The 144,179-nt window shown below is 33.0% G+C and overlaps 1 protein-coding gene and 1 non-coding gene across 2 annotated transcripts; both read left to right on the top strand.

The window, feature by feature from the left end:
- The first annotated feature begins 10,042 nt into the window (after nucleotides 1–10,042).
- On the top strand, nucleotides 10,043–10,115 carry Trnar-ucu. Its single transcript has one exon. It is a non-coding gene; the product is annotated as a tRNA-Arg (tRNA).
- Nucleotides 10,116–29,127: 19,012 nt separating this feature from the next.
- Nucleotides 29,128–143,620, top strand: LOC123707664. The gene is made up of 15 exons (XM_045657925.1): nucleotides 29,128–29,290; nucleotides 75,640–75,667; nucleotides 114,967–115,220; nucleotides 120,381–120,878; nucleotides 123,611–123,696; nucleotides 124,347–124,521; nucleotides 125,600–125,745; nucleotides 126,686–126,783; nucleotides 127,816–127,994; nucleotides 129,215–129,336; nucleotides 130,840–130,977; nucleotides 133,665–133,838; nucleotides 134,640–134,937; nucleotides 140,407–140,553; nucleotides 143,010–143,620. The coding sequence occupies exons 3-15, from the start codon at nucleotides 115,181–115,183 to the stop codon at nucleotides 143,096–143,098; spliced, it is 2,190 nt and encodes a 729-aa protein (XP_045513881.1). The 5' UTR covers nucleotides 29,128–29,290; nucleotides 75,640–75,667; nucleotides 114,967–115,180; the 3' UTR covers nucleotides 143,099–143,620.
- Nucleotides 143,621–144,179: the final 559 nt, after the last annotated feature.

The following is a 144,179-nucleotide window of genomic DNA, read 5'->3' as shown; positions in this document are numbered from 1 at the left end:
AACTTGCCTCGTAACTATACCTCCATCATATAGACATTATGTTCTATAGATAACGATCAAGGGACGAAATATGATGAAAATACTTTCCTAACATACATGATATCATTATTTGTTACATCGTAAATATAATCCGGGTATAACATTGTAATAAGTAGAGCATTTGTCACGGCTGGTTGTGATAAACATAGGGGAGAGGATTACAAAAATAAGTGTGCACGAAAATATTTGCCATTTTCTTTTGCATGTTTTATTATAGCAAAATAGGTTTGATGTATCTTAACTTCTCTGTTAATCTATGGTAACCATCAGGGTCAAAGGTATGATAGTCTTCTGAAATAAAAGGAGGAAACAAAACTTAAAGGCAGTTTTCTCTAGTCAAAATAAGAACCGGTTCTTACGTCTTAAAAGCATAAGCCAAACCCTACAATATATCACCGGTAAATGGTCCTCATATATTTGAGTATAATATATATCACATGAAAAAAGATATAGCAGTCAACAAGGTGAGCAATGAGGCAATAAAACAAACAAAAAATATAAGCAGTCTATTTAAGTGAGGGATTGTTCGCAAGGGCTTAAGGATGCGTTGTCATGGAACATAGAAATTTAGATATGACTTTTCTTAGCCATTTTACCTTAATTTTACAGATACCTGTTATTTGAATAGTGGCACAATGTATATATATATATACATTGTGCCACTATTCTATATATATATATATATATATATATATATTTATAAATGAATCCCTATTTCCCTTTTCCCCTATTATGTGAGCGACTAGACCGATTTCGCTAATAATTTTTTGTTGTGTTTGTTATGGTCAGGAGAAGGTTCTTAAGAAAATAGTGCGGAAAATTTGAAAAATTAAGAACTTTACCACCATATTAAGTAATCATGACTTTTGTTACGATAGCGATTTCTTTTTCAGAGCATAGATAGCGCTTTTACAATTCAAAGTTTTTTCATGTAACCTTATGGCGTTTGACATAACATTGACAGAATGCGTGCTGCAAATATCGTCAAAGAGGATTTAAGGAAAATGAATGTCGTTTAAAACAAATGCTTCGATCGGAGTTATTATATTAGTGAAATACATATAAATTATTTAGTTTGTTTTATATTTATGTTAGCTAATTGTTATTGGCATTAATCTTGAAAATCCATATTTTTTACATGGTCAGTTATATATCGCCTGTTCCCATGTCGGAATACCAACAAAACTATTTATATACGCGCATTTTTAGTTAATTATACCAATTCGAAATCAATATTCATAGTTAAGACAGGACAACGTCTGTCAGGTCCGCTAGTGTATTCTAAAAATCCATGAATAGATTTCTATTTACGAAGTAAATTGCCAAGATGACATATGACGGATCATGTGACAGAAATATTTATTAGAGTAGGGAAGCTTTACTACCTGACCTGTTCTGTTACTAGTTTCTTATTAGTACTGTTACTGAAGAAAAGTGTACCCATTAAAAACATAAATGTGAAGTAACAGTTGAAAAACGAATAATGCGTTGTTGTTGTCTTTGCCGACAAAAGATTTGAGATTTATTTGATGCCAAGTTCTATGTTCACTCGGGATAAAGTAAGTCAACTTTAGTTATTTTGAAGCATACGCTATATTATATTTGCAAGTATACTAGTATTTCCAGTTTGTACTAGACTGACTGGTTCATACGTATGTAATACGTGAGTATACGTAACAAAAAAAAACCATATTAGTTAATTCTAATGATGCGAGACGATAGTACCTATGTTCTATAAATTTAATATAGTTTATGAATATTGTTTGCAGTGGCTTATAGATTAGATAAATAAAAATGGAAGAGAATTGTAGATGCTTGCAATCTTTATGGCTTATAGATTTTGCACACATATTTATTCGTATTAAAACGCTGGATTAAGTTAAAAAGACGAGTAAAGTCTCTTCCATGCCATTTACTATCTTCTAGATTCTGTTACATTAACTTTTCTATAATTTTTGGTTTTCGTACAATTTATTTTATTTTTAAACATATTTTTGTTAATATTTTGTAGCTTTCATTTTCATATGAACTTTATTACATTTACTTTTTTGTTACAAAGATTTTTTTTTATATTTTTGTTGTTTGTAGCCTTAACTGACTAAATAAATAATTTCAGTAACGTATTTACGGATCTTAAATCTTCTTAACTGAATGTGAGGTGATCTGCAAGTTGACTGATGGCTAGCATTCAGCGGTGAACCAAACGATACCTCGTTTGTTAGTGACACCGAATCTGCCACGAACCGCTCTAATGACGGTTATATACAACTTTTACCTGTGGTTTTGCTTGATTGGCTTATAATAGAGGGAGATTGGAACTTGGCTTATTGGCTAGGTACAATTGTAATTACATTATTGTTTTTATTTATTTTATAATTTTTTTAATAACGACGAATTTGTTCGAATCCGAATTTCTTCTTGGTTCCTTTGTGATTTTTTTTCAGTTTGTTTGAAATAAGTTCTTAGTTTTTACCCATTGTTAGAGAGATATGAAAAAGGATTAAAGTTGCTTTTGGTTTTCAAGGTATTTTAGAGGGCAATAATAAAAAATACTTGAAATAATATAGGTTTTCGTCATTTTTAGATTTGGACTGATAATTGTTGCTTCAATATTGAGCAATGAGCATTGCTTAATCGTTTTTATAAATCAGTAGAAAAAAATGATACTTTTTAAAAATAAATTTGTATGTCGCATTGTTTCTTATTTTGATAAAAAGCTAAAAATCATAGTAATTAAAAAAAGGTTCACTTTTGCATACTGCATATGGGGATCTATATGTCGAATTACAAATATATAATTTATATTTTATATAAATTATATATTCGAAATATTATATATAGAAACAAATAGTGTTTCTTGTTTGGTAACCCACTTTCATGCGACATGCCAGGGATGCAATTGAAATCACTCATTCAAGGGAGTCAGGATTGTGAAAGTAATATAAATTATAAACAATGCAAAAAATCCCTTGTAAACATTGTTACCATTTTTTACATATAAACATTTACGTTATTGATTAACGAGAACATTTACGGGAGCGAAATTAATTTAGCAAATCGCAAATCTTTTATTACTAACTGTGTGCCTAATTGATTCAAGCCTACTCCACAGATTAATGTAAATAGTTGGTATTTTATAAATAATATAAGTATGACAGACTGACGAAACTTCGTAAAACAATATTTATTTTAAAATAGATTCTTGGTTGGCGAATATTAACCACAATTTTAAAATACCGTTTTTGCAACAACAACAAATTTGTATGTTATAGATCTGTTATAAAATAAACAAATCATGTATAATAAAGTTCATTTTCTGTTTAAAGCACCAAACCATTATTTTTCTGTCAACACAATTTGCGCGGGCTGTATTCTCTACCATGATGCGAAGTTTAACCAAATTTTGATTTTACTTTTCTAAATAGTCTATGGCTAAGATAAATTACAGAATCTAGTCAGACAAGCGCAAAACGTAATTAAGTCTGTGCCATTTATCTCAGTTTTTGTGATATCTTCATTTCGTTAAACCTTTAGTCCTGCGATTACTTCACAATTTGTAGCAAAGAACTGGCGATTTATGCTATTAAAAATAAAACAAAAGAGGTAAAACTACTGTTACAGATTACTAAAAAACATTTGACAGCCGCCGACGTTATTATTAATTATTAACCTACAAATGCAAATTGTTGCGATAACGGATACAGACGATAAAACTTTGAAATTCATTGTCATTTTGAATAAAGGAATTCTCGTATATTAAATACCATTGAATGATCACATTTTATTTGAACTAGTGAATTAGTGTTAGTGTACTTTAATATTAAGTGCTAAACAGTGAATGAAAAAATGAAAATACAAGAACAGAGTGTCTTCCCTTTAATAGAGACTATAAGTAGCGTTATTGGACACTTATGATAACAATCCTTTTTAGTAAATTAGGTTAGACTTAAATTACTTATTAGTCTTAAATTAGGCTAGATCGTAATGTTTCATGATGTCGTAGCAAAGACACATGTATATAAAAAAAAAGAAAAAAAGAATGATCACATGCTACAAAGTTCATATCTTAAACAAATTAATGTACTTACATTCATGTTCATGCCGTATTTTAAGTTATTAAAGAAATAGATAGACCAAGAATAGGACGTATCGTGTTAGAGAATAAAAAAAATCGTCTTAAATTTGTTCATCTTAATAAACAAGACATGAAGAAACGTTCAAAAGCAGTTAGTTTCAATAAGAAAGTAAATATATAGCAATATAAAAAGTCGTCAAAACTACTTCAGATATGAATGCTATTATTATGCATGTTTAAGTCGTTGTGATGACAAGGATATTGTGAAATCTATAGCTTTGTTATTATTAGAATTCGCCGGTACTTTTGTGAAAGTTGTTTTAACAGAAGCACTTTAATTTTGTTTACTACACGATAAATGTGAATTAAACTAAAGCTTATGGATACGGCTTTTGTTTATGTGATAATATACAAGTATTAAACTCGTGCCCGAGGTACTACAAAAAACGCAAAACAGGAACAATTTAGAAGCTGGATAGACCAGATTAATGCAGTTAATAATAAGTGTTAAGAAAAACACTTTTTGAACGGATTAAAGCTATGTATTATTTTTAAAACTTATAGTTATTTACATAATTCTAAATTTTAATTTTTTTTCCGACGTTTTGCGTACTTTTCAGTGTCCGTGGTCACGGTGACTGAAGACGAAAGGTGTTAAATGTCAAAAGTATCACAGCTGCAGAGAAAGTTGTTTTATCTGTATTTATTGCCCCGAAGTTGTCTCTCATCTAGTGTGTGTCTGTGAACACACACTCAATTCATTACATACAAAAAAATTTAAAATTTAGAATTATGTAAATAACTATAAGTTTTAAAAATAATACATAGCTTTAATCCGTTCAAAAAGTGTTTTTCTTATTGTGTAAAAGCTATTTTAACAAAAGACAATACTATAGGAATAAGTGTACAAAGTATCTGTAGTATAATTCTATAGTTTTACGTATTCTTCGCGGTATATAGAACTTACGTTATACTGAATGCTTTCAACGGACGCAATAAATAATGATAAACAGATCCTAATGTCTGGTATACATCACTTAGTCAACCAAGACAGTATTTGATCGCCACTACCAGAGGTACTAAATCTATGCTTCCCGATTATAACACACGTTGTTATATTTAAGTAAATTAATAAAATAAATATTAATTTCATCCGCATCACCTTGATGGTGCAGGTCTTCCACGACTGTGGAATAGACAACCGGTGGGGATCTTCCCTGGAAGATAGGACCTCTAATTGTTAAAAAATAGTAGCTATATTCCTCCCTCAAATGCCGGTTACGCACCTGAAACGGGAGTACATGCGTTGTGATGGCAGGCCTTTTAGGGTGTCCCGTTCCCTTTTCAGTCCCGGGATAGTTTGCCCCCCTATTCTATACAAAAAAGTCAAAAAGATCTTTCGTTCAAGCTCTTAGTTGAACAAAACTGTCTTTTAAAATGTCTTAAAACTACTCCACTACATTAAAGTTTCCCGTGCCTTTAAAAGACCGACACTCTTTTAAACTAGAGATTTCTATTTTATTTTAACGGTTTTATTATAGACACAGGAAAAATCTAAAGAAACCGAAAAATGTGCGTGTAACATTTAACCTATTTATTTACATTGGATAAAACTAGCGAGAAAAAAGTTAACAAATGTGATTACAGCATTAATAAATTAGCATCTCGTGTAATACTGGCCACGGTCCAAATAACATAGAAGTATTTTGGTGCCTCAGTAAACATTGGGGCCCTAACGCGATATCAAAAACTTAAACAAACATATTGTAAATGTAGTGCCGGTTATCTAAATATATAATTATAAAGAATTTAAAAAACCAGTGGCGCTACAATCATAGTTCTGGCCTCAGATGTCTATAACTGTTTCATTATCATTTGTCAATCTAGTAGGCACGTAGGTTCTGTTAGCCTTCTGTGCACCCGCCGTCATCTTTTTGTGTCTATGTCATGCGGGTTTCCTTCCCCGTTCGAGCGAATGTTAAATGCGCACATAGACAGAAAGTCCATTAATGTACAGCCGGGGATCGAACCTACGTCTTAAGGAATGAGAGTCACTCGCTGAAGCCACTAGGCCATCACTGCTGACTGATGCTGCCTCTACTCTATAAAAAATGTATCGGAAAGGGAATGTATGGTAACCATTATAATTAAACAGTTAATTACTCTTCTATCGACCTAAAGGAATCCTCTAATCACTGACTGGCCCGAAGGACCAAGAAGTTGTATATCTTTTGCGGTGTTTCAAGGAATTATGTCATCACTACACATTACTATGTTTAGTTATTAAGCACAAATTTATTTTTGTGGGGGATTGTGACGTTCGATGGTGCGTGGCGGCGGGAGTGACGTGTCGATCGCATGATTGGATCAGTTGACGTTTGTGTCCCGCGCTGTGTACGATGCGCAAACTTTCCCCCACTCCCTTGTTTAATGCACAAGAAGTTTGCCGGTATCTGTTTCATGGCCTTCATGGCATTCAGGGCCCCAATTGTCCTCACTGAATACGACTACGTCCCTGCGTACACCAAGTATCTTAGCTGCTTTAATTAAAGTGCACGGAACGTGGGATTGTAATGTACGACTTTAGATTTAATTATTTGCATTTCAAATTGGCCCATTCCTAAATATTGTGATAATTGCATGCCGGGAGTTATGTTAGGACATATTATATTATAAACACTGTTAATTTGGTAATACGTAGAATAAATCATTCATATAAGCCCGGAACTAGAGACTGCCTTTCCGCTATAACAAGATGGCGTGGCTCGTCTAACATGATCGACATGTGACAAATAAGGTTGTAATTATTAATATATTAAAGTTCTCCACTAGCACGTACTGTTACAAGTTATCTTTTCTAAAATATATAACAATTATGATAGACATATCCTCGACGTCCGTCGTTCTACAACTGAGCGTTTTCTAAGGCAGTTTTTACCGCGCACCACCTCTATGTAGAACTAGCTGCCCATTAAAGTATTTCCGAAGCAACATGACTTAAGGTCCTTCAAGACAAGAGCGTACCAATTTTCGAAAGGCTGGCAACGCAATTGCGAGCCTTGTGGCATTGTGAGTGTCGATGGTATCACTTAACATCAGGTGAGCCTCCTGCCCGTTTGTCTCATATTACATTAAAAAAAAACATGTAACATAAAATTATAGTCTCACTTTTAGATTTTTAAAACAGCGGCTTAGGTAGATAGGTTTGCTATTGCTTGGTTTAAAAGTGACTTGGTTTTAACCTTGGGTTCATTCCTAAGATACGATGTTGATGCTTTGTAAGAGGTAACTGGTCTGTATTTGACCATTTAACAATTAGTATAAGATCTGGAGTGTGCTCTCGTGAGTGCTCATGAAAAAAATCCATAATCCCAAATCCCGAGGTTGTCTATGTAATATAAGATTGATATTTAGGGTAAGATTCCGAAATGGTTTCGCTAAGTCTGTCTCCCTTGGCTTGGCATCTTGGCTTTTGACAAACGGGAGTTTTTGTTGGCTTCGGAATTTTACAAGTGGGATAAAAGTGATATTTCAAATTAATTTCTAAACAACGTCGTGGTCAAATGATTGATGATATTTAAAGGCATGAATATCCAGTTTGTTGATAATTTGTAATAAAAACCCCAAAGTTCCTCACTGAAGTGTCGTTAAACGGTAAACTTTCTTTTTGTTGAGTTTAACGAAGTCGAAAGTTTTCAAGGAATGCTAAATTGGGGCGTAGCTCTAGTTAAAATAATACAGAATGTTTAAATCGATAATTACGAGTGTTATTTACAAAGGAGGCGATATTCTCAAATATATTTTTTTATTCTATAACTGAATCAGAGTAAATCGGCTTGTATAAAAATGGTTTCAAATAGCTCTCTTAAGTGGCTTCCTTCACAAAATTAAGATTCACATACACTTACAAGAGTGGGTTTCCACACCCACAGTGTTAATTTTAGTAAAAGGTTAATGTCTAACCACTGATTGGCCGGCCCGATGGCCGCATGGGCTAACGTCGAGAAGTTGTATATAGGCATACTCAGTTTTTTTTTGCTTAGGGCGATATCGCCCTGTAGTCTAACTTTGTGCGTCTATACAAACACCATTCATGTTTCAGGAGGCTCATAAACGGTATTTTACTCTTAAGTATCTATTTTTGTGTAGTTGTAGCGTTTAAACCCGTAAAAGATTATATTATAATATTTAAAACAAAACAATCAAAATGCGTGTTTTTTGCATGTCCCACCCCTACACCTTCTAGTTCGCAGCTAAAATTAAGATCAATGCTTTTTTGTACGGTTACTTGAAAAATTGTCAGTGTCATTCAAATGACTTTATACTTTTATTGAAAACCTTATTAACCCTTGATTAAACCTTATTATTACCTTAACCGGTATAAAATTGATTAGGGTTGTCTTGTATATATTTTTCACCAAAGAATGGTTATCATACACTTAAAAGAGTGGGTTTCTACCACTAAAAGTCTAACCACTGATTGGCCAGCTGATGGCCGTCAAGAAGATGTAGACATCCTTAGCGGCTGGAATAAATTTATTAGCACGTTTCAGGTTAGGTAGGTGCCGCTACAACATGAGCCGCATCATTGTCATCCTTCGTTTTCCTTACTTTTTTTAACTGCTTTTTTTGGTTAATTTGTATTTCAAGAAGTGTGTATGTATGTACCGTAATTATGTCTTAATTCACATCTGGCTACTTTGGTAATTGGCGGTTGTCCGGGTTACTCCTTAATAGATAGCTTGTTGGCCGCGATTCAAACGGCACCCTTTGTCATCCGGATTGCGAATTCATAACACCCTATGTGTCGTGGTTACTAAATAGTGCCGTCCGTTGGTGGTATTTATCTTTGTAACGAGAATCGATCTTAATTACGTGTCTATGACATTTCAGCTCTCAATAAAAACGTCTTTTGCTCTGGGCTCGTGCATATCTCATCATTTCTATGACTTCGATAGAACCCTGGGTTCCCCTGAAAATCGTTTATTGTTACGTACCTTTAAATAATGACTCCCTGCCAAACTTTTTAGCTTTTTTCAAAAGTATTTTTTTGTTTAAGTCTCGACTCTTATCCTGACAGACGCCGCACACATTCTTGCATTGATATATCAATATGAGTACAGCCGTGAAGTTGAAAAAAGAAACAAATTTGATATAGCCATTATATAAGCAATAATCTGAGCTATTTATTTATTATTAAGGTTCCTGGCACAGATTTTTTAAAACAGTTGCAACAATTTAATTAATAATGTCTAATTATCTTTTATCTGCCAGAATGTATATGCTCTTGCAGTTTAATAAGTTTTATATTCGTCTAATAACTGCGTTGATTAAAGTAAAGATGGCAAAAGTGCATAAATAGCAATAATTTGATTAATTAAATATATTTGAAAACTACTTTTTGTTCCTCCCATACATAACGCCAATTTCATATTATAAGGACCTAATATATTTATCTGTACTAATATTATATCATTATGATGTATTTATAGTTATGTAATTCACAAGTAGGTATGTCTGGACATAGTAAAGTATCTGGATACCTTTAAGTTATTTTGGGAGCTTTACTGCTTATACTGTCTCGAAGGCGTAGCCAGAGGCGCGGAACAAAGTTATGGACAATGGACATCCTTTTTTTATCATAGTACTTGTGCTATGATATTTTAGTCCCTTTAAAAAATATATTTTGGAAAAAAATCAAAGCATAAAATGATAAAGATTTTCGTATAGAATGTTGAGGATTTTTATTTAATCTTTAAAATAAATTTTTGATGTTATTTTATCACGGTTTACCATAACTATTAAATACAGTAGATACAAAAGATAAGTCAATTAGTAATTTTATAAATCATTATGTCATTTAAATAAATATTATTTTTATACGCGTTTATATAGATAATGATGAGTAATTTCAGTTTGTTCTAACACGTCCCTGTGGCGCAGAGGATAGCGCGTTGGACTTCTAATCCAAAGGTCGTGGGTTCGATCCCCACCAGGGATGCAACTTCCTTTTTTATTTTTATTCTTATTTAAAATGTACCTAGGTCCGTGCACATTTATGTATTTCTTAGATATTTTAAAAAGCAACTTTATCCGTCTTTAATGTTTTCTATCATGTTGTGGTTGTCAGAAATTCAGAGTTGTATGTTAACTTCACATGTCTCCTCCGGAAAAACATTCTAATATACAACAACAGTAGTTTTACCTTTTTTCTTAGGCAAAAGGTAAAAAATGTAGTTACCTTTGACAAATGTCACGTACAATTTTGCTTTTGAATAAAACTCTATGGAGTTTGGCTTTCAAATAGACACACGGTTGGAGGTACAATTTGTTTTTTTGTTATCGCCCTCGTTTTAAAGGTTATTTAATTTTAAAATGTTCGTCAAATAATTGAGTTTATATATGCTATGTCTATATTTTTATTAATTAAATTTAATTATTTTATACCCCGAAGCGACTTCCAAAACATACTAAAGTGGTTTGCATTGAAATTATATGGGAATAGCTCGTACAAAGGCCGTATTGAAGCTTATTAAATCTGTGCACAAGAGAACAACCAAAACAACAAAAAATATTGTAAGCCGTGAAGGATACGGTATTGCCATTTACCTTGAATGCATAGCTATGTCGAGGATTTTTAAATAATATGACAATTTATTATATTTTATAACGCCTGATGGAATATTCCAGTCAATTATACGTGTAATGTAAACCACAATTTTCCTCTTTTTTGTTTTATTATGAAATATAAAATATCTAAGTTGTTTATTATATAAACCTAAGAAATCCGATAGATATTGTCCTATACACACATTTTAAGTTAAAAAAACATAAAATTGTAAATCCTAACCACTCTCGAATCTACTGCACTGCAAACAAAAAATGTCTGATTTTGACATGGAGAGAGGATTTTATATATCAATAGCTGCCGCCGTGAACTTCGTTTCTCCTTAATATGATTGAGATAATTCTCTATATATAAACCTCAGAGTATTGTATGTAAATCTAAATAAATGTTTTAGGGTGGACACCCCTTATCGCTTAGGAGCTTTAAAGATAGATTCTCAGACTTAATGAATATGTATAAAAATTTTCAGAAGAATCAGTTGAGCCGAGAGGAGTATGGGAACGAAAATTGTGACACAAAAAAATTAAATATTAGATATATCGCCGTTAAGTCAGACACGTCTTACTTATTATGTATTAAACGTGCGTACTTTTTTCATGAAATATTAAGGCTAAAATATTCAGAAATCTGAAGTAGGACGCTGTATAACCATTCAAGTAGTACATCGTAGAAAAGCTCAGCATTCGTTTGCACACCGTTGTCAGTTGTACTGCATCCGTTATTTCCCCTAGGAGTTGGCTCCTCTGAATGGTTTTCCATTCTACGCTTTATTAGCTTGCAGTTGGCAAGCTGTAAAGTGAAAAAAGTGTTACCGATACATAACACCTCTATAAACGAAGTGACTCGGCAAACCGGTAATTTTTATATGATTTTTCAAAATTTATACGTTTATATCTTTAAACTAAATATAAAATTTATAAAAAATGTTTATCGTTATATTATTTTTGGTAAGTAAAAAATGTGATTTATTGTGCCAAGTATTACAATAGAAATTACGTACGTCGAATTGATTGCTTAATTTTTTTTGTAGGCGGTTAAAAATAGAGTTAAAGCTCTAGGAGTCTAGGGTTCTCATGTCTGGCTTTGTGCATATGTTGTTAGTATGGTGAAAGTAAACATGGTAAACAATGTATTTGACTTACAAATCTACGACGTGTGCTAGGTACAAACGGCGAATCACTCGGCTATATAATGAAAAAATATAAATGAGACACGTACTGAGGCCAGTTCTTGGGCTTAGTCAATTTCAATTATTTATGTATTTCTTCATTAATCACAGATATTTTGTTAAAGAATATTAAAGTGTTCTTTAGTCTATAATTGTGCCGTTTGTTAGATATAAACGGCTTCACTTGGCAGTACACGAAAATATAAATGAGACAAGTAGTCAGTCCTTAGACAATTTTATTTATTTAAGTATTTCTTCATTAATCATAGATAAATAATGTAAGAATAGCAAAGTATTCTTTAATTAATCACTGTGTCGAATCTCTCTAATTCTTAATTAAATGTAATTTTGTCAATCTAAACTGGTACTAGTCCGGTAAAATATTATTTGTAAAATAAAACGATTCATTTCAGACAATAAACTCAATACCGAATTGGCAATAACAATATCTAGACATGTTCGACACGCGTTGCTTGGAACATAACGAAATTTTCAGCTTTTGTTAAGTCGCAGTTTATCGTAGCTGCCAAGCTTGCTGACCGCATATTTTTATGATTACGGTAAATGGAGTGAAAAACGCAATTTCCAAATTTCAAAATTATTCGAATAGACGAGTGGATATTTCAAAGGGGGATGACAAAAGTACCACAGTATCTTGGATGTACTTTAAAATATACACACAAAGACATTGTTACTATAATGCGTATACCAATACAAATGTGTATTAGTAGTAGTACCGCGCGTAACATACAGGATATAAAGGGTATATAAATTAAACAATTTATTTCTAAATACATATTAATTGTAACAACTATATGATTAGATTATAAATTTTATTTTATTAGATTAAACGTTTTATCCAGTAAAATATTTTTTTAACGTAACAATGCACTATGCAATGCAAATGTGATGATTACATTGATATGACTTTTTTAGGTTATTTTGCGCAAATAAAGTAGAATTTCGAGGGAATGTCTATCTTTTACTCTTTGACGCATTCTTTAAAACCATAATAAAGAAAAATGTTTTCTAGTTAAAATGAATAAATATATTACAAGTGAGTTTTTATTGCTTTCCCTTTTGAAATGTTATTTAATGTTATGACGCGTCAAGAGCAGCCTTATCGCATTTTTTATTTAAATCGTCATAGGGTTGTCGGATTTTATTAACATTCATTGCTTTAGGGTAAAATTCGATAAGTGGAAGGAAACGGTTAACAGTAAGGACCGAAAGTGAGATATTTTGACATACATGTTAAGCGCTTAGAGTTAACTCTGAATTTTATTTTTAATTTAATAATTATGATTATAGTATTTTTTTTTAATAAATCAGTGGCGCTACAACCTTTATAGGTCTGACACTCAGATTTCTGTATCAACTACATGAATACTTAAATGATCCTAATCCTTGAGATTGATTTGCTCCAGTTCAAACAATTTGTATGTCTCAAAACTTAGCGATTAAAACGAGTGGCGGAAAGTTTCTTGCCTGTTTTTTTTGCCCGCTCCACGCCCTTGACTTGCGAACTGGTAGTAAATGTAAATTTACAATTAATTTAACTTCTTTTCTGACGTTCATAAGTGTACGTATCTATATGAGTAAAGTTATTTTGAGTTTGATAATTTTCCAATCGAATAGGCAAGTAGGTGATCAGCCTCCTGTGCCTGACACACACCGTCGACTTTTTGGGTCTAAGACGAGCCGGTTTCCTCACGATGTTTTCCTTCACTACTAGAGCGAAAGTAGCCGGGATCGAACCTACGACCTCTGGGATGAGAGTCACATGCTGAAGCCACTAGGCCAACACTTTCAACTTAAATGCACATTACGTTTATCAAGATTTTATTTTCTAAGTTCACTTCAGATAACAACGCATCGAGCAATTATCACAAATCGAGTGAAAATATCTTAGAAATACAAAGTTCGTCTAAATATTTATGTTTGTGTTAAATCTTGAATAATGTCATCGCCTATCTATACGTACGTAGATATGTATAAAATTATACAAGTCATTTGTCAATTGTATCTAACCAATAAAACGAACAAGACGAAAATGAAGATAATTTTAATTAAATCTTTAAATGTATTATAGATTGATGTAATTTTTATAATTGTACATATTTTATATAAGATTTACTGAAACATGGCCGGAAGAATTTGTCAACAACAACACTACTTCTGGTTCATAATTTTACCATATTGGCAGTTCTAGTTGAGTATAACTGACTGACAATTCTTTTATATATTAGGAACTTAAATTGCAATGTAAAACTAGCTGGTAGTGTAAATTGACACCCTTAAATATTTTCACACAATTCAATTGATACAATACTGTGTACGTACCGTAAAGTAACAGTGTTTTTTAATGTAACAGGGAGCAAGTTATAAAAAGAAGTTTCCTATAAAATAATCATTCGATAAATCAACTGACTTTCGTATCGTAGACAGTACGAAATTAATTTTTTTCAAGATAAGCTATGCTAAGTGCAAATGTCGCATCATTTAAAAGTTTTGACCGATTCAATTTGATAATTTCCACCCGATCGGTTTATACTAGCTGGTTTAGGAGTATCTAATTAAATAAAATGTAATTTAAAAAAATTATATAGTAACAATTATTTATTACTATATGTTGTCCTGTCTTAACTGTGCATATTAGTTTCGAATTTGTATAATAACTAAGAAATATTTCAGAAACGAAGTGTTTATTATTCTAATGCTTTATGATAAGCAACATCTTTTGTTTGTTTTTCTGGCGCGTATATAAATAGTTTTGTTGGTATTCTGACACGGGAACAGGCGACATACAACTAGGCCATGTGACAAACATATATTTTCAAGATTAATTCCACAAACAATTAGCCACTGTAATTATTTTATGTATTTTATCAATATAATAACTCCGATCGAAGCATTTATTTTAAACGATAATCAATTTTCTTACGAAGATATTTGCAGCACGCATTCTGTCAATTAAATATCAAACGCCATTAGGTTATTTGAAAAAAGTTTGAATTTTAACGCTATGCACTGAAAACAAAAATTGCTATCGTAACAAAAGTATTCTTAAGTTTTCTATTTTTTCCGCGCAATTTTCTTATTTTTTTCTTTCATAGGAACTTTCTCCTGACAATGACAAACACAACAAAAAATAATTCGCGAAATCGGTCCAGCCGTTCACGCGTGATGCCGTCACCAATAGATAGATATTCGCATATTTAATAGGTGGAGTATTGTCAAACGTACGTAATGAAAAGAAACGTACCTACGTATGTACACAAATCCCAGTGCAATGAATCAAAGCGGTCTGCAACGATGCATCAATTTCAAAGACTCGCTACAAATACAGTCCTTATATCCTGACAATAAGGGCGATACCGTCGAGCTATTTCCACCATTGAATTGTAATGATACACTGCAGTCTTTTCAGTCAGTTCATAAATATTAATTATCTCATATTGTATACATCACGACTTTGTAATACGATTTATTTTACATAGTTTTCCCAATATTTTAGAGCGTACCAATTTCAAAAAGGCCGGAATCGCGAGGCCTCTGGCATTGAGAGTGCACATGTATCACTTAACATCTGATTAGCATCTTGCCCGTTTGCCGTTGATCTATATAAATAAAAGATTACTATATTAAAAACCAACGGAATTGAGAGATAAAGTGTCCCATTTCAGAAATTCGAAAGTGGTTAATTAAATATCTATTATATATCTTTATTCCAAAGATTTTTATCATTTCTTTTGTATTATTTTATATAATTCTATAAACAATACGGTACAATGAGTTGAGTTAGCAAAAAAAACTTTGATTTGGTCATGGCGTAAATTTCAAGACACTTGGGCAAAATATACACATTTCAGTTTTGTTATTCAACAGTACGTAAGAAGTTCTGCGTCTAGATGTTTTTAAATGGCTTTTATTCTCAAGCGTGATTGTCTTTATCATAATGCCACGTCTTTCTAGTTTTGTTTACCGAAGGGAGCCGTACCGTTTATTGTCATGAGTTCTGCTTTTATACAATGAATTTATATATTATTATTTCGTTAGGTAAATCGTAATAGGTGAATATCAATGAGGAAACAACTGTACGCGACAACGCGTTGACACTAAGTTTGGCTGGTATTGGCACTGTCATATGCATATACACAGTCAGTCATAGATAAGGTTAAAACCTATGCCCGAGTTCCTTGGGTAGAATGCCTGGCGAACTCCGAGGGCCCATCTTAAGGGCGTGTTGAGCTGAAGTGTTTTAGTGGGTGGGGTCTCGCTACCCCTTTGAATAGCAGAGGGATTTGAGTGTAGACCCATCCCCATAGTCCCCGCGTCAAGCTCGATATCATTGGCGCGGGCCTGAGTAAGCGCATTTTCACCTCATTTAAAAAAAAAAGGTTATAGCCTATAATGTATAATAAACCATAACTAAATAATAATAAAATTGCTATATAAATAGAGGCAAACGGGTAGGATCTCATGTTAAGTGATACTTCCGCCCATGGGCACTCACATTGTCAGAAGGCTCGCAACGTCATTACAATATTACGTACACCAACAACTTTAAAAGGCATTTGCATTACTTCGGTCAATGAAAGTATTTATGGGCTATGATATCACTTATTCTTATTCTACAAAATACTTTCAAGATTATTTTCTCCACCTGACCTTTTTAAAAGGGTTTTCTGTTTCTGCATACAAAACCAGTTTCTGCATACCAATATTTATTTCAAAAATATATATTATATTGGTAGTATATTTTTATATTTAATAAGAATCTTAACTACTAAGTATATAAACACTTTTCTTTATAAATAATTGAATAAAGGAAAATATTAACTGTATTAATATCTAGAATCTTATAGAACCCATGAATGATGACCCCAGAAGTCAAATTGGTGCGAAAATTCTTCAATTGCGTTTTAAACAGTCACGCAATGACAAAAGATGGTGAATGAAGCCATTAATAAAAGTCCAGTTTACCTAATACTGCGATGTGCTTCGGAGCAATATATGCTAGAAACTAAAAACTAGAATCCACAAAATAACAACTATCTTATTAAGTAATAAGTACTGGTGCCTGCCTACACTCTATAACAAAATCACTAATACAAATGTAAGAAAAGATTTGTAACATTCGGCGTATATAGTCCGCTCTCTGCATAAACGAGAGCATTGACTCTCAAAATGTCCTCAAGAAAACTGAACAAGCACAGGAATTAAATGCAAACTTTATATTGCATCTGTTTCACTGTTTGTGTCGGGAAATAATAGAAATGTATGTTTAAACTTTCATTTAGCTACGAATAATTTTATTCGATAAACGTTATTGTAAAGCGTTTCAAACGTGACAATTGTTTTTTTAAATTATTTATATAGGAGTGTACAAAATATATTTTGACTGAAATTAGAATAATATTTTTTTTATAGAACAGATAATATTTTATTAAGAGACATTTAAACTGACTATAGAATTAATAATTGGCGGCAAACGAGCCGGAGGTTCATCTGATGTTAAGTGATAAACACTCACACATGCCAGGATGCGTTGCCGGCCTTTTAATTGGAACTCTCATTTTATAAAGGAGCCTAAGTCAAATTGGTTAGGCAATAATTCAGTTGGCAACTGTTTCCACATAGTGTAGGGTCGCGGCAAAAACTACCTTACATAACGTTCAGTTGGGGCACTATGGACGTGGAGGTAATATTTGTATTAGGTCCCGTAAACAGCCAAATACATTTACAGTTTTATAAATTTTCTTAATTAATAAACAGGTGGTCCGTTCGCAATCTACCAAATATCGCAACCTTTGTTGTATTTTGGGTTGTAATGATTATATTTAAAATCTAGTAAAATCGGGGACCTTCTTAATGAGAGATCTGGTTGTTAACTGTGCTGATCTAAGTCTTCAAACGAGACTTCGGGACGCCCAAGAGGGGCTGTCAGCGCAGCTCATAGTCATGGGTGTGATGTGGCATTCAGTATCCTCTTTTTTAACAATTGGAGATCGTATCCCCCAGGCAACGAGCCTGGTAGTCTAGTCGTTAGCGCTATGAGTCGAATATTATATAGCGCATTTCGGGACCCATCTTTTCATTGACTTATACAGTTAAACTATTAAATAAAACACAAGTACGGGGTGAGTAAAATAAAGCGTGTTAAAATATTATGTCAACACAAGGTGTAGAGCAATTAGAGCGTCTAGAGCTCTCGCGTCACTCGTCTTGACACTAATTAGAGGTAGGAATTATTCTCTGTATTCTTTAGGTTTTGCTAGATAGGATTTCTCAGGAGGAGAAAGAACATCTTTCGAATTTGTATTTCGAAATAAATTAAAATTAGAATTCTACGTCATGTTCGTTTTGAAATCATTTCTATTCGTGATTTATCAATACTAATTGTATATATTTTTCAATTTAATTAGTTTCAGTCACTACGAGGTATACTGATGTACATTATGATATTGTTTATGTTTATGAATATTGGGGTGTTTTTATGTAATTAATAATTATATTGCAATCTAGAAAAATCAGTATATTCGAAGTAAAATAAAAAATGTTCAACCCACACAAGAGGATATAAGATTTATATGTAAGTGCTGATTCAGCACTTTACGGGCCAAAGGGACAGTGTAATGGGCTGGAAATGACACCGGTTACAAATACCGGCATTTGGAATATTAAGAAAAAACTTGAAGGGTATGAAGATGATATTAATAAAATCCTTCTTACTAATACTACAAATAGTATTTTTTTACAATTTTAAATACCAATAAAAGGAAAACTGTGTGACTGAAAAGATACCTATATCTTGAAAATGAGTGAACGGGGTTTGGGAATAAAATGAGCTCACACTTGTCACGTGACCATGGAAAAGTAATTTTTTCTCAAGCCCCAGATTTAGATAAAATTTAGACTGATAGTCTTAGCCAGCTTATAGGATATTAGATAAGAAACAGTTCAGTTACTATTTATGAATGATAATTAATTGTGTTTTAATTATTAATTCAAAGTAATTAGTCATTATTAGAGTAAATAGATCATTATCAAATATTTATTACCAATTCTTAAAAGGTCAGCAACGCACGCATTTAGCGGCGGTATCGCTTAAGTGTCCTGTTAAATAAATAGTGTACACACGTAGTGAAACTTCTTTATGTACTTATTTTTAGAAAAATGATGTACTATATGCAACTTTATTTTGTAAAGTTAATTGGTTACATAAAAATAAATTAGATAAAGTTTAACAAAAGGCTTTTATTATCATTGACATGAATACAAATAATACAATTATTTCATTTTACCTTACTACTACTAAGATTATTACAGAATTTTATTAATTGTAATAGAATTATTACTATCATTGTTATCGTTATTATATATTTTTGTTATTAATGGCTTCGAATCTTCGAATCAACCATAGTAGGGACAAGAAAAAGGTGGCCCGTAACCGAAAAGTGTGACGCGTAACTGAAAAATGTGACGGTATTTTTTTTTCTAACGCCGATAAAGAAGTGTCACCTCAAAAAATTAAACCAATTGAATTAAGAAACATTATTTGTTATTCTTAAGGCTCAGCTAGATAAGATAATTAAATTTTTATGTTAAATAGAAAAAAAACGTGGAAAATACGTTATAACATGCCAAGAAAACGGACCCATTCCTCGGCTAAATGAGTAAGGGTGTTTATCATAATTAATTATTATAAATACCCACCTTAAAGCCAGTAGCTACAAAGGCCGGAATAAATTGCGTAAACCAATTAAAACAAAGGCTCGCATTTTTAACCCGACCAAATTGGTTGAAATTTTCATCGCAGTTTCCCTTGTTGTTTATTATTTATGGCATTTGTCGTTACGGGTTTTAATTTTTGCGTTGTGTGTAAATAATAAGAATAACAAAAAAAGTGCACTTTTTTTGTACAAATGTACTACATCATGGCTATTCATTAAGGAAGCTAAATATCTTATCTATAGTACAGGCAACTTATACAGTACAGTGAGGAAATGTTGCCACTATTAGAAGTAAACTGCCACATGGAATTTTTAAAGTTATTTATAATTATTATTAAGAATATATACTGTATATTTATCTAATGGAAATAAATACTTAAAGTTTTAATATCTTAACAATCTAGTTTGTATTTTTTTATATACAAAGAAAGTAGACATATCAACGACTCGAAACAGTGACTTCAAATATTCGATATAAGTAATTAATAACAAAGAAATAACGTATAGCGAGAAGAAATCTATTTTTAAACTTAATAAATCCTAAGGTGGTTATGAATTCAATTTGTTTTGAACTAATGCCTGCGTATTGCGTTTTTCTAGCATTTATGCTACAATAATTTACAAATTTAATAAACTCGAGACCAGCTACACTTCTTACTAATATAACAAGAAACAATATTAAATTTAAATAAAAAAAAATACTACATAAGTCAAACAATTATAAATTATGCATAACATAAATTATGCCATATACGTCATTAAAATATATATATATATATATATATATATATTCGAATATAGGAACTCATTCACACATTCACATACAGGATGTGAATGAGAATTCTCGACAAGAACAGGTTTCTTGCATCGGCTATCTATGGCGCATCAGCGTTTAGATTTGTATATCACGTTTTACGTGCAATTTTAAATCGTTTGAATGGTTTGTTTGTTATAAATTTACAGTTTATATGTCACTGGCCTTAGTATATATATATATGTGTGTTAATGATTTAATTAATGTTCGACGTCCTGGTGGATAGAAAAACTGTGCACAGTTTGTGTTTCCACCACATCAAATTCCTTTATATTAAGAACACTTATACAATAAATAAATAAAATAAAAAATAAATAAATAAAAAATAAAAAAGTAACTAATATTTAGCACAAAAGCACATTTTATATAGACCATAAGAAGCTTAGCTCTTAGCGCAAACTGAGTCGTGTGATATCAATTCTATTTTGGAATTACATTACAATACAAGTCACCAAGTTTCGACTATGAATCATACAAGTAGTTCAGTGGTATTAAGAATCAAGCACTTCCTAGAGGCTATCGCCATTTCTGTTTATTGCTTTTAATCTCAAATGCCAGTTTTAATTATTGCCAACGTAACGGACATGTCCAATATCTAGGCGGACAATTAAGCCGTTAACCGACATACTGGCGTAATTAAACGTTTGTCAGAATTGCCAATAAACAGGGTCGTTCAGTGATCATTGATAAGGGCAAGGGATAAATGTGTACTTTTAACACTGTAAGGGTTATAATACAAATTATATTTTTGTGTATGAAAAGGACTAGAGCTGTGTAAACCGAGTGACTGACAGTTTGTCGTTTCCGACTAGCGTAGCAGACGCTTTTATGGCATGGCTTAAGAAAAAATTTACCTTGTAAATTTTAACTATTTTTCCATTATTTTTTAGTCCGTAGGGGTCTATTGCACGTATCGGACCGACCCCTACGCTCCCAGCGTCACAATAACAACTTGCTCGGCTTCCCTAAAAGGGCGGCTAGGAGGAGGATTCCTAGCTGGAAAGTCATTGATTCTATATATCACAGCGATATCAACATGCTGATATTTTTATTATTAAACATTTGGATGTTGCCGAGCACTATGTGCGAGAGTTGTACATATATGCTCAGTAGGAAGAGCCCAAATATATCCTCTGCGTATTTATTGACTCTTGGTAATTTAACTATAATTCTTTTACATGTTTATTTAACAATTATAAAAAATGTATATAGATACAAAAGTATGCCTTAAACCTAAATAATACTTTTTAGTAAAATAGACAACATGGAATAAACAATATAAGTGAAAGTTTTTTTTATCAATGAAGTGCATTTCGAACTGGCCGAAAAGTATTCTCTTTGTAGAGGAAATAATAAGATTAAAAACTCGTAGAGTAAGTTTTTAAAAGTTTATTGGTTCCAATCAGACGCCCCCGAGCGCACTTACAGCCACTCAAAAAGTAGTTTTACGTGGATAGGCTTATGTAGAAGTATTATATAATTGCTTTAAGATAAATAACGAACTTAAAGATGCCATTGATTGGGATCAAAGATTTTGCATAAACTGTGTTTAAGGCACGCACTTCATATCCAGAATTAAAAACTTTTTAAAAACAATCATTATATGACATTTGTTTGTATATTTGACAAAGTAAATAGTATGAATGTGATTAGTGTTGGCCTAGTGGCTCTGCGGCTCTCAACCCTGAGGTCGTGGGTTCGATCCCCGGCTGTGCACCAATGGCTTTCTTTCTATGTGCGCATTTAACATTCGCTCGAACGGCGAAGGAAAACATCGTGATGAAACCGGCTTGCCTTAGACTCAAAAAGTCGACGGCGTGCGTCAGGCATGGAAGGCTGATCACCTACTTGCCTTTTCGATTAGCAAATGATCATGAAATATTTGAAGATTTTTTTTTAATATTATACATTATGCATGTTATATAGGGGGGTCCAAAAGAATTTCATCTGGCTTATATATTATATGCATGAAGCTATAGCGACACTCTCAACACACATGTCGTTTGATAATATCCTATTGCATAACCCGCTCCCCGCACGAAACTCTTCAACTTAATCCATTGTTTTGTTTGCATACTCTATATAACTCGAGGAAATTAATTTTCAGCTATAAGTTAAGCCGTTTGATTTCAATATCAGTCTGCGATATTTACCTTTACAAAGAAAACAGTGGAGCTACAACATTTTAGATGCAGATACAAGATTTTGTCTTTTTCTAATAAGCAAGCAGCTTTCTGTACTACATACCGTCGACTTTTTCGGTATTAGGTTAAGGTTGGTGGACTCAGTTTCCGCACTTAGCCTCATAATTGGTCCTGGCCAAGTCCTGGCTAATTTAGCCAGCTTAGCTCCTTCCAGAAGCACAGAAGTCTCCTGGGCACTTCACAGGCTTCACTCACTACTCTGAGGATTCCTGCACGTTGTTCAGCCACAGCCTCGCATTCTAAAACTACATTCTTCTGCGCTGAAACACTGTGTGTCTCTGCTGTGTGTCGCACCTATGAGACAATGGCCCGTAATTGTTCCTATCATTGTTTTAAGATGAGTTCTATTAAAGCTTAAAAGTCGCTTTGTTAACAGATTCACTGCTGGCAGTCGGTCTAAGGTTTTCTCACATTATTGTATTTCGCTCATATAGACAGAAGGTTCATTGGTGGCCAGCTGGATTGAAGCTACGACTTCAAGAATGAGGCCCACACCGCCACACAGACGCAATCAAGAAATCTTGATTTGATCTTTCTATAGGAAACGAAGTTTAGTAGTAAAAGTGTGAACGAAGGATACCAACTATCCTATCCTCGAGCAAGGTTAGGATAATAGTCTAAATAGATGTTAAGTGTAGCAGTTATTAGGAAAGTATTTTAGCATATATGTAAAGTCAATTCTTTGCTCTCGTACTTAGCGCGACTTCTAAGTGTTTTCATTTCATCTATATACGATAAAAGCTTTTAATAAATAATTAATTAGAGAAGGTGAAATGACTTTACCTTAAGTTTATTATAAACATTCGTATATTAATTAATATATTTTATGAAATTTAATAATTGAGTGAACCATTTTCACAGTTAATTAACGGGATTTAGGCGACGCAATTGGTTTCGCTGTTATTTTGACGATACTCGCCAATATTTTGTAGACACACGTACGTAAATGTGCTACAAGTTAATTAGTCAAGTGGTGAACCAGCTTTACATGGGTTTAATAATAACACATATTGTTTAAACTACCCGTAAATAAACGTTACAAACAACCAAGACTATCGTCTTACATTTTCGGTTATCTATAGTGTGTTAATAGAATATTCATAGAAAGTGTAATACAAACTAAAAAATTAACAATAATTTTAATTTTTGAAAACCTGACGTCCTGGAATGAACTAAGCACAGATTCGTGATTACCACACCCCATTTACTATAGGGTACTCTTAAATTTGAAACACTTTTACATGAATATAAAATCTCCCTTCAGTCTGTAGTTCATTTCTGAGGGTCATCGTGGTCAGCAAAGAAACTTCTGAAGCGGACTATCTGATTCCATCGGTTTTAGCCCAGCCCTTCCAGCCCAGTTTTGAGGACGATGAGTCTTTCACTTACTTGGTCCATCTGGGCGGTGAACGGCTTCGCTGCTTCTGCCTTCTGTGCTACTAACCACGATCAGTTTCTCCAAGAACGTGGATCCTCTACCAGGCCCATGCTCCTATTGGTCATCTGAAGATATTTCGTATACACAGCTTTCGAAATAACTGCATTAACTTAGAAAAATATACATACAACCCGTGGAGGCGTACGCATGCTCCAAGTGGCTGATTGTGGTATAGGTCACGTTCTCTTGCTTTGGAGTCCACATTGGGTCGTTTCGCCGACGGAGTAAGTATTTTTGTTTATTTATTTATTAACACTTCGTTGCAGAAATATAATACAATTGAGAAAATACTTTTTAAACGGATTGAAGCTTTGTATTATTATAACTTATTTACATAATTTTAAATTTTCCGACGTTTCGCGTGCTTTACAGCGTGCGTAGTCACGGTGACTTAAGACAAAAGGTGTTGAATGTCAAAAGTATCACAGCTGTAGAGAAAGTTGTGTTATCTGTATTTATTTCCCCGGAGTTGATATCGACTAAAAGATAACGGGTTTTTGCAGAAATGACTCACGGTGTCCTCTATTTTTGCAGATTGTTTGTTTTGGTGTTTAACATGGAACTCGGCGTTCTTTATAGTTTTCGAGCGATCTCTTCCAGGCAACCACTCATTAAGTAAGTAATACATTATTATCGCCATGTACTTATGTCACGTTAATTAAATTTTTTGATCAATTTTACTTTTTTGAATAAAGAACGCTCAGATTACGTAGCCATTTGAAACTCCGTATCTTTTCAAGTCTATACAACAAATTAGCGGCGAGATTATTCAGTTCGCCGATTGGCAGCTGATTGTTAAATCAGTCCAGTGTGTTAGCTACGAATTACATTAAAGTTCAAATTTATTACACGCACCTTATAGATAAACGATTTGTTTTTGATGACAAACGAATTGTTTTTAAGTAGATCAGATCTTGTGCCTTATTCTGTGCATTTATACAATGTATTCCAGGGTGTATGTATTGGGATTGAAGCATTTTGATTCCGTGTGTTTTAGTACTTAACGAGTTTTTGATACAAGATTTAGCGCTTGAGATTCCTATACGTAAATTTTTTTTTAGATAATTATATATGTCAGTTATAGTCATTAATTGAATTGCACCTTAAACATACATATCAAAAACAGGTTACATAAGTTATTGTTATTACTTATTACAACTGGCAACCTCTCGCTAAAAAGCGATTTCTTTCAGGCAAACGTAGAATGGAAAAATACCAGCTGAGTAAAGTACAAGAAGTGAGTAAATCATCACTTAACATCGAACACTTGCCCGTTTGTAACCTGTTCTATAAAAAGAAAACCTCTACGTCATAATGATATGTATTAGGGTTGTTATATTGGGTTTTATTAAGATCACCACCTTTTTTGTGAAGAGACAGTCAGCCACGGTAGAGACAGTAAGCTATTGAAGATCTATTTAAATTATTATTATTTCATTTTGTTTAATTTATAAAAAAAAACTATTAGCAATCTTGTATGTCATATACCGAAATTCTTGTGATAATTACGTATATTGTGATTTAGAACATCTATTTCTAAATACACTGAATTGCATGTAACGTCTCTAAAACGCCATAAATTGCATTGTCCCTTCGGTGTCGTTATATAGAGTTTAAACTGTAAATAAAATTATTATTATTTTTTATTTATTTATTAAGAAGATTAACACAGCACAATACAGAAATAGATGTATATGTATATAACACTGTGGTCCAATTAAAAATCTCCTCATATAGGTTTTTTTTAAATAAGAAGGCAAATTTGCCAATTATATAAGTTGTAGAACAAAAAAGAAAAAAGAAAATTTAATAAGTTGACAATGAATCATTCATCATGATCGAAATAATGTAATGTATATAAACCGTATAAAAAATCATCCGTAACAAATAACAATAATAAATATTGAAAATATCTAAGCGTCAAACATTACCTTATTAAATGTTAGTTTCGTCTGACAACATTCATCTTGCCAAATGTGCCCTAAGGGAATCGATTCCGCTTAGATCCTGCATATTCAGCAATCTCGGTACACTGGCTACGTAGACTTTTATGAGACATTCTCCTGACTTCTGAGGTATACTGATATTATATGTATACCTATTATACGAATTGTAACATTCATATTTATTTCCAACATACATATATATGTATTAACAACAGTAATTAAAATTAAAAATTGATAATTTGACAACTAAGAATTTAAAAAGTTCCCTGTGGCAGTGTACCTTGGATGGCAGCATTTCCTCGCTCTATTGGGATGTATCAAGAAAAGAAAGTACCAGTTCTGGTCACAGGAACTATCTACTAGGCGCCCCCCCACGGCCCAAGTGTCATTGCGAAGGGAACAAAATCAAGATTGAAATAATAATAACGGTTTTGGCTAGCGGGAAGTGAAATAGGATAGGGAGCGGTACCGGCAGCGGAAGTTTCTCAGCGGATTCAGTAAGCGTTTTGGATGTAAGCATCTAACTAAAAATAATTTTGATTATATCAAATATATCTAAATAAGTCCGCCTTAAGGGATCAGATCTTACAGGTTTGCAATTTTAGGTCTAAATTTCAGTTTAAGAAAACACTTTGTAAACGGATTGAAGCTATGTATAATTATTATAAACTTATAATTATTAACATAATTTAAAATTTAGATTTTTTTCCGACGTTTCGCGTGCTTTATAGCGTGCGTGGTCACGGTGACCAATACATAGCATCAATCCGTTTAAAAAAGTGTTTTCTTAATGTGTAAAAGCTATGTTAACAAAAGACAAATGTCAGTTTTCTTTCTGTGTAATCTAACACCGTATGAGCAAGGATTCATAGCGGACATAAAAAGCTAATTAATCTGTGGTAGGAAAAGACATCTGTTAGAAATAATACCACACCTAGTTAAGGTACTTCGACCGACTCGAGGTTGACAGTTGACTTTAGCTGAGAGTGGAATGCCTAAATCGCTAGGCCGACACGCCGCTTCCAATGTATATTTATGAAATGAACTCTAAACACCCACATGAAGATTGGTTTAAAAGTATTTCTTGAAAATTTGACAATGAGAGCCATTAAGAGTACAAAAGTGATTAATGGCAAAATTAAAAGAAATCCATTTAGACCACGCAATCAGTATTCTTATGGTATTCGTGTAGTGAAAATAGTTGTTACACATTTCTATATTTTTATATTGCGTAGTAAAAAATTCTAATTCCTATTATACCATAGTATACCGTCTACAGAAAGATTTAGTTTTTTGGACTTATCATAACTAATAATTTTTGTGTAAATGTATTACAAACATCTTGGTAAGGTTTTTCAAAATTTTTCTATATACCAATACAATTAATACATGCTGATTCAGAATCGCTATCTTATACAATCAAAGACGAACGTTAGGCAGATGAATGAAATGAATACAGCAATCTGTAACTTACACCTAGCGCCAGCATTCTTTAATTTCTGAAATCTGTGTAAAAAATCTTATTTTATTTTAGTATAAACATATTCTTTAAAAGAATTTTGGTACTTTTACGGACCCTTTTAGGTAACCACAAAAAGATGACGCCAATTGAACTTCGTTTTGTGGTTTGGCAAACCGCCAACAATCCAGGTCGGAAATGCCACGTAATGCCTGACTTAAAAATAATAGATTTTTGCATAGTTACCCTTTATATTTATTATTTAGTCCATTTTTATTCTAAGGATTTTTTTCTTAACACAAATGCATTAATTTTTTTTAATCACTAGCCAGTACCACTGTGCTCTGTGTTAGTTTGAGAAAAAATACATTGGTCTTAAAATATAAAAGTTAAAAATTATTTTTCATTAAATAAATTTTGACTATAAAACGAAAATAGGTTTCATAGGATGGCTTTTTCGTAAACCCATAAGCCTCAAATTAAATGTTATAGTTACTAAAGTAATACATTGGTAATACGATTAACATGACAAATTTTTTTAACTAAATCCTTTAATTTTTATATAAGACTCAATAATTTATATTTGTTAAATTAAATCTATTCGAATTGTCACTTAGCCATAATAATTACAAAATGGTTTTCATGCAATGATGCTACCCAACATCGTCTTCTTTTACATACACATTTTTGATATTCGAACTTATAAACTTTTGCCATATACTTCCGGTATTTGAACCGATTGCATTTTCCAGCAATGCAGCCGAAAGCACGCGCGAGAGAAAATTCTAGAATTTTCAGAAATTAATGCGTGAGGTGGACCGGTGAATTTTCACGAAACGGAAACACAATTTTCTCACAATTCATAACCGTACACCATTTCCCTTCACATATAATAATAATAAAAGCCTTTATTGCTGAAAATACTTAAATTAGTACATAAAAATGTGAAGTACTAAAAAATTAACAAGAAATATAAATACTAATAACTAATCGGCAAGCCGGTTGATTTTTTTATACAGCTTGTCCTTGAACATAGGCCTTCTCTAACGGCTTCCACTCTTCTCTGTTTCTAGCTTTACGCATCCACTACTCTTCGCACCTTTACATAGTATAACATAATTTATCACACATTTATATTAGAATGTGTACTAGAGAAATTTAAATTGAAGACAAACATTGTTTTTATAGTACATTTGTTAATGGCATATATTACAGCTTCACTATTAGCCATTACTAAAGAAATAATAAAGGAATCGAAATAAATCTGTATCAAGATGAAGGGTGTCAACAGCAATATTTTATTCAGGCCATTGTGAAAGGAAAAAGCTGTATTACTAGGGTACTTTAGCATTAATATTATACTAGCTGGTTTATATATGAAGAGATTGAAAACAATAATGGATATTAATAACACATTCCGCAATCTCGCAAGACATTTTCACCAACAGTCTTTTCATATTGTCTATAAATATTTTGAACGGCACTGCGCTAAGAAAAAACTGAAACTCATGAACAATCTGAAACCACTGCATTCAGCGATGAAAGAGAGATAAAACATGTTTCCCTTTCAGCTTTGTGTATTTTCAGATTTGAGAGCTCAGTTGATGCCAAGTCGCCGAACGGGTGGGATGTGTCGTATTGTGTTGAATATACACGTTCGTGAAACTTTTAGTGCTATAAAAGTGTAAAATTAGTTAACATAAAGTGTAAACGTTGCGTGCCAACGATGAGACTAACTTTGGTTTATTTTTGTCATGGACATCGCTAGCCATTGCGTCTGATCGTAAGTTTTAGTTCATGTAGAGTTTATGGAGTAGTAGTTGGACGTTTGACTTCTAGACAAAAAAGTTGTATATATTATAAAAGTAAAAATGTGTTTTGTAATGTATTTTTTGGATGAATAGTTCTGAATGAATCCAACAAATCAATGGAAAACATTATATATAGTGGATCTATACGAAAAGTAATGCCTGAAAAACCAGACCGCTTTTTAATTTTGAACTATATTATGACTGAATAAATAATTATTATTATAACCTAAATTCTTTATATGTAATGTATTGTGTTTGGTCTTAAATTTAAAAATGCCTTTTCTCTGCTATCTCTGATTTTGATGAATAGGCTATTTGTAGCGATAAAAAGGCTTTTACATTTATGTACCTACGCCTTTTATGTATAGGGTTACCTCGTCCGAAATAAAGAATATTTTTAGTTTAAAAACATGTTGTTTCTTAGGATATTTACAATTGTTGAAATAGGGATTTGAATGTAACATATCAGTCGTAACGTTTTCTTATGTGTGCAGGATAAATTTTCGGTCTTGTAACTCTGTTGATGTATGGTGGAAATACACTTAATGAACATTATTGTTTCGCCGATTATCGACCCCAGAACCTCCAGAGTACGCGTCATATGCGTTAACCACTAAGATGAGCCTTGGGAAAAGTGCCTCTGTTACTGTTATCTTTAACAATCTTAAGAAATACAAAGAAGTGAATTTTAAAAAGCTCGAAATAGCTTTCATCCTTAACGAAAAATGTATGTGATCATTGTCTCATGGTCACTAAGGCTCATATATATGATATATATTGTTTTAGGAAATTTCATCCCAGCTTTCTTTGCTTTTGGTAGTACGTCGATTGCCTGGGAGGATCCATGGGGATTACACTCCAGCTTGCTTGGCCATTTGACAAATCTTCAGTTATCATTATATAATAATATAGCGGGACGCTGACCACGACTGCTGAATAAAAAGTGGTGTTTATATTAAATACATTTTATTTGAACGTAAAACACCAAAGACATTATTGTTCTATTAAAACATAAACAAAAATTTGAGTTAGATTTTCTTAACATATCTACAATAGAGAATCATTCCTACACAGCCCTAGCTTATAAAATAATCCCTCTTAAAGACTGTTTATATTTTTAAGAAGTTTCACGTTTGACTAAAAATCCTCAGAAAAAGCTAAATCCTTAAAATGGATATTCTGATTAAATCATAGAAATTTAACAATTTATAATAAAAAGTTACTTTATTAAAAATTCTTCTTTTATTCCATAAGAAAAGCCATGTTATCTTTTTGGAGGAGATAAGCATATCGAATGGATTTTTAAGATCACATTAAAACATACTCACACACACACATTCACCACCACATCACCAATAAATTACAAGTGAATTGTCTTGGTACATAATGTTCTTCGTATATGTGGTGTAATTCGTGTTGGCTATATTTTTAAAATTTTAACTTATATCTTTAAAAAGGTGTTGATTTTAATAAACTGTTTTTTTTTGGGTTTCTGCATAAAATATATAATTGACAAAAAGAGTTCTGACTATTGTGGGGGATTCTTTTGTCATAACTTTAATAAATTTAGCCTTTTAGAATGTCCATGAATCTATTAAACGGTTAAATATTTTCCTGTGTTCACTCAAACACGGGCATACATACCCACGCATATACTCACAAAATTGTCAAAATTTTTCATCCAATACTCAAAGTAAAGATAAATTAAATTAAATAGAAATAATGTTTGTCCTTTTTATTCTTGTTTCTCGGTAGAGTCTGGTCACCCCTAACACAATAATGGCTAAGTCTGGGAACCAGCATTTTTAAAGGTTAAGCATGGTTCCTATATATAAATAATAATATTTTATATTAAACGGTCAATAATTTAAATTTATATCGATTATAAGAATATAACAAAAATGTCAGGTTGCAAACGATATCACAGGGGTAGAAATACTAGTTCACTGCTTTTCGAAGCAATAACATTTCCACAAGATAATTTAAAGACATAAAATGGGAAGCTGGTTGGCTCCTAAAATCAGGCGTAGTAAGCGAATATTTTAGAAATATTCTTAAGAATATTACAAATTAATTTGACTAATGGCTTAAGGCTGTATCGTATATCGTTTAAGTAACTTTTTCGTTTTTTAATTTAATACAAACCAGCGTGGTCAAAGTCACACACATTTAAGAAATTGTTTATTATAACATTTGCACAGACAATACAAAGCGTGTATGTATTATGACAGGAGGGATAACTACCAATTTACTTGAGCCTTTAAGAGCTGGATTAACGGTGAAAGGCTCTCCGGGGATATAAAAGGTCACATAAAAATTAAATCCTGTCATGAGGCAAGGGGAAATCGAAACCTTTTTTCATAAAGGTGTATTTTCTATGATATTATTAAAATTGATTTATCTGGTTAAGTAAAATATAATAAAAAATAAAATATGTTTATTATGGAACATAAGATACAAGTATCACTTTTTTCACGTCATTTAATTTGAATAGGTAGACATCCCTACTCATCGGCAAAGAAGACAGAGGATGTAGGCCGAGAGAAAAAGCCGGCGTAAAAAACTCTCGGTACTCTTTTAATAATTTTAACATGAAATTATGGTTTCAACCTGGGATTTCTGGTAACCTCATGTCTTTGTCTAAGCTATGGGAATGGATTGCTTTTACAAATTTAACTTTTTAGCTACTTATACTGTATATTTGCCGCCCAGAAGAGATAATATTTATCAAACAGTTTTTAATTGTCAGTACTTACTTTTACTTTAAACTCGAAAGTTATTCTGTTCCCGAGTGGTTCCCGCGCCTCTTGACTTGCACATAACTTGGCGCTAACATGTGGCTCTGTTTTCGTACTTGTCTCCTGCTTCATTTAAGAATAAATTAAAACAATTCTTATACTTTTGGACCATCGTTATTTATTTTCATACTGATTAGTATTTATATTTATGTCGTCTTCTTAGGTGTTGTCTTCCTAATATTGTATTATCTACTTGTCTTCCGTTCTGTCATGTTTTTAGACAATTATAATTGATCTTTGAATCTGTTGAACATAACTTTAAATTTATATTGTATTTCTCCTTATAATAAATAAACAAATACCAGTGCTGATCATTTGTATAGAGGGTTCAAAGTTATATTTACACATTGTAGACGATTAATATATTAAGCAGACCCTTACTAGAATTCATTTAGATCTTTCGAAAACTTGCTAAATTAATTCTTCAAGAAAAGAACTAAATTTATGAAAACTAATGAAGGTGTTTGTAGACGTACTACAATTCAGATATCAAAACCACATTAAAGCTATATTTGTAACGGATATAATTTCAGCTGTCTTTAACTGTTTTGTCGTAATTGTTGTAACTAGATGATGATGATACGTATTTTTTAAGTTAAAAAATGTTGAGCTGAACCTCAGTAGTCTTAGTTAAATGGTTACTCACGCTGATTATACATAAAAAGTAAGTCGCATTAAAATTTCCACTCAGGAATTTCGTGATATGATTATTTTGTTACGGAAAAAGGTTTGGAGCGAATATTTTAATTAAGCTAAAACCGGGTTTTATGCGGTATTTTGTTAAACAATGTATTTGAGCGATCTAATTCCAAATTTTGATACAATGGATTGACATAAACTTAAGGTCCTAAGATCGAATGAAGTAGAACTACTCGTCCTGGAAAAGAGAATTAAATTATGCAGATACGTGTCTGCCCCAGTCCAGTAACTATTTAATTCATTTTACTAAGCCCTTAACCACCAATCCACATGGAATTGTGCATATAGAAAGAAAAAATCTATTGGAGCATTGTTGCAGTTTGACCACAGAAAAACAGCTGTTTTAACGTTTTTGTTATGTTTGTTAATTTAATTAAAATTAATATTCAGGGCACTTGAAATACGAGATGTAAGGAACGTTTTACAAAATATAAAACACACTCTAAGAGACCATAGTTCTGTGTAAATTGAATATTTTTTTATTAAATTACGAAAATTCCTAAGTACTTGTAAGTTTGGCTTTCGAGTAACGAGTGCGGGTTTAAACAAATTACCAGCAAAAGGGTTCTTCAATAACTCGGTGGTCTGCCGAAATTAATTTAGATTTCGCGACACTGTATGCATTCATTTAACTCGTTTTTATTATTGTTAACTGCTTCATGATTTAAAACCTCAACATGAACCTACCAGGTTATATCTAACCTACATATATCATGTTACATTTTCCATTCCTATTACCCGTTGTCTGTTCCATAACGAAGCGTTACGGCACGTATGGCACCACTGTGTGGAACCAGCTGTCCGTCACGTATTTCCGAACCAATTTGGCTCAGGGTCCTTCAAAAAAAAGCGTACCAATTATTAAAAGGTCGGTAAGGCATTCGCGAGCCTTCTGGCATTGTTAATGTCATGCGAATGTCACTTTATATTGGGTGAGCCAGGCCAGAAATACATATTTATTCATTTATAAGTTCTAAAACAACATGCATGCATTTTTATGCATATATATATTTTATGTATAATTTTTTATACAAGAAAATATGATATCACAAATTTTACATACGCATCTGTTATGTTATATTTGTTTGATAAATGTCATTTCGATTTCAGATTCGATGTAATTAATTCATATTATTCGCGCTTTCATGAACAACATAACTTTGCTATTATTTCATTTTAGGTTCGCAATTTATTAATTAGTTCAACACTGTTAAGTTATGCAACGAATATTTATTTCAGAAAGTTAAGAAAGCGACGGTCTCCTCCCTATGAAGTGTGCGGTCATGTAATCGATGGTATTTTTGATCATTTATCTTTATACGCACATCGCTAATCAGGCTTTTGAGACACGTCATCGATACCTTTAAATAATTTTACTGACGACAACGAACCTAAAATATCCCATACAAAATATAATTAGCTAGATGTTAACGCTTTTCATAATCCAAGCTGTTTAGTCTACGCTGGCGAAATAAATAAACATTGAGACACTCAACTGTGAGATTTAAATGCCTATTGAAGTAGGTCTTTGATGTTTTCTCTTTATTAAAATCGTTTTATCAAGAAATCATTTGAATTAAATATGATACTTTATTTTAGACGTCGTTTAAAGAGGGCTGTTGTTTGTTTGGAGCTTTTCGAATTAATTTTGTATATAATAGTGTCTACATTGAGGTAATATATGTTTAAATTTGCTTGATATGTCCTTCCCACATTATTAATCGCCGCAGATTGAACGGCTGATCGCGCTGGTGATTGCTGGTGGTGGGGTTTTAGTGCTGTCCTCGATCACAAATTTAGTAGAGGTCTTGAGATTGAAGAAGCCGGGCTGTGGTGTCAGTCTTAATTATACGCCCATCACCTTAATATTTAACATAAATATAGTAATTCTCTAACCAAATATTCTTTAAAGTAAGTAGCTGACTGGTTTAGTTCAATAAAAATAAGTATCTACTATAATAAAAAAATAGGGTTGATCGTAGAGGGGTGACAATTGCATGTATTTTTGTATGTTATATCATAAAAAACTAAAAACAAAAAAAATGTCAATAAAAAAATTTTTTGGGTGCACACCCCTTATCACTTGGGGGTATAATATAGATAGTAGCCGACTTACTGAATATTCATATAAAAATAATATATAACGTGAAAGAACGAATTATGTGGTGAAATAAAACATAAGGCTAGATTCGCAATGTAATGCCGTTACAATTCGATCTTGATCTTGTAAGTGTCCACACGTTCACACGATACGTTTTCTACACTCGATTCTTGGGGATAGATTGTGATTGGAATGGATTCAACTAAATTTTGACTGTTACTGATACTAGTACTACATAGTTTCTCATTTGAATGAATGAATTTCACCAGAGTTTGAAACAACGAACAGTGATTGGAATTATAGGTAACCCACACACATTTAATGATAACTTTTACAATATTGTAGACGCGTTCACAAAGACAACATACTTCACACATAATTATGTATCTCGCTTAGACACTTGAGTCACTACTAGAAATCGTCAATACCAGCGGAATATAGAAAACTACAACCTCGCGGCAATAGATGGCGTTACATTACCTAATTATAATATTTTAGTACAGATATGTAATTAGTTTTACTAACACGTACACTAAATGATCTTAATTTATGTTCTCTCAAGTCAAATTTGTACTCTATTATTCGGACTAGAAGACTTGTATCCATAGTAATAAACTTGTTAAAAAAAGAATTTAATTACTATATCGAATTGTCAACTGTTAATGTGACAGTTGACAATTCGATAGCTGCTCCACATCCACTTGAAGCGTCGATTCATATAAACTGCGTTATATTTTTTTCAAACCGCGTCTATATCGAACGACTTTTATTAAAAAGGGGTTATAAGACCCACAGGAAGCTCTAGTACGAAACAAAATCTTTAACCAATCTCGACGCAATATCATCGATAGATATGATATTGAAAGGATTTGAAAGCTTGAATCGCATTTTCAAATACGCGACGAAAATTCTTATTTTATCAAAGAATATATTTGATACATATTTTTGATCTAGAGACTAGAAAACATTGAAAATATGATACGGAATATTTGTATTCGTGGTTATCTAGACAATATTAAATGTCTGTAAATAATTGTGTTCCTCTATTTTATCCAGCCCATGACTAACATAAAGAAAAATATTTAAGGACCTTATGATTTAATTAAAGTAAAATCCCACACGATAAGTAATATAAGTAACTTTTAACTTTCGAACGTTTGTTTATGGCAGCTGATTCCAGAAAGTGTTTGTTAATTAACTGAAGTAATACTTGAAGTAATAAGTTTTACATGTTAAATTTGTGTTTATATAAAAAATATTAATGTCTATCTTGACGATGGTACCTAGGAGGTGACGCAGATGTTGCACTTTCAGATCTATCTAAGATTATATCAGATTTTAGTTCAACAGGTCTAACTGTAAATTTTCATAAATATAAGATATCTCCATGGTGAGAATTTGTACACCTTAACCCCAAATATAAAAATAATAAATAAAAATCGCTGTACCTTTTAGGGGCACCGATTTTCAAAGAAGCTTCTGAAGAATTCATTAACTTGACAATATCAAAGTTTAAAGATCTTTTTCACTGTCAATTGGATAATATAGCACACTCAGCACTGTTAATTTAAAAACTCTGTCTTTTTATTCCCAACTTAACTTATGTACTTCCCTGTAGCCCTCTATGGAATCAGTTCTATTACGTGATTTGAATTTAAAAACTTCTTTGGAATTTACTTTAAATATACGTTTTGAAACACCATCTTGGAATCAAGCATCGCTCCCTATTCACTTTGGCGGATTAGGAGTACGTAAGATAACAACTGTAGCTCTTCTAGCGTTTCTGTCATCTGCTGACAAATCTAGTTTGCCTTCTAGCGTCAACTTACAAAGGAGCTGGGATGATCCTCTTAAAACTTATTAAGTTACACTTCAATAACAGACCGGGCAAGGATGGTGGCTGTGGGGTCTAGGAAAGCCGGTCATTGGCTTAATGCTTATCCTACGCCAAACAGTGGCACCATTTTGGACTCTGAATCACTTCGCATAGCCATCAGCCTTAGGAGTGCCCATATGTACTCCCAATACGTATCACTGTAGCTTTGAAGTAAGTAGACTTGGACACCACCTCCATTGTCAAAACAGTGCAAGCCGTTTTTCACTCCACACCGCGCTAAGACATTATACGCCGCTCTCTTGCCTCCATCAATGTTCCTGCCATTTTGGAGCCAACAGGTATCGCAAGAGACGTTGGCAAGCGGCATTGAAAATTTTGAAGTAGGGACTGGGCTGTGAGGTTCAAGTGCACAGGCGCAAATTAAAGATTTGAGTTGGCGCCTAGTACAAAGTACCGGGGCCTCAGAGCTGGTGCTTTTCGCGCTCAACGAATAAGTATCGGAGTATCGAAGAAATACGGCTGCAAGCCTTAAAAGTCACACTGCCACAGGGGCCAAATGTGTTTTAATTTTATTTTTATAAATTTTATTATTACTATGTAGGTTAAGAAAATTGTAAATTTGATTTGATTTTTATGCGTAATATTTAATTGCGTCAAGTGTTCAAAATAAATCATTCACTGCTCTGTATTTTTACCACCGAACTACGGTCGCCAATAACACAGGATGTCTCTAGTGTCGGGACTAGCATATGTATGATTAGCTACCGCTATAAAAAATATATATATTCCTAAATTACTGTCCCTTTTTAGAAAACACGTCAATCCTTTACTCCATACGCTTCTTCAATGAAAGGTATTTGGTTGTCCTCCCACCTACAGTTTTTATAGATGACAAGCAACATATAACCGGAAATGCAATGTTATCTCATCTCGTGCCGATTTAATATGCTCTGCAGTCTAAAAAATTGCGACAAATGAGAGAATCTTTCCGGAAATTCTAGTGATGCTTCTGAAAAAATACTATATAGTGTTTCGTGTTTGCAATTTGAATTATTCAACCTCATTTCAGAACTCAAATCAAGAGTTGTAGAACTAGGTCACTGCAGATCCTTGTTTACCTTTACAACCTATTCAATAAATGTATTTACCCCGATGGAATTGATTAGGGATTTTTAATTGCGCATATTTCTTTGATTTATTTATGCGTTCATTAATAATTCATATTTTACTCAATTTTTGGACTAAACCAATTTTGGTGCTTTTTCTATGGATTGTATAGATATAGATAGCACCTCAAAGCTTAGCTAATGAAAAGATATCCTTCGGGTAAAGTATCCGTAAGGTCAATAAGTTATTAAATATATGATCTTTTAAAAATACCTGTCGATATTAGTTACCTATAATATGCCTTCAGAGTAAATGAATTGGAGTCATTTTGTTGTTAGAGTTCCTGGATTTGGATATGCTTGATGAACCATAAAATCATCTCCATTTGAATATCACAACAGGTCAAACTAATGACGTCCTATACTGACGTTGGTAAAAATATTTTTTAATTATATGCAATTAATGACAAACAGTTTTTCTCACATATTCTCAGCGCAATATGAGTTCCGAGACGAGTATTTTGGCTGGCGTTAATATAAACTTAGCGTGACTTTATTGAAGTTTTAAATATACCGTCAACTGTATGAGCTTAAAGCTCTTGCTTAATGAATATGTCTTTTAGTTTACTTTAAAGCTTTTAAGAGATATTGAGTTTCAATTTTGTTTTTAAAATTGTCTATAAATTTTAATAATGTTGTCGTTATAGCAATTATAAGACGTTAAAAAGTAACATGCCGTAAAATATTAAAGAAAAAATACTCAAACTAAAAATATGGCTCCAACATTAACCCCGGCTAAGTTCATGCAAATTATTTACTAATTAAATTGTTAAATAATAATTGTATATAAATCGTAGGCCGCGCTCTTGACGTCTTTAACAATGGGTTGGTTATGAGTTTTTAATAAACGCATTTATTTTTCATTGTATGATTACCTCAGTTAGAAGGTTGGCAGTCAGTATGACTACCATGAGTTATAATTTCATGCTGAAAAATAATTTTGTGCCGTTGCAGTTGCTGAAGATTCCTAAACCTGTAACGTCTGTACGTCGGGTATTTCTGCGGCCAGGTCCAGGTATCAAGGCTGACCATATATAGCCTCAGTTTACATGGTTACTGGTATATACAAAATTGGGAATCTTTATTGTTACTATTTGTACAATATAATAAATATAGCTGTATTTGTACAATATAAATAATAACTAAAATAATAAATATAGTGACGATCAGTTGGGTACTCAGCGTTTTTTAAGGCAGTTTTTGCCGAGCACCGCCACTATGTGGAACCAGCTGCTCACTGAAGGGTCCTTCAAGAAAAGAGCGTACCAATTTTTAAAAGGCCGGCAACGCACTCGCGAGCCCTCTGACATTGAATTTGTCAGTGGGCGCTGGCCTCTCAGGTGAGGGGCAAACCCCCTTGAACTTTAAAAAAAATAATCCTTTCGTAGTGGTATAAAAATCCTGTTACGATGGGTAGGCTTGTAACGACAACGAAACACTAAAAATATTATTTCAACAATACAAAATAATATCAAAATAAATAAGAAGTACAAACAACAGGTAACTAGAGTAAGTCCTTTGTCTCAGTGTAGTCTAAGATCAATAAAAAATAATTGCGTGGCTGTGTATGAACGGTCACCTTCTTTAAATATGGTATACTTATCATTGACTTATCGTCTCTGAGCAATACGTATAAACATTTCACTGCATTGGTCCACGTTGGGAAAGCCAGAGTTTTGGAGAAATGGTCAGTACTAAAAGTTGTTCTAAACTAAGTCGATTTCAGCCTCTCATATTTCAAAGCTGGCCTAAACTGTATTAAAAGTAAACAGCTTGTTATATTTCCTGGCTTACTTCATAAATTGTAAGCGTACTTGTGAAACACCCACGAGAATATAAAAGATGAATCTTGGGTATAGTTAAGTTAAGTAGCTATTTTTATGAAAGAGATTATCTTGACGACTTTATTATATTCAAATGTACATAATAAATAATTATTAAGTTATTTACGCGTTTCGAAAATATACTTGGAGTTTTTCTATATTAATGTTGTTTTTTAATTCTTCAATAAAGTACACAAAAGAGTGCGACTTGAATGAATTATGTACAATCTAGCCTATACAAATTATGGTTATATAATTATTAATATTATGTTGACTTAATTTAAGCTTAAACTAAGGTAATGTTCATTAACAGTTTTAGTGTTCTATAATGTTTTGACACTATGTTCGTGTGTCGGATATACCGCACTTGCACTTATATTCACTACACTAGGTTTATTAGCTCAAAAGGTTTAAGTCTCTTTAGACGTCTTATTCCTGTTGTGTCCAGTAGTTGGATTGCCTCAGCATTCACATGGCTCTGTAGCCTGTTAAGTGAGCTAAGGCAAACCGTTTCGCCGCATCTAGGACTGTATCCACGTTAAGATCCTTGTGGATACTTTAATTTTTAATATACCATGGTGCATTGCCAAATTGACAAACCGTTGTATTCTTTTTAAATTTCTCTTTGCTGTACAGCCCCAAAGTTGAATGCCATATGTCCAGGCTTTATCAATTGTTTATTAAGAAGCAATTTGTTATGTATTGACAGGGTGATAACCTATTAGTATTCTATAAGTCAGTAAATTTGTTTCTAAGATACAAACATATCTATTTCAGCTCTTTTCTTTTTACGTTTTCTTTCCGTCAAAATTTAGCATCAATCTCAAGTATTTAGCGCTATTAGCATATGGAACTAATGAATGTGACAATATAATAATATATTTATTTATTTCATTATATATAAATTACAAAGACCAAAACACAATTAAACTAAACATGGCCAAAGAAGGAGTACATAGTATATACAAAAAACTTTACGAACGGAAAAAAATTACAACAAATATTATAATACCTAATTTGGCTAGCTCGCTGATGTTGTGAACATTTTCATATAATAATTATATAAAAACTACTTAAATTAAGTAAAACTGCTTTGTAACACAACCAGAAGTCACGCGTGGGTCATGTAAAGGACTCAATGACTGACTTTGTCCCTGTCCTTGATCCCCACAGTGATACAGTGATATCCTAAAAGTAGTTAAATAGTTAGTTGAGTATTAAAATAATAAAATGGTTAGTTAACAGTAATGTTATATAAACCCTACAGCAATTCCAAAACAAAAATCAATGAAATATGAAAAGAACTTGTTAAAAAGTAAAAAAGAAAAAATCTGAAGAAATTAAAGTTAACGCTAACTACGCTTCACCTCTGAACAGCTAGTTTATACCTTTAAATGAGAAATGTTAGAACTTCTAGACTTCTTTGATGAACTGTTCTTGATTAACTTTGCTGGAATAACGATTCTTAAGACAATACTTTGTATCATCTGTGGATAAACTTTAATTATGCTTTGGAGAAACTCCGATCTTCTCTAAACTTTTATATAATATGTATGTACCCTACATATATGGTACATTTAACATTCGCTCGAACGGTGAAGGAAAACATCGTGAAGAAACCGGCTTGCTTTAGACCCAAAAAATCGATCACCTACTTTCCTACTAGATTATCAAATGATCATGAAACAGATACAGAAATCTCAGGCCCAGACCTAAAAAGGTTGTAGTACCATTGATTTATTATTTATTATTCGTATTTTCACATGCTCGCATAACGTTACTAATTTTTTATATATAAAAATTACTCCAACAACAAGTTAGCTAAAAGTATGCGTGTATCTTAATAATTGTACACAATTGTAAACCATCTAGAGCAGTGTTTCTCAAACATTTTGTGCCAAGCCCCACCTTAGTCAACCTAAAAGTCCTATGCCCTATGTAACATAATTTATATTTAATAAAATTTAGTTGTTCACTTAAGAAATTTAAATATATACATGTACTAAGAAATCACTAGGAAATATTACAAAACTTAATGAAAAGCTGGAATTCAAATTCCAAATAGTTTTAACAAAGATTTTTCTATATTAATTTAGTCAGATCCTTGCAATTATATTGCACAGGGCATTATATTGCCTACCTCAACAGTCAAATTGCACCCCCCCCCCGGGGCGTGCACTGATCCAGAGTAAAAATTAAAAAAAAAATGAGTACTTAATTTATCCAAATATGATTTAACAGCTTATGCCAACAGTCTATCAAAAGCAAATGACTGTTTTCAAATTTGATAGGGATTTTTCTAGAAACAATTGTTCTCCGGTATCGCTGCAGATCCATAGATTATGAACTGTGACATTTGCATGATAAATCAATGTCGGATGCAGATTTCATCGCCAAATTTCACAGAGATTCTTATCTGTATAATTGTAGCATATTTTTACTATGAAATGTCAAAGTGCTGTAAAAAATTGATTCCAGCTAGTTTCATATGTTTTCACTGTAATGTTTATATATTAATAATTTCTCTTAATAATAAAGTCTCTTATCCCTAGGCTTTTAAAGATTCTTTATGATAAATGCTAATACTAGAAAATATGTATTATCTTTATTTTAATTATTACAATATTGAAACGTCAAAGACACAGATTAAAAATGGCGTATCTGGTACCTCAGGGAAATTTCAGAAATAAATAGTTACATTTTACAATATTATGCTTTAGTGTTATTAATATTGTTAAAGTCGGGACTGTGTAAATGCTATTTATTATAGCATAGTTTATATACTTGAATATCAATGAACATTTTGTGTAGCCAAAGGCAAAATACAAAATACCATCCGTATCACCTCGACGTCCGTCGTTCCACAACTGAGCGTTTTCTAAGGCAGTTTTTGCTGCGCACCACCTGTATGTGGAACCAGCTGCCCACTGAAGTATTTCCGAACCATTTCGACTTAGGGTCCTTCAAGAAGAGAGCGTTCCAATTTCTGAAAGGCCGGCAACGCACTTGCGGGCCTTCTGGCGATGTGAGTGTCCATGGGCGGCGGTATCGCTTCACATCAGGTGAGTCTCTTGCCCGTTTGCCTGCTATTACATAAAAAAGGTAAAATGCATCGTACAATTTAACACTATGTAATATGTATCCTAACTTCGGGATTCCTTAACTTCAACAAGGTTGCGACATTAGCATTACTGATTGGTGAACTACACCACCAAAACTGTCACAAAACATCAGGATTAGTAACCCAATTGGTACGACGCAGATGGATACATTTGCACCATTTATCAAATATGTTTTAATTATTAAATTCAAGGACTACAGAAGCCGCGCATATGTGTAATTTGTGGGAAGTGCATTGCAATAGTATTTTGTTTATATTTATCCACAAGATTCTGGATATTATAAAACAATAATTCGTAAATCAATTAGCTAAAGTTCATTTATACTCTAATAATTCCATAAATTAATGTAATTTCAATAGATATCCCGAAAGTTATAACATTATTTACGAAGTTTCCTATCACTTCACTCACAGACACTTACACAATTAAGGCCTTAATTCACTAAATCAACTTGTCAGGAAACCGCAATTGACAGGGGATTCAACAAGGATTCAAGTTAGGTCTGGCTTTCCAACTATAAGGATCTTAATACCGAAAATACGTTATAGTAAATTTATAACGCCAAAAATCAATTACAAGTCCAAGGTTTTCTGTCTAGTCTCTAGAATTTGTGTTTATTATTCTCAATGAGGTTAATACGAATGAGGTCGCTCAAATAGGACATAGGGTGGACGTTACTCCGTCCATGTTACGTAATGTAAGCAAGCAAGTCCTCGGCTGGAATCGTCAAGTCAAAGAAAACGTGGCGGCCCACAACACACCTGGCAACGTAGCTGGAATGACGAGGAGTGATATTAATTTACTTATTTTTTAATCTTACACTAACTTAATAATACAATCGTAAACTTATTAATATAAAAATTAAACTAAATGTTTTAACATAATATTAAAAAAAAAAACAAGAAAACATGAAATGTTAACTAATGCAATTTTCGTGAATTCAGCCAGTGTACAACTGAATATACCCGTCTCACATGCAATAATAATCAGGGATCGCAAGGTGTTTAACTGAGTAAATTTGTATGCGTTCGTGTAATGTAACTAGTTTTCAAAGCGTATAGTAACTGTAATGAGTGTACAGATCAATAGATTGATCAAATTCTTTCTAAACTGAATCGATTAAAAACACAATTAATTCTAGGTTGTCGATTATAAATTCCTTTATTTCCAAACTATGCACAAGCAATTGGCAAGGCATTACACCTATAGATTATAGATCACTATATCTGACGTTCGACTAAGTTTAAAGAGACCCATTATCTAGTGCTTTATTGCCGCACTGCTCATTCTAAATGGACTAAAACTGCCAATATAATCGCTAATAGCCCAGATAATACAAGGATATAAAATATTAGATAGATTCTCGATTTTTGATTTCTTTATATTCAAGTACGCTTTTACTTTAGTAATTGGACCCTGTGTTCGCCTAGTGGCTTCAGTGTGTCACTCTCTTTCCTGAGGTCGTCGGTTTGATCACTTGCCGTTGCCGAATGGAGTTACTTTCTATGTGCGCATTTAACATACGCTCGAACGGTGAAAGAAAACATCGTAAGAATACCGGCTTGCGTAAGACCCAAAAAGTCGATGGCGTGCGCCAGGCACAGAAGGCTGATCACCTATTTGCCTATTAGATTAACAAATGATCATGAAACAGACTCCGAAATCCAAGGCCCTGATCTAATTAGAGTTGTAGCGCCTAATTAATTAATGCACTTAATTGGAGCCTTAAATATTTGAAGACCGTTTGAAGTTATTACGGTCACTCTTTTGACTCCCAGCTGTGCACCAATGGACTTTCTATGTTTGCATTTAACAGTCGCCCGTATGGTGTAGGTTCACACAAATCACAAGGTTGTAGTTCCATTATATTTTATAACTCGATCCTCCTTTTAAAACTAAATCCGGCCAAAAATTTAAACTGTAATAGGATTATAACTTTTTGTTAGTCTATGGAATCGTCGAATCGTCCTGAGATTTGTTATAGTCGCTTATTAAAATGAATGTATAACAGCGTTCTATTGTTTATGGAGGTGTAGAATCGTATAGTTAAGTACGTTAGAAATCCATTAAGCATAGCTCCATAGAAGCAAACGGAATAGCAATTTAGTTTGTCTATTGAATTATTGTGCGCTCGCTCGCTAGTTGCTACATAAATTCCAATTCAAATACTCGATACTATTAATGTTGAATTTGGAATATTTTATATCTATACGTATAGGAGCAGATATCATTCGAGAAATATAACAATTATTCGAATAAGGTTAACAATATTAAAAATGCACGCATTTAATTATCGGAAATACATTTTGCAGTAAATTTCAACCTCTAATAACAGATTTTATAAACATATAACAAACGCATGCAATTTTATTGTGGTAAAAATAAAAACATCTTTTTTACTATATACTTTTAAATGTAATTGAATGCGCTAATAGCAGCAGGTGTTTTAATAGTTTTTAACTTTAATTCTATTTATATAAGTGCAAGACAGCGAAAATCTATGAATCTTTTAATATCTTCCAGCGATTTTATACAGACTTGCTGTTATAAGCGTTCGTATTCTCATTCAGATCTCGCGTCACAATCTTCAAACACTGGAACGGTTTGACAGCTCCTGAAACTAGATTTAAGTTTGTCGTTCATGAATGCGGTATTGGATACTAGATAATCTAGTCTAGTAATTACTTATAAAAAATCTTTTCTAAAAACTGTACGACAAAAATAAACAAAAGTATATAGAACCAGAGGTCATTCACCTTTCTAAGCTGGTCAATCGCGGTATATTTTACATTTTAAACTTCTTTAACGAGACTTACCGCCCTCATACGTGCCATATTGTGGCTTCAGGCTACTTCTGCTGCTAATGGATGGTCCTCTTGGGTATAAATTTGGCATTAAACATTTCTCATTTACCGTGAAGCAGTAATTAGCCAAAAGCTCTTCAATTACATTAGAGCAGAGTATAAACTTGCTAATAAACTTCTTTGTTAGAACTCAGTATAAACAACCCTAGTTCCTGGTAGAAAACTGGTAGCTTCCCAGAAATATTTTTGATGTCTAGTTTACTATTATGATATGAAATTAGCCACCAATTAATAAATATCGTAGCACCGGAATTGAATCTAAAATATTTTTTTGGTTTCAGCTTTGAAGAAATATGTGTTTTTGGTACATCGTTGAGTTCCACCTCATTATTAGTGTTATACCTTGCATTGCTGGTTCAATATTAAAAACACACCTTTTACAGATTTAACATCACCAAATTGAATAAATTTGGCATACTTAATACAATAAATAGCTTTTTTTAAATGAGATGAAAATGCGCTTATTCAGGCCCGCATCATGGATGCCGAACCTGACACGGGGTCTGTGGGGCTGGGTCTAGTCCAAAGCCTTTTGCTATTCATAGGGAAGGCGAGACCCTACCCACTAAACACACCTCAGTCTTTCATACGCCCTTGTGATGAGTCCTCAGCGTTCGCCAAGACATTAAACCCAAATGACTTTAAATAGCAGAATCAAGTCTTTATAACCTTTATATCATTGGTTAACTTGGTGGAGATGGAACATTTCAGCATCATTAGTCACTCCTTGCAAAATCATTTATATCTCAGACAGCATCGGTTAAGTTACTCGCTTTATTTTTATTTCGTTTTACGAGTGATTAAGCTTTACATTAACTTCTACGTCAGGCATTCTATACTTGTTTAGAACAGCATCTTTCTATGTTTTATAAATGTTATTGTAACAGTCGCGTAACTATGCAATATATTTTATTATAGTAATAATTAGAAAATTAAAACAAATTTCAAAAGTTTGATTCCTCTGTACCTTGCCGGCAGCATTTCCTCGCTGCATTGCTTATTGCTATACGTTTTCGGTGAGCGAGGCAAGCACCAGCTCTGGGGTCCGGTATTTTATACCAGGCGCCAACTTAAATCTTTAATGTTTATCGCTATGAAAATAGGTTTCCTGTTTTCACACGTTATTGATGATAATTATTACAACGCAATACAATTTACATTACATCTAATGAGTTCGGATTAATACTAGATATAGTTGTTAGGGCAGTAAAGATATATATCTTTTCGTAATACGTCGCTAATCGTCTTGTTTGTTAACTATTATCCAGCTTTCCGCGGACAATAGCTAGATGGTGGTATAAATTAATTAATCAAGCAAAGTAGTGAATAAAATGTCATATTATGGGTATGAATCGAATGTAAAAGGTATCAAACTATTGCTGTTATGATGTTTAACATTAAGACGTTTTCGAATTAGAGTTTATCTATATTTGTCAACTGACTTTTTTAAAAACAGGTCTCCAACCTAAAAGATAACAGCTAATTTTAAGTGGCACTATCACGTACACGAATTTGTACTAAGATTACTAAGAGTGTTTATAACCAATTTCAACAGTTAATACTTAATCTAATCTAATATTTGAATGGCAGTTGTAAAGATATTTTACAAATAAGTTATAATTAACTACATATTTTGGCGGATGAGTTAAACAAATAACCAATAAACGTGAACTAGATTGTATTTCGAATTAATTATTTGGGAAGCGACCCGTTTTTATGAATTTTGCCGACGTTGCTCGAATGACAGGTGGATTTTCTTTTTATGTGCACAATTAAGTTCGTACGGTCGAGTAACATCGTGAGGAAACCGGAAACTTAAATCTCGACGGCGTATGTCGAGCACAGAGGAGATCACCTGCTCGCCTATTTAAGATTTTTTTTACGAAACCTATATGCCATAAATTGCGCCCCTAATATGAGGTTGCGTCACAGTATTTTTGAAGTGAAACTTCTTTATCTGCGTTGTAAAAAAAATGACCGTCACATTTTTCGGTTACGCGTCACATATTTCCGTCACGCGCCATCTTTTTCTTGCCCCTACCACGGTTGATGCGAAGAGATTGATGGCCATTAATAACAAAAATATATAATAACGATAACAATGATATTTATAATTCTATTACAATTAACGAAATTCTGTAATAATCTTATTAGTAATCAGGTAAAATTAAATTATTGTATTATTTGTATTCATGTCTATCATAATAAAAGCCTTATGTTAAACTTTATTTAACCAATTTCTGTAAAGTTACATATAGTTGATCATTTTTCGAAAAATAAGGTCATAAAGAAGTTTCACTTACGTGTGTAACACTAAGTGTACGCACACATTTTTATAATAAAGCTAGTCGTCTTGCTACAAAATATGTAATTCATTATTAAAAGTTGTATTATTGGTCTATTAGAAGCATTGAGCTTGTCTACTAGCCGGAAAACCAATTCACTGAATTTACTGCATTATCCTCGGTTAGTTAACTGTAAATTTCTTTTAGCCTTTTGCTATACCAAATTAAAACACGGTGAGAATATTTTCTTAGTGAATATTATTTTCCTGAAAGCCTCTGCATGTATTGATTAGTTTTTAATATATTATATGTTTAGCAGTCATATAACCGGAAATTATGTTTTATTAGAGAAGTAATAATAATTAATACGTCATTAATTTATATGAATAGCAAATTTCTATTACTGGCTGATATACAATTCTTATCCAAGGTTCGGAACACGGCTGTGAACCAAACGACTTTTCCATGTGAGCATTTTGCTCGTACGATTAACAAATACATCATTAGGAAACCATCATGCCTTAGACGCAAAAAGTGACGATGTTAGGTGTAGAAAGCTAATCTATTTACCAATGATCCTAAAAGGGTTGTAGCGCCGCTGTTTTTTTGTAATATGTTTTTTAAAGCCAGATTTTGAACTTTACTTGTATGTTTAAGAGCAGTGTTGGCTCATCCCTGAGGTCGTAAGTTCGATCCGCGGCTGTGCACCAATGAACTTTCTATGTCGCATATGAAATTCGGTGAAGGAATATCGTCAGAATACCGGCTTGCGTAAGACCCAAAAAGTCGATGGCGTGCGCCAGGCACAGAAGGCTGATCACCTATTTACCTATTAGATTAACATATGATCATGAAACAGATACATAAATCTGAGGCCCAGACCTAAACAGGCAGTCGCGCCATTGATTTATTTATTTATATATTTAAGTTACAAAGGCTGTATAAACATCAAAACATCTAAAAATAAACGTCCAGCAATACGAAGCCGACGTAATACTCTACATAACAAATAACGTTAGTTAATAATAGATACATTCAGACACACTTTTATCACAGACCTTACTAAAATGTCAGTTTCATTTAATCCTTGTTGAAACCAGCTCCTTAATTCTGCATTAGCCTATTCAGACGACATCAGGGTAAATGGGGAATAGATCCGCTTTTCCAATATATTAAGTTCCAAGTAATTGAAGTCTTGAATATCTAGGACGCGTTTTATATTAACCTTGTTAATGGCAAGGCGGTGGGATTATTGGTTTGTCTTTTATTTTGCAATTTCCTTTGTATACAGTAGTACATTTCTTTGCTGTTCATAGCCCTTTCTCAGTATTTATTTTCGATCTTACAAAATTGGTAAATTACAACAATGATTCAGGGGTTAGCTTTGAAGGCAATGCACTTGTGAGCCTTCTGTCAGTGCGAGTGTGGTTGGGCGGCTGTCACTTAACTAACTTCTGCCCTCAAGCATTTCTTATGGCATATGGTTTCAAAAAAAAAGCGCGTAGGACAATAAGAAATAAAAATTTGTTTACCAAACAAAATAAATAGAAATTATGTCATATAATACTGCCTTCATCACTAGGAGTTTTTCTCCGTGTAATATTGTTGTCCCATCTCTACAACAGTAACGCACAATTTAATATTAGTTTAGTATAAGACTATCGTGTTTCCTATTTCTTAAAGGCAAACGTGTAGCTAGGGTTAGACTTTAACAACGCAAAAAATAGTTTTCTTTTTTATTAACAGTATTTTGCATTACATCCAAATAAAATAATTACAGGAGGCAGTGAGCGGCCTTATCTTTTACAGGCGATCTCTTTCAGCAACCCTAGAAAGAAAAAGAAAAACTAAAATTAAGGGTAAAGTATATAACTAAATAAGAAAAAAATACTAATAAGATTGTAGAATAACTAAAAATAAAATATAAATGTGTTTATTATGGAATATAAGATCCAAGTATCCCTTACTCCAAGTCATTAAATACTAAACAATAAAAGACTCAAACAATAGAAACCCAATATGAAATATATATATATATAACAGTAAACTATTCTTTGTTGAATAAACACGTTTCGAGCTATAAAGGTAAAAATCATTCTCAGAAAATGTTAACTATTAAGCCTCAACTACATTTTGTATTTAGATTCACAAAATTGTCCATGAAGAGCAGGACTTTCTGGATTTCTAGACTAGTGTCTTCACAGTGTGACTATCATGCTTGAGGTCGTAGGTGCGAATCTAACATTCTCTTGAACGGTGAAGGAAATCATTGTTACGAAACCAGTTGGCCTAAGACCCAAAAAGTCGAAGGTTTGTCAGGCACAGAAGGTTGGTTATTAGAAATGATCATCGAACATATACAGAAATCTGAGTCCCGGACTCAAAGAGGTTGTAGCGCCACTGTTTTTTATGAACTTCATTTATTGATATAATAAAAGCTGTTATGCTCTTTAGGCAAATCGTTTTGCCGTTGCTTTTTATTCACAGAACCTACAAAATTATTAATACTTGATGGAGGAAGCCTGGAGATGGTTTTCAGGTGCCCAGGCGTCATAGGGTGACACATTTCACAGTAACTTTAAATAAAAAAGTAAACGTGATGATTTTTGATACTACATAAAAATCTAGTTCAATATCAATAATAAGAATGGTCAAAATTAATAGTGAATGTTGCTTAAATGTGAAAAAAAGTTGGAAGATAAATAAGATTTTTATTATTTTCCTTACTACATTTTCCACCTACCATCGAGGGCTGGGAATTGCTATAAATAATGATTGGGTCCTCCCCCTGTTAGTAATGACTATATTCGATGTCTTTTTGAATGATAAAGAAATTTGTGCCAGAATTATTGTTTTGCCGCATTCAACGCTCATAATGTATCGTTTACCTTCATATTATAATGTGACTAAATAATGCTTAAAAAATATTTAAAACCTCTGGTATCTTTTATTAACAATGAGTTTGTTATTCTTCCTTTATATTAAATATTTATTATAATGATCAATGAATCTTAGAACTTATAATCTAGAATTTAGTATGAATTTGTACTTTGTTAAATTTTTTGTATAAATAGGTAAAACTGTGCTTTATGTTTATGTTTGAATGTGTATTCCGTTTTTGGCTTTTGTGTATAATGAAATTGTTTGAATATTGTTTAATGAGTAGCTGTAGGAATACTTTAATAAAAAAATGAATTAAGTTAATATGTTTTTTGTTTATCAACAATTTAAAATATATGCAAACAAAAGAGGCATCTTAAAAGAATGGTTCCTTAAAAATAAAAAAATATATCAACGAATGAAAAACCTTAAAGGTGAAAATCATTTACATTATAACTTATAAAGTTATTTTGAAAAAGATTTATCGTAAAAGGAATTGCATATCACGTTCATATTATCATAATATTCAAAATAAGCATCGCTGAAACTGTCGCATAATGTTTTGCATAAAACTGCCAGATGACATCCATTTATATGATCTTTTCTAACTGACAGCAAGTTTTCCGCGTTGGAAAAATATTTAACAAATATAATATTATATTTGAAAATAGAATGCGGCACGTGGCCAACTTCGGCGTAAACGTCGTTACAATTTTAGCTAACTTCAGGTGCCTAATATTTCCTGAAGGGCACAGATATAAAATATTCTTTATCTCGACAAAGGGCCTTAAACGAATCACCGCTCAAATCAATTTACTCGCCTTTTATCTTCAACAAACTAGGCTTGAGATGATGTTATGTCTTTGGGTTCATTATTATTATATATGTTTTCGTACATAAAGACATTTTTGGAAATCCTTAACAATTCATTGCATAGATACCAGCTGTACGCTACAGTTACCAGCTTGTATGTAGTCGTAAGATTTATTAGTTAATATGCAACACAAAAAATATTTTTTAATCAAACAAACCAATTTTTCAGAATTTTAATATTGATTAAGATACCAAAAGTAAAATACATTAATCTAAGATTCTAAAAGATACAGATGTATATATTTTTTACATTCTTCTATGTAACACATCATGGGACAAATCTTTATTTTTTAAATTTATATTATTATTATTAAATACATTTTCCACATCTTAAGTATGTTTAATAAGTTTAATGATTGCAGCTCCTTAAACGTTGTGTAAAACAAAAAGCTTGGTGATTAAAAAGAGTGGCGGAGAGTTTATAGCCAGTTCTTCTTTTCCGTTCTACGTCCTTGATTTGAGCCTGGCAGTATATGTAAAATTAGGAGCATTTCATATATATTTCGTTTTTTGACGTTCATAAGCGTAAATTGTGTTACCTATATGATTCAAAACATTTTTTAAACAAACAAATTTTTTTTCTGGATTGTAATAATAATTAAAATAACGTATATTTTTTTCTTAAAACCTTCACACTCTTCGGCGATGTCACGGATTCAGCTAAAGCGGAGTAAAATAGCCGTTCGTCGTTTATTTGAACGAAACATGGGCCGGCAATGCATTCACAAACCTCTGGTGTTGCATGTGTGTTAAGTGAACTGCCTCGTTTCCCTCCTGTCCCATTAAATCTTATGTTGTAATTTCTTGCACATTCTTACTAGCAGTAATAATAATAATAAAAATAATTTCTCTATTTCTCCCATATAACATTTACAACAGACAATAAGATTACAGTCATAATTTAAGGTACAAATACCAGTTTATCTTTCAACACCATTACGCTATATTTTTTACACCATAAATCTATCTGAATGCGTTCAACATCCTGCTTCGTACGATAGGAATACAATATTGATTCGATTCTCATTCACTTTTGTGGCGAAGTTGTTCACAGCCTACGGGGTTTTTTTAATCTTGTAATACAAAGTACCCGAAGGGATTGGAACTCAATAGGAGGAGGCCGCATTGAGACAAGACATGAGACATAAATATTTTTTTTATATTTTGTGGGTAAGATAGAGTAACAGTAAATAAAACAAAGAAACACTAATATTATCGCGTAAGCCAAAATAAAAATGCGATGGGCTATAAACTTTTTCGTATGTTATTAATATATGTTTTAAAAATAAAGTTTATTTTCGGCCTACGCCGCAATATAGCCACGTGCATAGGCCACCCATTGTGCCTCTGTACAGCCATTGTGTAATGTTTAGAAACATTCTATTATGTTCTATCTTAAGAGGTTTCTTTGTTGGGAGACAATAGGTCTAGGGGTAAATTAATTAGTTTTCACGTGATTTCATCTCTTTGAGACAAAACATCACTATCTTTGTCGTGTATGGTCTAAGATTGAGAAATACAAAGGTTTTCAATTTCAATATTTTTAGATCAAATTTTTGCTTGACCAACTAGATGACCCAGCGAACTTCATACCGCCTCAGGCAATTTAGGTTACAATAAATGCAAAATACACATTAAGTTATCTACAATCACTGAATTTTCATACTCGACGTAACAATGCGCTTTGATTTGTTGTATATTTAAGTAGCTTGTTTTATTATACTAAGTACATTACTGAACGCACGTATAAATATTTGATAACAAATATGTGAATCCGTTTTCACTTTTGACATTATTCGACATTTTTACGCGATTATCAGAATATTGTAGACATGTCTTGTCGATTCTAACCCTATTTTTAATACGTTCTTTTATGGGTAGAGTTTACCGTTGACGGAATGAACCTTAAATATTTGAAAGGTAAATTGAATAGTTTGTGCTGAATTAAAAAAAAAAATCAATGTTTATAGTTATCCAGTTGGGGATGGAGGATACACCAAACCTAACACCAACCGTTTCAGCCGTTCTGATATATATTAAGATGTAATATAATAAATCAAAATCTAGAAATATCTGTCCTATTTATAGCTTACCGTCCTATACTATACAGAAAGACATAACATTTGTCACTAACGATACACACACAGAAACACACAAAATAATAATCAAAAAATAAAAATTACAAAAAATTACAAACGTATCTGTATTTCTTTCTTACATCTTTTACTAATGTTTATTTCCTAATATTTGGATTCACTATTATGTCCGCAAATTCCGTTTTTCTTCAGACTTATAAAATGTGTTGTATGGGATAAGTAAACAAAATGCAATAAATAAAACGATCTTTTAATCTTTTTGTAAAACATATTTAGTTTAGTTCCGCAACGGTTTTAAAGACAATAAATAGTCAACTAACCACTGAGTCAAAAGGTATTTCATTCTCGAATATAGCACTTAAAGTTAACATCCATGTAGCTATAAAGATGAGGCGGGCAGCGGAATTTCATTTAGAAGTAACGCACAGCGCAGACAAGTTACTATTACCACTAAGCACGAAATTGCAATAGTTAATTTGTGTATAATAGTCAAAACGCTGCACTTATATTAAAATAGTTTGTACATAATTTGATGAAACAATTCCAGATTAAACTATAAATAGGGATTTATTTTTTGTTTCTCAAGTTATTTTAACTTTATTAGTATAATTAGCGAAAGAAAAGACGTTTTAAGCTTTGAAATGGCCGAATGTGAATTCCACCCGTTTTACCTAGACTTATGGCGTACCATGGTTCAGACACTTCATGCCACGTTACCACTGCTTTCCAACTAGTAGCCATGCTAGATATTTCACCAAAAATGACATTATTAAGCTAGATATGATGTAACAATAACACTTATCATACTACAATAATGGAGACATTAGTATCGAACTAAAAATATAAATTTCTTTACTCTTACAAAGTGTAGAAGATATTGTAAATGTATTAAAGTTAAAGAATACACTCCATGTACCATAGATTATCTCTTTTGAGGGGAAAATTTGTTTTCCCTATTCCCTATCTACTAAATGACTCTGTGCCTGACTAACAATTTTACAATATATACACCTAAAATATCGTTTCTGCGATGTACTGTATTTATAAATGAAAGCCTCGACCGGCGACGTCTTCTACTCTTCAATTAGCCTGGTTCAATTAGATCCGGTTACTCCGGTGAATGGGTTAAATGATAAGACATACAGGTACCTCACAAGTCAGTCTTATGAAAAGTAAACTGAATACGGAAGCATGACTCAACGTGCCACCTATTTTCTCATTTCGGTCAAATTATCTTGCAGCAAGGAGCATGTGAAATGTTGAGATAGTAAAGCTTTGAGTTAGGTAAAGTTATTAAAGTAGAAAAGCTTTTTCACTACCCTATGTAAGCTTTATAATTTAGTTATTTGTTTAGAGGTACTATATGTTGACTGACAGAAGAGCCATCGCTTGTCTGATAGTCCGACGACACGGTGGGGAGGCCTTATTGACTAATAATACAGCGGAAGACCGCCGAAAGAAGGGCGGATGAACATTAAAACGGCTGGCTCCAGCTGGATGCGGGTTGTCCATGACAGAGCTACTTAGAGTTATTGCAAACGATTAGAAAATAGTCATTATTGAGGAGGTGAAAAATTCTAAAAAATATATAGTTCATTTGTTTTCTTCATATTCATAGGATTACGTTTACTTTGATTTTAAAGAAATAAAAGCCTTTTTATTTTACTATTATTATTATTTTGTTATATGTAAGCAATATAGAACTCTCTCGAAAAGATAATTTAACTTGTGGCGTCATGTTTCGAAACCATTGTTGTGAAGTTCTTTGGTTGCTTGCGTTTCATTTACGTTTAATTCACCGATTTAGTGTAAAACGTAACATTTCTGAAACAGTTGCATGATGTTAAAACAATAACTTAATTGGATTTTATAATTGTAAAATTGTTCCAACGTTTTAACCATATGAACATGCACGTATCGGATTAAAAGTAATTTAAATCTACGTTTATAAAGTTTATGGTCCAGCAAACGTGCTTTTTCATGCAGCATCGGGTGGCATTCCGCAATTTATGTTACTAAACAAACTTGGCTATAAACACCAGTATCGTACATAATTGAATAGTTTTAATTGTGACTTTATAGACAGTTAGAATAAAATTATAATAACCTGGGCACACTGCCTCTTAGTGTACCCAGCAATCGATCTTTGAGTTTCGGGAATACTTATAAAAATGTCAAGTTGGTCATTTTGGGTGTTCTTTTATCAGACCAGTTGAGTTTGTAGCACAACTTTTTATTGAATTACCATTACATCAATTTACTTTCTATTATATATTATATTTTGCACAGTGAATTCACGATAGCGATATTGTTTATTTTATGTATTTAATATAAGATTGAATTTTTTGTTCGACATTACAGTATTGGTGGAAGGATTGTTTTTGTATTTTTATGAGGAAATAAATAAATGGCAGCGCAGTTTAAATTAGATAAATTTTAACTAAAGGTTTTTATTATCATACACATGAATACAAATAATACAATTGTTTCATTTTACCTTATTACTACTATTATTATAGAATTTCATTAATTGTAAAAGATTTATTACTATCATTGTTATCGTTATTATATATTTTTGTTATTAATGGCTTCGAATCTCTTCAAATCAACCGTGGTAGATACAAGAGTAGAGGTACAAGAGGGTAGAGACGAGAAAAAGATGGCACGTAACGGAAAAATGTGACGCATAATTCAAAAAATGTGACGGTATTTTTTTTCCAACGCCGATAAAGAAGTTTCACTTCAAATAAAAGAAAAATTGATAATTAATTATTTGATACCTACCACAAATTGTTTTAAATTAAATAATTTAATGTCGAAGCAAAGTTGTAAACGTTTATTTCACAAGCCTCAAGCCCATTTTGAAGTTTGACTTCTTTATTAAGTCTGACATATCCATGACTGACGTATTATTAACTGAGAATGTCTTGAGGGAAATTAAATTAAAAAACAATAATAACATTCCAAGTATATATACGTAAATATTCTTTGTTCAATCTTACGGAAAATTTCATTTTTCAACCTCGCTGATATAGGCTTTATTTATGAGAAAACGGGTAGGGTATGTAATAACCAATGTCATTTGCAAATCGTAATAAAATTACATAAAATGTCATGCAATTTTTTAAACTGTTCTATCAATATAATATAGTATTAGTATATTATATAAGTATCTTAATCTTACACAACCACACATGTGCACATTCTTATAACTCGTACCCCAATAGCTGCAACTGCAACGCCTTAGAATTAGTTCATAACCATAAGTACCTGGGGCTTACAATAGATGACCGAATGTCCTGGAAAATGCACATTAATTCTGTCTGTGATAGGCTAAGAGCGATACTTGCCAAATTCACTTTAATAAAAAATAAAATACCACTTAAAACTCTGCTACTATTATACAAAGCACTAGCCGAATCCATTATAACATATGGACTTACAAGCTATGGGAGAACATGCAAAACTTATCTAAATCAAATATTTGCAATACAAATACGTATTTTAAAAACAATTGCTCCCTTAAAATTAAAATCACAATATAAAGCGGACTACAGAAAGCTATTTGCATTTTTCAAAATTATACCTATACACGAGAAAGTACAACTAGGATTATTAAATGAAAACTACTTTACAGAAAATTACCTCAAAACAATTAAAACTCACTATCACTACTCAACACGTAGAAAATTAAAAAACGAATTTCTATTACCCAAATACAATAATTTATATGGGAAAAAAACATTAGATTACATTATTCCAAATTTAATAAACTCGATACCAGCTACACTTCTTACGAATATAACAAGAAACAATATTAAATTTAAATTAAAAAAATACTACATAAGTCAAACAATTATAAATTATGCATAACATAAATTATGCCATATACGTCATTAAAATATATATATATATATTCGAATATAGGAACTAATTCTGTATGTGAATGAGAATTCTCGACAAGAACAGGTTTCTAGCATCGGCTATCTATGGCGCGTCAGTGTTTAGATTTGTTTATGACGTTTTACGTGCAATTTTAAATCGTTTGAATGGTTTGATTGTTATAAATTTACAGTTTATATGTCACTGGCCTTAGTATATATATATATGTGTTAATGATTTAATTATGTTCGACGTCCTGGTGGATAGAAAAACTGTGCACAGTTTGTGTTTCCACCACATCAACTTCCTCTATATTAAGAACACTTATACAACAATAAATAAATAAAAAAAAAAATTCAATATATATTTAATAAGAAAATGGATTAGGTAATGTGTGATACTCAAATATTCCACTTTCTAAATCACAACACGAATGCCATAATACCTAAAAATATAGAAATGTGTCTCATTTTTGTGGACTGGTGTATCACTATGGTTCAATATAATGTCAGTTGTCAATAAAAAATATCGCTTACTCCTCACTTCACTGGCTCTGTTAAAAGTATCTTGGCCTTTTAGGGTAGAGCCTCCCTTAACAAGAAACATCTAGCGCAACATCCCGCAAATTGCTGGCTTAATAAACATTAATATATTATTAAAAAAGAATCAAAAAGCTATCATCGATATAAATTTACATATCAAACTAAAATGATAAATGACTGAACCGAAGTATGAACAGTTCCGATAACGACATGTAACGTCTTTTTATTTTTTGGAGGCACTACAGATAAATAAAATCCATTTATTACTCAAATTATTTACCAAATTGTTGTGGGACTGATCTTAAATTATCGTCATGAATGTGTGAATTTTTTATGTATCCTTTTTTTAGTTTCGTTTGTTTTTTGTTCCTCTTTAGTTTTGTCTTTATGTCTGTGTAATATGTATGTATTTTTGCACTTGTTGCCTACGTTATCTAATTGAATACACTTCTCATAGTGGTTGCATGGAAGAGATCGCTCGAAAGCGATAAGTCCGCCAGTTGCCCTCCTTTTAATTTAATTATGTTCAATTTGTATATTATAATACAACGAAGTATTTATAAATAAATATTTTGATGCAAGAGGAATCCATTTATGACACGGAGAGGTTAAAACCCTACCAGCATTGATAAACTAGGCTTAACGAGAAACAATTAAATATTAATTTCGTAATCGTATATCAATTCGACAACGCGTGATATTTTATTACAGGAAGTTTAAAATAAACAATTTATTGTGGAAATCCTTAATTACTCTTGGTACATTCAGGCTTAAAAGTTAATTATTCGTAGGCTTCGCTGTTTTGTGATTAATTTTTGTATCTCAAATTAAATGGATTAAGGGTTTTAGTGGTATCAAGTAGGTAACATTTGACCTAAAAACAGTGTTACGAAATTCATTCAATACTTTTAATAATTGGTACACTCTTTTCTTCAAAGATTCTAACGCTGTCCACAGACGGACCTGCTGTAGAGCGGTTAAGTTAAGGTCGTACACGACTGCTTGCAGCAGTTGTGTTCAACCGTAAAATAATACTGATGCTTCATTTACAAGATGGATTTCGATGAAGAAATACTGCTTCTTGTACTACTATTACGCAAACGTACGCGTAGAAGACACCTCATACTGAGGGTGCGTCCAATACTACAATCAAGGGAACAGCAGGGAATATTTCATACTTTGTATCCCAAACTGAGGGAAGACACTAAAGAGTTTTTCAACTACTTTAGAATGTCTGTGGTTTCATTTGATGAATTAGTTAGTATTTTATGCCGAGAGGAACGCGTTGGTACTGGTCAAATTGGGTCTGAAATACTTCAATAGCAGGTAATTTCATATAGCAGAAGCTGTATTAAAAAAGGCTCAGTTGTGGAACGACGGACGTCGCGGTGGTAAGGATGATATTTCGTATCCTGTCTTCACTATTGATCATGACATGATGAAACTCAGTTGTAGGTCCAAACGACTCCTCTCACCACTCTCTATGATAAATGCGGTAGAAGATGGAGGGAGACCTCACATCTCTACGCAACACCAACGGATTAAGTGATTGGTTGTCAAAGATTCGAATCGCTATCGAAGTGATAGGAGCTGGTACTGGGGAGCTTCCACCCAGAGGTAACAACAATACTTCTACTGTGGGGCCAAATTCGCGCTTTATAGAGTTGCCAGCGGTGGCCCGGAGGTATGTACCGTCCCGCCTCCCAGAGCGCAGCTACTTAGAGGCTAATTTAGCCTTCCCTTCCATGACCGCGAAACTGAACGTCATTCGATCGATGCTGAGGCTCTGAGGAGAGTTGTGAGTATTTCATATTATATTCATAGGCAAATCCTGATCTTATTACATAGTAACCAAAATAGCTTTTTTGGGTACTATGTAATAAACCAGCCGTAATATTACGGACGATTTGTACATCTGGAACGACAAAAGAAATTATATTGGAGCCGTCATTCCCTTTCATCACATCACTTTCTATTTTTATGTAGGGTTTTTATGAATATATTCCTAATTCATACAAACGTATATACGAAATACCGTGGAAATGTTTTGTCGTCACCACAAACCAAGTAAAAGAAAAGGTTTGACATTTAAAGTTCCATTGAAATTGCTTCTTGCTTTGGAGACATTTTATAGGCGTGCCAGGGGAAAATCCTCTTCACTTTTTATTGTCACGGGTACACAAATATTTAAGAAAGTTAAAAAAAGCTATTTTTAAATGTATTTTAAGCTATAGCTAGCTACGGCGAGAGATTCATGAAAAAGATTATAGAATGATCCATATTAATGCCATCTATTGAAAGCATTCCCATTTATATAAGGGATGTAATTGGAAGGCAAAGTCAAAAATAATTTATTCATATAGGTAACACAATGTACACTTATGAACGTCAATAAAAAGGAAATATAAATATAAATGCTTCTAATTTTACATTTGCTGCCAGTTCTCAAATCAAGTGCGTAGAACGGAAGAGAAGAACTTAATAATACAATATAATAAACACTTCGCCACTCTTTTTAATCACCATTTTTTTTGCATTACAATATTGTAAGGAGCTGCAACCATCACACCATGTTCCACATCAGCAGGAGGCATGGTGAAATAGGAGCACGCACTTACATTCTCGTGGGAACAACACGCAGTTGCGAGCCCTCTAAAAATGTGACTGTCTATGGACGGCGCCATGATTTAACATCAACCTCCTCCTCGTTTCTCTCCTGTTAAATAAAAAAATAAAGAAGTTTTATTTTAATGTTCTTCTCGCGAAAACTTATAATTTTAGTTACAGTAGATACTGACGTCTAAACTTCTTCACATAAAAGTTTACTCGCATTAAAAATGAATACAGTTCACGTTTCTGTTTTAAAAATGAAACACTATTAACTATAAAAATACACGTTATTTTAAAGGAATATTTTTCTATGGTTTTATTGCGAGTAAGGTAATGCCTGCAAAAACTAGAGAGCTTTTGAAATAAAAGCTTGGTGACTTAGGGTTGTTTTATATCGAGTTAAATTGTCTTCTAAAGCCTGGTGTTAAAGCGTTTAATAGCTTTAGTTTTTGTAAGTTAAATTTAAGGAGATTCAAAGTTATTTATTAACTAGACCATTATACAACCTGGGTCTTAACTATGTAACTCGTTTTGGACATACGGGTGTCATCTCTGAATCGAACATGCTGGTTCCAAGATGTTTCTATCATCATACGAGCTTTTTATTGCTGTTAAAAACCTTATTTTAAAGTATTGAATATGAAAACTATAGTAATTTTTTAAATTGATATGTTAAATATAAATTAACTTATTGTAAGTCAAAACTAGCCTGGATTGAAGAAAATCTTTTGAAATCTTGATCACGGGAGCTCAAAGCATACAAAAAAGCCTGAGATCGGTAATATCCGGTACCGGATATCCGTCTAACAAGCCGGCTAATGGAGGAATGTTCATTACCCGTATAAGATCATACGTTTACAGTGTACTGTTAAGCATGATAACTTTGCTTGCTTTAGTGTGGTCGGAAGTACAAAAACTCTTGATTTTCTTTCAAAACTTTCATGATAATCTTTTTGTACAGTCCTGAAAAGCTGAACTTTATGGCGTAGGGTTAAAGAACCTAGAGAATCTTGGAGTATATTCGAAGCCTTATTTGCCCAATTATTCATAAGAAATATTGATAGAGAATTTAAGAAATATAGAACTAAAATGTCCATCACCCTCCGGGCGGTAGTTGTTTCAACTGTTGTTTTCATTCAATCACTAATAAATTGATTTTCTCAAAAATGTATTATAAAATAAAGCTGTGAAATTAAATAAACAATAAACAGACCCTAATAGTTTTAATAAAATGAATGCTTTGCGTAATAAACAGATTTGTAAGATACATGTTTTATCTTGTCTATTGGGTCATAGAAGCGGCCAACTCCAACTCGTATCGTAATCAACCGTTTTTTTTATTCCAAATTTAAAATCTATGGATATTTTTGGTGTGATAATTTTGCATCTGTGGGCAACAATATATATGTAGAAATTTAAACCATGATGTTAAAGCTCAACTAATAATTAATATTTTGATAGATTTTATCAGCATGCAAGAAATATATTGGATTTGTTATCTATGGTTCTCTTATGTCTTCAACTTATAATTTAGATAATAAAACTCATTTAGAAGCACGCTGGAGTTACACCCCTTGTTGTTGTTGAAATCCCCAGCTGCCGCTCTGTACGATTTGGATCGTGGTTTCTTCTAAAAACAGCAAAGGAGTGGAACTTCTTGCCCCCTTCCTTCCCTAGACAGTTTAATAAGGATTTATTTAAGCGGCGGTTTAAAAGGCAGCCCCTGGACCGGCGTGCCCTCCAATAGGCCGCATCTCATTTAACATAAGGTGGGATTGTGACCAAACGTCGTCCGTCGAGTTCTGTATAAAAATAATTATAATAAATCAAATCTTCAAGTGCATTAAAAGCGAATATCTAAAATAACTGGTTGAACGTCATTATTTTTAACAACATTCAGAATGCTGGAGGTTCTTAGACCTCATTAGAGTTGACTTTAAAAGTTAAACTAGGGCTGTCTACTTTTAAATAGTTTAGGGGAAGTTGGACAGTCCAAGTGATTTGTGAAATAAATGTAGGTTTCTACTTTGTTATATACACATAAAAACGTATCGTTCAAGATGTTGATGTTAACGTTTGTCAGTTCGCAGGTCTGGCGCAACACCGATCATAGATGAATTGAACCACTTACAGATTGACATTGTCACATTGTTTTTTACCTGTAAGATGTCTATGATATTGCGGTGTACCCTTATAATAAATAAATGCCATCGTATTCTAATTATATTTCATCCCATTTATTACTAACAGCCTGTCTCGGCTTCTCACGGCTGGACATAAAATAAAATTATTTGAAAATAAATACAGCCTATATAACTCGATAAGGAGTTTCGTCGTCTTTGATTTTATATTAAAAAAATACTCTTTATATGAGTACAGATAACATTATATTTTATAATTTTTATACTAATGCTTTAAACAAATGAATGACTGTATATTGAAATAGTATTTATATATGATGTAGTTAAGAGATATTACAAGTCAAATTAGGCACCTACTTAAAAACTTGTATTTCTCTATATATCATGCTAAATGCTAAAGCGGTCTGCATTAATTATTCAACTGTTTTTGAGTGGCTTTTAAATATTTGGAGACACACTAAAACCTTTAAATTTGTTTGAGTTGGCAACCCTAGTTTAGCCGCCTTCAGTGCGATTTGAAAAACAAAATGTGCAAAAGAAACATTTAACTTAATTCTGAATACATTGAAAGCGATGTTAAAAGGCTTTCAAGGAGTTATACAGACGTTCAAAAAGGATGATATAAAATTATTCATAGTTAAATATTTTACATTATCTTTTAATAACACTTGAAATATAATAACTCTTTTATAGCAAAGAGAAAGCGTGGAGTTAGCAACACCTTTTTTTATATAAAGACTCTTTATTCTTCCTATACAAAGATTTCCGCCTCATTAGTTTAGTGGTGAACACAATCATGTGGTCCGATTTAAATGCCGCTTGAGCAATTCGCAGTGGACTAAATAACACATTGCGGTAGATTTTTACCAGTTTTATATGTATTACAATCTCTGAAATCACGGACCGACTTGACGTCAGGTCAGGATTATTAGCATGTCGGTCAACGCCTGGTTGGTGAAGTCAGCTACTGTCCCATCAGGCTAATAGAGTTATCGTATAAAGAGCGCATGTCTGAACTGTGCTGACAGTTGAGTTAATTTCGTGAATACGTATGTATTGTCATGGTCATGTTTCGCTATGTATTGCTCGGTTGACATTAGCTGATGTCAACCGAGATTAGCTGTCGTGGTCAAATCGGTTTAGAGAATGGATAGATATATATCTTTTGTAAAATTCTTTTTATACTTCGACGTTTTGAGTTTTCAACTAGAGACTGCCGCTCAAGTTGACATATATATTTGATATAAACAAGCAATATATCAAACCACGGTGGTCTTGAAATGCGAGTTTTGACAGAATCATAATATAGATTGTGTTATTCTGTAAAATAAATCATAAAAATAGATATAATATCACTATCTAATGCCGCGACTACAACTCAATTGGAGTAACGTTTATGTGTGTTAAAAAAGTTTTATTCACATTACTGTCTTGTTTTAGTAAATTGATTTTGTTGTATATAATTTTCGGGTACTTGATACATGCCGATTCGTGGTGGAAACCTTTTTTTAGCGAATAAATATGAACTGCGTCGAATAAAAGAAACATTTGTCTTAGAAATATTCCGTTATTACGAGGATTTATGTAGTTACGTCTTTTATTCTTAAAAATAACGAATACGCTTAAAAATAAACAACTCACGAACAAGTCAAGTGCCTGGATGTTATATATAAATTATTTTTGAAGCATTATTAAAATACTGAAATTCAATATTATCTTTGAAGTACACACATCATTATTTTTATAACGACACCTGGTTTAATGAAGATAATGATCTGTTATTATACAAATATATTTTCAAAAAGGATTATATAATTTAAAAGTATTGAATTAATTTGCTTGGAGTGTCGGATATGTAGTAGGTATGTGGTAAGTACCAACTCATATGGTATATGTATGTCGAAGCTTTTTAGCTCAATTACCATATCCGAATATAGTAATTTTTTGTTTAACAATTGCGAAATAAAATCGTGTATTAAACATTTACGAATATTTTATCAAAAAGTTTCAACTCACTAAACCTACATTAAAATTCCAAGAGCCAATCTTTAAAACTTAAGTTTAACCACTGAGTGATATGAAAATAAGCTTTTATTAAAAAAAACACAATAGCTAGCACAGACGCGCCATAATATTTGTTTTATAGGCCTGTAAAAGCTTTTTTCGAACATACAGTTTATTGCGCAGTTTTTAATAAGAAAAATACTTTCTTTTTTTACATGTGTCTTTACCAAGACACCATGGAACATTACGATCTAGCCTAACTCATAAGGAAGTGTCCAATAACACTACTTACAGTCTCTATTAAAGGACAAAACACTGTTCTTGTGTTCTATTTTTTCAAAAAGACTGCAAACAGTTTATATTTTTTATAGTTTTGAATAATTGTCTTTTTTGGTGAGTCTCGAGTTCTATATTACAATAAAATAAAATAAAAATAGGTTTAAAAAGCGTGTGTGTGAGATAAGTAATATGCCTAGAGGGTGCTTGGCCAGGCTTTTAAAATTTTTAATTAGGAATCCTAGTACAATCGAACTCTCGACTATATATATAATTTATATGAATGTATAAATTATGTTTACTGTGTTTTCTATATAATAAAGTAAACACGCTATCCATTGAAAGTGCTACGTAACACTGTTATTTTTAATTACGGAAGTAATCTAAACTAAGCTGCATAATTATGCCAAGAGCTTCCTGTTATCTATTAAAGAGTACAACAACCTTTTTAGGTCTGGGTCTCAGATTTCTATATCAGTTTCATGATCATGTGTCCATCTAATAGGCAAATACGTAATCAGCCTTCTATGCGTGAGAAACGCCGTCAACTTTTTGGGTCTAAGGCAAGACGGTTTCCTCACGATGTTATCCTATACCGCTCGAGCATATGTTAAATGCGCACATAGAAAGAAAGTCCATTAGTGCACAGCCGGGGTCCGAACCTACAACCTCAGGGATGAGTCTCGGACACTAATGCCACTTGGCCAACACTGATTGTTTTCCTATTAAGTGAAATATAGATATTTACATAAACTTGGTATAAAATAAGGTACAAATAGTAACACTAAAACAGTAAAATTGGTGTGAAGTTGGAATATAATTAGTAAGCTATCCGCAGCAATTTTCTATCTAATTGTCACTCGTGTCACTAGAGGTCACTCTATATGACTTTAAATAAATTCACCTTTCACTAATAAGTTGTTGATCTTTGAAACAGAAATACACCTGGACAATGTCTCAGTAAGTAGATTTACCGAAATATGTATAAATTCATGTATCTAAAAGTGTGTTGAAAGACAATTTTCAAATCAAAATAATGGTATAATATAAACGAGAGTATTTAATTAATCTTAGAAATTTATATAAACCCGGCAGCTGCTCCATTCTGAAAATTACTTGTTGACGAATAATATTCGTTGACAATTATTAAGCGTTCCAATAATTGTTTACACAACCATTTTCTAATACGCTATTAATTTGCTCTTACAGTCTTTCTCTATGTAATATACAAATTTATATGTCAAATAAAGATATAAAATTTATTCATAAATGCAGATAATGTACAGTTTCTACCATAAATGTCATTTTATAACTTTATTAAATTTATTCTTAATTAGTAAAAGTGTCAAATGTCAGTGACATTATTTATTCACAACACTACCTGTGAGGAATAGCGATAGATGAATTTTGTCACAATCCTTTCGTCATTAAAATAATTATATATGTGTAAAGCTCACAAAGCTTAAAAGAGGAGGTTAAAGAGGGATTAAAGAGGTAAAAATCATTTGAAAGTAAGTTCAAAGTTTAAAAAAATACTAGATTGATCCGGATAAAATTGGATGAAGTTATCTCGAACAAGACTTGAATTGCGCTTGAATTTTAAGTTATTACTCTCCCGTGGAGGCTTAGCGGAATTTATTATGACGGACGAACATTTATTCAGTTTATTTTGCGGATTCAGGCCTAGTTTATGTCGTAGAGCTTGTAGTATAGATGTTATCATTACAATATTATTGTACTCTTATAATATACTAGCGGTATGTCATTTGCTTAAATATATTGCAATTTTAGGTTGTTGGTATTCAGTGTAATGTAGCATTCAGTGAGAGAAATTTAAATTTGTTCAGAAGATTTGAGTTGATTCGCTACAGCCATTTTATAAATTTTAACTTTTCCGTAATATTACTTCTGATGTTTTGTTAATAACTATTATACTTCACTCAGGCAATTAGATTTTGTTTTAAGGGTTAATTAAGAAATATATACCTAAAGAGCGTGTGTACGTATCGGTGTTATATTTTTTTAGAATATATAGAACTGTTAAGGATTATATTTAACTCTAAACCATGTATTCGTCCAAGCGGTGTACCAATGGAAATTTTATTGTATGTAGGCAAAAATGTGTGCAATATTGAGGGCAACACGTTTGTGAGGAATTTGCATGGAACAGTTTGGCGCTGTGACTTCTTAAGTTCTCATGCCATTTTCACACGTGTATATCCTTTTTTTTAAGTATTTCATTATTCTCATTTCAGCGTGTGTGATTTTTGAGAGCCTATAATAAATAAATAAAAACTCACGGAGAAGAAAATCAACAACAGGTGTTTCAATAAGTACAAAGCTTAACAGAAAAACAGCAAAAACAACAGATGCATAATGTTACATAAGTTCATCAAATCTACAGATATACAGTTTATATTGTATTACTAATTTCGTAGTATAGATACATTCTGTAAATTTATTATGTATTTTATTTAACATTTTACATTCAGAAATATAGCATTCTTACACAAGTGCCTAAACAAACGTTCAGCAGAAATCCGATAAAGGCAGAGCGTTTGACAGCCCGGGTATCTTTATAGCGGTCCGGATATCCGGCTGGCCGTAATGGCCGTCGATCCACCACTTGATACTTCAATCATGTCGCTGTGTTTTGGGGCTTAGTATTGCGAGGTCAGGATTTGCAATTTTTAACCAGAATTTCTTTTAAAGTTTTTTTATTGGTTTATTGTACAAACCCGGAATCATTTAATTAACTTGAAAAACAGACATTTTTAAAGTTATTGTAAACTTAGCTTAAATTAATAGTACTATTCACATTTTTGTATAATTGTAATATGAGGTACATATGAAATTGACGTTTTGTGACACTGGCCACTTTGACCTCATATATCTCCTTTTTAGTTAGGAATTCCAAATTCAACTTTGACAGCTATTTACACATGCATTTGTTTTTCGAAAACCAAGGTTCATTTCATTTTCTCGTTTTATTTTTTTTCTGTCACTCAATTTATAAAGTGAAAGTAAGAAACTTATTATTATTATACGTTATTTACGAATACGAGTTCCACCGTGGCAGCAGTGCTGCAGAAACGGTTCGAAGGATTAATGATGTGTATGGCGGCGGTGTCGCAAAAGAAAACTTAGTGCGTTTTTTGTTCTAACGTTTTCGTTCTGGAAAATTCGAGCTGCAGAACAAGCCTCGTGCACTGCCGAAGACCAAAGGTACCTCGAATTAAGTGGAGCAAATCAACACACGCGCGTCGACTGCTGCGTTACATTTCTCAACCGGCACAATAATGAAGAGATATTAAATCTGTGATGAAAAGTAGATCCTGCACGATAATCGGAAGCGATCATTGCAATGGCTAAAACCAGCCGGACCAGGCAAATCGTGCCTCAAGCGACAATTTCCTACGAAAAAGTTACTTGTGAGCATTTCGTGGACTCGTACCGGGGTCGTTTACTATAACTTTCTTTAATCTGGCCATACGATTACGGCAGATGTCTATTGTCCTCAACTGCAAACCGCGATAGAAAAGCTAACTGCTAAATAACCAAGGTTGGTGAATCGCTCTAGGCCACTGCTGCTTCACGACAACGTTAGACCACATACTGCACAACAGACTGCTACCTAATTAGAGGAGCTTCAATTGGACTATATCTAAGACATCCACCGTACTTCCTGAACCTTGTTCCATCAGATTACCATTTTTTTTCGAAATAAGAATGACTTCTTGCAAGGTAAAAATTTCAACTTTGATGGGAGAGTCGACCGCGTTCAGAGTTTTCTTGATTCCCGTCCGAATAGTTTTTTTAGTAAATCGATCAATGAACTACCTATAAGATGGCAAAAGTGCATATATAGCAATGTTACTTATACTTATACTTTGATTAATTAAATATATTATATTTAAAAAACATCTGCTTTTTGTTCCTCCCATACAAAACGCCAATTTCATATGTACCTAATATTTATTGATTAAAAAGTCAAAAAAATATTTATTTGCACGTATGTAACTTTCAAAACTAATCACTTCTTTTCCAGGAAAGAAACACTTGAGAAGTGCATGTCCCACCAAAAATCCCGTATTCACATAGTATGTTCACTTATAAACGTCACTTAAACTAAGCCACACAAGCGGTAATACACTACCGTAGAGCCGTACTAAATCACAAACTCATGACAGTTAAATTACCAAGAACTTACCGGCCATAGACTAAACTAACATACTAAAATAAACTTTATAAAGTCTATAGCTCAGTGGACTATGTTTTTATCAAACTATTTACACTTAGATTCGAATTCTCATGACTTAAATATATTAAATGAATCTACTCCATATCCTATTGTAGCGAGCAACATTTTTATCATATAATTAAATATATAATCGTATAATTTATACTGACTACTTCCTCCAGCGAAAGTAAATAGTATTTAAAAATAAGTTTATACTTTAGTGGTTACCTGTAAGAGATCGCTTGAAAGCGATAAGGCCGCCAGTTGCCCTCCTTTTCATTTAATTATGTTAAATTTTTATATTGTGATGTTACGACGTGTTAATAAATAAAATAAAATAAATGTGTTAGATGGTTTTAAACGGCTTTAATACTTGATTTAGTACTTAATATCTAAATTATTAATCAATGGAAATATAAGGGATAATACAAAATACCATCCGTATCATGTCGACGTCCACAACTGAGCGTTTTTTAGGGTAGTTTTTGCCACGTACGACCACCATTGCCATTGCCGCCCATTGAGGTATTTCCGAACCAATTTAACTTAGGGTCCTTCAACAAAAGAGCGTACAAATTCTGTTGCAAGACTTCTGGCAATGTAAGTGTCCATGGGGGGTATCACTTCACACCAGGAAAGCCTTCCCCTGTTTGCCTCCTACTTCATAAAAAAATAACACTTTACCATGAAATAATAAAACGAGTGTAATTTTATAAACCTTTTACAAAACCCCCGTGAGTAAAAGGTAATATTACGATTCTTAAATTTAATTGAATTGTTTTAACACAAAAGAAAATGGGATATGAATGAGTTTACGAACATGTAAAATGATTTTTCGCGAACGCCTCTCACAAGTAAAGAATGTTATTTTAAATTAGATTGCTTAGTGCGATTGTCAATCTATATTGTAAGGGTAGTTAGAAAATTATTGTGACGTCATCTTACGAATAGTATAAAAGCAATGTAAAATCACAAGGTAGGGTGTTCGCTTTCTGTCATCGGGAAAGGTTGTAGTAGTGTCGGCATTAAATAAACGGCTGTTTGTAATTTGTTATAATTGATTAGAAAAGAATTAAGTATTATAGTTTGTATGTGTATAGCAGTGTTTATATTGAGTTTAAAATCGCAAAATTAAACAGTGTAATTTGTGTAAATTGTTTTTTGGAGTTTACTCCTTAAGAAGCGATTTGAGTTATAAGGCCCGGTACGGAAATTTTTTGAGGAGTAAAATCTAGTGTAACACGAAAAGTTGAGGCGTTACGTAGAAAGAGACAAACATTTATATTGTTTTGTAACATACTTTATGTAATACGCTTTATTGAATAATATAAATAATCCGAATAATTACAGATATATGTTTGTTTCTCTTATCATTTTAGCAGATGCGTTCATTTACCCTTTTTTTCTATTCGATATTTATCATAATTATCGTTCGTAAGGAGTAAACTCCAATCGTGCGTCGTAGCTGACACACACATACATGTTTTTTTAATAAATTCCGACTTCTGATCCCAAAAATATATTTAAAACATGATGATTTCTAATATTGATATGTTCAGCATAAGATGCTATATCTTTATCTATTTTTTACAACTTTCAATGTTCTGATTGACTCATATAGTATACGTGTCTCTTATCTGATATTTTCTTTTACCTAACAATACGGTAAATTAACTTATATATAAATGAAATTAAGCGTATGTGAGGCACGTAAATTTTAGTATTACCCTTTTTAATGAAGAATGAGCAGTAGCCTTGTAACTTATGAACATATTCCCTGCATTGTTTTGTCGCGTAGCAACTATGTAGCAAATACGTAGCAACGTAACTTGTCGTAGCACAGTTTCACATCGTAGCGTATTTTACGTAGGTACTCCAGCGTAGATAACATAACTATATACAACTTATTACACGGGGCAAAAAAGGGTTTAGTGGTCTTACATTAATGCCTAACATAGCCTTTCTGTGCCTGTCTCAACTTCTGGTGTAACATTCAGAGTCTAGAGATGTTAAGGGTTTTATTGTATGAGTTACGGTTCGCGTTAAGTCTTGAATTTGAATCTTACCCAAGACTTGCCCGTAATCGTATTTCCTTCATCGTACAAGAAGGTATTAACTGCGCATATATTGGTTGCTGGGTTCAAACGAACGTCTAGATATATATATTATAAACTTATAATTATTTTACATTCTTCCGACGTTTCGGGTGCTTGCAGTATATAATAATACATTACTTCAATCCGTTAAAAAAGTGTTTTCTTTAAATGTGTAAATGTTATATATATATATATATATATAAGTATTCAACTATATACGTAGATAGTAATTAATATAATACCAAATTTGAAAATTCAATAATTGATACAATAATATTCAATATGCGGAAATTTTTCTGTATATTTTATTTGTACGCTCAATATTCCATTAAAAATGAGTCGTGACAATATTTATCTAACCCAATTTAAACTTTATCGCTGAGTGTTCCAATTGGAAAACAAAAGAGTTAAGTAACAAAAGAGAACTGTTATCGCCTTTACAGTTCGCTGACCGTGCCAGCGTCGGGCCATGAGCCTCGCGTACGAATAGAAATATGGATATAAAACAAGATAAGATCTTTATTTTTACGTTTCGTAAAAGGTCAGACGAATCACTTTTAGAGTACCCAAAGTAATTGAAAAAGGCGAATTTCTAATTAATTTCAGTTACGTTTACGATGCCTATTAAATATACATAAAAACGCAAAAAAATATTCTTCAGCTTGTATAATGCGTTTTAGATAAATTAACATAAGAATTAAACGCGTGCTCATACTGTAAAATAGATTTTGTTTTAAAAAGTATGGCGTCATTGTATATATATATATATATGTAACGTGGCGGGTAGCGCATAAGTTCTGTTATAACTTATGTGCTACACGCACAAAGAACACAATGTATATCATTAACATATATAGAAAACACAAGACTATTTCTAAGTTATTCTTATAGAGAATCTTCTTATTCTAATAGAAATCTGTGATAAAATACTTTTTTCCACGGTGACATCTATGTAAAATACAAATAATAATATAGTAAAGATACTTCCGTATCAGCTGTCTTCTATAAGGAATCAAACCCTAAACAGGTTTATATGCCGTGAGTATTATTACGACACTTTACATACTACGACACGAAAGTGGTTCTTGTAACATTAAAATAATTAAAAAATTAACTTACAATTTCCAACTCACTTAAGTGGCTTTCTTGATCTAATTAGAGGTGCTGATTATGCGTTTTACAAAGTATTTAAATTTTAAAGTGCTTTGCCAAAAAGATAATTTTCACGCTGAAATAGATTTGCTAAAAGCTTAATTATAGGGTATGTCTACGAGTACATTGATAATAGACTCACGTTGTCATATATAATATAAAAAAAAACGATGTATACACAGAACAGGAATAGCAATTGAAATGTTTTATGAAATTTCATTTAGAAAGGTAAGTACTAAATCGTGGATGATTTTTTTAAAATTCAAAAACAATAATAAATACCTTTTATTTTGAGATACTTTAAATTTAAATACATTTATATTTTATATCTCATTCTATGTGCCGTCCTTCTTTGGACAAATCCCGCCATTTCTGTCTGCACCAAGCCACTCTGTGCCTTGTACCTGCTGGTTCTAGATTTCTGTACTAATGCACAGTTGTGTAAGTTCCGCTAGTATCCAGTTTATATTTTTTTTTATCATCCATTTCACAATAAATATTTTTATCTGACATTTGACAAGTGTTGACGTATGATATTCCCTATGTGTGAATCTCATTTAAATAACTTTCAAAATCTATTTACTCAAACAACTTTCCCGGAAACACGTACAACCTTGACAAACAGTGTATTCAGCACCCTTAGATAAATCAGCGTTAATATTGTAGCAGAACTTCCTGCAATAGATCAATGTTTTCCCTCTTATATTAATCAAACTAGAACTAGAATATTTGAAATAATAAAAGATGTTTGAATGTACGAGAATCAGGAGCTGGCTGAGCCTGTCATCATTGGCAGTCGTATTATAAACTTTAGCACATATTATCATAACTATTGTCGTAGAACTTAGAGCATTTGCTATACGATGTTGTCTGTCACAAATAACGCGGCTGAGAATATACTCTTAAAACAAATGAAGGTAGCTCATTTATTTGTTATTGGTCGAACGAAAACTGGTGTGTGATTGTGGTGTCTTTGTTAACCATAGATTCTGTTGACCAATCACAAAGCAACGGCGATCGTTTCCTATTTCATGCTTAATTCTCATCGCGAGTGTTTGTGTTTCTATTATAGTTACAAAACAGAGTGCTGCGAACGACATGCAAACTAAATATTGTCAAACATATGCAGTTTATTTAAGATTTTCGTAGACTACATCAATATCAACACTTCAAGTAGATGATTCTAGAATTATTAGACTTGTCGCAAAAAAAATGCGTAATAACGCAACTTCTAACTTTTCCTCTAACTTGATAAGCGTTCTTCAGTATCAGTCAGTCAGCACTATCAAGACTTTATATTATAGGATAGTTGTTGCCAAAGTAAGAAGGATTACGATATTATTGAAATTTATCTGTTATCTGCAAGTTTTACCGTATTATGTTACATATAACCTAAAAAAAAAAAAATAGCTTTTAGTATTTCGAAAAAGTTCCTTGTTAAATTAAAAACAATGTTAAGTCCTTTGCCGATCCCAACAGGCCTCCTCCTGACCCTTCCATTCTGCCCTTTCTCACCCCACTATTGACCAAATCTGGCCTGCAACCAAATTTTTTATCCATCTCTTGTACTGTTATTTACAACTCTTGCTCACTCATTCTTCTTCTTCAGCAACTCGTATGTCCAGAGCATTTCCACTTACTCTTTGTAATAACCTCTATCTTTGTCGTGTTCCTTATGTAAATCTAATTATAACTTACCATGGATACTGACATTGCCAAAAAGTAAGTGCGTCGCGTTGAGATCTGGTACGCTCTTTTCTAGAAGGACCCTAGTTCTACCCTTATTCTAGTGGAATTACTAGTGAAATACAGTGTGCAGCTGGTTCCACATAGTGATGGTGCGAGGCAAAAACTCTATTTAAAAAACGCTCAGTTGTGTATCGAGTTGATACGGATTGTGTTATGTATTCTGCGTTGACGTCCGATAGTTAAGATAGCTGCAAGAATAAGTCCGTATATCTGAACACAATTATTGGTAGGTTAAGTAAGTGGAGTTATGATTTGTTTCTAGACCGCGCCAAACAGCTAAAGCGTTTCCGACTAAGAAGAGGTTTAGAGGTCGGTGTAGTAAGAATTTGTTACTTCATAACGATAACAATTGTTTAAAGTGTAAACGACGTGTTAAAATAAACTAATATTTCTGTCAACAAGCAAGACCCTATTTCTAACAACTTATTAAAAGATAACACAATTAAAGCGACATGTTTGCTCGCGTTTAAATTCTTCGCCGGATAAGCCCCTCTTACGTAATTACCTAGGCGTGGTGTCTGTTTAATTTATACGATATTTTTCTCTAAATTCAAGTCATTTTTATAAAACATTATTTTCTTTTTAAATATATGTACTACCTAACAATTATACTGGGACGTACACGACGTTTCACTGTGATATCTAATAGTTGGTTCATATTTTTTTCATAATTTTTTTAAATTGATATTTTGTCAACCGTTGTCATAATCATATTTTAATAGTGTGACCATTTTTATTAATAAGTTCTTTATCTGTCAATATATGCAGTTACGTCAACGTGGACGTTAAAGTAGTATCGCTTTACTGTGATTAGTGTAGACACAGACCAATTACAATCGAGCGTCAAGATCGTTATTTGTGACGCATATACAGTTTATTCCTAGGAATTTCCATTATCCAGAGTAGTATTAAAATTGAGGATTTCTGTTTGACATCGGTATCGTGTCGTATAAAAATCGCCCTTTTAACTGGAGAAAGGTCATTTTTTCATTTTCCTGTTTGTCTCGATTAAAGCTTAAATGAAAAATGAAATTCGTATTTTTATATAATATAGAACGTATTAAAGGTCCATTTTTGCTTTGCAGGTATTTGCTGTTTCTAGGAATGCTGACAGTAAGTAATTTTATATAAAGAAATTCAATGATAATTTAGATAAAGTTTTTAGTCTAAAATTCGCCTGGTTATAACTGTCACTCAGAGCCACAGGGTCCGTAGAGTAATGTTAGCTTAGTGGCTTGAGCGTGCAACTCTTATCATAGAGGTTGTAGGTTCGATCCCCGGCTGTCCACCAATCGACATTCTGTCTATGTGGGCATTTAACATTCGCTCAAACGATGAAGGAAAACAACCTGAGGAAACCGGCCTGCCTTAGACCCAAAAAGTCGACGGCGTTGTTGTAGCGCTTGTTTCTGAATGAATAAACTAAAGAAGTGTAAATGCCAAACTATGCAAAAGACAAAATAAGCTTTATAAATTCAATTACTCGAGTTCTCATTTAAAATTAATTAACACAACGTAAAACGAAACGAAATAATTGAGGCTTTGTGATATAATCTTCAATCTGAAATGTAAACACATGGGAAAGTTGATTATGCGGATCGGTGAGTTGGTTTGGCATTTTGTGGATTTTTCAGAAATGTCTAGTTAAATAAATTTTTCAACAAAAAAATATCAATTCTTTTTTTGTGTAAACCTTTTTTTAATTTTTCGTGTTCGCTTATATTTCGACTAAGTATGGATTTGGTTAGTGGACTCAGTTTCCGCACTTAGACTCGTAATTGGTCCGTTGTTCGTTAAGTCCAGCCTAACTCTTTCCAGAAGCATAGAAGTCTCCCGGGCACTTCACAGGCTTCGCGGAGCAACCTCACCGTTCCGAGGATTTTTGTACGTTGATTAGCCACAGCCTCGCATTACAGGACTACGTGGGTGACTGATTCCTCTGCGCTGAAACAGCCTCAAACAGATGTTTATTAAGAAGACAATGGCCCGTAATTGTCCCTATCATAGTTTTGAGATTAGTTCTAGTAAATTAGAAGTTGCTTTATCAGTTGCGGGTTAACTCCTGGCAGACTAAGTATATCGTTTTATACCCTGATTCGAATTTCAAATTACTTTAAGATGATAAAAAGCCCGTGTGACCGGCTGTGAGTCTCATGCTAAAGTTTCTAGTCCCTTACCGCACATTATTCATTCAGACGCAATGCTTAAAATTATATTAGGGCCGATCAATATCAACTTAACAAACACGTTGCAATTGCACAATTTTATATGTTCTCAGAGCAAATTGCCAAAAAGCTTTAAATATTCTATATGATATATAAACTAAGCACAAGATTCCGAAACATATTTTCATATTCAACTAATATTTATTTTTTCAAAAGGATACGATTGACCTACCTTTTACCTGAATACTGTTTCTTTGCTTATTAAGAGAAATGACTATTATCACATATGAGATTTAAGAATATATGAGAACATGGCCAGGAATGTTTACTATCACTAATACAGGTAAATGATGAGTTAAAGCGCTATCTTTCCAGAGGACTAATGCAATATAACAATTATAAAATATATATAAACTTAGGAAGGCGTTCGAATGAAAACGCTTCTTATAATATTTTATTTTGAACAAATTAACTCTCTATACCATACCCACCAGACATCAGTGGATTTAAATCAATATTTTTGGAGCGTTCGAAATAGTTTGGTGCACAGGTGCAATAAACGGAGATGAAACCACGGCGAACAAGACTTTCATAATTCCTCCGTATTGAACTTAAGAAGTCATATGTTTGTAAGTCGATGAGAAGTACAAATTGACTTCTTACAAGTTATATAGCAGTTTTCAAAGTGTTTTCAACAAAACAGGTACAAGTTTACAGATAGTTTTAGTTTTATAGTTTGTTTGACAATCGATTTTTGTTATTTATCGATGTTATTGTTCTTAAGAAAAAGTTCGAATTTAATAAATATCTCAGATGTTGGCGATTTACTTGTTGAATAAGTTAATTCATGAATAATTATTATATATGTTACTAAAAATCTGTGTGCAGAGTACGTGTTATGAATTAATTTCTTTAACGACAAGAATCAAAGGATATTTTGTAAAATCTGTAGTTGTTTTTACATGTAATGATGGAAATTAAGACTCTAGTATTTTGCCTAAATTTCATACAAAATGTACGTAAATACGTTAACGCTATGTTTGACATACTTTACGTTACATCAAATTTTTACGACTGTTGGGTGTGCATCATTCTCAACTGTTCTGAATTTTCAAAATGTTAAAGATCAATCTTACTGTACTAAATTAGTATTTCCAAATGGATACAATCTTGATTATAGAAAAGGAAGTTTTAACCTCCAAGGGGATACACATTTCTAAGTCTGTTTTAATGTTAATTTTAAATACAAATGTACCTACTAAAAATTATTGTCTTACTGAAAATCAAACCCATAACTTCCAAGTCCTGGCCAAAGCGTAGCCATGCTTTTATATTCCGTCTTGCCCCCGGTATTATCACGTTTGGCAATTTAGTTGCCAAAATTAGTTTAGAAACCACATTAAAAGTTTCAAGAGTGAGCCGCGTTAATTTATAACTTTCCGAACGTCACCCGTAAAATGTTAATACAGCTTTTAGTATTATTTTAACGATTAATTTATGACTCAGAGGCAATCGGTGTGGGATTTATATGTTTCTGCACTTCTGGGCAGTTGTAAAAACTGAACAGTGAGAAAAGGCTTTAACAATTAATTGTGAATTAGCTGTGTACGTGCGTTTATTTGTATACTCGTTGGCAATTAACAAATGAAATTACTAAAAAAAAAAACTACACTATATGACGTCTATAGATGGTGCGAAGACCCTTTTGAAGTTAAACTTCTTTATCGGCGTTGGAGAAAAAGTAACCATCTCATTTTTCGGTTACGCGTCACATTTTTCCGTTACGCACCATATTTTTCTTGTCCCTACCACGGTTTATTCGAAGAGAAGAGAAGCCATTAATAACAAAAATATATAATAACCATAACAATGATAATAATAATTATATTAGAATTATTATTATCATTGTTATCTATAATAATAATTATATTAAACTTTATCTAATTTAACGTTATTTAATCAATTTCTGTAAAGTTGTATATGGAAGATAATTTTTCGTAAAATAAGGTCATAAAGAAGTTTCACTTCTTACGTGTGTACACTAGCACACACACACATTTTTTTTGTAATGGAATCTCGCTGTTGGGGGCCTTGTCTGGTCATATTGGGCTTTTTTTGCGAGCTCGCCTTACCTCCAACTTCGCTTAGTGAGTGAGGATCTTCCCCAGCGTAGGTGGTTTTTTCCCTAATCTGATTGACCCGGACCACACCGCGCGTCCTCACTCCTCATAGGGATATTTCAGCGTATTGTAAATTAAAGTAAGCCTCAGTTTTCCGTCTCTGTAATTAATTTAAGTACCTGATTGTTCTATTCGGTCTTTTATGCATGTGGTTTTCTTTATGACAAACAGTACAGATACAAAAAGTATCCAATTTTGTGCAGATTATCATAAGTCACGCGCGTTGTTATTTTGCAGATTTCTGTTTATTTTTAGAAACGAAAAAATAAATTTATTGTTATTGAAGTTGATAATATGGTTTTTAGTTCAGTATTAACATGAGTCTATGAAATTAAGGAATCTAGCAATTGACTGTATAGGCTAAAATGATATTTTACGGCTATACAGACATTCAATATATTATTATTTTATTCAGTGGCGACGAAAAGGAAATGGTTAATTAATTATTAATGGACGAATATGAATATGGCTGTTAATGTGTTTATTATATATTACACTACAATACAAAACTATAAAACAATAAATAATAGGGACTAGTAAGCAACCATAAGTAATGGAAGCTTTTGGAGAACCTTTACACTGTTAACTTAAGAAATACCTATACAAAGAAATATAAATATCTTAGCATAGTCTGTAAGGATAATGAAGGTATTTATGTAAAAAATAAATAAATAAAAGAAACAAAAGATAAGCTAAAGCGTCTAAATTGCAGATTTAAGTGGGTATGAATTGCAAATTTAATTTGAAAGATTACCCGCCATTCGCCGCCATGTTTGCGGAGCCATCTTGTGTTGCCATCATGGTGATTTATTTGTGACATTTCATAAGCCTACCGCCTAAAACCTTTGTTTAGGGTAACCCTAACTAACGATAATTACAGAATTATCTGGTATTAAATTAACTAAATAGTCTGGATATTTTTAACTAGGTTATTATTTTCACTAGAATTCGTTATATTCGCTGGGTTTGTTGTTCAAACAAGCATATTTTTACGGCAACGCGGTGCTCTTAACTAAATAAGAGGTCAGCCAATCCTGTTCATGCAATAAATCCATATGCGATTAAACAATCAATCATAAGTCTCATATTACGGTAAATCTGTAGTGGGGTTTGAATTCGACGTGATTTGAACTGAAAATTTATATAAAAGAAATGTAAAATACGACTTTTATAGACAATTGATAAAAAATGCGTTGGTTTTTCTCTGTGGACACTAAACTTTTATCAAGGAGGCGATATGAAAGAAATAAAAAGTAGGCTAGTTTTATTCGGAAGCTTTTTATCTGTTTATTTATTTGTTTTGCCGATTCGGCCAAGGGTTTTACGGTTACAGATTTTTCTTTGAATACTTTTGTATTACTTGTTATCGATCAATATCTGAATCTCTGATCTTGGAAGTATTTTGAAGAAAGTTTTTAATATTATTACATACAATAAAGCATACTTTTTACATGACATGCAGGATGAGATATTTAGTACCGTTCTACAAGTAAAGCAGTAATATAGTAGTTATACAATAACGCAACATACATTAATATAAAACATAGTTGACAGTTATTAAAAGAAAAGTTTTTTTTTTATGACAGAGTATTCACTCCGCTTAGGGATTCAAAAAATATCTTGTCCTCCGAAATGAGAATCTTCCAGCGCTCTCTGTCCTATGCTTCCTCCCGCCAATTGCAGGCTTTTACCAGGTGTGAAACCACAAGCCCGGTTTAAAGAGGGCAGCTAATATAATATAGTAAGTACGTGCACAGATAAACGTACACTAAATAATGCAAAACAGAGCCGATGTCAAGTCTGTGACACAATCGATAAAATCACTGCTTTGCCTGTGCCTGGCTGCAACGCCAGAGGATGCAAGTTGCCATGACAACTTAAAAATTTGATCAAAAATGTTATATATTTTCCAAATCTGAAAATTCATCACCAGTCAATCATAGACTTCACTAACTAAAGCAGGCTTTACTATACTTTACTTTATCTGTTTTCTATACCGATGTCATTTATTTTTGTTTAATATTTTTTTATAAAACAGGGGGCAAACGGACGGGTGGCTCACCTAATGTTAAGTGATACCGCCGTCCATAGACACTTTCAATGCCAGAGAGCTCGCGAGTGCGTTGCCGGCCATTTAAGAATTGTTACGCTCTTTTCTTGAAGGACCCTAAATCGAATTGGTTTGGAATCACTTCAGTGGCAATAGCAAATACGTTAAAATATGAATATTTAAATTTAATACAACCATCCATGAAAGGTGACGTTGGCAAAGTACCAAAACTGGCGGTTCCATATCTTACACACATTAGCATAACTGTGCAATTGAATCTTGTAGATAAGTTTAATTTAGTATTCAGGCTGTGTAAAGCTCAATTTTAATATGACGAGAAAGATTAATCATTTATCTATAATTAAGTTTAAATTAGGTGAAGTAAGTCGATGCACTCGCAAGTCCTCCATGGATACTCTGGGCGGTGGTATCACTTAACATCAGGTGAGCCTCCTGACCATTTCCCCTGTTCTATAAAAAAAATATACCTACATTTGCCTCTTTATCAATAGCTTGTACTAACCAAATGTTTGTCCGGAAGGAATTGCTGGTGATTACCACATATATTTTCAAGAATTATATAGACACCACAAGGTAGACCATTTCTTTTTATAAACGATTTTAGTGTTTGAAGGGAGAGGAACAAATTTAGGATGAATTTTTCTCTTTTATTTAATATAATCTGAAAATAATATGGTCGAGTAAACATTGTCTGCTCTTATGATCGACATTTGTGCATTTTTTTTAAAACATGTTATTAAAATAAAACAAATCTGTAGCGCTACAACCTTTTTAGGTCTGGAACTCAGATTTCTGAATCTGTTTCATGATAATTTGTCAATCTAATAGGCAGGTAGGTGATCAGCCTCCTGTGACTGACACACGCTGTTGTCGTTTTGGGTGTAAGGCAAGCCTGTTTCCTCGCGATGTTTTCCTTGACCGTTTGAACGAATTTTAAAAGCGCACATAGAAAAATAAGTCTATTAGTGCACAGGCGGGGATCGAACCTACGACCTTAGGGATAAGAGTCTCACACTGAAGCCACTTGGACAATACTGTTCTTATTTATTAGGAACAGTTTCATATTTTATATATTACTTTGTAGATTGGAACCACAACGTGTTTTGTATATATTTTAAGGAACTTACTTAAGTTTGATATGGAAAAGCTGGGAAAGGTAAACCTGACACAGGTATTTTTTTACTTAAAAGGGTTTCCAAATCTTAGACATTATAATGCATATGTACTTATAATCAATAAACATATTAAGAAAAACACTTTTTGTTGCAAACACGTTATTGGTCACGGTGACCACGCACGCTGAGTAGCAAGCGAAACGTCGGTAAAAAAAATTTAAAATTTAGAATTATGTAAATAATTATAAGTTTTAATAATAATACATAGCTTTAATCCGTTCAAAAAGTGTTTTTCTTAATGTGTAAAAGCTATTTTAACAAAAGTCAACAATAAACATATTTTTATTTAAATAAAAACCTGCGTATAGGCAAAATGTTAAAGGACACCTTGAGATATAGGTCATTCGTTTTCAGAGTAGAGTCTCGAGTGTTAAATATATTAAATAACACAATCACGATACACTTAAGTCTATAAATTACGTTTCAATTGACTGTACAATGCAAATTGACTTCGAAATATATGAAATTATGAAATTCCAAATATGAAATTCCAGACATGTATGGGATTAAAAATACTGTTCAGCATTATCTACAGAAACTTATTTTAAATAAATGATTTTGAAACAAAGTATATTATTATTTATACTTTAATGGCGCTCCGTATAAAATAATCATACAAAGCCTTTTAACTATGTTTTAAAAGAGCGAATTTTAAAAGAATGACCCGCGTCCTTAGTAGACATGACACATTAATTTCTATACCTGTGTTTGGAAAACCAAACCTTTTTTAACCTAGCTAACTGAATAAAGAACGTATATATAATATGTCACGGAGTTACTCGTAAGTGTTCCTTGATTAAAGATATCGTTGAATATATATTCAAAACATAAGCATTTTCTTGGGAATCTTTATTGTATTGGAATATGAAAAGAAACTCTATATGTCATCAGTTTTCATTATGTTTAAAGGTGAAATCTATTCTAGGTCGCCATAAAAGTAATTTTGTCGTCACCTCTAATTGAATAAAGCGGGATGCTTAAAATAATCCGCTTCATTTGTGCCATAGCTGTCAATTACTGTCAGTTTATCTTGGCCGACTATCGCGTCAAGCATTTTTACAAATTTTAACTAGCGTCTGATGATAAAAATACTTTTCAAACCTGTATATCTGTGGTTACACATTCTTTGTCGTTGTTTGTTGAAGATAAAGATCGGCCTTTTTTATATAATGGGAGACATACAGGAGTCTCACATGTTGTAAAGTGGTACCTCCGCCCGCCCATACTCTAATTGCCAGAAGGCTCGCAAGTGCGTTGCAGGCCTTAAACTAAAAAAAAACAAAACTTTGTTATTTTTTACTTAAAGGGGTTCCTACATCTTTCACATTGTAATACATACTTACAATGAATATACTTTTATCTTATTTATTTTTTTACCTCTGTAAGATAATATGCCTTCATTGATGGAGTGGAGATAGAAACACTAATCGATTTAAATATATTATTATAATTAACACTTCGTTACATTAAAATATAAAAAAATGAACATAATTAAATCAAAAGGAGGGCAACTGGCTGCCTTATCGCTTTCGAGCGATCTCTTCCAGGCAACCACTTTATTATTAAAGATTAATTAATTAATCCATACAACGATTTGTTAGTTTACATTTCTTAATGTAAGTATTTGCGTGTTGTTCCCACGAGAATGTAATTGCGTGATGCTATTTCACATGTCTACTGCTGATATGGGACCAATATTTGCTTTTAATTTTTTTACTATTACTTAAGATGTCATGTGGAACATCGTGTAATGGTTTCAGCACCTTACAAACATTGTGCAAAACAAAAACTTGGCTCTCAAAAAGATGGGCGGAGAGTTTAGTTTCTTCTCTTCCGTTCTACGCCCTTGATTCGAGAACTGGCAGTAAATGTAAAATTAGAAACATTTAATATATTTCTTTTTGACGTTCATAAGTGTACGTTGTGTTACCGGAACGAATACATTTTGATTTGATTTGTTGTGTAAGTTCTAAAAATATTAAATCATTTTTTATTTTTATTTTTAGTGGTCTAGTTTTTGTATCCTTTTAGAGTAAAGCCTCTTCCATATTTTCAATTAATCATTGTCTCGAGCAACATTAATCCTGCTAGTTCTATAACGTCTTCTGGCCATCTTTTCTTTTGTCGTCCAAACATCTCTTTCTAGTAGGTTCTATTAGTATATCTAGTAGTTCATTTTGATATTTCAAGTCCATGTTCTATCCTGCGGTCTCTAAATATCACTTGTCCATTTCCAATTAAGCTTTAGAGCGTGCATCTGTAAGCTTTGTTTTGTTACGAACGTCAATATCACTAGTTTTGTGTATTCTCCTCAATTTTAAGATGCTTCTTTTCATAAAATAGATATTTTATGGAAAGAAGCATCTTTACTCTCATTTGGTAAGTTTAATCGATACTTTTTTATGTTGGTCATATATATAGGAACTTAACATTTTTTAATAAAATGCTTTTATACTTATAGGTGATGTATCTCAACTTAAGAGATTACGATTCAAGGCGTATATTTTTTTTTGTTTCCGAGTAATACAACATTTTGAAATCACCCACTGAAGCCTTGAAAGAAGAAGGCTGGACAGCCAACTGGGATTATGTTGTCGTCAGAGTTATTAAGTAAATGGTATTGGTAACCGGAAACACTAATACCTATTTCTTTTAAAAACCTTTTGTATGACATTTACAGCAAATTCCGGAAAGATTCCTCTTAATCTATTTTTGAACATTATTTCTTTAAGTTCGTCTTTGTTACTTTTATTCCCATAGCTTGTTCAGTGTTATACCTGTCGTATCTATACATAGGATAGTCGGTCAGAACATGTTATACCGTCTCTTCAGATGTATTGCCACAACAGGCAGCACTTTGTCTAATCCTGAACCGGGCAGCAAATGTTTGGACTGTCGTCGTTTTAGTTTGAAGGACGAGCTTTGCAATACATTTAATTTTTTTCCTAATATATCTTAATAATAAGAAACGTATACATTTACAATGTGAAGTTAGTGTGTACAGTTGGGCAGGGATGATAGTAAAAGAAGACATTTGAAATTCTCACGAAGACTGAACTAACGAGAAATTGTATGTATTTTGTGTCAATAGGATGAAGCTTTTCTCTGAAATATGTAAAAGCCTATCAATGTCTTATTCAGAAGTATAGGAATCGCATAAGTTGTATTCTAGACCTGATGCATGAAATGTATATCTGTTCTGGTCTTTAATTACTGGTATATTCTAAAGCTATAAATAGCTGGATTGTCTTGAAGAAACTGTTCCCTTGCTGGGAACATCAACAACCTGCCTTTTATATCCTTTGTCTAGTATGTCTGTTTTGAGATATTTTTATTTTGGAAGAATAGAGTTGAGAGCTCTTAAATAAAATATAATTTAGTAATTACTTAAGATGTCATGTGGGACATGGTGTAGTGGTTGCAGCTCCTTACAAACGTTGTGTAAAACAAAAACTTGGCGATTAAAAAAAGTAGCGGAGAGTTTATTGCCAGTTCTTCTCTTCCGTTCTACGCCCTTGATTTGAGAACTGGTAGTAAATGTAAAATTAGAAGCATTTCATGTAGATTTCTGTTTTTGACGTTCATAAGTGTACATTGTGTATACCTATATGAATAAAGGATTCTGATTTTTTTTTATTTATACATTTAAAATGTAAAGAACAAATCAGAAGAATTGGTCAATACTTATTTTGGAATATGTTGTATAAATAATTTTCTAAAGCTACTTAATATAAAAAGAGGGTTTGTATTTTTGGAATAAACTCAAAAATTATTTAACCTGAATAAAGTTTGTTTTTTCGCAAATATTGAAAAACATGAATAATCGATAGCCGTGCGAATCCGGGACAGGGTTTCAAATATCGGCATAACACTTGGCAGTTCATTTAAAAGGTTATTCTCGTCGTCTGCTGTAAATCTAAGGTCAAGAGTAGTCCACTAGGCGACTAGTCTAGTCACTGAATTTCCACCGTATTCACAGAATATACCTAGAAATGTAACGACAATCCTGGTGAATATTGCGTTGCTTGAGATGCGACGGTGTAGTCACGTTCACCTGTTACGAATATGATAACGATACACAGTCATTTCCTTTAGGCCGTTTAGTTGGATAGTGGCATAAAGCATTAGCAAAAATTATTTATATTTATGTAATTATTTTTCGTAATGATTAGTTACTAATCTTTTAATTTCTTTGGATCACTACGTGGGTTATTAACACACACTCTAAAAATTAATTCGTAAACAATTTTACATTTGTCAACATAAGTAAAATTACCAAACTTAATCTAAAATAAAAAATACTATTTTGAAGTGAAAACTTGTTACTACACTAATTTAAATTCATATTATACTGTAATGCTTCCTATCTCATTTTCTCCCACGTTAAATCTGGTGAATTTATATGTCTATCTCTGTTTACTGTCATTTTTTCGATTTATCGACTTTCAAATCACAACGATAATAAGTTTTCCCTTTAAAAAATTGACTGAAAGCTAATTTTGCGGTTCGTGAATTACAATGGAATACAAAGGAAAAAGAAAATACATGAATTACAAAAGTCACGATTGAGCAGGCTAGGTTATGATTAAGAAGTGTTTATGTAGAAGACTTTGAAAGAGGTTAGAGAGGAACCCAATCGTATATAGTCGGGAAGCGTATTCTACAACTTTATGGCACAAAATTAAGCAGACCTTTTGTATACTTTAAATAAAAGCGTATATATATTGATTTTTCATTCAAGTTATATAAATAACAATTATTTACAGTAATAAATTAAGTACGTTTTTTTTCATTTAATTGTTGTATAATAATATCAATCCAACTTCTTAATAAAATAGGTATTTTAGATATGTTGACAATATTCCGTACTTCAATAGCACAAAGGATATTTTTTAAATTGTATTCCGTACGTGGGTCACATGAATAATTGAAAAGGCACCAACCCTTTGGCAGGCTATTGATTTATAAGTCAAGGTTCATCTTGAGATTAGCGTTTCTTGAACGGAAATCTGGGGATTTCACTTTGGAAAAAATCGTTAGATTGCGTCGCCGCTTGTCATGTTTTGTCTTCAAACGGTTTTAATCACAGAACATTTAATTTAAATAAAGATGATAGACAAATTGTGTGTGTATTTATAAACATTTAACATAAATGCTCTGTAAAAAAATATTTAAGAGAGTTAGTGCCTGCCCATGCCTGCAAGATGCATACAATAGATACCAGCTAAAAGATGGCGTATAGTAATGACAATTTATTCATTGCTTATTTAGTGTTGATTTTTTTTTTTAAATAATTTTATGGCCTGGTAACGAGACCTTTAAGCCAAGTCTTATTTACGGTCACTAATTCACATGTTATTCTATCGTTTCACTTGTTTTCTTAAATCTTCCCCACGGTATTTTTGATGTATTTATATAATGCACTATTTAGTGTTGACTAAACGAAAATAACAGCAAAAACACAAATGTCAATGTCATATATATAAATTAACCAGAGGCGCTATAACCTTTTAGATCGAGCCTCAGATTCCTTTATCTGTTTCGTGATCATTTGACTTGTCATTGTACAAGTAGATGATAAGCCTTCTGTGCCTGATACAAGCATGACTTTTATGGGTTATTCATTGCAGTTTCCTCACAATGTCTTCCATCACCGTAAAAATAACCCTAGTAAAACTATTTTAAATATTGGTGTGTATTTATTTGTTAATATTTACAAATACTGATAAATAATAATAAATTGGTACTTTATGATGTTGATGAGGCTTTCTCGCTATTGCAATGCGTCTATAATATTTGGTTGTGCAGGTGTAGACTGGTTTTACGCCACGATGCGTAAGCAAGCTGTATCTCTGGTAAGGCGCGTACGTGGGAGCCCTAACAGAATGCAAGCGTTAATAGCGGGAAGGCTGTATTGCCGTTGTCATAGCATTGGACTGCATGTGTTTTCATTTTATGATTGATAAGTAGATTAAAGCTATATATAAACCATAATATTTAGGACACTTTTATAACTAAAACAATAATAACCATATGGACTTATGACGTGTGCTTGAATAAATAAATTATTAATCCGTATAATTGACTAAACGAAAACTACATTATTTTTTTTAAATTCGCCGTGTATACGAAATGATTGAATCAAATGTAACCAAAGTAATACGCTAAGCCAACTATTCAGTATATAAGTACATCAATGCCGGGACAAATTCAAAGGGTCCATTACCGTCTGAGCGTGATAGCATTTCTACCATTTGTTAGTATGAAACGTTGCGATTACGTATTTGAAATACTATTGATATAACAATGTCTATGCCCAAGGGACGCATAGACAAAAACCCTTTTCCGCAGGCGTGACTCGCTGTCTGTATGGTTGGCTTGTCATATGACTAAATTCACTCAAAGTCAAAGGTAACGATTCTGATATGTTGAAAATGACGACCATATTTACTCATATAGTATTATTGAAATAGTTTTAGTTTTGTAAAAACGTTGTAGGCCCCAATTGTTTAAAATAAACGAATCAGTGGCGCTGCAACTTATCAGCCTCCTGTGCCTGACTCACGCCCGCGACTTTTTGGTCTAAGCCAAGCCGGTTTCCTCAGGATGTTTTCCTTTACCGTTGGAGAGAATGTTAAATACGCACATGGAAAGAAAGTCCATCCGTGCAGACTCAGCGATCGACACTGCTCTCCTAGAAATATTTTAAGATAACTTTGTTAGTCTGAACCCTGGATAAATTGTTATTCAATTAATACTAATATTGCTTTATTTTCCTTATCACTAAAAATGGATTGTATGGATGGAACACAAATGTAAAAATTAAATTATAATATCTAAGATGTAGTCCTCTTTATACAGTCACTCTAGTAGAAGAATCCATAGTTTTATAGAATTGTAAGTATTAAGTCATCTATTCGTAATGTTATCAAAATTGAATTAAATATAATTTTTAAAATTATTAAATTTCAATTCTTTACCAACTAGAAGTGTCTATCAGAAATACAGTTAGTATAACGATATAATATAACGATACGAAATAGTCACCGGGAACACCATCAATCTTTCTCCCTGACATGCCCCTCTGACGTATTTTTTGTATTAGCTCTCCAATATTGGTATTAGCTAGATAATCCACATTGCAACTCGAGGTTTATTTATTCTACGGCAGTAAAAATATTTCAAATCCTTTTTCTATGTGAAGACATATATTGTAATTATTTTCACTCTCGCAGAAGTAGAAAAATATTGTTCACTTTTGTACCTAAATCCTCTTTTGTGGAATCAAAGTTACGCGGTTTCAATAATCGTATTATTAAATGAAATTTTTAAAATGTTTAAAATCAATAGTTTTTAATATTTCAACGAAATTGGTGCCAAATTTATAAATATAGCACATAATAAAATATATCTTTCCACTTGCTATAATCTTGATATTAGGCTTTTCTTCATATTGATAAATAAAATAGAGCGCAGAATATTTAATATACGTAGGTACATGTACGTGTCAAGGCTCTCTGTAGCCTATGTAACTTTATAAGCCTCGTATATTAGAGTCACCGCAAAAAGCGTTTTATATAAGACAGACGAGCTTGCAACTTACTTCGTATTAGATTCTTAGAGTAAATTAACGTTCATTTCGCATCATTATAATGTCTATATTGTATTTGGTTATATTACTATTAAATTGGCAGCTGGTAAGCGAAGCCATGTAACCCGGCTGTATGTTAAATGTGTGGAGAGCCTTATAAGAATTGTTTATTTAAAATATAGCTTTAACAAAGTTAGTGCAATAAAAAATTTGTTAGGAAGATTGATTGATTGTTTTGTTTCTTTTCAAATGATTCCATTATTCCATTCCTATAATCTAAACAACTCCTTCAAATGCTTTAAGCGAGCAGTGAGTAATAGAGCTGGGTTCAAAACTTCTATAATAAGGCAGTTTTACGACCACATTTCACCCAACCCATGTAACATCTGTTTAAAACAATAAAATCTGTACAAATGCAAGTGCTTCCGATCGCTACTTCAGCAAGTATACTTTCAAGTGTAGGTACTTTAAGAGAGACGAATGAGTATTCCATTCGGATTCTTTAAAACAACCGAATATATATAAATTTTATTGTTTTGGCATGTGGTAAATTCTTTATAAAATTGTATTATTTATTATTTAAATAAAAAAATAAATATGGCTTAAAATTATTTTATTGAATCAGTATCAGTTAATTTTGTTTGGAAAAAAAGTGGGACGGTTTGCCTGTTAGAAAACTTATAATTGATCATAAGCAGATCATACGTCTCAAGTTTGTTACAAAAATATTATATTATGTCAACAAATATTTAGTAACAAGGAAATTTCAATTCAAATTTAATCGGTATCGGACTGGGTTGACTATACTTATTATTCAAATATTTTAGAACAAAGAATTTTTAATTTCAAATAATTTTCACGACAAGTAGTTTTTTTTATTAATACATATACGAAATATTAAGATAAGAAAATATTTACAATATTCCTAACCTACTTAGTAATGATAATAAAAAAAAATAGAAAACTAAAATTTAAAAAAAATGGTCCCTGTGGCAGCATTAACATGCTGTATTGCGATACTTATTCGTTAAACAGGAAAAGCATCAGCTCTGGGGTCATCAGTACTATGTACCAGACGCCAATTTAATTCTTTAATTAGCAATCTTGAACCCCACGGCCCAAGAGTCTCTTCTCCAAAAGACTTTTATATTTTGGCCAATTTTATTGTTAGCTTGCTCTGCGACCGTGCCTGCGTTTGTCCTACACCGACAGTCTGGCTAACGTGTCGCCTCATCCTCAATGGGAACAAAGACATTCCTTTCCGTGCCATCGTCCCTATCAATGCCTGTTGGCTCGAAAATAGCGATTATAGTTACGGGGGTAAGAGAGCGGAGTCTTTGAGTGCGACGTGGTGTGGAAGATGACCTGCACTTTCTAGAAACGGAGGCCAATATGCCCAAGGTACTCACTTCAATACCACATATATAACTCTTAAGCGAAGGCTTCAACGTAATTCAGGGTCCAAAAGGATTCATATATATGACGAAGGGTAAGCATTAAGCCAATAACCAGCTTCCTTAAACTCCGCTATTATCAGCCTTAAGCGTTCCGTAATTGAGATGATGAACCTACTAAGTTGTGGAATTCACATTTACAAAGACAAACATTCTCCTCCATTAGAAGGTAAATTCAGGACTGGGTCGGGTGCTAACTTCGCTCGCATCTGCTAAATTCGCAATATCGTAGTTACAAGATCTAAGCATTTTCACAACAGGATGTTAGATTTGAGAACAGATGAGAAACGCTGGAAGCTCAGCTCGAGCACTTATTACGTAAGTCCATGAAGCGATGCTTAAACACAAAAGCTTAAAATAGATTCCAAAGAAGTTTTTAAAAGATTATCCAAATCGGGTAATAGCTCTGAATGATTATATTGAGGACGAACTACAAAAGTTTAATAAGATGATAGAATTTAAAAATAAACTGTGTTGAGTGGGCGGTTATCCAGAAGACGAGGAGAAAAATCTTTGAATTGAATGAATTTGATAATGACGAATAAATGTGTGTTTCAATAGCTTCATTAAACATCGATGCCCCTAACTATATATATACGTATTAATAAGTGATAGCTTCTTTATTATACAGGATCACAATATAAAATCTGAAATAGTACGCAGGTGACATACGTTAATATGCCTATTACAAGTTAGACCCATATTGTAAAAGTAATCGGACTTACCAACAAAAACCATCGCTCCTTATGAACAGCGTTGTCATTAGTTCGAACCCCGCTTGTGTACTAATGGAGTTTTCTTTCAACTTTTACACAGTTGCCCAACCCAAAAAGTCAACGCGCGGAGTCTAACATGTCCAAATCCGCTATAGCGCCACTGGTTTTTAACAGTTCCTTATAACCTCAATCAGCACACGAATCTACTTACGATTCCCATAAGCTACCGTCCGTCATTCGTGTTATATGACAAGAATTCCCGGTCGGCCTCGACTAGTTGGCACGCGTTTCGCCGGTCAAGGCGCATGTGACATTAGTCATCCGGCCTAATAATAAATGGAGTTTTGGGCTTTGAATATTTAATTAGACTATGGAATTTAAAGTAATTTTAATATTATTAAAATATGCGTATTTTTAAGAAACTTCTCTATAAACAATGAGAATGTGAGAAAATCGTTTTTTTAGTTTCTGTCTTTCTATTTGCTACTTACATACCCGGTGTTGTACAACTTAATCGATGTGTATACTCTGAACAAGGACGCTTTTTGTTATTGGGAGACCCTAGCTACATTTACTATCTATAGATATTCCCAATAAATGCCTCTATCAATCAATATAATAAGTCTTGATTTTATAGGCAAGTTATATACCATACGCTATATTTATAGTTGAAATACCTTCAGGTAGTTAATGTTTAATTGAGAGCAGTGTTGGCCTAGTGGCTTCAGCGTGTGACTCTCATCTCGAGATCGTAGGTTCGATCCCCGGCTGTGCACTAATGGATTTTCTTTCTATGTGCGCGTTTAACTTTAGCTCGAACGGTGAAGGAAAACATCGTGAGGAAACCGGCTTGCCTTAGACCCAAAAAGTCTAAGGCGTGCGTCAGGCACAGAAGGCTGATCACCTACTTGCCTATTAGTTTAACAAATGATCATGAAACAGATACAGAAATCTGAGGCCAAGACCTAAAAAGGTTGTAGCGCCATGGATTTTTTAAATGTTTAATTAGGATGCTAATTAATGAAGCTTCTTTTAATTGTGTCGTCTTTAAATACACATTCATTTCTATATCGACGGCGTCTAACTTTATGCATCTAATAAAACTTTAATTGCCGTGCCGTTAATAAATACACTGTATAAAACTATAAACTACACTCGTGCCTCACTATACAGACTGGTATTAGAACCAGCTGTTCAATGAGGTATTTAGACTTCCAGGTCCTTCAAGAATGTGGTGGCCACAGGCGGCAGTACCACTTAGCACAGATGAGCTGCTGCCCGTTTTACTCCTGTTTTATAATACAACACAAATACTTTTATACCATTAACTAATGAAGAGCCTTAAATCACGTAGCAACTAAAGTACGTAAATAATTTATAGCATAAAAGCATGTGTTAAATACTTAAAATCTAGTCAAAGCGTAAACTATAAACGCGCCGTTATATTGGCTCATGAAGTAATAACGCGTATTGCGGAGTTTAAAATTGTTCCATTAGAACAGTGCGACGCAAGCTACGCTGGAAATAATTAGGAGCTGGTCTAAGACACGTGATGGTTCATAGGCGATTTTATCTACATGTTATTCAAATTCAAAATTATTTTAAATTGGATTTACTCTCCGCCAGTCTTTTTAATCGCCAAGTTTATTTGTTTTTACAAAATGTTTGTAAGGAACTGCAACTATTACATCATGTTCTATATGACATCGTTAAATAATTCATAGTTAATTAATAATAAAAAAAATAAAAGAAACAAAGATTTGTCTATACCCTATGAGCAGTAGGTATGGTGATTGGAGCACGCACTTACATTCTCGTGGGAATAACACGCAAATAGTTGAAATAACTAACCTCACCGCATACTCGAATTCAAGTCCTACCAGTCACAAGTAGCATCCGTTCACGAGAATGAACTGGTTTAACTTATTTATTCAATAAATCAGTGGCGCTACAATCTTTTTAGGTCTGGGCCTCAGATTTTTGTATCTGGTTCATTATCATTATTCAATCGTATAGGTTAGTCTCCTACGCCTGACACACGCAATTGACTTTTGACTTAAGGCAAACCGGTTTTTCTCACAATATTTTCCATCACCGATGTTAAATGTACACGTATACAGAAAGTACATTGGTACAACGTGGACTCTCATCCAATACTGGCAGACTAACACTGCTATATTTATGTATAAATATATGGACCTATATTATTGATTTTTTCACTTTATACCGACTTCGACACACTACTTATAAATACTAGCTTCGCTCACGACAACTTCATGCCAAATTTCGCACCTTGCCGTGTGTTTTACGAAAGTACTCATTTATATGAATATGAAGAATATTTTTATCGTAAAGTACATAAGAAACTTGTGTTATGTAGACCATATATATTATATTGATGTGTAATGAATAAAAATGTTTTCGCATAAAATTTATTATCTGTGTCTCGCCAAAACAAAAGCAAATTCCCGAAGAATATATCTTTATTATTAGAATAATTAATATATATTTCTCTTATAACTTATACCACAAGCTTTTACCAACAAGTCCTTTTAGTTTTATTTTCTAAGCATACAGTTCTCTACAAAAGTAGTTATTTCGATATCATGGAAATGCTTTGTCGGTCTCTTTATTCACTACAGTAATGCTGAGAACTATATCACCATTATTTTACCCTAGTTTTAAAATAATATAAAAGCCGTATGGATATAGCTATTGTGGATAACTTAGTCAAACGCTAAATACACATAAATCGCGTTTAAATAACTTACACTATGCAGAGGATTTTAATTCAGTTTTGAGACGAGAAGATTTCTTTTTCTTCTTTCTTCTCTTAACTAAGCATTTCTATTTACTTTCACAGCTTAATGACTTATGGCTTATTATGATGGGGTTATGCTGCTAATGTCGAAACTATTTTCATCCTGCAGAAGCATTTATTCGTGCAATCTATAATTTAAAATGTTCCCTACATTTCTCTGAGAAATTAATTCAAGGAAATTAAAATTCTTACCTTTCCATCTCATTCTATTTATGAAAATTATGTATGTATACAAAAATAGTGATAAGTTTCCTAGAACAGAACATACGCATAATGTAACTATCTAAAGTTAGTAATTATTTTTTGGGAAAAGGGATACTTTTCTTTAATAAAATCCCAGAGGCTCTTTTATCTCTGCCTTTTAATAAAGTTAAGAAATGTATTAAAGAAAAGCTGTGTAAAAAGGCTTACTATAAAGTTAACGATTGGGATAAAAGGGCCTAGGACTAGTGCTAGGCAGGCTACTGCTAATTAATTTGCAATATTTGTTTTAAAATAAGTGCTGTTTGCCATTGTATGACGATTTGCTGTTTTAAAAGAGTATCGAGAGTTTTTTACGCCGGCTTTTTCTCTCACCCAATGTCTGCTTTGCCGATGAGTAGGTTTGTGTGCGACAGAAATTTAATGACGTGGAATAAGTGATACCTGTATCTTATATTCCATAATAAACATATTTTATTTTTTAATTATCGTCACGCTCTAACTCCCAAAAGCTAGAGTGATACACTCTCAAATGCGTACACAGACACACATTCACACATTCGCACATTCACGCATACTTAAGGTCTTAAAAGATTTGTGTTTGATTAGCAGACTACTTATTATAAAAAAAATATTATCTCAATAATACCCGCGAAAATAGAGGACACCGTGAGTAATTGCTGCAAAAACCCGTCATATTTTAGTCGATACCAACTGCGGGGAAATAAATACAGATAGCACAACATTCTCTACAGCTGTAAATACTTTTTGACATTCAACACCTTTTGCCTTCAGTCACCGTGACCACGCACGCTGTAAAGCACGCAAAACGTCGGAAAATTTTTAAATTTCAAATTATGTAAATAATTATAAGTTTATAATGATACAAATAGCTTAAATCCGGTTAAATAATTGTTATCTTTAAAAAAAAATAAAACGTGTACCATGTACCACGTATTTATTGTTATTTAGTTACACACAACTCAGGGACTCCCTAACGCGGGAACTAACGAAAGATGAATTATGTCACAACCTATTTGTCATGAATAAAGTTTTTATTATTTATTACTTAAAAAATCGGGGTTGGCATGGCTATTCGAAGTTACGGTCGGTTAACAAGTCTTAGCGCGAACAATGTCCACCGTAGGTCAAACTCCAATTTTGTCATACGAGTCAATACGTGTTAATTCTCGTTTCTTAATATTACACGAAAAGTATAGGCACGGTGTAACATTATTCAATATATTAAAGTATCATTATTTTTCATTATATATATTATTTATACATTATTCAATATATATCATATTACGGTCGTGTTCAACACTAAGTAACTAAATGTACATATACACTATGAAAGACATATTAGTGACAAACTCACGTAGTTTCTATTAATTTAGCCACAAATAATTACAATAACACAAATTGGGCGAAATTTAAATCATTATTGTCTGTACGTGACATAAATTAATTAGTATTCGGAAATAATTAGTGAATTGTTAAATTGTGTAAAATAAAGTGTTTTCTAATAATATTGTTTCATAGTGATAAAATAACATAATAAACTCGATTTTAGAGTTGTATTATATTTGGCATTTATCTTATATATACTGACATTAATATGTTTTTATAAGAAAGAAATTGCGAAATGTTTAATATCAATCGGTATTATATCGTACAAGTTTTGTTCAACAAACATACGCATAACTAACATTATCACTCCCGTATATCAAACTTAACATGTTTTTGATAAACGACGAATTTTAGGTTATTACTATATATAATTAATAATCAATAAAATATTTATTTTTATTTTCTACACAAATATGCAGTATTTACGATATTCTTACCCGTATAAGAATGCTTATCCTTAAGGATAAGAGCCTGACCTTTTGGACCCTGAATCCCTTCACACTGCCATCAGCCGTCGCTTAGGAGTGCCCATGTACTCCCCAGAAGTGACCCTTTGGCTTTGAAGTAAGTAGTCTTGGACACCGAGCCGTGTAGGTCGTTTTTCTTACTCAATGCCATCGTAGGCTTTCTTGTCATTCAATGTTTCAGCCATTTTGGAGCCAACAAATAATGGTAAGTGGGGTGGAATGTCTATTATCCCTTGGAATATAGGACCGGTTGATTGGTATGGGATTCTAATTGTGTGGACACGTTAGCCCCGTCTCACCTCCCTCGGACAAAGACAAAAGCTGCCATGGCCACAGAACAGGTGGAATGCTATATTTATCAATTTTGAATAATCATTATGTATTAATTATTATTACTGTACTTTTGTTAGTGCGTACATGTAATTATTGTTAGTGCGTACATACGCTGTGGAAAAATTATGAATTTAATACTATCGAACCACTGAAGTCTGCTTCCAGTATTTATAAAACTGAATATACCTAGTAAATACAATACGATAAATTGCCGATAAATATTTAACCAATAAACATTCAAATCCTTTGTGAAATACATTTAGTTCTGTCCTGTCAATACGAGCTTCTTCAGTCATTAGGGCTGGCAGTATGTTTTAATATAAGCAATAGTTCAGTCTACTTAGACTTAACTTTGTACTTTCAAATAAGATGCTGCAACTATTAGTGAAGGTGCAACTTGGGGGTGGCGGGAGAGTGACGTGTCGATCGCGTGATTGGTTAATCAGGTGACGTTTGTGTCCCGCGCTGTTTACGATGCGTAAACTTTCCACCACTCCCTTGCTTAATGCTCATGAAGTTTGCCGGTATCTGTAAGTGAAATGGAATGACAAGTCGTGTAGATGATGTTCATGCTGTTGACAATCACAACCACTTGAATTGAGCAATCATTTTTCGTCTAACAGATTCACACATTTTGTTTCTAAACACAACACAACATTTGGAAGTCTTAAAAATAACTCGTTTTTAATGGATATTTTAATAAAATTCTATGAAAACTTTCAGCTGTATAGCCAAATTTCTGCATAATGTATTTTGAATTTACTGCATAAACCTATAATTAGATAATAAAATAAATCAATGGCGCTACTAACTATTTAGGTCTGGGCCTCAGATTTCTGTATCTGTTGATCTGTTGTTGATCATTTGTTAATCTTTTAGGCAATTAGGTCATCAGCCTTCTGTGCCTGACGCACGACGTTGACTTTTTGGATCTAAGGCAAGCCGGTTTCCTCACGATGTTTTCCTTCACCGTTCGAGCGAATGTTAAATGCACCAATATAAATAAAGTCCATTAGTGCACAACTAGGGATCGAACCTACGACCTTAGGGATGAGAGTCGCACGCTGATGCCACTAGGCCAACACTGCTGCAATAATTAGATAATACTAAGCATTAATTTGATCTTACATAGTCTATAGCCTTGCTCTAAAAATGAACTCAATCCCTCAACCTAGTGGGAGTGCCATGCTCCTAGTGGGAGTGCCATGCTGTTGCTTTCGGGCTTCAGCCAATCGGGCAGGCACGACCGGGGCAGTACCACTGTCTCACAGAAAACCGGCGTGAAGTGATGCAATAGGTTCATCTTATTGTACTCGCGTTTCGTGCGGTGAGTGAGACTCCCGGAGCCCATCAATTCCCCCCCCCCCAGAATATGAAGATGCAGTTTAAACAGAGATTACCCCAGGGGGGTACCACACGTTTCCGCTGTGGAGAATCTCCCTCTGAGCGTCCATCATCGGAACAATCAGTATTCGGTGGTGGATGCACAGGCTGCCCTTCGTATTCTGGGGTGGGCAAAAACTGCTCAAAAAACTATAGGTTTCGATCTCGGGGCAAACGGAAGAATTTACCGAAGGCATCCCCTTCGACGCTCTCAGTGGACTTTACCAATGTTAGGGGGCTCAACTCTAATCTTAACGCGGTTCACTTTCACCTCGAAACTGCGAAGCCGGCCTTATTCTTCCTTACTGAGACTCAGATATCCTTCCCGGCTGATACTTCCTACCTCTCCTACCCGGGGTACAAATTGGAACATTCATTTGTGCCGCGGGCGGGAGTTTGCGTGTACGTCAGAGAGGATATCTGTTCTCGTCGCCTCGGGTCGCTTGAAGGAAGGGACCTATCTAGCCTCTGGCTGCGCGTAGACTGCGATGACCATCCGCGATTCTACGCATGCCTGTATAGGTCCCATAGCGGAAATACCGAAACTGAGCGACTCATTGAGCACATCCAAATGGCTACAGATTCCCTGCTCGAAGGGGTTCCTACCGCTGAAATCGTGATACTTGGCGATTTTAACGCTCACCATGCCGATTGGCTCGGTTCGGAAACCACCGATCACACGGGAAGATCCTTTCACGACTTTGCTTTAGCTTACGACCTGTCACAAATGGTCCCTGCGATTACGCGAATACCAGATGTGGATGGTCATAAACCCTCTTTGTTGGACCTTCTGCTGACCTCACATCCGGAGACCTATCAAGTCTCTGTTGACCCGCCATTGGGTTCATCGGATCATTGTGTGGTCCGGAGTACTGTGCCTACTACGCGCCCTCCTCGGCCCCGTTTTTCGGGTTGTCGTCGTATTTGGCACTATCGGTCAGCAGATTGGGATGGGATGCGGTCTTTCTTTGCGTCCTACCCTTGGGGGCCTATGTGCTTTTCGTCGGAAGCTCCAGATTCCGTCGCTGCCTTTGTCGCCGAAGTGGTTCTGCAGGGCATGGAACTTTTTATTCCATTCTCTGCGGTGCCGATCGGTGGCAAGTCACAGCCCTGGTTTAAGCGTTCTTGCAAGGCGGCATCGCGTCGAAAGCGAGAATGCTTTAATGCATGGGCGGAAGCGGCGATATCTCGTGATGCCAATACCAGCGAACATAAAAAAGCATATAACTCAGCCTCCAGGTCCTTCAAACGGGAAATCGCTAAGGCAAAGTCAGAGCACATCGCCAGATTTGGCGAGAGATTGGCCCAACTCCCTTCTGGGACCCGAGCCTTCTGGTCTCTCGCCAAAGCTGTACAAGGGAATTTTTGTCAGCCATCGATACCACCGCTGCACAGAGAGGATGACTCGCTCGCCCACACTGCGAAGGAGAAGGCCGACCTCTTGGGCTGTCTCTTCGCGTCCAACTCGACTTTGGATGACCGGGGGAGATCACCACCGGCGATTTCGCGGTGTGATAACTCAATGCCGGAAATCACATTCCGGCAACGTGCTGTTCGCAGAGCACTATCTTCCTTGGACATTCATAAGTCGAGCGGGCCGGATGGTATCCCTCCAATTGTGCTGCGTACATGTGCTCCTGAGTTGGCTCCGGTCCTGACGCGCCTTTTCCGGTACCTGTACTCGCTCGGCACTGTCCCGAAGTGCTGGAAGACCGCTTCGATACATCCGATCCCTAAAAAAGGCGATCGCACTGATCCATCCAACTATCGCCCAATCGCAATAACCTCCTTGTTCTCCAAAATAATGGAATCCATTATTAATGGCCAGCTCTTGAGTTATCTAGAGGGCCACCAGCTGATTAGCGATTATCAGTACGGCTTTCGTCGTGGTCGTTCAGCTGGTGACCTTCTAGTATACCTTACTCATAGATGGGCAGAGGCAATTGAGTCCAAGGGGGAGGCACTAGCGGTTAGTTTGGACATAGCGAAAGCCTTCGATCGGGTGTGGCACAAAGCACTGCTCTCGAAGCTACCAGCCTACGGGCTTCCTGAGAAATTATGCGACTGGATCTCCAGCTTTCTAGCCGATCGGAGCATCAAGGTCGTCGTCGACGGAGCATGTTCCGACCTTAAACCCGTGAATGCTGGGGTCCCACAAGGCTGTGTTCTGTCCCCGACCCTGTTTCTTCTGCATATCAATGACATGTTGCAACTTAGCATCATTCATTGCTATGCGGACGACAGCACTGGGGATACTCTTTACACTGTCCGGGCAGGTATTTCTCGGGCAGTTGTCGATGAGTACCGGAACAAACTTGTGTCTGAAGTCGAAACTCTTTTACGTGGAGTCTCGGACTGGGGTAGACTAAACCTAGTCCAATTTAACCCCAAGAAGACACAAGTTTGCGCGTTTTCCGCGAAAAAAATACCCTTTGTCTCTACTCCTCTTTTCGAAAACACTCTTCTTGAAGCCACAGCCAGCATCGGAATACTTGGCGTTGACATATCGAACGACGTTCAGTTTCGCGGTCATTTGGAGGGAAAGGCTAAATTAGCCTCCAAAAAGCTTGGTGTGCTCAGCAAGGCGAGACGGTACTTCACTCCGGGCCACCGCTTGCAACTCTATAAAGCGCAAATACGGCCCCACATGGAATACTGTTCTCACCTCTGGGCGGGGGCTCCCCAGTACCAGCTCCTTCCACTTGATCGTATCCAACGAAGAGCGGTTCGAATCGTCGATGACCAATCCCTCTCCGAGCGGCTCGATCCTTTGGCGTTGCGTAGAGATGTGGGGTCACTCTGCATCTTCTACCGCATTTACCATGGAGAGTGTTCAGAGGAGTTGTTCGGATTAATACCTGCAGCTGAGTTTCAGCATCGGACGTCGAGGCAAAATACAAAATTCCACCCGTATCACCTCGACGTCCGACGTTCCACGACTGAGCGTTTCTCAAGGCAATTTTTGCCGCGCACCACCGCTATGTGGAACCAGCTGCCCACTGAAGTATTTCCGAACCAATTCGACTTAGGGTCCTTCAAGAAAAGAGCGTACAAATTCTTAAAAGGCCGGCAACGCACTCGCGAGCCCTCTGGCATTGAGAGTGTCCATGGGCGGCAGCATCACTTAACATCAGGTGAGCCTCCTGCCCGTTTGCCCCCTATTTTATAAAAAAAAAAAAATCTTCTGTCTCATTCATACACTAACTTATGATATTGCGAGATATAAAATAATCATCTGTTCGAGTTGTGTTCGAATGCTTGTAGCATTTATCGAATACAAATCCAACACAATATTCGTCCACCCGTTCGAGTAAATAGTGTAATTAACCCGACTTTGTTTAATATGAATGTGACAACCCTACGCTGGACAAGAACATCGATAAACGAAATTAATTCAAGTTTAGATTACGTATGTCTTTGGCAGTTCCATTGTTGGCTCCTGAATATTGATGATCTTCATTTGCAAAGTCCTTTCTAATCTTTGCCCACCCTAAGTGGCGTTTATATATTGTGTTGTAACGTATTTGTTAACGTTTCATTGTATATCATTATTAAAACTAGTTCTTTAACATTTTACTGTGTCTTGCTTACTTCGTTGATACGATCGTAACATGATGTTTTAGAATATAACTTTCCCTTTAAATAGAGAAATAGAAATAGTACTTTTCGATTCAAACATAAGTGAAAGACGAAATAGGGGTTTTATTGGGACTAAAAAGGGCTGGTAAAAAACTCTCCGCCCCTATTTAATCGCCAAGTTATGAGTCATACAAATCGTTTGAACTAGAGCAAATCAATCCCAAAGATTAGGATCATTTAAATAATTGTGAAATTTATAAAAATCAATTGTGATAATCAAATTACGGTAATAATAAGGAACAGTCTTTGACGTTGAAATAAAATTGGTTTAAACAATTTGAAGCAATATTAATTACCAATCACTAATAGCTCAAACCTGGAAGCGATGTGTTAAATAAAAGGATATGTAATGTCGTTACCGTTTGATAATTTAATTAATATAGGGAATTAAATGTATAGAGGTTGAATATATATTATTGTCGATATATGCTTTTCATCGTTATAGTAATGAAGTAATTATAATACAAAAGATGTTATTAACCTAGTTTTGGCAGGATAATAATAGAAATTAGTTGTCGAATAACCTAAAATTTTGATTAATTATAACAGTGATTATCTTTCTGGGACGTAGTAAATAAGCAAATGTGTATGAATGAATGATATCTTAGAGGTTTATAGGCAAATAATACAATTTAGATTTATTGTACATTGTTGATTAATTGAACAATAATACTACTTTTTTATTATTATTAATTAATTAATCAGTGGCGTTGCCGCCTTTATAGACCTGGGCCTCAGATTTCTGTACCTGTTTTATGATAATTTCTTAATCTAAAAGGCAAATAAGTGTGCAGTACCTATGTCAGATGCTCGGCGTCGACTTTTTGGGTCTAAGGCAAGCCGTGTTCCTCACGATGTTTTCGTTCACCGTTCGACCGAATGTGTAATGCGTACATAGAAAGAAATTCCATTAGTCGGGATGAGTGTCGCACGCTGAAGCCACTAGGCCAATACTAATCTTTATTTTATGGCAATAAAAGATAAAGAGCAGTGGTACCAAAAAGGACAAATAACAAGGAAATAAAAGAAATAAGTTATACAAATTAGAATCAATGTGTCATCTCGATAATCAGTGCGGACGGCACAAACATAATACTTTTAATTAATAAGCCATTAAAATAAATTACAGCGAAATAACTAAAAACAGCGATAAAATAAGGCCCTTCCTGTACTCGGATGGGCGATCCGAAGATATTTCCCTGCAGCAGGTTGCACTGTTTAGTGGACTCTGTTAGTGCCATGATAAATAGAAAAAGTTAAAAAAATCTAAACAGTACAACACAATACATACTTCGGAATTACATCGGTCAACAATGAGAGTCATTTTTCAGGATTATACAGATTAAAATGGCTTTTATTCAGTGATTTTTAAATTAAGGTAATGTTTTTTACTACCGTAATTTGTAGCTTAAAGCCGAAAGGATAACGGGTTTGAGGAATAAAATTGATTATAAGCTTATATCCGTCTTCATGTGTGATTAATGATTGATTAATGAGAAGTCATGATTGATAAGATCAAAGACGCCCATGGTCGCTTTGTATCACATTCAGTGGCTGGGTTAGAACTTTATTAAATATAATTATGAAGTCTGATTACTTAATCGCACACCATCTTATACGTGCGGTACAGTTTTTTTAATATGACAAGGGGCAAACGGGCAGAATGTACCTGATGTTAAGTGATGGACACTCACATTGTCAGAAGGCTTGGCGTTGGCATCCTTTTAAGAATTAGTACGCCCTTTTGTTGAAGGACACTTAGTTGAATTGGTGCGGAAATACTTCTGTGAACAGCTGGTTCCAGATAATTGTGGTGCGTACAAAAACTACATTAAACTCCAGTTGTGGAACAACGGACATCGAGGTGATATTTCGTATGCTGCAAATATTAATCTGAACACTCTCTTGGTATATGCGGTAGAAGATGCAGAGTGTAATACCTCTAAGCAACGCCTAGGGATCGTGTCGTAAAGGGATTGGCGCTCGACTCTTTATAAACATATCCATAAGTAAGGCGCGAAAATTGTATATTTATAAGCAAGTTAGGGATTTTTATTTCCGAGATATGCCGGTTTCACGATATTATCCTTCACTGTACAAGTTAGTGTTAATTAAAAAAACTCAAAATAACTTTATTCATATAGATAAACAATTACACTTATGAACGTCAGAAAGAAGGTAAATTAATTCTAACTTTACATTTACTACCAGTTCGCAAGTCATTGGCGTACAGCGGGCAAAAAGGGGTGGATTATAGTACTGAGCTAACACCCAATGTATTATAGAACTAAAAATATGTGAAATAAAATAAATAATTGCGTTAAAAGACGTAACCAGCAAAAATTGATGTCCATTAAAATTTTATAGAGCGTATATTCATCAAATTTCACCATTTGAATCAATATGGAACGCTCGGATGCACGCATTCCGCTGAATCGAAATTAAAATGTTTGAACATTGAATTGCTAAATTGGGTTAAATTCGTTTGTTTAAAAATTTATGTTGTGTGTTGGCGCAGATATATTAAATAGGATTTTCTTTCGTATTTTAACATCAAGGGAGAAAAAAAAGGATAACTTGATTAGACGATTACTATTGTTGTATCCTAGGTAGCTAGTCTCTTCTATTTCTTCTACAGTTACTTATAGTAATAAATTATACATAACATTATAAATAACAATTGCAAAGTAGAAATATATTTAATTTTTAAATTACATATTTGTATTTCTTATTCTTATTTATTTTCTCTGTCATTATTATAATTTTTCCCTTTAAATGTTCTGCACACTTGTTATTGATGTACGTATATTGTGTTTTTGTTTGTCGTGTGTTCTCTGTAAGTTCGTTAGTGTTTTTTAAAAATAAATTATTTAACTACTATTGTGCAAGAAGCTTTGTTTCGAAATCAGCATAAGCCAGGTTAAGAAGATATTGCTTAAGATTGTAAGTGAAGTCTTGAGTCGTGAGTGAATAAAATATTTATTTTTATAATTATTGATATTATTTATGAACAATACTAAATAGACCATTGACAGCTTCTTTATCTGATATTACGGATTATTATTGAGTTGGCGTTCTGCCTATTTAAGAGCTAATTAACCTCCGTTAGATGGAGCCCATGCTATATTCCTTGGGGTGGATTAATAAGGCCTCAATGGCCTCACGCAAAATCAGTGATGTGGTTACAAGGCTTGCCGGAGTGTACTGAATTAGGCTAAATTTATATTGCGAACGACATGTTTTTTATTTTATATTTAGTTTTAACATTTATTGTCAATGTATTCTGTGCGTGTTATTTTTTAAATTAGCAAGGAGTTCCACATTTGTTGTGATAATGAGACGGCAACCCAAAGCATAGTGCATAGTGTATTATTTCCACTACACAAAATGTATAGATATATATTTAAAATACCGAAAAGGTGGAATATTAATCATTATATTCTATGGCAAAATCGTATATAATTTAGAAGTTAATATTTATATTAGTGAGAAATTTTTGTTGTAATAAAATACTATGAAAAGTCGCGAGCATTACATAGGATTTAAGTCCAAAGCAAAAACAATTGTTTCAGTAAGTTAATCAAGTCTGTGTCACTTGATCGTCGACCCGAAAACAGATCTTTTGTAAAACATTTAATTATCCAAGATTTTATAAAAGTTTTGTACAAAAAAGCTGCTTTTTGAGGCAATTTCCGTTTTGAGAGATTCTTTATTTGAATGGGATACACAGTGTAGAGAAGCTTGACCGTTTTAAACTCATTTTAAAGAGATCGGAAACACCGCTGCAGGTGTCCCTAGGCGGCGGTCTTCAGTTTATTCAAAGTTATCCGCCTACTCGTTTGCCTCCTCCATAAAGAAAAAATATGCCTTAAATTCCAGTGTCACCAAAGGATTCCAGTGTCACCATTGGATATATAGCAGGGGTCGCCATAACTTAGAGAAACGTGATGTTGACGGGTAGAAGGCACATCAACCATCAGCCGATCCCTCATTACCTGGACCCATCAACTTACAGGCAGACGCTGGCGCTTAGGCTTTACGAGAGGGTGATGGAGGAAGTTATGCAACATCAACACGTCTTCAGAAAAGACGAACGTGCCTTAACATGAAAAAAATATCTGTCAGTTGTTTATGAATACAAAAAAATAATTAACTGTAGTAACGGTTCGGCTTTTTATCTGTTTATAAATAAGAATATGAAAAAAAAAATGAAACTTGTCAGGAGTATGTTTCGTAAAGGATTGGGTCAGGGTTTGAAGAAGTAACGAGTCTTTGAGTGTTTTGTTCTTTAATATTTCATTGTTGAGAACATTCTTCGGCCGGCGGAGAAATTATTAGTATTTCCGAGTAATTCCTTATTTTGTTTGTGTATTTTCATAATTGTAAAATTTTAACTTTTCGTACATTTGGCTTGATCCTACGTTACGTAGAGATGTGGAGTCTCTGTGCATCTTCTACTACATTTACCTACCTTTATTTACTTGCAGCTGAGTTCGATCATTTGGCGTCGAGTCAGAATACGAAGTTCTACCCGTATCACCTAGACGTCCGTCGTTCCGCAACTGAGCATTTTTAAGGCAATTTTTTGACGAGAATGTTATCAGTAACGATTCGAATAAAAATACTTTTTTTATTTTTTGTACTAATGGTACATAATAAAGCGACCCTTATGTCTCATGTAATCTAGTTTTGGACCCACTACATAGTATCAATATGTTATGTTATGCGAATAAAAAAAACTTAAACATTTCTGTTAGTTACACAAAGTTAGATCTTCTTTTTGTTAGGATTCAAGAGTAATACACAATCGTAATTCTTTTCTTGATTATTTTTAATAGAATCTCGCTTTTGGCCTTATGGGCCTTTACAGCTCAACTCTTACAATTAATTTGATTACAATGCTACTTAAGTGCTTTAACATATATGCACAGACTACTATCAACACTAACACTGACGTAAGTTTCTACCATAGATAAATTAACTTATTTAATGGCTACATTAACATTTTTTACCGTAGATAGTGTTCAATCTCTGCTGCGACCTTTTTTATATTTACTGAATTTGCTCTCTTGCAAAAATCCTAGACATGCGTAAGGCACAGGAGGACCAAGGACAAGGAGAAATGTGAAATAGAAACGTTTTACCGACTCTTTTATTTACGCAATGAAGTATAGGGAGATTTTTTCGTGTTCATTAAACTAACGTAACTAAAGATATGACATCACTGTCGGAAAATTCGATTAAAATAAACTTATGTTTACTCTTCCAGATGTCTATAGCTATTAAATTTAGTGCGCTCATAAACTGTTGGTGTCATTAATATTTTAATATTTGGATTTAAGTACTTGAGGGTAGTATTAAAAATAACCTTTTATGTGTTCGTCGTAATATATGTTTCTATGTGTATACATTCTTGTATAACTGACAACTAAAAAAAAACAAAAATTATAATATAGATAATAATTGTCTTTTGGCTTGGCTACATTTCTATGAAATTTCTCAGAATTTTATCACATTTACTATTGAGTAATTTATACGTGAGTCATAAGAAATATAATTTCTAGTCCACTATAGAGTAATATTTCAATATTTATTTGGTTGAAATGTATCATGAATTTTATGTATATGGGCAATTATAAATACAGATAATAGGTGTATGCTTATTATTTTCAGAACCTTTAAAAAAATAACTTTTTTTATGGTTTGTAATTCCGAATCCTTTCATATATTTGTTCGATGTATGCTTATTATTTTCAGAAACTTTAAAAAATTAACTTTTTTTATTGTTTGTAATTCCGAAGCCTTTCATATATTTGTTCGCATAGACAAGACACAATCCATAGACGCAAAAAAAATGTTTATGGATTTTATCGTTAATTGTCAAAAGGTTAGTAATTCGTAGAAGTTGGCTTTCTTGGCATTATTTGTACGTTAACTGCAACGCGCGAATTTCATGGTTTTTCATAGCAATAATTTCATTCATTAAATAATTAAAGATATTATAGTAAGCATGTCAATGCGGGACTCGGGGCTTTATACGGGCGTCGTGCCAACTAGCATTCCAATGTCTAGACGAAATATTCCGCTAATATTTTTGGTACTTAAAAATTCAAGGAAGTATTAACAAACAAATGGTATTTATCATTTTACTTATTCGTATAAATTTGTAATTATTGACACACCTTATTAGCAATTAATTGTGTTTTATGTAAATTTTGTTGTTTTGTGAACCCTCGCTTGTGCAAAAAAATCTTAGTACGGCGCAACCAAAATTACTCAAACAAATCTCGTCATGCCAGCAATCGAATCGCATTGATTGTCTTCTAGGTGATGAATGCAACAGAATTTATAATGCAAATTAAAAAAATATAAATTTATATTTAAATAACACGATTTATAAAGAATCTATCACATTCTCTTACAATATCTAAAAATCTTCACATTACCTATTATAAGGTACATTACCTCACGACTAAACACCCCAATAAAAATCAAAAGAATATTGTGAATAAACTAAAACAACAGTAAATCAAAAGAACATCTTACAGTACTAACTATTGGTGTTGACAATTATTAGGCTTAAATAAATATAAATACGATACCAGTGTTAAAATGTCATTGTATATAGTGTTACCAAGTGTGATTATCAGTTATCACATCAACTGGGAAAATTCTTTTCAAATCCCCCGAAACAGAATTTTTGAACAAACAATTTATCATTCGGCTTTTCATTCTCCTTTGAATAAAAGCTTTAAAAATAAGCATTTTTCACTCAAAATCCACTTACAAAAATTAAATAATATTTTATTCGTAAAAAAATAAGCTGAGTGCACACGCGCGTAACAAAATTGGAGTTTGTGGTCCGAATAGAGGGAACGTGTGCAGGAAGCTTAATGGCGGCCATTTTGTACATTTTATGGCGGTAACTTTTTCTGTATGACAGTTGTTATGAAATCTGTGAGACGTCGTGTGATGAATAAATATTATTTAACGTAAAAAGGACTGCGATAATGTTGTAACAATTTATACAAACATAACTTAGAATTTACAAACCGCATCACATAAAGATATAAAAAATCTGAAGAATGTGATGTTTGTATTGTTAACAGTAATCTTACCTACATTAAATATTGTTTTCAATGAATACCTACATATAATTACGGCTCTATTAAGGAAACAAATTGAAGTACGAAGGAGTTTTTAATAAATTGAAATTGCATTTTCAGATATGTGCACATTAGTAAATGGTCCTGAATAGTAACCATAGTAACCATCCTGCATACAGTGACTTGTGTTAATTAAGTAAATAAATAAAGCGCCTTCTAAAATAGTAACACTGATTTTTTTAGTTTAATGTTATTTGTATTTTTATCTTTATATTATCTATATCAGTTAAGACAACATCACAAGAAAACGCGCATGCACACTGACCACCTATTTGCCTTTTAGAAAAAAAATGGTAACACTACAGATATAAATCTGAGGCTCAGTACTAAATGGTTGTAGTACCACTGACGTTAATTTAACTTGTTTTACTTGTCATTTTGTTTTTTTTATCTGTAATGGCTGTATTAAAATTGTTCTATATATAGAACAATTTTAATATATATATATATATATATATATATATATATATATATATATATATATATATATATATAATACTCTCGAGGCAAAATTTATTTATTATTGATCTGTCTTGTAGCCTTCGATAAATCTGGATAATGGAAATTGTTGCTTAACATATATTTATATCTATGTTAATAAATTAATATCTATGTTTGTAAATGAACATTTAATTTATCGAAATTATCTTACGACATTGGCTAAGGTAAAATACAGAGACAATCCTCATTTTTTCTCACTACTATACTAATTCGGACGTACAATGTTACAATAATTAATCTTATGTACTTGGCCTTCGTGGAAAGTGGTTCTCGACTATTAATATTAATAGATTTTCATGTTGTGCACGTGTATGGTTGATGAAAATAATTAGAAAAAACAGATTATAATTTAGTTCAGCACAGTGAGGTCGTGAGTTCTCTAATGAAATAAATCCATGTTCCCAAATAACATTTGGAATAGAAATAGAGTTGTTGTTGTAAGTAAACCTCTAAATAGATTAAATGAACGGTGTGTGTCAGGCACAGAAGGCCGATCACGTACTTGCCTCTCAAAGAAGCTGGGTATGCCTCATTAGGTTACGAAATTTTTAAGCCCACTTCTAAAACTTATTATCGATAAACCCTCATTGCTTGTACAGAAGTTATAGTTTCTTTACCTCTTTTTATATTTCTTATTATTTCTTTTTGTGTGGCGTTAATCATATTCACAGATCATAACTTGGCTATGTAATTTGTAAAAAAATACCTAAAATATTTACTATAGATAAGTAAATTTACGTTGTATACAATACATCTTGTACATTTTTCAAACCGACGAAAGCGTTATTACCAATCATTCGGTCTAGTACCAAGAAGTGCTTCGTCTGGCTTATGGAGCCAACCGCCTGGCAAGATGCCAGGTCCCCGTAAAAAATTGCATGAAAAGGCATTTGGATACCTTTATTTTTTACCAGGAATATGAGTTTCCGATTTGCTGGGTACGATTTTTTTATAACCACGCAAATAGCACGGCTATTATCATCGTCGTCCATGATCCTATAATCTGAGCATCCCTAAGGAGCTACAAAGATATGGGCTATCTGATAATAATTAAATAATTATTTTCGTATGAATATGATATGTTCTACTACCACTACTACTTAAAGTAGTTTGTTTACTACACTGTCTTTTAATATACTTCTCAGTCACCAAAGTAATCTGTGATGCTTCAATATAATTACTAAAACAGATTGATATATCTATAATTGAAGATTGCTCTTAGCCGGTAGGCATCTCCTGCAAGTATGATGACTATACGGCCATGCATTGTCCACCAAAATACTTGGTGGAGACTATGCTGCCAATGTACAGCAACCTCATTTGCTTGCGTTTTATCACCTCAATACTACGGATACTGACTGCTAGTCGGTAACGTATTCGAAGCCATTCAGCATTACATGCAAAGTGAATAAAGGAAAATGTTAAATTTTTTTTTTAAATTCGCTCGATTTATGCATTTCTAAATTGATTTGACTATTAAAACAATATTGTTTAATATTTTTATTGAAAGCTCTAAAAATATTTTATTACAATTTGGTTCTTTAAATGAGTAATGTTATTGGAGATTCGGTTTCTTAATTCTATTTGGTATCAAATTATTTAACTGAGAGTAATAAATGAATTATTTTTGTTTATCTTAGTAGTCAAAATCAAAAGACAATTAAAGTAATTTAACAAAAACGTGTTGATACTCATTTATAAGTCAATTTAAAGTTATATTATTAAATTCAATGTATATATTATTCATAGAATGTAAAATATGAAGTAAATATACGGTTTCTGGATTTCAGGACGGGCAAAAATGAGAAAATTTGACTCTAGATTTATCTCACAACATTTTTATTACTGTTTGTATTTATACAATTCCACTTGTAATTAAAAATGAAAGTTTGTGTCCGATAAATGTTATTTGCTTGACGAACGTCCGATTTCCAAAAGCCCTTCATAAAATGTTTGCTTACAAGGTTAATTAAAAAAAAATTTATATTTCAATAAAAGTAAACTTTTAAAATTAAAAAAAAAATTTCAAGCATGTGAGGTTATAAGAAATAAGGAACAAAGTCTCTTTGATATGTAAATTCTAAATCCTTTTATAAAAAAACCTAACATTTTATTTCTATTAACATTTAATTTGATTTATACTTTTTTTAGATATAAATCATATTCTAAATACCTTTTTATATTCATAGATAAGGTAAAACTATTCAGATGTTCGAAAAAGGTTTTGTTATGAATAAATTTTTGGGATGAACTCAAGATGAACTTGAGGAATTCTAATGTTGTTTATTTCAAAAGTTTTGATTAAATCCCGTAAATTTCGCAATTAAGAGATTTTTAACTATAGTTTTTTTCATTATTTGAAATTGTATTGAATGTGACTCTAGGACCGTGGGGTTCAAGTGGACAGGCGCTAATTAAAGATTTAACTTGGCGGCTGGTAGATAGTTACAGGGACCCTAGAGCTGCTGCTTTCCTCGCTCAACGATTAAGTAAGCAATACAGCAATACAGTGAGGAAATGCTGCCAGCATTAACGGTACACTTCCAAAGGGACCAAAATTTTATGATTTATTTCACCATATGACGAACGAGCAACGAATTAATCTCATATTTTGGACATACAATGAACAGATGCGATGAGAACTTTGAGAAACCGATCGTGGTTGGTAACACTGAAGGCAAAACATCATATGGTCGTTCACCAAGCTGATGAACTGATCAAGTAATATATTAATCATCCTAAAAACTGTACACAGAAATAGTACGGAGGCGCTGGACAGCAACCGGTGATAATAGATAGTCCAATCCTTGCTGACCACAACGCTCAGACATGAGCTAGCGATGGAAGGGAGAGAGGGGCTAGGAAACCCAGTTGGCGTAAATTTGACACCAGTTCAACCTCTTCCAGAACTTGAGGAGGCTTTCCTATGACGATTACAGGTTTCTTAGGGAGACTTCGGGTAGTCGAGGATTTTAACGCGTTAATTGGCCACTCCCTATATGTTGTGTTTGCAATTTTTTTTATAGAGCAGAACGGGCTTACCTGATGTTAAGTGATAAGGGTCCATGGACCTTCTCAATGCCAGAGAGCTCGCGAGTGCGTTGCCTTTTAACAATTTTAATTAATAGTCTAAACAGAAAAACTTTTTTAATATGAGTTAATTGATCGTATAATTTTGTTTGATTAATAAAATATGTTATTAAGAAACAACAATGAAGGCTTGAAAAATTAGAAAACAAGCATGGTAACTAAAAGAAAGCTCTTCTATACTTGTACTAATATGTGAATTTCAAACTTGGAACAGAACAATAGACAAAATAAAGAATACAGCTTTAAGAAAAACTACTAGGGTAACATACGTTACAATAAAATAAAACTAATGTGGAAATGGGCGGGGTAGAAGAGAGAAGTGGAGTAAAAAAGTACTACCAGTTTGGTACTTTTTGGTTGGTTTGCGCAACTTTGCCCAAGGTGGTCTCTGGTGGGATGGCGGGATTTGGAAGAGGCCTTTACCGAAAAGAGCATCTAAATTAATATTATTTAAATATAAAATAATCAGAATTAAAAGGATAAAGCATAGTTAGTAGTTGCATTATATTGTTTATTTGTAACTGTGGTCGCTGTAGTTGTTGGACATTCTAGCCATACTTGGTAGTTAATTTGTATATATAATTGTGTAAACTTTTACGATCTTCAAAATTAAATCCCAAAATATTTTATTAATAATTTATTTAGTCACATCCTTTACTTACCGTAGTTGAAAGCTTCTTTTCATCTTAGTTTAAAACGTATTTGTGCAAACTAGGCGTATTTTTTTTAATGTCATTAAAATTTTATTAGAATATTTTGCTTAATAATTAAGCATTTATGTTTTATAAGTTAATTTATTATACAGGGGCATAGGCAATACAAAATATACTTGTATAATAAATCTGAAATATATGAATTTAAGCCGACCGTATTTTAATCGACTAGGAGAAGGCCAACAACAGCGTTAGGCACTTGATAAAATATATAAATTTTGGGACTGGTTAGATGAATTTTATTTTGTCAACACAATACCTAAATCTCATACAGAGTACCCATATCAGATGAAAAAATGGGAAACTTTCAATGTCCACAGAACAGATTTTAAATAATATCTGTCTTAACTCTGTGTTTAATATTACCAAGAATATTATTACAATTAGTTTAATGAAAATTAACATTCCATTGAGTTTGTTCATTATAACTAGAAATTTTAACATTTAATTATTAAACAGCAATAATCTCAAGTGTCTTAATTAACATAAAATGTTTGAGTTTTAAACTGAATACTGAAAGAAATATTATGCGTTTATCTACACTTTGTTAAGTAAGGGTTATCAACGCTTAATAAATAATAATCTCGTAATATATAAGATGTATAAACATCTAAACAGTTCTATAATCATGTTACATAGAACTGTTTAGATGATGATAGACTATGTAAATTCAAAAAATATAACATTACCGCTTAAAGAAATAATGTTTTTAAATTATTGCAATACTTGAAATGTAAGTCGGTTTCACCAAGAGGTGGCTTTATTATTTTGTGTTAGGCGGTTTCTGTAGTCTATGACATACTTGTACTTATTGTATGGCCTGCTGGTCGGGTTTGGCGCCATCTGTATGTTCATGCGACATTGCATTAACTTGTATTCATTACGTCCCATTTAAATTGATAGATATTAAATAAATAATAGTGTATAAAACACGTAGGTTTAGATACGAAGAAATAGCTCGTAATATTTCTCCGTAAGCTGAAAAATTGCATATCAACATTGAAAATGTACAGGAACTGGCAACCCTAATTCAAAGTGGTTTGCAGTTCCCCACGTAAGGTCGTCGCCCCTTCACAAAGAAAAATAATTATGTTCATCGCACGTTTACTTTGAAGATATGCCTTTTGTGACACAATAAAAACGCAATGGATAATGACTGTGTTTTTCTTTCAGAGAATGGAGGAAAGTTTTCGTTTTACATTTCCGAGTTTTCCGAAAATGCTTAAATGATGTCAAACAAAATTATTGAAGCGTAATAGCGCCCTTAAATAATTCTTGCCTCTCTAAGTCTTAGTTTTAGAACTATTTTCTCATAAAAGATTTTCTCTTTTTTCAGATCAAAAAGCCAGCGAAAACAGTTTCCAAGCATTAAAAGTGATATCAAAAATACATAGTGATACCAAGTGTCTAAAAAAGTGTTCGATAAATGATGAAAATTTTACGAATGTGAGTAGTTGACGGTGAGAAAAAGTGATAAAGTGTTCAGTGAATGTGGATGGTGAGGTGGGTGGCACGAATGCAGGCGGACGGCCCTAGCAGCCGGCAAGTCAATGACATCGCCGGCGCATACGGTGCTGCTTCTAGCACTTGGTGAGTATTCAATCCATGTTTCAGCTTTATAGGATTTATAAATCAATTTCTTGTCTTACTTACGTAAGCTAATTAAAACTTAGGCAATTTAAAAAGTGTGTAACTTTTGTAACAGTTTTACCAAAAATAAACTTATTATTAAAAGGTAATACTTAGTAGTGAGGATAAGAGGACTAAGTGCTAAGTGGCTCCCGTACGCCAAAAACGTATTGTATTTTAGATAGGGAAGTCATAGCTCGTCCAGTCTCTTAATCTCATCTTAAGGATATTGCATTTCGCTTTCCACATATAACCTAGCATTTAAAAAAGATAACACTAACATAACATAGCTATGTTGGCGTTATTTATATTCGAGAACCGCAAGAATAAAAGACAATTAGCAAAACAGGTACTGGGAGTTGACATATCGAACTACAGTCAGTTTCGCGAAATTTCACCCGTATAACCTTGACCACCACTATGTGGCATTATATAAGTATTTCCAAAAAGACCGTACCAATTCATAAAAGCAACGGCAATGCTCTCGTGAGCCCGTGGCATTGAGTGTCCATGGGCGGCGGTTACACTTAAAATGAGATAAGCCATGTTTGCCCTGTTCTGTAAAAACATAACATGAAAAAGTCCTAGGATTTTTATCAACACAACAGTTAAATTATTCGACACAGCTTAAACAACGACAATTCTAACAACTCAGTACATCTGAGCTATTAAAATTTACACTCCACTGACTCTGCGACCCAAAAAGCGTCTTGGTCTTCAACATGAGTTCTGGTGAATCTTCCAGTGCTGCCTGGCCTGTGCCAATTGCTAGCTTTCAGCTGCAGCGATCCAGCGATATCTAGGCTGACCTACTGGTCTCCAACCACTAGGCTGTCTCAGGTGAACTTGCTTAACCGCCTCGTTATGTAGTACCCCTCCCTAGCCAACGTACGGGCCTTGTATTTGCCTATAATGTTGAAATACTTAATAATAATAATCAATGGCGCTACAACCTTTTAAGTCTGGGCCTCAGATTTCTGTATCTGTTTTATGATCGTTTGTGAATTGAATAGGCAAGTAGGTGATCAGCCTTCTGTGCCTGACACACACCGTCGACTTTTTTTGGGTCTAAGGCAAGCCGGTTTCCTCACGATGTTTTCCTTCACCGTTCGAGCTAATGTTAAATGCGCACCTAGAAAGAAAATGCAAGTGCACAGCCGGGGATCGAACCTACGACCTCAGGGATGAGAGTCGCACGCTGAAGCCACTAGGCCAACAATACACTTACCCTGATAATATAACTTAAAATATAATATAACATAAATTTATTAAAATATGACAATTTAATTGACAATTAATGGATTACCTAGTTAGTAACGTACATTTATTAAAAGTATAACGACATATTTTTTTATTAATACCCCAGCTGCACCCTTGGATTATCGCCAAGATTGATATTAAATGCATAGAATTAATATAGTTCCAGGATAATATCAATTTAGCTTGAAGCTGTATCTTAATATGCGCGATATTAAATCAATATGAAGATTCCTTGGCAGTATTTTTATTGTTTCATTCGTTTTTGTGACATTGTTTTTTTAGTTTCAAAGTACATAATTTTAGAAATAATTCTTAATTTTATTATTATTTTGTACAACAGTCTTGAAGAGTGTCCAGAACATTCCCTAAGGAAATGAAAAAACTAGTATTTCTCGCTAAGCTGCCAGCCAGCATTCGTAAAATCATCATGAAATCTTTTATTGTTTTAAGACTAAACTTCTGATTTTGCCCATTGAAACAAACGACGATGTCAGATAATTTGGTTTTGATATTATCTGGCATGACGTCATCAAACGAAGTGTCTTTTAGAAGGTTTATAAGTAAATAATAAAATTACATAGTTAAAAAGCCTTATAAAAGCCTTTAATTTCCCTACAATTTGATCAAAAAGCCAAGACCAGACCTTGTTAAATCAATCGGCCATGCTGTTTGTGGAAACGCAATTTCCACTAAAGCCTTTCCGATTTTGCTTTTCACTTTTTTATTTGTCGTGAAGATATTGGTCGGCCTTTGTACACTCAAAGATCAGGATTTAATACGACCACACGGTTTCGTCGAAACTAGATACGTTTGAAATTACGAGATCATACATTATTTACAATATATTGTCTCTGGATGGATTTTACATTCCTAGATATTATGTTAACGGTTTATATAGACGATTTAGAATAGTATTTCAATGATTTATGTTAATAACTTTATACTTCCTATCTAGAACTATATCTGTACATTTTTAGGAGAATGGATCCTTTTAATTACTGTTAGTTACGCTAAATAATATATAATTAGACGATTGCATTATTTCCCAATATTTCACTTATAACACGTAACAACTTTATGTTAAAGTTTTGCAATGCACAATAAAAAAAAATCCAAATTTTAATAACCGTTAACAACCTAAAAGTACTACTGGTACTAAATCATGACTAGTAGGAATTACGACTCATTTTTGCTCTCTCAATACACCTGTTGAAGACTACAATAATTTAGAATTAAGAATTTGTACACACAGAATATGGTACAGAAACCACGTTTACATACAATTAATTATTAACACTCGAAGTCCCAAATCTGCTTACAACATATAAATACATATTAAGTGCAAAATAGTTTTGACATATATTAGTGTACTGTACTTACACACAAGACAAAAGAACATAACATATAATAAGCGGTCTGTTATCTTCAAAGTTATTTTTAAAATCTACCACTAACAGTGGTAATCAAGCAGTAGTCATATCAACGTAAATATATTTGGATTTTTTTTAATAAAATACAAGTATTATACATTATAAATTTTCGCATGAACAAGAATCGAATTCATTTCCCGTTAATAGGCTAGGCTGGATTATTCTACGGTTTAAAACATTCGTTTAAAATTAAAACGTACGTTAATATGTACATCGAATATAGTTCCGTCCGTTTGAAGTGCCACAAAAAGCATTCAGAGTTGAGGCTAACGGCTGAACTTGTGCGCGCGAGGTGAAAAGCCGCTGTGGTAGTGATGCCTTACTTTCTTGACTATCGATAAATCTTTAAAAGTTAAATAAACTTTTGTAAAGTTATATTTTAAAAAAATATTACATTTTTAATTATGAATAGTGGATTAAATCTCTATATATATAAAATTCTCGTGTCACAATGTTCGTTCACATACTCCTCCCAAACGGCTTGACCGTTTCTATTAAATTTTTATGCATATTCAGTACGTCTGAGTATCAGCTACTATGTATAGTTCAAACCCCTAAGCGATAAGGGATGTCCTCAACATTTTATTCTTATGTTTTTGTGATACAGGATATAAAAATACATCCAACATCAATTACCCATTACTATCAACCCCTATATTTTATTTTTTAATTAAAAACTTATGACTTGAACTCTGAGGTTTAAGAAATATTCACAGAAAACCCTAACCTAAGATTCCGAAAAACCGAACAGTCTCTGGGGTAGCAAAGGAAAATGTTCCATGTTAGTAAAAAAGTAGGCTAATTAAAATCACGTTAAGGAGGAACGAATATGGCGGGGTGAGCTAGTTATATAAATATTTGAATGACAAACGTCAATATGATTACTTACATATTTTTACTTTAAACTCAGCAACAATTCATTTCTCAGTGTACTGTCCTTGTTAATCCAAATGTTTTAAGACCGTAATTTATTAATTTTAGCGAGTTTTATTTAACTTCAGGTCCGACAAATGTGGGTTGTTAATCAAAACTAATCACGACAATTAAGACCTTGTATCGCTGGAAAGTTTTTATTGCAGTTTTCCATACCCTACTGCAAATCCTTTCCCTGTATATTTTTTTAACTGTTAGAATGAATGAATCATCGATGATTAATAACATCACTAGTAAGGCCGTCTAAAACACATCCCCCGAGGCGAAGCCCGAGGTTTCTCTAATTTATTCAACACCGTCAGACAACTAGCGTTTGTAATTTTTATGCAAAAGTAGACTTGGTCTTATAACACTAAAAATTCATTATGAAAATGGGTGTCGGATCGGCAGTAATAAGCTGTATACATTACACCATAGGGACTTAGAATATATTACTAAATTAACTCGTTGTAGTTGTAGAATGTTTGCACATTCTAGGCTTAGTTTATTATAATCTAGTAATACATTAAAGTTGTATATTTGGAAACTGGGCAGGCTTCGATGTCGTAGTAGCTAGGTAACACTGAAAATGTTTACAGAATGAAAAACTGCTTAATGTAGATAATGGCCAATATTTTATTGTTTTTCGAAGTTATCTCTACACATCGTCGCATTCGATGGCACCACTGAGAAAATCAGTGGTCCCATTCTTCCTTAGGGGTCTCTTCTATGGCATTTTCGTACGCTTTCACTGCATCTTCAGGGCCCGTAAAGCTAATACCTTAAATTTTTACCTTTAGTTCTTGGGTATAAACGAATGTCACAGTTCAGGACTTTATGGCGGATGACTCATTATCTCGACACCTGCCATAGTCAAATATACACCAGTCCATGCGAAGGTGTTTCTGGTCGTCGGTTAAAGAATGGGGAATCCATGTGGTACAAAGCTTCCTGACGCCTAAATATTCGTGTAATATATTTTGAACTTAACTCATACCAATGGCTAGGCTTGCCCGTATCTGCTGATAGGCCACTCTCTTATCTTCCTCTATCATGCGTCGCACAGCACTGATGTTATCTTCAGTAGTCGCTGTTGTAGGACGTCCCTCACGCGGACCATCATTGAGATTGCTACATCTACGCTTCAACTCGTTAAACCCATTGTAAATAGTGGCTCGAGATGGGGCTTCATTGAGAATTCATTTAACTTCTAATCGCAGCCTATCGTAGCTTTGTTGTTGAGTAAGCCGACAACGAAAGTCATAATTAATCACTGACCGAAAATTTTCTCGCGTTAGGTACATTTTCACGTGTAACAAGAGTTATAGATTCACAAAGGCGCCAATTCACAAAAACATATGTCGCATGAATGCAATACACTACCTTCGGTTACCAAAGAGTTTTTAAGATTATCTAATTGGAAATATATGTAATTAATTAATTTTTAATATTTCTAATATTTCGTTTCTCGAATTAGTAATATAAAACAATTTTCTCTAACAGTATGTTTTTGTTTCAGCTTGCTCGAGTATCAAACTTACTTCTACAGTAGCTGATTATGATAACAATCACATAATCAGTAACACAATGAAGGTGGAAAGGACCAAACCAAACATATATGATGAAATTTATACTGATAACATTTTAGAAACAAATTTTAATATACATATAGAAAAATTAAAATTAAGAAATAATAATGTTAAATATAATGTAAATACAAGGAGTGACGTAGCCCATAATAAAATCACAAATGAGAGTGATAATGTAAATATTAAAAACTATATAAATTTTAATAGTAGTGAAAAAGTAGAAAGTGCAAATTTGAAACGAAGTAACGGGTTCGAAATTTATTTACCCAAACGAAGAGTTAAGAGAGAAGAAGATCCAGACCCGAAATGCGAATATTTTATGTTTACTAATAATAATAAAGATCAAAAATATATTTCGCATCCCTATGGTGATGATAGTAAAAATAATTATTATTACAGCAATTTGGATTGTGTCACTGTTATAAGTGGTAAGTATATTAAAATTTTTTGCTCAGGATACCACTTTTAATCATAATTTTTTAAATACATCTAAAATCCCTGGTGGGACGATGATATTAAATATATGTAAGGGAATTATATTTCTTAGATAAGAATATTTAGATTATGTATTAACTATCAGACTTTTCATTTAATTTGTTTGTTAGTCTGTGAAGTTTTGTCGTTTTATTTTTAATTTTCAATCAAAGTTTTGGAATTTTCGATTTTAAAGGATTAAGATTTAAGTAATTGTTTTCAAGTAAAATAACACACTCTAATTGTTGTTTCTATAAATACGTATATCACACATCTGAGTTTCATTCGTCATATATATTATGTAGACAGTAAATGAATAAATTAAATGAAGACTAAAAACCTTTTTTTAGTATACAATAACAAACAATAAATTTTAGTTGTGATACATATTATTATGAATTTTCTGACGTCTGTGTATTTATAATAAATATTTAATTTCATATAATACAAATATTTACCAAGAAATAATAACTATGAAACAAAATAACATTTTAGTCTATTTGTGTTGGACTTAGAATGTCTATCCCTAAACACAAATGTACCAAAATAACGAGTAAGCCTGATTCACAGAATTACACTGCCGTGTTGAGACGCCCTTTTCCCATGACATTCTCAATAACGTCATAAATCGATGAACCAAGTGGAACCTGAATTTGGTTTGATGGTACTTGCAAGGTTGATATGAACTTCACAACAAGCATTTTTCGAACAAAATATTTTTCCCCGGTTCTATAACCAAAATATCATAAAGGGTTGAGGTTGCTACGGAATATGTACGATTCCTATATAAATCGGTCGGTTTCTACATATTATTTAAGCTATAATCATACAAAAATAAACTTTGAATAGCTTAATTAAACAACTATGTGTTATTTCTTTACGACTTAATAACTCTGAATGAAAGCCATACGTAGCAAAGCTCAAAGTTAACAAAATCCACGCCTGCTAAATTATAATAATTAAAATGAACAGTTTAAATTAATTTAAATTGCTACATTGTCTAGTATGCGCGTACTCGGGTCGTTAAACTTGACTGAACTACACGAAAATTTGGCTCCACTATGTCATTTGAATAAATACGGCTGAACTATTGTGACGTATACACGTTGTTGTTGGGAATAAATACTAAGAAAACATGTACTCCAATAAAATATCTTTAATTATATACAAATAAATAAATATTAAATGAAATTCTGAAGACCACCAAACTAGTTGCTGAAGGAAACACCAATATATATTTTTTTCAATTGTTTGTAATTGTTCTTTGTTTTGTAAATCAATGAAAGAACCGAATTAAGTGAAAGCCAGCGGTTAAACAAAAAAAAAATACTGTAATAATTGAGACTTAACTAAATATGACTAATTAATCGGTCCGATATAAGGTGCACGATAAATAATCTATATTAGAGACTTATTAGTAGTTGAGAATTTGACCGGTCCGATGTGAGGTATCCGATTTTTTATCCGTTTCATTTTATAATGATGTTGTTATACTGCTTATGCGGAGCAAAGGGAATGCAATGGATATGTAACAACCAACAATTTTTTTATTATTGTTATAACATAAAATATAAAGTAGTGGCTGTTTGAAAGAGATAGCTAGAAAGTGACAAGGCCGCCAGTTGCGCACAATTTTATTTTATTATTTTCATTAAACTGTCATTCTGTATACTTGAAACGAAGTGTTAATAAATAAAAAATATACGCATTTATTATAATTCTATAAAGGTGCAGTGAAGTTTTGTACCAATACAATTGAATTACAATTTAACTAAATATTATATTTTGTTAAATCCATGTCGGAAATGGCAAATCGTAAAAGAATTTCAAGAAATATTAAAAGTTGTTACATTATTCAATATATATGATCGATCATATTGTTTCAATGGGATTTAGAGACTATCTATTATTTACAGTTGAAATATTGTTTTGTATTGGCCTGTCCCAGGTTATGGCTCTATGGAGTATTATTCTAAAAGGAGTATTAAGAATGTCCAAAGCGCTAAATCACCTGCATCAGCAGCACACGCCACATACACGCCCTTGTTTTTTTTAATTTTTCGTGTTGTAAATATTTGAACGTTTTTGTGTATATTTTTTCTTTGGCTACATGTTTAGCATAATAGCTTTTGTTTTATATAATTTATGGTAGGTGTATGAATACGAAATAAATATAACTACCGTGAAAAGCTAAAGAAGGCTGACTGACTCAGATAATGTAACATTATTTGTTATGAAAGCTTTGAAGTCGGTAAGTCGGTTTGTTCCTTACAAACACAAAAATACAAATCTTTCCTAACATTAGTATATTTATGAAATACTTTAGAAGAATAATTTGATGAAACGTATGTTGACAAAACCTGGACAGTGATGAGTTCAATCGAAAAGATATATTATATTTCGTATAATATTAATTGACTTTATATAGGATATCGGACCTTTTATTGTCTGTTGATCGAACTAACAGAAATTCAATTATATGTTAGTCTCTACAATAGTTAGTTAATTTTTTGTATTCTTTTTTCCGATTTGATTTCTTGTTTCGTGAGTAGACTTTATTCATTTGTTGTGCATTCTTGTCAATTTAGGGTGACCTGTTAGGACAGGATTGTTTTTTTTTATAAATTTGTAAATAAATAATTAGACTTAGACCTTTATAGTTTTTAACTAAGAATATTTGTTACAGGCGATGAAGGAAAAGTAGTTGAATTGACGTTTGTTGATATGTTTCATATAGAATATCATCCACAGTGCACTTACGACTATTTAGAAGTAAGTATTCATATTTGATTATTTTTATTAGACATTACGGTGTCCGCTCCATGGTTTGCTTCAAATGGCATAGCTGCTGTAACTTTAATTAACTAGGCTCGATTTCCAGCAAAGCAACATTTGAATAGAGTGATCACAGCACAGAACCGTGCTCATCCCAGTACAGGAACTCAAAGTCAAGACGCCGTGGTTAATATTTGTTTAACATAAACCTATTCGCTTGGAAACTGTTTATATAAGGATATGACTTCTATTTGTTTGCTAAATAAACGGTTTCTAGGACGTTTCCGATAATTTGACGTTTACTTAGCATCCATTTACTAAAATTTTATTCCTATATTTGCTACTAGATATTTTATTGCGATACATTTCTTATAATTCAAGTTCTCGTAAAGTTTAGTCAACTCAGAAATATATTTAAAAAGGCGGATAGATATTTTTGAATTAATCTTTGTAGGCTTATAAAACTATTTTGCCGGCAACACACACGCGAGCTCCCTAGCATAGAAAGTGTCAATGTTGGTATCACTTAACATCAGGTGAGGCTTAAGTCCGTTTGCCACGTATCTGGACGTGTCCAAGGACCGTATAAAATAGGAATATAAAAATATATTATGGAAAGTTGTCGTTAGTTATTTTTTTTTTTTCAGATTCGTGACGGTCCGAGAGGCTATTCCAAGCTAATAGATAAGGTGTGTGGGGAGGCATTCCCGCGACAAATACGTACGACAGGACCAAATGCGTGGCTAAAATTTCACTCCGATGACACAATAGAGTACGAAGGGTTTAGAATAGCAATCAATTTTATCGAATTAAGTACTAGTGGTACGTATATTTAAATAAAAGCCTTCAAATAAAGTCCTCAAAGGGTAAGCCTAAGTGAGATTTCTGTGTGTCATTAACGAAGTGGATTAGACAAACGCGTGAGAAGGCGTCTTGCCCTAAGTCCGATAAACATTCTTGATTAAGTTTGAACCTGGACATCAGTCTATCAGGCTATATTGTAATGTCATATGTATTTATGTGTCTTTGTACTTTCTATTTTTAATGTTTCATCTTTTTAGTTTAGTTTGTTCTTTTTTTTTGTTATTCCTGTTTAGTTTTTGTTTTAATAACTGTCTAACATGTATTTTTGCACTACTTGCCTCTTATGTAATTTAATACATTTTAATTTTTTCTTTACTCGCAGTGGTTGCCTGGAAGAGATCGCTCGTAAGCGATAAGGCCGCCAGTTGCCCTCCTTTTGATCATGTTATTTTTTTTTAATATTCTAGTATAACAATGTGTAAATAAATAAATAAATGTTAGTAACAGTTTAATTACACACACGTATTCGCCTATTAAATCCCAATAAGTTCGTTGAAGACTGTGTTTTGAACGTATACTAATTACACAAATATATACGTATATATATTTGTGTAATTTACAAATGATAATTAACAGAAATCTCTTTTTTTATGAGTTTATGGTCCATTAGGGGCCGGTGCGACGCCATCTTGTCTAAAGAAGCGTTTTGGCGGGTTCTAGAAATTTCTTTTTTGTTTTTTTTAATCCGACACGGTTTGTATGCCAGCCAGCGTTAATAAGATTTATATTAAATAATAAAAAAAGTAATGAAACTAATCCAGACATAACATAAATGATTAAAAACGCATTAAATTTACAAAAAATCTGAAATTATGAATGTTTCTATTGAATTTACTAAAGAATCGAAAATAACAATAAAGGTTCTATAGGTTTGAAATTATTGTTTGAAACGATTTTTATATTTCATTCCTAACTATATAATAATGATAATAAAATTCAATTTGACCAATTTTTGAATTACATAGTTATTATTTATTGACATTTTTTTCATATAAAAAGTTTAATTAAGATTATGTATTATTAATATTATTTACAGTCAGTATACCAGAGGAATGTAATATGGTAGAAACAGCGAGGTTCGGTACCATAGACACGCAGAAAATCAGCGACAAGTGCAAAGCGAGCAGTTCTAATCAAAACCTTGATGTTCTGTGGACCATAAAAACTCCGGAGAATACCAAGGTAGGATTATTTCTGTATAATATAAATGAAAACGGACATACAATACAGGAACAAAGCAAAAAGTCAAAGAAAATGTAAAAAAGTTAAATGTCGTTTGGACAGATATAGTATAAATAGGCGCTACTAGATACTTTATTGAAAGAAAACAATTTTTTAACCGGATTTAAGCTATTTGTATTATTTTAAACTTATTATTATTTTCATAATTTTAAATTTTTCCGACGTTTCGCGTGCTTTACAGCGTGCGTGGTCACGGTGACTGAAGACAAAAGGTGTTGAATGTCAAAAGTATCACAGCAGTAGAGAAAGTTGTGTTATCTGTATTTATTACCCCGAAGTTGGTATCGACTAAAAGATGACGGGTTGATGGGAAGATGATTTTTACAGAAATTACTCAGGGTGTCCTCTATTTTAGCATTTCTGCAAAAACCCGTTGTTAAAAATTGTTTTCTATCAATGTGTAAAAGCTTTTACACGGTAATCTGAAAAAATATTTATACAGATACCTATATCGTTAGTTGTGCGAGAAACCACTTATGCAAGATTTTTAAATTTTACGACGTCTAGGCAGAATACGAAATACCACAGTGTTTGCCGCACACCACCACTATGTGGAACCAGCTGCTCACTGAAGTATTTAAGTAAAAGCCGGCAGAGCACTCGCGACCTGTCTAGCTTGAGAGTGTCCATGGGTATAACCTAACACCAGAAGAGCATCCGTCGCATTTGCGCCCTATCTATTAAAAATTGCTAGGAGACCTTTACTTGTATAAGCTGTATTGACATAGAATCCGGGCGTTATGAATACATTAAAAAGATGATCACAATTCGCTCGTCTGAATATTGTTTTGTTTTAATATATAAAATATTCTAATTTACTAATAATTTATCAAGGAGTAACTATTATGAACTTTCCTAATACCGACTTGATCTTTGACAGATATACCTCAACTTCACCCAATACTCATTAGTTAAACCCAACGAATGCGAGGACAATGTGGTTCAGGTGTTTGGATATATATTGGAATATGAATCGAGGTACAGTCAATAAAGTGAATTTACGTTTAAGAAATGTGTTGCTTAGCAAGACTATCGTAATAAATAATATCGAACCATCTAAAACATGTTTATACCTTAAATGGAAAAAAGGCTAAAACTAGAAATTATGTATTTAATTTATAACACTATGTGGTGCTTGTTGATGAATTGTAATTTGTAAATAGACAATAATATATCATAAATTACGCGTCACATTGTTTTCCCGCCATGGACTCGTAAACTAGTTAACCGATTTCTATCAAATTTGCACACCGTGTGCAGTTTGATCTAACTTAAAAGATAGAAGAAGCTTACACATATATATATAATTTGCGTTTAGGTGGTTAAGATTAACAAATCAGCCCGGCAGATGGCGCTGTTGTTGGTAATTTCATACTTTGTTTAATATCCTAGTCGCTATCGCTAATCGAAATATCATGCAGAACAACGTCTGTCATATGCTTTAGTCATTTATATGAACCCCCTTTCGTAGTCCAATAGATTCGTGTCAACATAATATCGTTATTATTGAATGACGATAATTTTCCTTTGTGATGAGCTATTACGATAGAACAAAGCCATGGCTGGTCTTTGCAGTGTAGTTTTCATCGAATTTAGGAATATTACTTTACATATAATCAATTCAGAGTGCAAAATCTAAACAAAAAGATCTTTTTTCAAATGTAATGTTAATTGAAGTAAATTAATTAATTTCTAAATATATTTTATGTTCTGTAACTTGGAGTAAGATAGAAATTTTTTTTACGTTTGATTTTCTTTCCTAGGTGTTATGTACCATGAATCCGAAATTTTATTTGGCAAAAACCTTTCCAGTTTTTATAACAGTAATTTAATAAAATAATATTTACAATATTTTTCAGCAGTTTCATCAGATTTCATAATCGTTACGAATTTAGAATGAAACAATATGATAACAAAACACACAATTCGTTTTTACAGGCGTAATTTTTCTCTTTATTCAGTGTTTACTCGCGTCTTGTAATATGTACCTATAGTAGAACTACTTTACAGACTCGCACACTACTGTGGTTCAGTAGCCAATCCGGTGACTACTAAAGGCGACGGGACTAAGGGCAAAGGAGATCGTGGCAATATTATGTATGTTCGCCTGTTCACCTCCAAGGCAGGCAAGAAGTCATCCTTCCAAGCTACATACACTGCGTATAGAAGTCTGGACCCCACTAAGGATGGTAATAATACTCTTACAGTCCAGTGTCAGCAAGTTCTCATTTCCCGCTTTATCTCGCAACTTAATAGCTTTTTGACTCTTAACCGAGAGTGACCTATTTGCGAATACTATAATGTGATTTAAAGAAGTATGTTTCCCTTATTGGCAAATACCTCCCTTTAATTGTAAAATAATTATTGTTTGCAGTAAATTAATCATAAATTATACTTATTATTGACCGACAATGTGTGTGTAAATCTTGAACGGTAAGATTATAAATCAATAGAAAACTGAGACGAAAAACAGTATCGCTTATTAGTGGAGGAATTAGAATGAATCTTTCCATATAGGGGTCTGGTTAACTGTCTTACAGATTATAACAAAGTTGTCTGTGCTCGTGGCAAATTTATCTTTTTATTAAGAAAAATAAGTGATCACGAATCTGAAGCCCGCTACTAGAAGGTTGCAGCGCCACTGTTATTTGTAATGTTGGGGTCCTTAAATTAACAATTTTATAGTATAGGATAACATAGAATTACGCTAGGAAAATGTAGTGATTATACATTCCAATAAAGTCATTATGTATTTATCAAAACTGAACAAACTGACATTTAAAATACCAAGCGACATTTTCACGTTTACTGAAATGAATTTTGCTATTTGAAAGAGCATTTTAAGCTACTGGAGTATTTTGTAATCTGTTAGCATTTTTATTAGATTGATAAAAAACTCGCTTTTTAAATATTATAAATACCTTGGTAAACATAGGCTTTCTATAGAATGTAATCGGATTCTACCGTAGTGATAAGGTTGAATGATTTGAAAGGCTTTTGGATACTTTAAGAGTTTGTGGCGTTAATGATGTAGAAAGTGTCAAAATTTTTGTCTATGTTCCATTCATTGACTACGCTTTAGAGCCTGTTGACGCCGCAGGTTAGATATTTCAATAAACACAAATAAAATACCCAGAAATAAGACCTCGAACTGCAAAGACATTATTAAATTCGATGAATTCATTAAATATTATATATAAAAAAATCACCTATTTCTTACTATTAGTGCTATGTGTTCTCTTCTCAAGCACTTCTAAGGAACTCTTAAGATTAGGACCGAATTCATATCTTACTTCCAATCACTGTACACATCAAGTAATCTTCTTAGAGCGCAATTGACTGAGCGGCCTTGGATTTGCATCGTTATCAATGTCATTTTACATTTATATATTATAACGTGTGCTTTTAGAGAAATGCGATCCAGACACAGAGTTCAACTGTGAAGATAACACATGTATAGACAAGTTGTTAAAATGTGACAAAGTAGCGCACTGTCGACTGAAAGCGGACGAGGAACACGACGACTGCAAGGTATGTGAAGATTTCTAATTCAACCTTGCTATGACCGGTAAAGATATACGACACGTTTTTGATTCCTTAAATGGACTGTAAAGAAGAGAAAAAGACAACTGAGCGTTTTGTAAGGCAGTTTTTGCTGCGCACCACTACGTGGAACCAGTACCTCTGAAGTATTTCCGAACCAATTTGAACTCCTTAAAAGAGTGAACCAATTTTTAAAAGACCGGCAACCCTCAGGCATTGACAGTGTCCATGGGCAGCTGTATCACTTTTTATCCGGTGAGTCTCATGCAGGTTGCCCCCAGTTCTTTAATAAAAAATAAATGAAAAACTGTTGCTTGCAAAGTTGCGATCTTGAAATATATATGCTTTAGCAACTGATTTCTTACTGAAGTATGTAAGCGTTTCTTCATTTACTTTCTGAACCGAAATGTATTTTTGTTTGAGAGAATGTTTTCGCAATTCCATTGAATAATCCAGTACCTACGTGACGTGGGTTACGGAGATGGTGATTGGATTGGTGCAGTTTTATTGACTTTCCTATTACTTACGCTAGTATTATTATATACTATTTTCGCTTCATAGCGTTAGAACTATCAGTCAGTGATGATTTCCATATATTGTTAAGCAAAAAAAAAATAGATGACTACCTTATTGTTCTATAACGAGACTTCAAGCAGTAGGTACCAGTAGGACCTTTGCTGTAGGTACATCAAAATTATGTCCTTTAATATTTGCTTTTATATTTTTAATTATATATTGTACTAAATAATAGTAAATCAGTGGTAAAATGTTATGTCCCATATATTAAGAATATATAATTATTAACGAGAATCTAAGAATGACTGGAACAGTCCTTAAACATCTTTGGACGAGTATGCAACATTTTCATGGACAAAAGACTTTTATCGAACAAGTAATTTTCGCCAATGTGCCAACGAAGAATAGTAATAAAATAAAGTATAGAGTATCATTTTTATGATCTCACTTTGAGGGACGATTCGTTACGACTCGTAACTTGGTCCTTATCTCAAGTGATCAACGAGACTAATCTGGATTTATCAACCTCTTCTCATTTCTTTACGTTATATAGTGAATACGTTGTGTCATGATACTATCTGGCTATATATGGCGTAAGCCATTAATCGGGTCTGGTACAGGAGATCTGTCATCGCCCAGGTGTTTATAGAGACTTTTCGTATGACATACATTATACATACTTGACTTAAGTATAGAAAACGATTGTTAGACTCTAGATTTAGATTTAGATTGTTAGAGATTGTTTTTATTTTGACAACAAAATGAAAAAATACAGTAGAAAATAACAAAAAAATTCTGACTTTAGTACTTACGGACATGACGGACGCGAAATGAAATTGAATGTTTGATCATTGCTATCATATGAACCTTTTCAAACGTAATTTTTTACGTAAATGAATTAATAACATTTGATTTGACCTAATAAAGCGTATCTGTCTTTCCAATTCGTAGTCAGTAATAATTTATTATGTTTAGATGGAAGCCGAGTCAACGATAAAGCAGACACACATCTTGGTGATTCTCATCATATTTTCTCTCATCCTCTCTGGAATGACGTTTGTGTTCCTGTTCAAGTGTATCCGGAAGCTTTATGAGGACCATAAAATAATCAAGGTAAAAAATATACTTAAAACAGCGGGCGCTGATATCAATTTATGCTTTAGTAAAAAAATCTTAAAATATTTCATTCGCTGGCTAAAAATGATTACGGAATGGCTTTAGTTTCTGATTCAGTGACGCAAATCCACTTCACTTAATAACCTAAAAAGTATAAAACAGTAGAAAATCCTATGGAATATTATTCTAGTTGAGCTTTATTACATTTAAACATAACTTTTTGAAACTAGTGTAGTCAATTTATATTTAATTATTGAACACTTAATCTGTTTTTCATGCATACATAATATTTTAACTTTGATTTAAAAAATATTTAGATTGCCTGCAATAGATTTACGAAAAAATATTAATTTTGAAACCTGTTCTAATAATAGATAAATTATAAAGATTGTCATACTGTTCATGACTCTATTGTTTTTTTTTAAACCACCTAAAAACACACATACACACATTTATACACTTTGCACATTTCCTTTGTTAGCACATAATGTTCGACATATGTATGGTGCAACTTGGCTATATTTTCCATTACAAATTGTAAATTACCTTATGTATCGAAGCCGTGGATTATGAATAAATTATTTAGATTTATTACTTACTTCTGTACTTTACCCTCTGCATGTGTATCCTTTCTTTGTAGTTCCATTAAGAAAGACGCTTGGAAGCTTGTTAGCGATAAGGCTGCTCGTTGTCTAATTACTTATGTAACCTGTTTTTTTTATACGTATTTTTTTGTATAAGTTAACGAAGTGTGAATAAACTTAGAGTGAAAGCTCGTTGATATTTAGGCGTTAGTCGGCGTTTTAGATTTTCAAAATTTCAAGCAAACTTGCTGTATATTTTTTCGAAATAACTTATGTATAAACAAATAAAGTCGCAACGATTTTATTTCTTGCATTTATTGCATTATATATGCACGAGAGCTCTCAGCAATTGTGGTCAGTTAGAACTTTTGCACTCGCAAGGCATAATTCATTTATTTCAGACTACTAGTACCTACTTTTAATTCAATTTACATTTAAATATCAAACTAAAGTGTCCCTTTTGCAAATGTTATTTGAAGAATAATTGGAAATGCACGAACGTATATTCGTTTATGGGACAAGAGGCAAACAACGCTAAAAGCTAAACTGCTTACCACTGTCCATGAACACTAGGAACTTTGCAAGTGCGTTCCCTGCCTTTAAGGAAACTCTTGTCTTAAAGGCCTTTAGGTCGAAATTTATCTAAAATTAATGTGTTTATATTTTCTTTATATATCTATATATAATATTCTCGTGTCACGGTGTTCGTCATTAAACTCCTCCGAAATGGCTCGACCGATTTTCGTGAAATGTTGTGTGCATATTGGTTAGGTCTGCGAATCGGACAACATCTATTTTTCATCCCCGTAAATGTTAAGCTTGGTCCTAAATATATCTTTCTATTTTTTAGGCGAAATGTTTTGTTTTTAAGATACAGCATACAAAAATACATACAACGCATCTACGGTCAACCCGTATTTTGTATTTGTTAATTAAAAATTTATGACTAGAATTCTGGGGTTTATATCGAGAAATTTCACAATCGAGAAAAATTCACAGAAAACCCTAAAAAGTTTTAATTCCGGAAAAAACTAAGCTCTGCGGTAGCATAGCAAAATATTCCATGTTAGTATGCACTGAAAAGGTAGGCTAAGTAAATACACATTAACAAGAAACGAAGTTCGCGGGGCCGCTAGAATATATATGTATATGTGTGTGCTTTAATCAAACAAACGTTTTTTCTTTCTAGAACTGAAAATTTCATAAGCGTTTGTTAATTTTTTTATGCAAACGAAAGCACGGTCAATAGCTGGTTATTTCATAAAAGTTATTTTAACTTAAACTGTCAAGTTCGTAACAGTCTATTGTGATAGAAACTAATTTGCAACTTGCTTTACATTACAAACGCAAAACTTTACCCCTTTAGACCAATTTGTTATATTCTATTTTGCATAAACCTTACAAATATTTATATTGTAACTGCCTTATTTTACATTAATACGGAAATATCAAGTAATGTTACGGTAGTAATAAACTGCCATTTAGACGGTCCAAAGATAGTTTTCAACTGTCAAGCCGGGCTCTAAGATAAACACACCTAGACGGACGAATAATAAATAAAACAAAGTCGTGTTAGTTACCCTTAACTCAAGAAGATTTTATTGTTTTTGGATTTGTAACTATGTATGGTATAGTGGGAAAATCATCTGCTTTATTAGTCTTGCTGTCGAAATGTCATTTCGTATCATGGTATTAAAATAATTTATGTTTTATTTACTATCAGCTCATTTATTGACTGTTAGGCGGAACGAGGTTCACCAGATCAGCTAGTTAGTAATAAATAGGAAGCGCATTTAAGCCATAACCATACCATAATCACCTCCTGTTAACTAATTATTGAAAAATTTAAATTGTGACTAACAACTACTAATAATATCAAATCAAACTATTTGTACACAGAGATAAATAATGACTTCGTTACTAATCAAATTGTACACGCTCACAAGAATATCTAGTCTATTGAAAGCAAAAATTTAAAAAAATAACTTTTGACGGTCAAAGTCCGAAAAAGATCCCTAAAAAATAATTAAAATTCCCTTTAAACCACCAAGTTTATGTACAGCAATTATCATCCGTAAGCGGTTGTCTTAACTTTTTTAGGAACACATCCGCCAATCCTGTGAAGACCGGCTGGATAGCCTGGTAACCAGTCGCTTGACCCTCGATGCAAAACGTCTTCAGCGGGATAGTGAACCCAGAGCCAGCCTGGAGAGAGACAATCATACTAATGAAATGTTCAAGCAACAGAGAAAATTCTCACAACAGAAGATTAGAGTAAGCATAAATAACATAACTATTATTGTTCGTGGATAGTTTTAATTAGCTTTTGTCTATAGTTTTTTGATATTGTTGAGTAAATTTGTATAATAGACCATGAATCTTTGTATCCTGGTAGCTTCAAATTCATCATTATTATGCGTTCTGATACTCCTATTGTAAGTGTTAGTGAATTGTAATTCGTAACCGATTAGTTGATGATCATGTTTGTAGAGGTTGTATAAATAATTTAGTTAGCTAAATTCTTTAAAATTAATAATAATAGACTTTTTCTGTTCGAGTTTCTGTTTAAGAGTAAATGAAAACTTGATATAAGTTTCAAAAGTACAAAGTTATTATACTAGTATATATTAATTATCATACGATTTCAGATGAAGTTTTTTTAGAAAAACCGCAAATATTTTTATTAAATTAACATTACATTACAATAACCAACATCATAAATATTAATAAGGTATTGTCTCTCCCACCCTCTCTCGTGGTACTGTAGAAAAGCCTCCGCCTCACTGTTATCTAAACCTAATAAAAAAGAATCTAATAGCTTGCTACAGGAAATTTTTTACTTGGAGGCGATAGGACGGGTGTTTGGTTTATGTAAATGGCGCCAAATAACGTAATAAATCGTTTACTAAAGCTGTCTTGAATTTTGGTACAGTATAAGTTAAAAAAAAACATATTTCCATATATTGAAACCATACACAAAAATGTTTTTTTAAAGTATAAGTATATTATAAAACATTTGTATTATTTAACTCCAATGACATCAATTCTTTATCTGAAGAATTATTAAATTCACAGCCAACCAGTATCGACTCCGACTTCATCCAAGAAACCCACCTCGACATGGAAGACGAACCTTGGAGACGAGATGTAGAAACGGAGACGGAAGAAGTAAAAATAGAACGCAACGGAAAAAGGCGGAGTGACATCAGTAGAAGGGAGGAGTCGCTGAGGAAAAGAGAGGAGTCGAAGATGAGAGAAGAGGAGAGGAAAAGAGAGATAAGAGATGTGTCGGTCGGTGCGCCGGATACAAAGGAGTCAGCCTGTCAGACCAGAGAGAGTTTGTTTCAAGCCGAAACTGCTTTAAGTTCAGATGGTAAGTTCTTTCAAATTTAAAAAAAAATATGTATGATTTTTTATTCGTTTCAAGTCTTCCTTTAACTTAATTTTATATATATAAAGGTCATACGTTAAGGGTTTTGACTATGTTTTATAATAAGTAGAGATTAACTTTTTTGGTTAACAGCCTTGTTTAAGAACGCGACAAATGCACACAAAAGTAGTTTTGAGTCCCGTGTGTGACTGTGACGACAGAACCGACCAAACGGTGGTTCATTTACTTGTTGCCTGTGCAACATTCGGAAGGGCCAGGTGCGATCTGGAGCTCGAGACTGGCATGAGGATATCCCGGGATGGGCTATCCGATATGTTGCTTAGGCACAGATCGCAGCTGGAAAAATTCTGCGGCAAGATTGTCAAACATGTCACTGACATTAACAGCACGAGAGGTAACGCGGGTGGCGCCGGTCACCGGGCTCCGACTCGCCCATAAATATCATGACGATATTTCCGGAGTGGTTGACGCCCGGGCCCTGCGTGGGAAGCCAACCCTCTTAGTTAATAATGTCCCTTTTTAAGAAAGGGGAGACTTCGACACTCCCCTGCTACCTGGCTACTTGGTCACATATCTAACTGACTGCGTGCCCGATAGGCTAGTTAGATCCTTAATAAATAAAAAAAGTTGTTTTTCATTGGTTGCCGTTAGTCTATCTAAATGACTGAGTAGTCCGCGCGGTAGCTAATACCTCAACGTTTTCTCGCCATAGACGATTTACAGAGCCGTACGCGAGTTAGGTTAGGTGTAAGCCTCTTCACTTTACTGTCCTAAACAAGTACAATTAATATACTTACCATTCCCTCGCAATATATTTATGAAAATATTATGTATGTATATAAAAATAGTGATATAGTTTACTAGATAGAACATTCGCATAATGTTAATACTCGGAACTAACACAGGCTGCAATTTCCTAGTTAGTAATTATTTTTTGGAAAAAGGGATACTTTTCAATAAAATTCCAGAGGCTCTTTTATCTCTGCCTTTTATTAAATTTAAGAAATGTATTAAAGAAAAGCTGTGTAAAAAGGTTTACTACAAAGTTAACGATTATCTTAATTTTACAAAGTTAATCTTTATCTTATTATAATAAGTGAAACTTGCATCTTATGTTCCATAATAAACATATTTTATTTATTTTTATTCAAGTACATAAATCATAAAATGCATCATCAACTTCAAGATTATCATAAAAGCGAAGTTATTTTTCAAATAATTATTTGTAGATAATTTTGTAACGATACTCCAAAAAAAAATTTAAATGCCGCCTAATTAAGCGACTTCGATTTCACTTGTTTAACATTTATAGGTTAAAGGACATTTTTTACGTTTATGAGTGCAAGTAATAGTTTTATAAGCCTATTATTGAAAACAAGTGAACTCAAGAGAACTTTACATTAGAATGATTTCCAGTATCTAACTTATATTATATACGAGTCGTGTATTGGATATTTTCGAAATACAAAGCGCAAACTACAAGTTCTGTTACAAACTCGGTTTGATCGAGAACAACCTGCAATTGATCAATTTAGTTTGACAGCACTTTGATAACTAATAGATACGATTTCATCTGTGCTACATTAATATCATTAATACGAAACATAATAACAAGTTGGTTATATAAATGATTTATTCGAATAGGTTACTGAAAAGCAAAAAAACGACGGTTTGAGTTTGAATGTACAAACAAAAAATATTCACGTCGAAAACGTAAATTTCAGTTTTTTTGGTAATTACAAATTTGTAAGTAGTTTCTGCAAATAATAGTCGTGCTACATTATGACGTTGTAGACTGTTTATTACATTAGTTTTTATAGATATTTCGTATTATTATTTGTTAGTATAATAAAATAAGTTTCGCACTTCTTATTTATACTGTTTTAGTTTAACGTAGATATATCTTACCGCATCATACATTGTACTTAATCTACTGCATATTTTATATAATCTTGCATCAAAAATGTTTGACAATTGAAGTAAGCATAAGTGTTTCAAAAAAGAAATTAAAAAATTATAAAATACAATAAATTAAATATCTTAGTGATAGGACCACATATACATTGTTTTTTAAATTAATTGTTAATATAATTTGTTTTTAATTATTTTATATGTAACTAGTTAACCCGGTAAACGTCGTTTTGTCATGTATATTATTTCCAGGAAACATTTTTTTTAGTTCAATAAAAATAACCTATCTACTATAATAAAAAATAGGGGTCTCTCGTAGAGGGGTAACATTTAAGGGTTGTATGTATTTTTGCTGTACCATAAAAAATAAAAACAAATAAAATTGTCTAAAAAATGAAAAACATTTTTTTGGGGTGGACATCCTTTATCACTTAGGGGTTTGAATAGATAGTAGCCGGTACTCAGACTTACTGAATATGAATAAAAAAAATCATAATCATCGGTCGAGCCGTTTCGGAGGAGTATGGGAACAAACATTGAGACACGAGAATTTTATATAAGTATATAGAGATTAACATCTCAGAGTCACTTTTGGATCTAAGACATGTCGATATCTTAACTATGTTTTCCTTCACCTTGCTCATAAGCAAGTGTAAAATCCGCCCAGAAAAATAGGTGATCAGCCTATCAACTCCAATCTTTATTAAGCCGTAATCCGTACATAATTGCTATATTTCTTTATTTGTATGCGTATCCCACAGCGGCTGTAAACAATCATACAGCTAACAGTAGTTCTCGGGACCCTCATAGAAGTTTGTAATCGACAAAGCGACAACATTCCCGATGAACTAGTGAATTGTTTGTAACACTAGCTGCAATTTTGAAAAAAAGTTTTCTTTTAATTACATTCATAAGATCGATGACCTGACAAACAATATTTTGCCATAAATATATACTTTGATATAATTATGACTATTGAATCATTATTACTGTCGATCATTGAATAATCAATTTACCTATAGCAATGTTGGCATATCAAATAAACTACTAGTGTTAATTGTTTTGAACCAATTTGACTTTGACGTTCTTAATTTATAAGCTCTGTAACAATTGACATATAACGATGAAGGCTGCTATTATATTTATGGCTTTAACGCCATTGCTCCAATATATTTTATTATATACAATATATGTAAGTATATATATATAATAAAATATAAAAGTTAATAATAAATACAATCTATACGAAAAACGAAACCATAACATTACAATAAACATAGAGAAAAAAAACGTTTTAATACCTTATACATAATATTGCATCTATCTTAAATTTATGTTACCAAGCAATCGCATCCCAGTAAGGCTAAAATAACCTTTTAATTTTCGGGTGTTATTTATTACTTGCAAATAAGCAAATTTTTATTAGAAACTATCTGATAGAATCTCCAAATCTTATCCGATATTTCGAATCGATAAAAATGTTATTTGTCGTAGCCAATGTTCCGTGGTAAGCTGTCATCAGGCGTTCAGGGAGCGAAAACAATAAAAGATAACTTCACGAGTTATCTTATCTTTGGGGATTTGTGATATCGGGACTTGCTTATCGGGTTTACATTAGATGCCGGGAGGGTTGGGATTCAGAGTTTATCTCTACCACTTTTTTTGGTCAGGTAATAAGGTTGTCCCGACTAAGAAGCAACTAAACCAATGTCTTAGTTTGTTACTTGTTTTTATAGAACAGAAGAGAATTGAGGCTCTCGTGCCAGAAGGCTCACATGTCCGTTGCCGGTCTTTTAAGAATTGGTAACTGTAAACTTTAAAGCATTACACTACATTTGAAAAATTTGGGTGAGATTCAAGACTAGTAAAATGTATATTATGTTTTTTTTTATATACATGTGTCTTTACTACGACATCATGGTACATTACGATCTAGCCTAACTTAAGACTAATAAGTAATTTAAGTCTAACCTAATTTACTAAAAAGGATTGTTATCATAAGTAAGTGTCCAATAACGCTACTTATAGTCTCTATTAAAGAGATGACACTCTGTTCTTGTGTTCAATATTTTTTTCATTCACTGTTTAGCACTTAATATTAAAGTACACTAAAATGTATATTAAATATAGTGCAAGAAAAAATATTTTCAAAAATAAACATGATTAGTAGTATTTATTAAAAATAATATACCTATTATAAATAATTTTTACGGAGAAGCTTTCTAAGATCGCGCAGCTTCCGTGTTCAAAATCGCGTTAAAATGCTTTTAGCGGAATACGATTTTTAAATGGAAAGAAATGCAATCAGGCATTTAGCAGAACCGTTTGATTTTAGAACATTTTTGAATTAACTGTTCAAGGTTGACTTCTCTTTACAGTTATTGGTGCTTAAGACGTTTTTTCACTAACATTATATGATTTCGTTATCAACCCACCACTCAGCCATACAAATACAAATACTTTTTGTGCCATACTGAACTTCTTATTGTTTAGCTTTGAAAATTTTCGTCTTTACACGAACAAAAAGGTAGTATTACAGGAGGCTCACTTCATGTAAAGTGATATCGCCGCCCATGAATAATCTCAATGCCAGAGGGCTCGCGGTTGCGTTGCCGGCATTTTAAGAATTTAATTTCAAATTTCCATGTGTGATATGTATGTTTTTAATACGCAAAAAGTAAAGTAAGTCTTTAAAAAGATTTTTTTTTTTACTAAAATTCCTCCACTTTTTGAATTTAAATTTAAGAAATTTCTTTGCTAATATCGAAGTTTGTTATGTCAAAATGTATGTCACTCGCCAGAATTATACAAACCTTGGCGACAGGGCAAAGCCCCTATTAATAAAAGATAGTTCCCTTCAGTATTGGGAGCAATAGCACAGCATTGACATAGTAGCCTAGTTCATAGAGTGACAAAGTGCGAGTTATCCCAGCCAAGACGAGCGTCTCGGTTTAATTAATCTATTTGGTATTTAGTAATATTATCATCCTGAACCAACCATTTACTTTAGTTAAACTTTGATTAAACACTTAATAAAAAAAATGTGTTTTTTTTAAACTAGGAATTATTTTGATCTTTTGAAAAGATGGCATTTCTGTAATTTATGTTTTAACTCAAAGCCATACATGGTCAAAATTAGTCACAGCGTCATAAAACGCAGATTGCAGCTTCGATTCCCCGGTAATCAATTATTTCGTCACAGATATAATTTCCTTGAAATGTATCTTTATAAAATATTTAATAACACGGTAATAATCAATCAAAATTCAATTTCCGTTATTTAAAATTAAAAAGATTTTTTAAACCTACAGAAACGAATCGAATCCAAAATTATTCCATTTCATTTGACAAAGGACTCGAATATCAATCAAGTTCTCTCTGATAATTTTAAATGTATAATAAGCTCTTTGATTTAGGCAATTTACCCTCTTTAATATGCTGTTTCATTTATTTTGTAATAGAGTTTACAGATTTTATTCAATTTTACAAATTGTATTTCACAAGTAAACCTTTTTAATCAACCAAACTTCTATTTTGCAGGTTCTGGAACGACAAATAGCAGAGGCTTTTCAACATTTGGCTATTCCGGGGCTACGATAGTTAGGCCTTCGCCACCAGCGCCCACTAACACGTCACAGATTACAATAGAGCTTCTAAGACAGGCCACACCTCAAGAAACCAAATTACGTACGTATTTTTTCACAAAAATTCAATTGTTTGTCCGCTAAATATAATGAAATTTGGATAAACTAGCCTTCAATATGTCAGTTTCAGTCGTGTCGTGACCTTGCTAAGGTTGAGAAGTAATTTCATATTGATATAAAGTAATTTAGAGAAGCAAACAAAATTTTGCTATTGGTACATAAAAATAAATGAATTTAAAATAATACAAGATTATTATCAATATGCATCTAATATACAAAACTTATTCGCAAAGGAATCAAAACTCGACAGATTGCAATTTCCTTTCATCCAAAGAAAATCATTTTGATTGAAGCAGCTTCCCTTATAACAGAAATCAGGAAGATTCTAACGGAATAAATCCCTATATTTCTAGATTATCAAATGTTCACCTACTATTTCAACTATATAAAAATCTTGTTATTATTATATACAAATTATAATACATATATACAAATATATATGTCTTGCAATTTTAGTCAATTTCAACTTGCTTGATCAGTGACTTTGTTTACCTGCCATATACAAACGTGTGGACAAAGTGTTTATTGGTAAGTCTTCTGTACCCGAAAACGAACCTAGTTCATCCTCGAACCTCTAATACATACGCGAACATAACATAGTAATACCGCTAAGGAATGTAACAGGATTATCGAGAATGGAAGTAATCACTGAGGAGGCATTTCTATTTTGTTGCAAGAACGTATTACGCATTACAATAATACGTTATTTGCCTATCGAACCAATAGATTAAGGTTAAATTATTACTTTTTTTACTTTACTTTGAAACCTTTACAAACACACACATCAATGAGAAAGCTTTTTCGGATAAAATTCTAATTCGTTTTGCTTTTATTATCAATAATACACATAATAAACATACTATAAGCACGAAATAGCTATTGAATTTTGTCTGTCTCGTGAAATTTTGTAAATAAATAAACGTGACAAAATATTCCTTAATTAACGGTGGTCATACGTATAATTAAAATTACTTTAATAAATTCTATATTCAATTTCGCTATTTGAATTTATAGGTTTGGTCAATGTCAATTTATAGGTTTGATATATACCTATAATATAGACAACCTATAGATATATACATGGATTTTATATATATATATATATATGTGGCTATAGACTAATTTTTTGAACAAATCTAAAAAATGGTCTAGTTTTTGCTTTTTAAAAACAATTATAACTATTTATAAACTTCAAAGAAACGTAAAATCGTATTACGTTCGCAACATTAACTGGTATTGTAGCATTACAAAATCAAAAAAAGTCTCTCTAAAACGTTATAAAGCAAAACTATGTAGCTTTTATAGTCAATCTAGACATTTAAAAGAACGAAAATTCCGGAGAGTCAAATATTGGTGGAGAGCTGGGGTTTACAAATAAAGTTTTAAAGATCCCCACCGATCCTTTGTGTGCTACGCTAATTTTTATAAAAAAAAAAACATCAAACAAAGGTTGTAGAACTTAAAATTCTGTACAAAAATAGTATTCATGATTTTTTTCCTAAGAGTTACTACTCCTAAGATATGACGATTCTAAGAGTCACATTATGATATGCGCATTCCACTGGTACTTAGCGCGTTTTGATTACCGCGGTTTTCCCCTGTACTACACTAAATGCCATGACAATTTTAAGATAGTTTAAGGGAAGAATATCCGTCAAGTTCCAGATACTACATAACTATAGATATTGATTATTGGGTTACCTATTGTTTTGATTTATTGAAATATTCAAATCAGTTTCTTACTTATTGACCGGACTATAAATCACAGCCATAATATAAAGCGACCCTTGGATATGTTTCATTCCGTTTAATGTATCGCCGGCTATAATCCTATTAGGTGCGCCTGTAAGCCCATATTGAGATAGTTTTAATCCGCGTAATAGCTGTGCTGTTTTAACTGGCGCGCTAACTTATATAGTTTTGATATTATATCGTTGAAGCTATTTGTGCTTTACAATTAAATTACTACGTTTAGAAATAAATATCTGTTTCGTTTTATGTATCACGAATAATATTTAGTCAATACGGGAATCTACGGGAAATATGTTGGCCAGAGTTATAAGATGCGCAGATGTTTTTAGGACAGGTCTTACTACAACAACAGGTTTCGCTAAACAGCATATGCCTTTTAAAATTAAAATAAATAATCATAGGCTATGATTGTTAAAGGTACAAGGTAATGGCTCAGATTTCAGTATCTGTTTCATGTTCATTTGCCAATCTAATAGTCGAGTTGGTCAGCCTCTTGTGCCTGTCACACGCCGAATTTTGACTCAAGGAGTACCCGGTTACATCACGATGTTTTCCTTCACCGATCGAGCGAATGTTAAATGCGCAAATAGAATGGAAGTTTCCTGACAATGATGTATCATACATTTATACACGGCCGAAACATTCTATTGCTATGCGAGCAGTGGATTAATTATGTAATATTTACAGCAAAGAAAGTCATCGACCGCCGTCCGATGAGCACAGAGACCACGCGATCCGCGCCTGACGTCATCATAGTCTCAAAACCGCTTCGCTGAGGATGACAGTCGGGGCCCCACCCCGGGGCCCCGACACCCCCCTGGTACTTCCCCCCGCAGGAAGCCCGCACCTGCCCCGAGGGACAGCCCTGCCAGAGTGCGTTTGACATTTGTGACGGTTATTACAGCCAGTACTTCAACGACGGACCAATATACGAATATTGCCTGAATAGTGATTGCAAATCGAAAACACTGCCACGTAATTTTTCATCTGTAGACTGTAAGAGGAATAGGAGTGTGTGTTTCTATGGAGTGGACGATACGCCTAGGAAGAAGACGTTTGTGGTTCGCGCGGACATCGAACCTAGATAACAATAGATTAAGGTGATGCCACGAGTGTTTGGTTACTGAGCCGAACGAAATTGTTGTCTGATTTGTCGTATTGTATAAAGCCAATTAATATCTATGAATAACTTTAATTGTAACCCAAATATAATAATTTTATTCCTTTCAAATAAAACTGTGTTCAATCGGTAATATGAAAGGCCAAATATTTATTATTGTATAAAAATACACGTTGATTGGTTGTAATTTTGTATTCAAACCTTTGATATAAATAAATGATATTTTGACTGTATATAAGATGATAGTTCTATTTAAATTATATTATATTTAAATTATTAAAACTCAAACAATTATGAATAATTCAAGTATGTAATAAATACTTGTGGTAAATAATATAAATGTAGGACGCTTTTAAATTTTAAAATTACAGCTATATTAGATTGTTGTTTTTTGTGTTTTTAATAAATTCATGAATTTTTAATACCAGTATTATTTTTAATACCTTCTTGTTAAGAGCTTAAAATGAGATGGTGTTATGTCTTGACCGTTTGTCTTATGTCTTTAAAAATATTTCTATTGAAATGTTTTCAGTATTTTTTGTGTTGCTATACCCAGTCTAACACTATCCTAAACCAAAAATGTTTATTCTAAGGGTTCGAGACCCCGTATAATTGTTTCGGGATGGAAGATATAGAAAGTTGGTTACGTAGATATGTTAATAACAATTTTTGCTTGAATCTAACACAATGGCAAAAAATTGACTAAAGCTTTTTATGGAAAATAAGTAAGGAACTTA

The sequence above is a fragment of the Pieris brassicae genome, chromosome 3 (assembly GCF_905147105.1).
Source record: "Pieris brassicae chromosome 3, ilPieBrab1.1, whole genome shotgun sequence".
NCBI classification, from domain to species: Eukaryota; Metazoa; Arthropoda; class Insecta; order Lepidoptera; family Pieridae; genus Pieris; species Pieris brassicae.
The sequence above is the reverse complement of the archived record's forward strand: the minus strand, read 5'-3'. Positions and strand labels throughout refer to the sequence as shown.

Bases quoted from the DNA above. Each gene is read 5' to 3' on its own strand.
- LOC123707664 (XM_045657925.1), top strand. From the start codon at position 115,181: ATGACATCGCCGGCGCATACGGTGCTGCTTCTAGCACTTG. The intron at 126,784-127,815 runs GTACAGTCAATA...ACTACTTTACAG, and splicing joins ATATTGGAATATGAATCGAG to ACTCGCACACTACTGTGGTT. The intron at 133,839-134,639 runs GTAAGCATAAAT...TTAAATTCACAG, and splicing joins TCTCACAACAGAAGATTAGA to CCAACCAGTATCGACTCCGA.